Source organism: Mauremys mutica, chromosome 8 (genome assembly GCF_020497125.1).
Source record: "Mauremys mutica isolate MM-2020 ecotype Southern chromosome 8, ASM2049712v1, whole genome shotgun sequence".
NCBI classification, from domain to species: Eukaryota; Metazoa; Chordata; order Testudines; family Geoemydidae; genus Mauremys; species Mauremys mutica.
Genome location: NC_059079.1, coordinates 44,048,395 through 44,192,573, shown reverse-complemented (window position 1 = coordinate 44,192,573; position 144,179 = coordinate 44,048,395). Strand labels below are relative to the sequence as shown.

The 144,179-nt window shown below is 41.5% G+C and overlaps 2 long non-coding RNA genes across 2 annotated transcripts; one reads left to right on the top strand and one right to left on the bottom strand.

Annotated features, from left to right (window-relative positions):
• The first annotated feature begins 31,249 nt into the window (after positions 1-31,249).
• On the top strand, positions 31,250-96,477 carry LOC123375425. The gene is made up of 4 exons (XR_006581443.1): positions 31,250-31,353; positions 93,201-93,302; positions 94,116-94,155; positions 96,310-96,477. It is a non-coding gene; the product is annotated as an uncharacterized LOC123375425 (long non-coding RNA).
• On the bottom strand, positions 63,433-139,405 carry LOC123375424. Its single transcript, XR_006581442.1, has 7 exons — positions 139,229-139,405; positions 133,259-133,356; positions 97,857-97,970; positions 84,249-84,393; positions 68,215-68,304; positions 64,201-64,272; positions 63,433-64,116 (listed from the first exon to the last, which is right to left on the bottom strand). It is a non-coding gene; the product is annotated as an uncharacterized LOC123375424 (long non-coding RNA).
• Between the last annotated feature and the right edge of the window lie 4,774 nt (positions 139,406-144,179).

Genomic DNA, 144,179 nt, shown 5'->3' with positions numbered 1-144,179 from the left:
CACACACAGACTGCATTCAGTAGTCACCAGGGTCACTCTGTGTGGTGTATGCTGCCCCAGGTCATTCTGTGATGTGTACGCTTGTCCACGGTCCTAGCGCCTGCCACCCCCTAATGTTAAGGCATGCTGCCCTTACCATGCACTTCCACCGTAGGCGCGATCCTCTCCGCTGCCCTGAGCCCCAACAAGAGCCCTCATCCACGGACAGATACTCACCCTTCCCCCACACCCCTCACCCCTTCCTACACCCAAACCCACAGCCCAGAGCCTGCATCCAAATCCCTATCCAAAGACGGCCCCACTCGCCCCTTCCAGCAAACCCACCCCTACATGCACAACCACTTGAAACCGTCCCCCACCCCAGAGACCTATGTAGGAGCAGGAGGCTGTCCGTCCTGTATTGTACAAGCGGTCTGTACATCAGTGCACACCGTACCCAGCACAGTATGCGTCCATATTTCAAACCCAGAACAGAAATGCAAACTAAAAGAAAGATTTATTAACAATAACTGTTCCGTTTAATTTGTTTTAAAACGTGTTTGGGAAGTGGGGGAAACTTGGAGAACGGGGTATGTAACTGCAGATCTCACTCAACACATAGAGACACAGGCCCAGGATCAGCATCTCTTAAAATCAAGTGGAGAGTCATAGGTTAGCCTGCTCTCCGAGGAAACTTGCTTTCAAAGCCTCCCGGATACACAGCGCTTCCCGCTGGGATATTCTTTCGGCACGGGTGTCTGGCTGAGCGTAAACAGCAGCCAGGCGATTTGCCTCAACCTCCCATCCGGCCAAAAAGGTCTCGCCCTTGCTCTCACAGACATTGTGGAGCACACAGCAAGCAGCAATAACTACGGGGATATTCTTTTCGCTGATGTCCGAGCAAGTCAGTAAGCTCCGCCACCTCCCCTTGAGACGTCCAAAAGCACACTCCACCACCATTCTGCACTTGCTCAGCCGGTAGTTGAAGAGCTCCTTCTCACTGTCCAAGGTGCCTGTATAGGGCTTCATGAGCCAGGGCATTAGCGGGTAGGCTGGGTCCCCGAGGATCACTGTAGGCATCTGCACATCCCCAACCGTTATTTTGTGGTCCGGGAAGAAAGTTCCTGCCTGGACGCGTCTAAACAGACCAGAGTTCCTGAACACACGCGCGTCATGAACCTTGCCCGCCCACCCGACGAAGATGTTGGTAAAACGTCCCCTATGGTCCACCAGTGCTTGCAGCACCATTGAAAAGTAGCCCTTTCGGTTAATATACTGGCTGGCCTGGTGGGCTGGTGCCAGGATAGGGATGTGAATCCCATCTATAGCCCCACCGCAATTTGGGAATCCCATCACGGCGAAGCCATCTATGACAACCTGGACGTTTCCCAGGATCACCACCTTCGAGAGCAGTAGGTCAACGATTGCATGGGCTACTTGAATCACAGCAACCCCCACGGTAGATTTGCCCACGCCAAAGTGGTTCGCTACTGACCGGTAGCTGTCTGGCGTGGCAAGTTTCCAGAGGGCTATGGCCACTCGCTTCTGCACACTCAGGGCTGCTCGCATCCGGGTGTCCTGCCGCTTCAGGGCAGGGGCCAGCAAGTCACAGAGTTCAAGGGAAGTGCCCTTACGCATCCTGAAGTTTCGCAGCCACTCTGTTTCATCCCAGACCTGCAGCACTATGCGGTCCCACCAGTCCGTGCTTGTTTCCCGGGCCCAGAATCGCCGTTCCACACCATGAACTTGACCCATTGCCACCATGATCTCCACTGCCCGGCGTACCCTGCTTTCTGAGACGTCTGCGCCACTCTCCTCACCGCGCTGCCGGAGCCTCCTTGCCCGATTTCTCAGCAGCTGACCGTGGAAGAGGTGGACGATAAGGTGCGAGGAGTTGACAACGGCCATAAGTGCAGCGATGATCACAGCGGGCTCCATGATCGCAGTGCTGTGGCGTCCGCGCTGTCACTGACCAGAAAAGTGCGGTAACAGATTTCCCGCCGGCGCTTTCAGGGAGAGAGGGCGGGAGTGACGGTTGAATGACAACAGTTACCCAAAACCACCCTCGACACATTTTTTCCCCCAGCAGGCATTGGGAGCTCTACCCAGCATTCCAATGGGCAGCGGGGACTGCGGAAACTGTGGGATAGCTTCCCACAGTGCACCGCTTCCAAAGTCGATGCCGTCCCTGTTAATGTGGATTCAGAAATTTGAATTAGTGTCCTTAGTGTGGATACACAAATTCGACTTCATAAGGTCAAATCCACAAATTCGACTTAAGTAGATTCGAAATAGTCTTGTAGTGTAGACAAGGCCATAATTTTTAAGTATTCATTTGTCCCACTGACCTGATGTAGCATTGTTTTTTATTTCAAAAATAAAAGTGAGGGGATGCCACGTTTGTGTTGAATGTAGTAACTTTGGGAGTAAAATGTGTGTCAGTCTTAAAATGAGGGACATTTAAGAGGTAAAAACCAACTGGGTTTGACCTGGGACTCCAAATCCGAATACTTTGATCTCAGAGATGCAAGCGGGAGGGACAGGAAGATTTGGAAAGATGAACTCAAACCCATGTGGGAATTTTACAGCCCAGGCCCAGCTCAACAATCATTGTTTTCGTAGGCCGAAACTTTGAGATACAAAGTGCCAGAGCTGAATGGAAAATAAAATTTCCCTTGCATAGACATTTAGATTTTTTCAGGGGGAAAAAATCCCAGTTTGGGACAAAAATCGGGAGGAGGGGAGATGGGGGGACACCTTTTAAAATTGTGGAAGGAAAATTCTGTTTTGGGAGAATAGAAATGAATTGTTTTGACTTGCATCCAGCTGCCTAACTTCCTGGGAAAGTGTCAGAGGGGTAGCTGTGTTAGTTTGGATCTGTAAAAAGCGACAAAGAGTCCTGAGGCACCTTATAGACTAACAGATGTATTGGAGCATGAGCTTTCCTGGGAAAGTGTTTAGTCACAATATTTTTGACCACCTCTAGCAAAGACCTCATTGCCAATTTCCTGGGACCCTGAGGGCCACACCCAATTTGCATATTGATTATCATTGCAAGCTGCATACATTCATTTGAATGGCTTTTATTGCATTGATATTGTTTGTCCACCAGGCTGTGCTGAAACATTTCAAATACATTGGTTTTAAAACAGTATTGACATCTCTGCATTTATTGGTGTATTGTATTTACTTAATGTAGTACTCTTTAATGGTAATATGCATGTGACATTTGTTTATACAGCACTGTATGTGTGTACCTGTAAGAATATGCTTTGCTTCAGTGTATATAGAAGCACTGATATACATATCTAATCTAGTTTTAATCTGTATATAATAGCTTTGATTGATCATGTGCCCTTACAGAATCTCTCAGCGTCCCTACTATGAGGTCACAACCCTACCACTCAGTAACGGCTAGCAATGGGATCATTGGGTAGCTGCTCAGGAAAGCAGCACTGTTCATTAACATACATTTAGTCCATGGGTACTAGAGAGTTAACACAATGTTGCCTTACATGGTGAATGATCTTTTCTGGCATTTTTTTTCAAAAGTGAATTTATCAGAGGCAAAGCTACAAGTGAAGTGCTGTACATAAAAGAACACACACATTGCTTAGATCTCAACCCCTCCCCCCACAATAAATCAACAGTCACCACTCCCCAATATACAACTGTTAATCAGTGCTCCACCAGCCCAAGTAAAATCAATTATTAAGGTTTCCTATCACATATACATACAGCTGGTTGAAAAATGTTAACAAAATTTTCTGTTGGAAAAATACAATTTAGTTGAAAATAAAATGTGTCACAGGAACATTTCAATTTTGATGACATTTTTGATAGGAGAAAGAAGAAATGAATAATTTCTCATTTCATTTTAATAATGTCAAATGTTTTATTTAAAAAAGATAAGTTTAATTTCAGTACAATTGTATTGCATTTCATGTGGACTTTAGTTTTAATATATTTATATTTAGTATTCTGTATTATAACATTTTACCTTATCAAAATTTTCATCTTGACTGAAACAATTAAACATCAAACATTTTGTAATTTCAATTTTTTTCAGTTGATTTGGAATGAAAAATTTTGAAATGTTGGAATTTCCTATGAAATGGAAATTCTGTTTTCTGACCATCTTCAACACAACCTAATTAATAAGAAATGTGCTGTCCTCTTAAATGAATTATGGGTTCCCATCATCACTGAATGATCTCAGCTTTCCCCTGTCCCATGCCCCAGTATATGAATTCTTCTTTTTCACCACCCTATATTCACGGAGTCAGGGCTCTTACCTTTCTCTGAAATAATCCTGGTCTCACCTCCAGACCCCAATTAGTTAATTCTCAGCTTTCCCCCATCTCTCTCCCATCCCACAATTAATAAATACTGGCTTCTTTCCTTGTCCCTATCTGAATAAATTAATGGACTCCACCCTATATTATTTGTTTCTCTCTTTCCCATAAATTAATGAATTCTGAGCTACATATCTCTATATAGGGCTTCTTGGAGGTTGCCATTTTCCTGGACACACAGGATGCCCTCAGCTTTCCAGGTTCCATTCTCCATGTTGGAAATGGGTCTACTCTCCACTCACTTGGACAATGTTTCCTCTGTTCTTAAGTCACTGGGCTTCTCCAGCTACTAGCAATAAACTACCCAGCCAGGCACATGCTGCTTCCACTGCAGATTCTCAAGGGTAATCAGTTCTCCTTTGGCCAGCCAGTGTGAGAAGAGGAAGGGGATGTTTGAGTGAGCTGAGCTCCCAAAAGCCCAGGAGGTGGAGAGGAGACAGAACTTTCCTTTGCTGAAAGCAGAGGAGGAGGTTCTGCATTCACATAGACTAAGCTGCACTTTAACGCCTATCAAACATCTCTAGCTTATTGGCCTGATGGTAACCCAATGGACTCTGAAATTATTTGCTCCACAGCTCTATCATGTTGGCTTAATGTGAAGGCAAAGACTTCTGCGTGCTCTCTGGCTCATCACGGCTAGCTGGCTGTTCTAATAACAAGAAAGAGATCTCTGAGGTCAGTAGTTGATTATCTGCTGGATTGAGGTCTCCTATAAGGTCAATTGCCTCAACAGTTAAAGTTTGTGGAGCTGAGGCCATGGCTCAGGCCTTTATGAGGTGCCTACATCAACACTCTTTTTGTGTGGCGACTGACTCAGCAGCTCTAGTATGCCAGGACAATGTCTAAGCAGAGGCTTCTGTGAAGTCCCTTACTTAGGATTTTTAAATTGCTGGGCTGAAGGTAAGGCAAAAATCTTTGCAAGATTACTGTTTTAACACCGCTAGTTTTCTGGTCTGTTGTCAGGATATAGGTGTCTGTCAGGTCTTTGGATCAACACCTCTAGTTTATGAGGCTCCAGCCCCTGTGAGGGCTCCAGCTAAGTATCCTGAGCACAATAGACTGCTAATCTAGGGTATTTGGCTCTGTGATGATTAGTGGTTCTGCATCTCTAACTTGGTGGTCTAATGTGAAGGCACTTGCGTCTCAGTAAGGTCACTAACCATCAATTTTAGCTTGGTATGCGGATATCAAGCTCTCATTTGTTAGATGAGTGCCAAGACTCAAGCCTCTCCATCAGCACATCTAGCCTCCTGTCAAAGAATAAAACTTTGTGGGGTCACACTTGGCTAGTGTCTCTAGATTTCTGGGTTGATGTGAGGGTCCAGGCTTTTGTGAGATGTTTGACTCAGAATCTGCAATTTACACCACTTATTCTAAAGCAAAAATACTGTCAGGTCTCTGCTTCAGAATCTCTAGTTTATGGGCCTGATGACAAGGATCACGGGTCTCTATGGTTACTGCTTCAGCAGCTGTAGCTTGCTGAGTTGATGTCCAAGTACATAATTCTGAGGTCCCTGTCTCAGCACCTTAAGCTTGCTGGGATGACCCCAAATCAAAGTTCTTGAGACATTAGGATGTTTGGCAGATAAGAAAGCAATGGCCTTTGTAAGCTCAATAGCTCAGCACTTCTAGCTTGTAGGGTTGATTTTGGAGTTTTCTGGTTTAGCATCTCAAGCATGCTGGTCTGATGTCCTGGATTAGGTCCCTTTCTGTCTCACTATTTATCAGCTTTACATGGCTGGGCTGAAGTCCATGCACAAATCTTTGTGAGGTTAATGTCTTAGCACCTCTGTTTTCCTGGTCTCATATCAGAAAACAAGGCAGTCATATCACTGACTCATCTTTTCCGTTCTGGTTTGTTAGGCGCAGACCTTTCTGAGTTCAAACGAAAACAACAAGGAGTCTTTGTGGCACCTTAGAGACTAACAAATTTATTTGGGCATAAGCTTTTGTGGGCTTTAACCCACTTCATCAGAACTTCATTCTGAGTTCACTGACTATGTACTAGTTTACTAGCTTGAAGCAAAAGCATAGGCCTCTGTGAGTGTGATGAAATGGGGGAATTTTCTGTAGTATTTGAGTCCTATGTGTGCCTCAATTTCTCCTATATGTTGCACCATTACCCAGTGAGCAGGGTTGGGGGAAAGAATTGTTTGTTCTCAGGGAAGACTGAGACACAGGGGGTGTGTGGGTGTGTGAATACCCTGTCTAGGTGGAACAAATAGTTGTTAAGGAACTATTTGGAACCAGCCCAGGTCAACAAGGGGGCCAGAGAGACCATGCAAGGTCCAATGATTTGTGGATTTCCCTGCCTCTGATAAAGGAAGCTAAGCAGAAACCCCAACTTCAGAATGAAGGCCTGCAAGGTGTAAGGTGAGGGAATAAAGGGTTGGCTTCTGGAAGGAGCCTGTGCTTTCTCTCCTGGGAACTGACTAAGAAAGGAAGCTTCAGAGAGACAGAGAGTCTGAAAGTGGGGTTGAGTACAGCTTGACTGGTGCTCTGGGCTGATCAGAATGGATTATGCTTAGCATTCTTATATTAGCATAGAGAAATGGACTGCCAGTGCTGTATTCCAGTTGACTAAACCCTGCTATCTTCAAAGCACTGCTTGAGTGTCACTGTAAATACTTGGTGAGGTGCATACATCTCTACCAGGATCTATCACAGGTGGACTCACTGAATAGAGATCATGATGTGAAGAAGGAGTTCAGAAGCCTCAGAGGTTCAGTCTCAGAAGGTGGCAAGGCCGCATGGCTTACCCTAAAGGAACAGAAAGACCTCTTGCGGGTCTGGAGCATCAAACAGGGTTCCACCAAGACACTGTCCCAACCTGGGGGTGTAGCACTACTCCTGTGAATTTGCGACAGTGAGGTTACCAATTCAGCACCAGTGGTTAAAGTACATCAAAATAGAGGGGAGATCACCAATTCCAGTGGTTATATTTGTTTTATTATGATATGTTATACTGACGTCATGTTATGATGTGGCATTGCATTATCTTATTTGATGGGACATGGAAATAAATGTATTTACAAGGTGTCCTTGTCCCCAAACAGGCATATAGCCAATCAAAAAATGGTATGTTTTTGTACAGATGCAGAATGCGGAACTGCATACCTTTGTGCCCTGCAACCATCTTCTCTATTCTCTCAACACCCCCCACTCCCATCTATAGATAAATTGTTTCTCAATTTCTGGTTCCCTGCATTATAGTTAGGGTTCAGAAAGCCAGTGGCAAAGCCTCCCTTTTTCCATGGAAAGGGGAGAACTGGAGACACCATATTCTTCCTCTTTCCCTCTCTGCCTCCTACAACCAAGGAGGGAATACACATCTTTCTGTAGAAGACAGTCAGTCAGCAGCTTATCAGCTTGGGCAATTCTTCTCCCATCAGGTGGTGGTGATGCTGCTGCAGCTACACCCACTGGCACGAAAAGACTTGGGAGCCCACAAACTCCCCAGACAGGAACCAGCCCTGTCACTGGAAATCCAAAATTGCACACCTAATGAGTCTGTATTGCACCAGCCAGTGAAGAAGTAGAAGGAGAGGGATCTTGTGTGTATACACACATATGTATGTGGTGGTATGGGTTTTGTGTTGTTTTTTGAGAAGAGTGGGAGCTGAGAGATTCCCCATACTACTCCTTTAGTCCCCGTTTCCATCTAGACAAGGAACCAGACATTCCCCTACCCCACTTGTTCAGGCAACACAGCTACTCCTCCTAGGTGTGTGTGTGTGCAAGTGATATTTACATTCTGGTTATATATTTAAATATCTGGGATTTGGAGCTCTCAATACTATAGCACTAGTTACTGTACAAACATGAGAACAGTGGAAAGGCACAAGTATCTGATTGCTCTTTGATGATCTATGTGAAATGAATTTGGTGGCATCAGTCCAGTTTGTAATGGGAGAAGTCTGTGGCAGCAGTGATCATGAGCCTGTGGTATATACGTATAGTTAAGACAAAATGCCAGTAGATGGCACTCAAGTGTCCATAGCATAGTTCCTGGGATTTATAAGACCAGCAATACTTGTTTTACAATACAAATGACTCCCTCTGTGCAGTTCTTTATATACGTTGAGCTCTCAACGCTGCCCACAGCACAATTTCCATCCTTCTTGATGGAGGATTGAATGGGCATGTAGGCAGAACTGACTCTCAAGGTGGTCTCTCCAGGACAAGGTGGTTGTTGTGGGAGACATATGAGGGTGGAGAGAAATCTTATACTGGTACTGCCCCTGGTGTGTGTGTGTGTGTGTATATATATATATATATATATATATATACACATACACACACAGAGCTTCCCAGGATTTCCAGTGTGGTACCCCCTCATGAGCCATTTCACTAATATTTTTTATGAAATAAAATGTCCAGTGTGCATATCCCCCTATAGCTATAGATTTTTTACTCTTGCTTTAGATCTATGTTGCCAGTTTTTTTAAATTGTACCTCAAATTTCAATTGCTCAACCTCAAGATTTAACTTGTAGCTAAAAATATAAATAAATCAAGAGTTATTTAGTTTAATTCCTGATGCTGAATTTTTCCTCCTTTCAACTGGCGTGTTGAATTAGCTGCTTCTTTGCTCAAAAATCATCAAATACAGAAGGGTCCAAAGTAAATAACTGCAGTAAATCAAGTATGATAAATTAAATAGTTATAACTTCAAAATCTAAGATAAACAGGAAGATGGGGAATAATATTTTTATAAAGTTTATTCAGGTTTCTTTGGCAAGAATTCGAACTTTAATAGGCATCCAGGCTGATACCTTTACCCTGCAGTCTGACACCTCTTGGCTCAGAGACATTACAAACAGACTGAGCAACCATGTGATGGCAACTGCTCCAAACAGCCTTAGTTTGTGCAGATGAGGCTCCTGTCAAGTGGTTTGGGGGCAAAGACCACATATGCAGGGCCATCATAAGGCAGCATGAGTAATACAGCACAGATGCAAGAACAGGATGTGTCTCCAGTTTAGTGAAATGGGTTAACACAAGAAATGTGTGCAGGTGTTCTGCTGCTGGACATGTACATGGGAAATGGGTGGGCCAGATTAAACAACAAAGAGGTGTTACAGCCATTTGTTTGTATAGCAGCATTTTAGCAAAACTTTACATAAAGGCAGAGTGCATGCTTCATCTAGAGTGCAAAACCAGTAGGAGGGTATGGTGGGGAGGCATCTGCCCACTACTTTAGCTCTTTAATATTTGTTTCAAACAAGCTTTCTTGCAGTGTGACGGTGCATGCATCCACAGTGGGCCAAGCAGGCATCCTAAGTGCCAGTGGCGGGTGCAAGTATTATGACTATTGTTGCTATGGCTGTGCAGGATCGGAAGACTCAGACAATGAAGAAGTGAGGAGGGTAAAGTTTGTCAGCAATGGAGGGCTTAGCATTTCCGTTGGGATGAGGCCATTGAGGAGAAGGTCTCATCCAAGTATTCTCCAAAAGTGCCAGAGTGTGTGATTTGAAGGAAGAGCTGGGTGCATGCTGCATCATCCTCTATTCCCTCATTTTCAACAGGTGGTGGAAGGTAACCCCATGGGGATTTCACTGAGGAAGATCATACTGCTGTAATCATGAACTTTTGATGATTTCTCTCCATTACATGTAGTTAACTGCTCGAGGGTGGGGGTCTCCTGACAGTACACTATCTGTAAGAGCCATGCTGTCTGAGGGACGGAAGGCTGAAGAGCTGCCCTCCTATACTTATAATAAAAACCTGTATAGATTTCCCTTTGGCTCCTGCTATACCTTCAATGGTGTCTTGAAACTAAACACGTTCACATTCCAGTAAGGTGGGGAACTGCCTCCTCCAGGGGGATAATGTGCATGCAACCCCCAGATTTGACACTGGTGGCATTTGTGGCCTTACTCTCAGCAGGGGCGGCTCTAGGCATTTTGCTGCCCCAAGCATGGCAGGCTGGCTGCGTTCGGCGGCTTGCCTGCGGGAGGTCCGCTGGTCCCGTGGCTTCGGCAGACCTCCCGCAGCCATGCCTGTGGGAGGTCCAGAAGCCGCAGGACCAGCGGACCTCCCGCGGGCAAGTCGCCGAAGGCACCCTGCCTGCCACCCCCGCAGTGCCGGCAGAGTGCCCCCCGTGGCTTGCCGCCCCAAGCATGCGCTTGGCATGCTGGGGCCTGGAGCCGTCCCTGACTCTCAGTTTTCCTTGTATAGGATTTTCAGACATGGGGCATGTTAAAAACCTGAGGATTAGGTTCCCTAACCAAACTGCTTGTGTGGGGTTTCTTAAAACTTTCTTGTGATGCCAGTTCTATTAATCCTCTCTAAGGACTCTGGACCTGTCCTGTGCCATTGAAGTCAATAGGAGCCTTTCATTGACTGGATGATGCAGTAGATGGAGCCCTATCAGTGTGCAGTAATTATCAGTGAAGCACCTTCAATCACTTTTTGGACTTAAAATACTACAAACATTTATGCTGGCAAATGATATTTCCAGTCAGAGAGGAACTCTTGGTTGTTTCCCACCTCGCCCCACGGAATCAACTTTGTAAAGAGAAGTTACCAGTACAAGATTTGCACTTGGCTCACCTGCCGCACAATGAAATAATTTAACCCTATTTCTATTTCACTATCAATATTGCACACTGCAGTACAGTAGACAATAGGTTTGAGTCTAATTTAATGCTTAACTGTTCAGTTTGTCTAAAAACAAAACAAATAGTGCTTGTGAAATCTTACTTGAGCGTGCACATCTTTATTATATTAGTCTGCATTTTAGAGGTTGCCTGATAGCAAGCTATTCTGCTAATGCACAGTTTAGTGACAGGATCCCTGACATCATGACTAGTATGGGGAAACTATAAGCAGTTATCTTTGCATACCTCAGCTAGCAGGGAAAGGGTTACCATAGCACATAGGAAGCTCCCACCAAGCTGGGAGTTGTGTTGATCAGAAGTCTTGCATCCAGTTGTCCCCCTCAAATCCTGCCTCTTTTCACAAAGCAGAATTACAGCCGTTCCTCTGGAAGAGCGACCAAAGAAGGAGGGTGCAGGAATTGCCCCTTGAAGTAGTTTCCAGTGTATTGAAATTGAATCCAGTTGACCAGAAATGACCATATGATGGATTGCATGATTTTCATTGTATGATGTTTAATGTCTGCTGTCTCTTTGTTGGCTTTCCACTTGGCCAGTGTTGTGTGTCCCCTCCTCCTAGACTCAATGCCTGTGGCAGCCTCAGTTTAAGCACAGGGGAAAGTAATTAAATGTGCCATTTTGGTGGTCTTAGATACACTCACAACAACATTGCGCATTTCAGGACACTTGGCACTCTCTGCTCGGGAGTGGTCCAGTACTGGGACAGCAGCCATGGATTGCTGCTACTCATGACTGAAGTGCGTTGACGGAGATGTGTGTGGGAGTTTACACTCGGCCTGCCTGCACCGTGACTTGCTCCAGCCAGGATTAATCTCTCAGCTTTGTGAGCACTGAAATTCACCAACATTTGCTCCCAACTTAAAAAATTAACAATATTATATTACTAAAGCTGTTTCTTTTGTGTAAATAAAACCAAGTCACATTTAACCTTTGTTGCCTTGAATCTGGAGAGCTTGGTACTAACTGCTAGTACATTCAATGGCTCCTGGGCTTAGCTGAAATTAGCTAGAAAAGTCTAGGATTAGGAGTCCCAAATTTGTTTTGTTTTGTATTTTCAAATCTCCTTTAGAAGTGGAGTCAAGTTTTCAAAAGCACTAACCTGAGTTAGAAGCCTAAGTCACAATGCCAAAAACCATTTTTAAAATAGACAGATTCCAAGTATTTAAGATTAATAGGAGCTGCACCATTTTTGTTTGTCAGAGGATGGATATGGATGGCAGGAGAGAGATCACCATTAAGTTCAGTGGTACAAGATCAAGCTATTAGTGTATGGTCAAAACTTAGAGAGTTAGTTTCATTAATCCACAGCCTTACATATATGACTATTTAAAGATTATGCTCCCCCAGCCTATTCAGTATTGCTCTGAGAGCAAGCCAGAGCCAGTGTCTGTTTGAAAGGCCTTTCCCTGTGAAGCCAGCAGGTGGACTCCAAGTTGGTAATGATTTAAAAAATAAAAGGAAAGAAAATAAAGAAGAGGATAAGTTGAAGCTAAATATTTTTCCCACCTCATCTTTAATCACAAATATTAAGAATGAGTTCCTACTCATTTTCAACGTTGATAAGAAGCACAAGGAAGAAATTTCTTGGGGTGAGCTGTATGCTCCCCTCTATATTAATGGATTTTGTTTTTGCATAGCAAATTGTATACCCATATTTTGATTCTAACACTTGAGTATCAAAGTAATACTCCAGTGTATGAACTCCCATGCACCAATCTCTATGGCTTACCTCTTAGGGAGTTCGGGGATATAGGGGCTGATCTGAAGTCTGCTCGTGTCAACAGGAGCCTTTTCACTTCTTTCAGCTCAGTCCACAGTGACCCAGGTAAGAGGAGAGGAAGCATGGTCTGGTGGTCAGAGTGCTCATCTGGGACCCCAAAAATCTGTATTCAATTCCATGCTCTGCCGCAGAATCCTCGAGTGACCTTGGGCAAGTAATGTAGGGAACTGAAGCACAGAAAGACTCTCTGTCAAATGGGGATAATAGGACTTCCCTTCCTCACTGGGACATTGTTGTGAAGCTAAAAACATTAATGATTGTGAGGGGCTCAGAAACTAAAGTAATGGAGGCCCTAAGTGTGTTAGAGAGAGAGAACTGTAATACTATTTGGATTTATTCTTTGAGACACAGTTCATGTGAAGCTTGAATACACTGAATGTAATATATTCACATTTGGTTGATCTGTGCCGTTCAAGTTCTGTCCATAATAAACATGCAGAATCCCAAATGCTATTATGATTGTGAACCTCTCTGTGGAGTCTTTTGGGCTTCTGCTGTTCTCTCCCCATTGCCCACAAGAGGGCATGTGTAGACATGCAAGATCTCCTGCTGTCGTTCTGGCTGCTATCATGACTAGCTAGCTCTGCAGCTAGAGACTGTGGCTAACTACTGCCATTCTCTCCTTTCAAGCCTCATGGAGGGTTAGTGGTGGAAGCTTCTCTGTACTTGAGGGTTAACTAGCCTTGAGGTTGCTGCACTGCCCAGGTGACTCGCTCCCACCTTTGAACATAAGCAACTTTTTGGACTTGCCACTTTGTTTCTTTCTGTTTCACTCTGTCTTAGGCTATGTCTACACTACGAAATTAGGTCGAATTTCTAGAAGTTGTTTTTTTAGAAATTGTTTTTATACAGTTGATTGTGTGTGTCCTCACACAAAATGCTCTAAGTGCATTAAGTCAGCGGACTGCGTCTACAGTACCAATGTTAGTGTTGACTTCTGGAGTGTTGCACTGTGGGTAGCTATCCCACAGTTCCTGCAGTCTCCACCGCCCCATTGGAATTCTGGGTTCAGATCCCAATGACTGATCGGGCAAAAACAGTGTTGCAGGTGATTTTGGGTACATGTCGTCAGGGCCCCGCTCCCTCCCTCCGTGAAAGCAACGGCAGACAATCGTTTCACGCCTTTTTTCCTGGGTTACCTGTGCAGACGCCATACCACGGCAAGTATAGAGCCCGCTCACCTCACCATCACAGTATGTCTCCTGGGTGCTGGCAGACGTGGGACTGCATTGCTACACAGCAGCATCTCATTGCCTTTTGGCAGCAGATGGTGCATTACGATTGGTAGCCATCATGGTCATATTCCTGGGTGCTCTTTTAGCCGACCTCGGTGAGGTTGGTCAGGGGCACCTGGGCAGACATGGGAGTGACTCAGCCAGGTCATTCCCATCTTCTGCCGAGCACCGAGGAAATGATGATGGCTAGCAGTCCTACTGCACCGTCTGCTGCCAGCCTAAAGATGTAAAAGATAGATGGAGTGGATCAAAACAAGAAATAGACCCGATTTGTTTTGTATTAATTTACTTCCTCCCTCCTTGAAATCAACGGCCTGCTAAACCCAGGGTTTTGAGTTCAATCCTTGACGGGGCCATTCTATGTGACAGTTGTTTGTGTTTCTCCTTGATGCAAAGCCACCCTCTTTGTGGATTTTAATTCCCTGTAAGCCATGTTGTCAGTCGCCTCTCCCTCCGTCAGAGAAGACAATAATTTCCTGCCTTTTTTCAGCCCAGACACCATAGCATTGGGATCATGGAGCCCGCTCAGATCACCGCAGCAATTATGAGCACTGTAAACACCACACACATTATCCTGGAGAACCAGAACCTGCCAAATCAAAACTAGGCGAGGAGGCGACGGCAGCACGGTGACGATAGTAATGAGGACATAGACATGGACATAGACTTCTCGGAAAGCACAGGCCCCAGCAATGTGCACATCATGGTATTAATGGGGCAGTTTCATGCTGTGGAATGCCGATTCTGGGCCCGGGAAACAAGCACAGACTGGTGGGACTGCATAGTGTTGCAGGCCTGGGACGATTCCCAGTGGCTGCGAAACTTTTGCATGTGTAAGGGCACTTCCATGGAACTTTGTGACTTGCTTTCCCCTGCCCTGAAGTGCCAGAATATCAAGATGAGAGCAGCCCTCACAGTTGAGAAGCGAGTGGTGATAGCCCTGTGGAAGCTTGCAATGCCAGACAGCTACCAGTCAGTTGGGCATCAGTTTGGAGTGGGCAAATCTACTGTGAGGGCTGCTGTGATCCAAGTAGCCAACATAATCAAAGAGCTGCTGATATAAAGGGTAGTGACTCTGGGAAATGTGCAGGTCATAGTGGATGGCTTTGCTGAAATGGGATTCCCAAACTGTGGTGGGGCGATAGACGGAAACCATATCCCTATCTTGGCACCGGAGCACCAAGCCAGCAAGTACATAAACCGAAGGGGCACTTTTCCATGGTGTTGCAAGCACTGGTGGATCACAAGGGACGTTTCACCAACATCAACGTGGGATGGCTGGGAAAGGTACATGACGCTCACGTCTTTAGGAACTTTGGTCTGTTTCAAAAGCTGCAGGAAGGGACTTTCTTCCCAGACCAGAAAATAACCATTGGGGATGTTGAAATGCCTATAGTTATCCTTGGGGACCCAGCCTACCCCTTAATGCCATGGCTTATGAAGCCATACACAGACAGCCTGGACAGTAGTCAGGAGCTGTTCAACTGAGCAAGTGCAGAATGGTGGTAGAATGTGCATCTGGACACTTAAAAGCGCACTGGCGCAGTTTACTGACTTGGATAGACCTCAGTGAAACCAATATTCCCATTGTTATTACTGCTTGCTATGCGCTCCACAATATCTATGAGAGTAAGTGGGATACATTTATGGTGGGGTGGGAGGTTGAGGCAAATCGCCTGGCTATTGATTACACACAGCCAGACACCAGGGCAGTTAGCAGAGTACAGGATGGCGCGGTGTGCATCAGAGAAGCTTTGAAAACCAGTTTCATGACTGGCCAGGCTACGGTGTGAAAGTTCTGTTTGTTTCTCCTTGATGAGCCCTCCACCCCCTTGGTTCACTCTACTTCCCTGTTAGCTAGCCACCCTCCTCTCCTCCCTTTGATCACTGCTTGCAGAGGCAATAAAGTCATTGTTGCTTCACATTCATGCATTCTTTATTAATTCATCACACAAATAGGGGGATAACTGCCAAGGTAGCCCGGGAGGGATGGGGGAGGAGGGAAGCACCGGGTGGGGTGGGGGAGGAGGGAAGGACAAGGCCACACTGCACTTTAAAACTTATTGAAGGCCAGCCTTCTGTTGCTTGGGCAATCCTCTGGGGTGAGGATGCTTTGGAACTTGGGGAGGAGGGCTGTTGGTTACACAGGGGCTGTAGACAGTGGCGGTCTGTGCTCCTGCTGCCTTTCCTGCAGCTCAACCATACGCTGGAGCATATGAATTTGATCTTCTAGCAGCCTGAGCATCGACTCTTGCCTTCTGTCATCAAGCTGACGCCACCTTTCATCTTCAGCCCACAACTTACTCTCTTCAGCCCGCCACCTCTCCTCACGTTCATATTGTGCTTTCCTGCACTCTGACATTGTCTGCCTCCATGCATTCTGCTGTGCTCTGTCACTGTGGGAGGACAGCAGGAGCTCAGAGAACATTTCATCCCGAGTGCATTTTTTTCACCTTCAAATCTTTGCTAGCCTCTGTGAAGGAGAAACATTTGCAGCTGGTGGAGGAGCAGGGAGAGTGGTAGTTAAAAAGACACATTTTAGAGAACAATGGGTACACTCTTTCACGTTAAACCTTGCTGTTCACATTACACAGCACATGTGCTTTTGTTACAAGGTCGCATTTTGCCTCTTGTATTGAGGGCCTGCTGGTCTGGTGTGAGAGATCACTCATGCTTTACCCCTCCCACCACTGCGTGGCTAACAGCGGGGAACATTTCTGTTCAGCCGCAGCCAAACAGCCGAGCAGGAACGGGCACCTCTGAATGTCCCCTTAATAAAAGCACCCTATTTCAACCAGGTGACTATGAATGATATCACTCTCCTGAGGATAACACAGCGAGATAAAGAACGGATGTTGTTTGAATGCCAGCAAACACCGGGACCATACGCTGCCATGCTTTGTTATGCAATGATTCCAGACTACCTGCTACTGGCCTGGCATGGTAAAGTGTCCTACCATGGCGGATGGAATAAGGCCGCCCTTCCCAGAAACCTTTTCCAAAGGCTTTGGGAGTACATCCAGGAGAGCTTTATGGAGATGTCCCTGGAGGATTTCCGCTCCATCCCCATACACGTTAACAGACTTTTCCAGTAGCTGTACTGGCCGTGAATGCCAGGGCAAATTAATCATTAAACATGCTTGCTTTTAAAACCATGTGTAATATTTACAAAGGTACACTCACCAGTGGTCCCTTCTCTGCCTTCAGGGTCTGGGAGCCCGCCTTGAATGGGTTCGGGGGTTACTGGCTCCAGGTCCAGGGTGAAAAACATATCTTGGCTGTTGGGGAAACCGGTTTCTCCATTTCCTTGCTGTGAGCTATTTTCAGTCTCTTCATCATCATCTTCCTCGTCCCCAAAACCCGCTTCCGTGTTGCTTGATTCTCCATCGACGGAGTCAAAGCACAGGGTTGGGGTAGTGGTGGCTGTACCTCCTACCATGGCATGCAGCTCATCACAGAAGCACCATGTTCGGGGATCTGATCCGGAACGGCCGTTTGCCTCTCTGGTTTTTTGGTAGGCTTGCCTTAGCTCCTTAATTTTCACATGGCACTGCTGTGCGTCCCTGTTATGGCCTCTCTTTCATGCCCTTTGAGACTTTTTCTAATGTTTTGGCATTTCATTTACTGGAACAAAGTTTAGCTAGCACGGATTCGTCTCCCCATAGGGCGAGCAGATCCTGTACCTCCCGTTCGGTCCATGCTGGAGCTCTTTTGCGATCTTGGGACTCCATCATGGTCACCTCTGCTGATGAGATCTGCACTCACCTGCACCTTGCCACTCTGGCAAAACAGGAAATGAGATTCAAAAGTTTGCGGGCCTTTTCCTGTCTACCTGGCCAGTGCATCTGAGTTGAGAGCGCTGTCCAGAGCAGTCACAATATAGCACTCTGGGATAGCTCCCGGAGGCCAATACCGTAGAATTGAATCCACACTACCTCAAATTCAACCCAGCAAGGCTGATTTCAGCATCAATCCCCTCATTGGAGGTGGAGTAAAGAAATAGATTTAAAGAGCCCTTTAAGTTGAAAAAAAGGGTTTCGTCGCGTGGGCAAGTCCAGGCTTAAATTGAGGTAACGCTGCTAAATTAGACCTAAAATCATAGTGTAGAGCAGGCCTTAAATCTCTGGTGTGGAATGTGCAAGAAGGGAAGAAGGCCATTGTATTGAACATGGTGGCAGCAGGACACATGAGCAAGAAGAAAGGATTACTTTATCCATGTATGTATACAGGGTATATAACTAAAAACCATGGAAGTAGGAAGTAGTATATCTAACATCACTTAACATTTTGTTTGGGGCATCCAACCCCTTCCCATATCTTCTGTAGTTTGTTTAAGCCCTGATCCTGCAGTGAGATCTGCACAAGTAAACCTCTGCACCTGTGTCGTGACTGATGCAGGATCAGGGCCTTAGACTGTAAACTCTTCATTACAGGGACTGTCTTCTTCTGTTCAGTGCCTAGCACATGTTGGGCACTGCTGTAATATAAATTCAGAATAGTCCTGCTAATGTATGTCATTATTTTATGAAATGTGTGTGGGCAGTTTTTTGGCCAGTATACATTTAGGGTGATGTGTATAGTGCTTTTCAACCAATACAATACACACCAATGCTAGACCCACTAGGGTAAGGGTAGGTCTATACTTACCGCGCGGGTCGACGCGGTGAGTTTGACTTCTCAGAGTTCGAACTATCGTGTCTAATCAAGACGCGATAGTTCGAACTCCCCACGTGCTCCGGTTGACTCCGGAACTCCACCACCGCGAACGGCGGTGGCGGAGTCGACCTTGGAGCCGCGGACTTCGTTCCCGCGGCGTCTGGATGGGTGAGTAGCCCAAACTAAGGTACTTCGACTTCAGCTACGCTATTCGCGTAGCTGAACTCGCGTACCTTAGTACGACCGCCACCCCTTAGTGTAGACCAGGCCTAAGTTATGCTACTGGATAAGAGGTCACAAGGAAGCAATCCTATGGTCAGGATCACTACAATGCATTGTACTATAGCCCCTTCCAGTGCACTGGTGGGGTGTGGGGCACATTACTTTGAGTGTGTGGGAGGAGGGTAGGCCAGGAGCAGTTGTTATAAGGGCTGGCTATGCCACTACTTCACCAGCTGAAGATTCTGCTACAACAGCAAAAAGCTCAGGTACTACCTTTTTAAGGCAGCTTTTAAGCCAGCGGTGCAAAGGGAATATAGGAGGGGTTGTGGTTTTGTTCTAGAACTTGCACATAAAATGGTGACTTGATAGTCTAATCTCTCCCTAGGTAGCAGCATAGTGACCCAGTGTGCCAGTAAACCCAACTATCTTATAGTTTAAACTCTATTTGTATCTTCTTTAAATGAGTGCCATAATTATATTTTAAAAAAAAAAATCTCAATCTATGCTGCCAGGTTGGCGTGTTACGCTGGGAACTGGGTGAACCCACATTTACAGACAGATAAGACCCAAAAGTTAACTTTCTGAGATAAATAGACATCAAAAGCACTATGACAACTAAGATTTGCAAGAGGATGAGGTTTGTCATGTGTTTGACGGCATGTATATTGGCCTTGCAGTAGTAAGAGTGTCATTCGAGTTGTGTCCGAATTTTTTGTTTTACGGGGTCTGTACTTCAGTGTTTCACCAGCACCACTGTGACATTTCATTCCACCATTTCATTCGCATACTGTGCCCTGGTTGTCATGGCAATGGCTGCCTTTGATGACTGGTTTACCTCAGCTGATGATATTAAAAGAAGGGGCACAGGAGTTGTTGTAATGAAAGCAGACTGTGTTCGGATAAGCTGCTTGGTTCCTTTGGGTTTGTATGTAGGTAACTTCCTTTCAAAAAGATAGTGTAATTATTGCTTTCCTCAGAAAGGGTTACATAAAAATAAGACACAATTCAAGCTCATTTTGCTGTATATTGTATATAGGCTTTGCAAAGCTTGTCAGAATATTTAATTTGTTAAAAAAAAAATGGGGGGTGGGTGGGAAATTATAGCTCCGAGTCCTAACTCAGATTTTTGTTACACAACTAGAAAAGTGTCATTTAGAAGCTGCATTTACTCAAACAACTTTTTAAAAAGAATTTAATTACTTTCAGTATGTTGATCAACATGGCACTCAGTGGTGAAATATGGAGCTTCACAAAGATAGTAATGGCAATAATACACATTGAAGCTAACAAATGTGTAAGGTGCTTTATTATTTAAATGGCACGCAAGAGATCGTAAGGAAATTGCCAACAACAAAAACTTTTGTCTAACATTGCTGTCATCAAAAAACTAATCCATAAAAAGTTAAGGATTAAAAGGGTGCAAAGTCCAGTATTTTCAAGTTGAGAAATGCCAGAATGAACATTGCCCATGCAACCTTAATTCTGGCCTCTTCTGTGTATGCATTATGATACCATCTGTAATTACATAATTATATACTACTTCTTCCACAAGACCCTTGCCTCTTTCCGTGCACAGCACAGTTCTGCTCAGGGGATGAATTGAAGTTGTGTAGTGGAATCTATCTGTTAGACCCTTGCCTCATTTGTTGCAGAAGTTGCAAGATCTGTAGTGACTGAGGCAGGGGACTTCAGGAAGAGAAAGGATGGACTCATGGTTAGGTCAGTAGAATACCACTGTGGAAACTTGGATTCTATCTCTGCCTCTGCTACCCAGCTCTTATGTGATGCTGGACAAGTCCCTTACATCGAACAATTCACAGATGGTTACGTCTGTATGTAATTAGAGGCCGCATCATAATACATATGACAAGGGCCCTCAATTACAGTTGCACTGGAAACATTCATTCTGGCATTTCCTAACTTGAGTGCTGGACTTTATGACTTTTTACTCAACTTTACTTTTCCTATTTTTTTTTATTATTTGTTGATAAGAACAACCTGAACTAATGTTACACTAGACCCACAAACAAAACAATGTGTCATGAGCATCCAAATTTGTCCTGGTGTGATAATGGGGCATATCCAAATATGGAAAATAACTTGCTTCAAAATGGCATCTGAATGACATTTAGTTTCTAATAATTATTTCTTTGGTTTATTTAGGATAGGTGGAAGAGTCTTAACTTGGCTTCCTTTATAATATGTTTATTATAAAAACATATAGAAGTTAAGGGGCAAAAACGCAAGGAATATCTGAGTACACGGTCCTCTTACTCCTTGTTATTTGTCTCTCTGAGAGGTACTGTTTCTATTTGCATCAATGTTCAGTCTTTCAGTGTAATGAAAACAATAGGGTTGACATGCTTTTTGCCTTCCCAGATACTATATAGCTCACCCTGCAGAAAAATTGCTGCTTCTTCCACTAGTACTAATTTGTCCTTAAGCTATTTTGAAGGTACATAGTAACATGTAAAAGAATTTTCCTAATTTCATCTCCGCTACTCTGCTCCTCTTAGGATAATGACCAAAGGTCTGCCAGAGTAGAAAGCATAGACACAGGAGAGCGTGAATACTAGAGGCCTGTTGTTGCAAAATACTTGAAATATATTTATTTACATTGGATTATTTCTCACTTCCTCAGTTGGGAGATGTGTGGGACCTTTAACTTCCAGATTGGGTGGGAGCATATGGAGATTTTAAGCCAAAATATCTGGACAGAAATGAATCTCTATTTAATTAATAAGAATGGTCATACAGGGTCAGATCAATGGTTCATCTAACCCATAATCCTGACTTCTGACAGTGGCTGATGCCAGATGCTTCAGAGCGAATCAACAGAACAGGGGAATTATCAAGTGATCCATCCACTGTCATCCAAGGGCTAGTCTACACTTACCTGCCAGTTCGACGCGGAGAGTTCGACTTTTCGGAGTTCGAACTATCACGTCTAATATAGACGCGATAGTTCGAACTCCGGAAGCGCTCCGTTCGACTCCGGTACTCCACCACTGCAAACGGCGGTGGCGGAGTCGACCTTGGAGCCGCGGAGTTCAGTTCCGCGGCGTCTGGACGGGTGAGTACTTCGAACTAGGGTACTTCGAATTCAGCTACGCTATTCACGTAGCTGAATTTGCGTACCCTAGTTCGACCCCCGTTCTTAGTGTAGACCAGGCCCAAGGAACTAAGCCAAGGAGCTTTACAATATTTTGTGAAACTATATTGCCGATACTGTATGCCAGTAGGATATCCGTTTTTCAGTTAAAAGGATTGTACAGTAGTGTCGGTTGTGTAGTCACAACCACAGCAGCCTCTTCTGGCAGGGTGCAATGTCCTTATTTCCAATACCTCCTGCAGGCCATCTGACTCTCACTAGGTCTGTGCCTCCAGCCTCCAGCCATATCGCAAAGTTCAGTTCCCTTCCAGGGTAACAAAAAAGGTACAATTTTAAAGTTCACAAAACATATGAATACAGGAGAGCTTTCAGCAGGAATGGCACTGGGAACAGGGCGTGTGGGGGCTATAGTCCCAGCAAATTTGCTGTAGCCGCTCCTCCCAGAGCTGTGTACCCAGCCAGCAGCCACTGCTCTCTGGCCACCCAGCTCCCACTGCCACAGTCTCCCCTTCTTGGAGAACAGATCCATGGCTGTTAGGGGGCTGGGGGAGCTTGCCCGATGTCAGAGGTGGCTGTGCCCAAGTGAGCCTCCGCTGAGCTGGTGTGGGGGGACAAGGAGCCTGTCTGTACCAGTGCGTCTGGCTCAGGAGTGGGAACTGCGGCTGCTGCTGTACTGAACAAGCATTTAGGCTCCTAAGTGCTCAGCTTAAAGAGACAGCACACAGACACACTCAGGCATGCACACAGTCTTTTTCATACTCCCCCCCAATACACACACACACACACACACACTTGTGTTGTTACTACTACTTGGTACTTCCTGTCAAAATGCGCAATACACATATATTCTCTGTAATTTTATTCTTTCAAAGTTTGTTGAGGATTATAGTACTGTTATTACTTTTTGACTGGTCTGTGTATTTCATAATTTTATTTCTCTTATGCTTAAGTTTAATTTTTTGAGTAATGAGTTTTAAAATGCCTAACCTGTCCTGGCTGGAGTAATTATTATTACTTTTATTATCATATTGTGCTTTGTCATTCATTATTTAAAGTGGTACAGTCAAATAATAGTATCCTTCTAGAATGTAAATTTAGCTTGTACTCACCTTAGCAGTGCCAGTTTAAAAAACAAAAACATTAGCTAAACGCATAACTTTAGACAGTGTGTAGATGAGGGTCACTTATTCTCAAATCGTATTTTTAATTATATCTGTAAAATAACTTAAAATGTGTTTGAAAATAAATGTGGTTCCAAGTCTGAAACTAATAGTAATGATGTAGTCAAATGTTAGCGAGTCACATACATGATTGTGATTGGTAAATGTAAATGCCAAAATAATTAGAAAATTAAATTCCTGTTCTTAATAAAAGAGGAAAATACTTAACATATGAGATTAAAATTAAGTAAATGTGCATGAGGAACATTGACTAAAATAGAGTAGTAATGACAGTAACACAGTGTGTGTCTGTTAGAGAAAGCAAGCAGATTTTTTTTTTTTTTGTATTTACCTCTATTGAAGATAGCATATAAAGTATCAGACTGGTGTTTCTGATATCTGTGTTAAGGCTCCAAAACTGATACCACTAGGTTTGTTGCTTGTTCTAAATTTACATTTAAAATATTTTAAAAATTGCATATAAAATATTGCTTTAGTTGGTGTCTGTATATATTTTTTCTTTATAGGAATTATAAATTAGCTGACAGGAACATTGTATCTAAGTTATTATCTGCAAAAAACCCTAGAGTTTTCAGGTGCTTAAGTAGCCCCTGTTATCATGGTTAAAGTCTTCTTCTGCGCTGCTCCCCCACCAAGAAAAAAAACAACAGGAAATAATACTCCTGCTTCCTTCCCACCTGGTTTGCATTCCCAGTGAGCTGCTGCTGCTGCATATGCTCTGGGCCAGGCTGAGGATGCTTAGGTTTGTAATCTGGCTGGGGCTCAGGAGCTGCATAGACCCAGCATCTATCACCCTTCCCACCCACTGCCTCCTCCAGCTGCTGCTAAAGATGGAGGACAGAGCAGAAGGTTTCTGGGAAAGGCCTCCTCCAGCCCCTGTTCTCAGTCAACCCTCTCTAGAATCGATGATCCCTGCTCTGGATTAACCACAGTGTGAGTAGTTGTAGTATGGCTCTGAGGGTACGTCTACACTACGGGATTATTCCGATTTTACATAAACCGGTTTAGCAAAACAGATTGTATAAAATTGAGTGTGCGCGGCCACACTAAACACATTAAATCGGTGGTGTGCGTCCACGGTCCGAGGCTAGCGTCGACTTCTGGAGCGTTGCACTGTGAGTAGCTGTTCCGTAGCTATCCCATAGTTCCCGCAGCCTCCCCCGCCCCTTGGAATTTCCGGGTTGAGATCCCAGTGCCTGATGGGGCAAAAATCATTGTCGCGGGTGGTTCTGGGTACAGCCTCACCCCTCCCTCCCTGAAAGCAGCAGACAACCGTTTCGCGCCTTTTTTGCTTTGTGAACTGTGCAGACGCCATAGCACAGCAAGCATGGACCCTGCTCAGCTCAATACCGCAATCGTGCATGTTTTAAACACCTCGTGCACTCTTGTGCAGTATATGGTGAACCAGGACCTTCAAACCGAGGCGAGGAGGAGGTGGATACGGCAGCGCGGCGATGACAGTGATGAGGACGTAGACACAGAATTCTCTCAAACCGCGGGCCCCTGCGCTTTGGAGATCCTGATGGTAATGGGGGAGATTCTATCCATTGAACACCGATTTTGGGCCCGGGAAACAAGCACTGACTGGTAGGACCGCATTGTGTTGCAGGTGTGGGACGATTCCCAGTGGCTGCGAAACTTTCGCATGCGTAAGGGCACTTTCATGGAACTTTGTGACTTGCTTGCCCCTGCCCTGAAACGCCATAATACCAAGATGAGAGCAGCCCTCACAGTAGAGAAGCGAGTGGCGATAGCCCTGTGGAAGCTTGCAACGCCAGACAGCTACCGGTCAGTCGGGAATCAATTTGGAGTTGGAAAATCTACTGTGGGGGCTGCTGTGATGCAAGTAGCCAAAGCAATCACTAAGCTGCTGCTACGAAAGGTTGTGACTCTGGGAAACGTGCAGGCCATAGTGGATGGCTTTGCTGCACTGGGATTCCCTAACTGTGGGGGGGCGATAGATGGAACCCATATCCCTATCTTGGCACCAGAGCACCAGGGCACCCGGTACGTAAACCGGAAGGGGTACTTTTCAATGGTGCTGCAAGCACTGGTGGATCACAAGGGACGTTTCACCAACATCCACGTGGGATGGCCAGGGAGGGTTCATGACGCTCGCGTATTCAGAAGCACTACTCTGTTTAAACGGCTGCAGCAAGGGAATTATTTCCCAGACCAGAAAATAACAGTTGGAGATGTTGAAATGCCTGTCGTTATCCTGGGGGACCCAGCCTACCCCTTGATGCCATGGCTCATGAAGCCATACACAGGCAGCCTGGACAGTGGTCAGGATCTATTCAATTACAGGCTGAGCAAGTGAAGAATGGTGGTGGAATGTGCCTTTGGCCGCAGGGCCACCCAGAGGATTCCGGGGGTCCGGGGTCTTCAGCGGCGGGGGGCCCTTCCATTCCGGGACCCGCCGCCGAAGTGCCGGAAGACCCGTGGCGGGGGCCGCCCCGCCGCTGAATTACCGCCGAAGCGGGACCCGCCGCCGAGGCGCAGCCCGGTCTTCGGGGCACTTCGGCGGCGGGTCCCGGAACGGAAGGGCCCCCCGCCGCCGAATTACCGCCGAAGACCGGGCTGCGCTCCGGCAGCGGGTCCCGCTCCGTCTTCGGTGGTAATTCGCCGGCGGGGGGGGGTCCTTCCGCCCCATAGCGGAAGGACCCCCCCCCGCCGGCGAAGACCAGGAGCGAAGAAGCTCCTGCGCCCGGACCCGCAAGAGTTTTCCGGGCCCCCCGGAGTGAGTGAGGGATCCGGCTCCAGGGGCCCCGAAAAACTCTCATGGGGGCCCCTGTGGGGCTCGGGGCCTGGGGCAAATTGCCCCTCTTGCCCCCCCCCGGGCGGCCCTGTTTGGCCCTTTAAAGGCGCACATTACTGACTCGCTCAGACCTCAGCCAAACCAATGTCCCCTATGTTATTGCTGCTTGCTGTATTCTCCACAATCTCTGTGAGAGTAAGGGGGAGACCTTTATGGCGGGGTGGGAGGCTGAGGCAAATCATCTGGCCGCTGATTACGCGCAGCCAGACACCAGGGAGATTAGAAGAGCACACCAGGAAGCGGTGCGCATCAGAGAAGCTTTGAAAACGAGCTTCATCAATGGCCAGGGTACAGTGTGACTGCTGTGTTTGTTGATGAACACCCACCCCCCTTGATTGACTCATTCCCTGTAAGCAACTCACCCTCCCCCTTCGAGTACAGCTTACTTATGCAAATAAAGTCACTATAGTATAAAAATCATGAATTCTTTATTAATTCATTATAAAAAGAGGGAGAGAAGTAAGGGTGTGGTTTGGGAGGAGGATAGGAGGGATGGAGAAGGCCATTAAAAAAATTTCACAGTAATGACAGCCTTCTGGTTGGGCTGTCCACGGGGGTGGAGTGGGCGGGTGCACGGAGCCTCCCCCCATGCGTTCTTACACGTCTGGGTGAGGAGGATGTGGAACATGGTGAGGGTTGAGGGTGGTTATACAGGGGCTGCAGCGGCACTCTGTGATCCTGCTGCCGTTCCTGAAGCTCCACCAGACGCCGGAGCATGTCAGTTTGATCACGCAGCAGCCCCAGAGTTGCATCCCGCCACCGCTGATTTTCCTGCCGGTCTTCCTGCCGCCACCTCTCATCTCGGGTGACCCTCCTGTCTTCACGTTCACTGGCATCTCTCCTGTAATTTGATACCATGTCCTTCCACTCATTCAGATGAGCTCTTTCCTTGCATGTAACTTCCATAATATCCGAGAACATTTCATCTCGCGTCTTCTTTTTCCTCCACCTTATCTGTGCTAGCCTTTGGGATGGAGGAGGGCTTGAAAAATTTGCAGCTGCATGAGGGAGAGAAATATTTAAAAAGATACATTTTACAGAACAATGGTTATACTCTTTCACAGTGAACAGCACTATTCACCTTACATAGCACATGTGATTTCCCTACAAGGTCGCATTTTTCATCTTAATACTGAGTGCCTGCAGCTCTGGAGTTACAGATCTCACAGACACAGGTCCGGGCATCAGAATTCAGCTTGCATGCGGCCATGGTAAGCCACTGTCTTTCGGCTTCTGTAGTGATTTACCCCTCCCCCCAACGCATGGCTAATACCATGCTAGCTCCCTGCTAATCAACACCCTTCCCACCCCCGCACCCACTGCGTGGCTGGTAGCTTGGGGAAGATCCCCGCTGACCAAACACGAAAAAGATCATCAGCATTTCACTCCTCCCCTCCCCCCGCTTGGCTATGTGCAGGAAAGGATTTTTTTTAAGCTGCTGCAGTCCACAAACCCAGTAGGAAAATGGCCATCCCCCTTACTTAAATTCCTGATTTTTAACCAGGTTACCCTGAACGATATCACTTTGCTGAGGATAACACAGCGAGATAAAGAACGGATGCTTCTTCAATGCCAGCAATCACCGGGACCATACGCAGCTATGCTTTGCCATGCAATGATACCTGATTACTTGCTACATGCATGGCGTGGTAAAGTGTCCTACCATGGTGGGCGGAACAAGGCTGCCTTACCCAGAAAACTTCTGCAAAGGCTTCTGGAGTATCTCCAGGAGCGCTTCATCGAGATGTCCCTGGAGGATTTCCACTCAATCCCCGGACATGTTAACAAACTTTTCTAAGTAACTATACTGTCTGCGAATGCATCCCAAGTCCTCAGGGCAAATCAATCATTAAAAAACGCGTGCTTAAAAAACAATGTTTGCTATTTGCAAAGGTACACTCACCAGAGGTCCCTTCCATGGTGTCATTGTCTGGGATAGTTGCTTGGGAGGGTAATTCCGTTAGGGTGAGAAAAAGCTCCTGGCTGCTGGGGCTCACGGAGTGCTGTGTGCGCTCTGCTAGGTCGTCCTCCTCTTCTTCATCTTCATCTTCCCCGTCCGCATAATCCTCAGACATGGCAGAGATTACAACCCCCACCTCGGAATTCATGGTCAGGGGTGGGGTACTTGTGGCGCAGCCCCCTAAAATTGCATGCAGCTCAGCATAGAAGCGGCATGTTTTTCGACCTACCCCGGACCTTCCGTTTGCTTCTTTGGTTTTCTGGTAGGCTTGTCTGAGCTCCTTAACTTTCACTCTGCACTGCACTGAGTCCCTGCTGTGGCCTTTATCCGTCATAGCCTTAGAAATTCTTTCAAATACTTTCTCTGCTGAGTCAACCATTTTTCCATCCCTCTTAAGCTGATCTGCTCTCTTTGGGACTCCTTCCACAGAAGCAGCCTCTTCCCTCAGGTTCCTTCTAAGGCCCAGGTGCCTAATGATTCTTAAATAGCTCCACCCCAAACTAGGATGCAATCAGAGGTCCACTAATTGACTCTTAACCCCTTGTCTTACAAATATCCTTTTCCTTCCATCTTATGTTCTTATGAAAGGCAAGTGACAGAGTTGCCATGCTGCTATCTCAAATAAAAGGACATTTTCTTAAGAATAAGGAACAATCACATAGGTCCAAATTCTTTTTTCACTCTCACAAGTGTAAATCTGGAATGACTCGGACTTCATTGGGGTTACTCCAGATTTATACCAATGAAACTGAGAGCTGAATTTGGCCCTTGCTGAGCATCAGCAATTTTTTTTAGATTAAGGGATAAGTTCATCCGTCAGCAAGAGTTTGACTCCCATAAGTGGAGTTTATGAATACTGAGGAGATAATATATCTCTATTAGCCAACAGCTTTGTTCTTTGTAATTTGTTGTAATTAGTGATATGTATCCTATATATTTGACACAAAACAATGCCTGTATGCAGCATTTTACTATATCACATTAAACATATCACTCTGAATACTTTTGTGAGTATATGTGTGCTGAGTTCATGTATTCCATACATATAGGATGGTTTATGCTTTTTAGAACAAAGTACTTTACACATGAGAAATTTTTACAATGCTTAATAAAGTTTTGTCTCCCTAAAACTGGAATTTGGAATTCCTAAGTAAGAGATTCTATGCAATAACTTTCCATCATCTGTTCCAACATTCTTCTTCTCTATTGAAAATCATGGCTGATTAAAAGTCTAATGCAACAGCTGTTTATGATTATATGATTGATATATTTCTAGACAGATGCTGAGTATTAAAAGCAGAACCCTTTAGAATTCTTTTCAGTGCTTGGAAACTTTAAATTGACTTTTTAAAAAAAAATTGTAGGACGCAACTTCCCGGCAAAACAAATCATTTATATTTTTAATAGTTAACATTGATTTCTTTCTGCGTAAGTTAGAAAGAGCTGATGCTTCTCAAAATCACACTTTTGTAATGTTTCATGATCACAGAATATAACTGTATACAGATGTTCCCCGGGTTACGTCAGACCCGACTTATGCAAATTCACACTTACGGAAAAAGTTCCATAAACCAGAAATAGGATTTTCGGGTTGCAGAATTTTTTGTGTAACGTACGGATATACTTTTCTGACTTACGCAAAATTCGAGTTATGCAAGGCTTTCTGGAATGGAATGATTGCGTAAGTTGGGGGGCATCTGTAAATTCAGACCTGATGTTAGCAGGTGCAATTTTGCTGACTTCATAGATCCCAAAGCTCTTTAAAAGCTTTTATCAACTCATTGTACAAACAAATCACTTTGATTATAAGTCAGTTTGAGAATGAAACATAGCAGCACTGCACAACAGTTAGAACAACAAGTGAAGAGTGGTATAACCAACTGAAATTGCAACAGGGAATGAAGTAGTGCAATGCATTTAGTCAAGTTGGAATTTAGCAAGGGCACTGGGTTTACATCTGCTTCTACAAAAGGTACCATGAGGGCTTTAATGAGTAGGAGCATTCAAAATGTCTGTTTTACATACCTGCTGGAAAGCTAGCAAGTGCAGAGTGCCATTCACAACCTTAAATTAACCTTCTTGTACTTAAGTATCAAGACAAACTTTTTCAAAAGGTTCCCTGGGCAAGTAACTTGTTCTTTTGCCCACTCCAGGAATTTTCAGAAAGGTCCTCTTCGAGCATGGAGCAAAAGCTGGAGCACTAAAGCTGGATTTTTCAGGTCACAAAGGATGATCACACGCCTAACCAGATGCTGCTACTTCAGTCATGTCAAGGCACAACCAACGTAACATATGCAGTTAACGATTTAACACACTCGTTTATCAGAAGGTCATTTTGTTGAGCTAGATGCTACATGCCTGGGGAACATACCCCTAAATGAATTAATGCTCCTTAAACACGTGTTCCATTCTGAGGGTTTCTATTTGGCTAATACCTGTCATGACGATCAGGGCTATGCGGTCAATGGTTGCCCTGTTCTAACCTGGCAGAGTGTCGCCAAAGTAATGTTTTAACAAATGTTCAGGAGTGAGCTCTTGCTCAGGAGAGAAAACACAGCACTTCTGTTAACTGCATGTAAAAACTCAGCCCTGCCTGAATCTGCCCAGGCTCCTTGGAGCATGTAATTCACAGAGACTACTCAGAAACTCAGTAAGTGCCTGAGTATCATTGCTCCCATGCAAATAGTGACTCATTCTGTAGCCACTCCCACATTTGTAACTTGTTGCCTATCCTTACAATACAGATTTTTAGTTTTTATTGTTTCTTCTAGCAAGAGCTGGAAAAAGCTGCTGTAATGTAACAAGTCAGAGAACAGATTAAGAGTTTGAGTAGTTATATTGCTGCTAGACACTTGCACTAGCAACCTGCTTAGAGTATCTGTAGAGGGGGAGGGGAAATGACATTTTTTTAAACCTATGGTTAGGTATGTATTTTACTATGTATTGCTCTGGTTCAGTTTTAGTTGGGGAATTTACATAAATTCAGTTATTTTTAAACAAACCCCACATCTCTAGCTTTTACCAAGCCTCCCTACACACCTCAGGGATGGTACCGTAGGTACATTCGAAAAATAGGGATCAAACATACTTGTCTTGACTTCAGTATAACAGTTTAATGTTTTTGTTTTACTTACACTTACTGAGGTTGGTTATGATGGAGTTTACAAGCCCTTTGGGAGAACTTCCTTGGGAGAACTCTCCCTAGGAAATAAACAAATAGCTATAGAAAAGATCCTGAACACACTGGTCATGAAACTGCAGCTGCTCTCTTCACTTCCTAACTTGTTTGGGTGGAGGGAAAGCAGCTGTGTTTCTGGCCCAGTCAGTTGGAACAGGAGGGTCTCATTACCCTCATCAGAAGATTGGTCTTTGTTCAAGAAAGAAATGCAGGCAAAGCTGTGTGGGGAAAAGCCTTATAAAAGCCTCTTTAGTTCAGGTAGGTATAGGCTTAAGCTTTCTGTTGAAATCAGTTTATTGTTTTAGGACATTTTGTTGTATATGTGCTAACTGTAGAAGGAAAATATCTGGCTAGTGTCCTGAGGCAATCTTTGCTTGGCCATTAAAAAAGGTTGACTACTGTCTTAAGGCAATTATTGCTTTGAGTCATCTAGAAAGATTAAAATAAATATGAACCTTAGCTAGGATTTTATTATTTTTATAAAAGAAACTTAGTTGTTTGACTTGCTTGTTTTGTTGGTCTTAGCTCTAGATCTTCCATATTCTCCCTTTAAATTGTGAGAGCTTAATTCTGTACAATATGAACAATAAAAAAAAATTCACATTAGTGTAAATGGGAGCTCTGGAAGTGCAAACAATACTGTATCAAGCTGTTAGGATAAGTTTTCATGAAGTATTGTCTTAATGGCAGTATAAGATGCCTAAAATGTGTAATAGGGAACTTTTAAAAGACTGCCCCCATGTCATTGTTCTCAATCTATATCCTGTTAGAGTATGCGTATGATAGCTATTCTTACTGAGGCTAGAAACTCAGATCAAGGAGAGGTCTTGCAATATCAGCAGTACTGGTTTTAATGAGGGATCCATTGTATTCTTCAGTGGGATAGCTCTCTTTCTAGAGTAGAATGAGACAATGTTGATACTTTGAGAAGGAATCAGCTCAATTATCTAAGTAATTTTTTTGTTAATGGCATGAATGTCTTGATAAACTCTTCCTCAGCAGCCTGTGAGTACTCCAAGACCCAGTGGGCTAAGGATATCCAATGGTTTTGCAAAATTCTTACCATCTGATTCCACATCATAAAGTGTAGAAATAAGGGTCTCCTTTCACAGCAATGTCAATGCTGTTCCTTAAATTAGTCATCTGCAGTCACTTTTGATACAGAGTTGTTCCATCCCCCACTACTGAAGAGGTCAAATGATAGGTGTCACTATCTTATGCCTCAAATATTAAAGGTGGGGGGTTGAGAATTGGGTCTTAGCCCATTGCTGTTTCACTTTTCACTGTGTTCTGAGCAAGTACGGTACCTAGTGATAGAGGTATTTGAGAACAAAATATGTTTGTATAACCGATTTATAGAGGAAAAACAATGTGTGAGGCATAAGAGCCTGGAGAAGAACCTTGATCATAGGACTTGTCACTGGCTGCAGCCTTCTGCATTGTCTGCCAATAAATCATAGGTGCATTGTTCAAGAGCAAATAGTACTCAGTGAAATGTTTTAAAATATTGTATTTTAGGATGCTTCAAACCTAAACAGCTCTTGTTTATCTGTGCTTATACTCAGGGGTATGGTTGTGGGGGGTTTTTTGTTTAATTGGGAGCTTGAGTTATATTTCAGCTGGTGATAATCTACTAGGTATGGTCAATTTGAAACACACTTCAACATTGTAGGTTAAGTCTAACTTGAATGAAAAAATAGGTTAACTTTCTACTCTGGAGAAGCTAGAGAAAGGTATAGATAGCAGCACAGTAGAAAAAGTAAATAAGACTATGAAAAAAGGAGGGGAGAGAGTCTAATGGAAAATGTACTTATGTAACATGAGATATCCACATGCAGCAGCCTATCTTTGGAGACTGGGAAAGAGTGGTGTCTTAAGTCTAATATACAACACAAGCTTTCCTTTAACTAGAAAACCATGTTTTAAATACTACTGTGCATTTGCTTGCAAAATTTGTATAGGTACATCAGTATTCATTCAGCCTGCCTTGCAATGGAAGAGGTCTGTATCAGACAAGGGATAATATGGTCAGGAGGTGATGTGGCAGATCCTGATGTCCCTTCCAGTGTGTGGCAAGGTATTATCTGCCTCTTGCTGTAATACTCAGGGTGGTATCTTGGGAGTGTATAGCAGTAGTGTCTGGTATTGGCAACTGGCACTTGAAGAACCATGAAGAAACAGAAATCGTGTTATAAATTCATTTGGTTTTGGACACAGCTGCGGGTTCACAAGTTTCATCATTCATACTTGTGGTGAAATGTATAAATGGAATTATATCTCCTTCTTAAAAAGCTTTTTGCTTGATCCTATATGATCACAAAGATAAATAAGCAAAAGTCCATGAATTTCCAAATAAACATAAGCAGGTAGGCTCTTAAAAATAAAATAAAAAAAATCTAATTCCTATCTTTTTCTTGTGCTATGGAAGAAATATTGTATAGGCCCTTAACCTGCAAAAACTTAAGCATATGCTTAAGTACTTTAATGGGAATATTTATAATGTATAAATTTAAGCAAATGAAAAGTCTTTGCAGTACTGGGGCCTTAAGAAATATCCTTTTTATGATCCTTCTTCAATGCTCTCTTTTCCTTATCTGAAGATATGAAACAAAAGGTAATAAGAAATATCAGTGGAAAACCTCCAACAAGGTCTCACTTTGTGGTAGGACACACTGTACATCCCCCTCTTTAAAAAAAAAAAAAAAACGAACCACCAAATAGTGAAGTGGAATAGTGACGTGTCAGCAGTGAGTCTTGAATTCAGTGAAGCATCTGGTGGAGATATGTCTAAAAAAATGACCATGTAAAGATTATTTTATTTAAACATTTGTCTGTGAAAGTTCAAAATCTCGTGTCTTCACTGAAGTCCAATGGAGTTAACCAGTCCAAATGCAAAGAGAATTGGATCCACAGAGAATTTGCTTTCTTGGTATCAGGAAACCTATTTGAGAGAGGGCTGAATTCTTTAATGTTGCTCTTATGAAATAGTGTGGCCATAACAGTACTTTAGAGCTTGCTGTTTTCTGCTCTGTTCCATCAGTGCACCTCATTTTAGGCACTGATTCAAATGGAATAAATCACTGATCAAAATGTTTTCTTCCTAAAAATTTTGTAGTGTCTTTGTAACTTCAAAAAGTTGTATAAACTGTATTGTGGATAGATAGAATTCCATGTTTACTTTTCATTTAAAGTGTCCATTTAATTTTAAATTTCTTGGAACAAAGCAGTGCTGTTTAGTTTGTTTATATTAATAATCATTTAAAAGATGACTAATCAACATCAGGGGAAATAGGTGATGCCTCTCTTAAATGCCATCTGCAAGAAGTAGAAAGCAGCACTGAATGTCTAGCCTATGTGATCTTCATTCTCTACCTATGACTGCCCACTAGCATTTTCTTGTAGCTTGTCCAAGCATATGGCACAAGTGAAATGGCCTCTGCCTGTGGCAGCATAGCCTGTAAAGATGCCGCCCACATCTTTTGCTCTATAGTAGAAACAGTTAAGGAACGAATGGCCTGTTGCTGAGAGTTCACAACTCCCACTGACTAACTGAGTTTGGAACAATTACCAGAAGGTCCTCCAGGGTTCTGTCAGTCCGTTAAGATGCGTTAAGCCCAATGAAAAGCAAACATGGCTTTTGCATAAGGAGAGTTACTCAGAACTTGTTTCTGCTTGAATAGCAGCTTGTGATATGGAAAGATATAAAGATAGATGGTTTAACTAGATTTAACAAATCATTATACTTCTCACTTCTAGGAGGAATACTCTTGAAGTAAAACTAAATGGTTTCATAGGGTATCTGAACAGAAGTGCAGTTACAGTAGCTAGTCTTTATTCCAGTCCAGGGTTTTAAACATGTATTCTGGCAATAGAGGTGGAGTCATAACTCTGCCACATACTTGTTTTCTTAAGTAACTGTGTTTTCTGATGAAAATGTAACACTATGTTGATAAAGGTAGCTTTGCAGTAAAGCTAAATTTAGTAATTTTAGGCATATGTTTGTTAGTGACATTCCTCTTATTTATACTACATGCATCTAGAAAGACTAAAAAGACAATTTTTGATTTGGAGTCTGGAATGCATGTCTGTAACGTTTCCTGCTGTGCCAAATATTCATAAAGATACATGGATTGGTGAGCAACTTAGATATTCTGAGATAAAACTGGTGAAATCAGGCAAGCTTGACTGCTTGTTTTTGTTTAAGTAATCAGGAGTCTGAAAATCTCAAGGTTTAAGAGTAGTTTCAGGAAGAAAGGAAGGCAACATTGTGGTAACTGATTATGTTCATGCATTAGCATGGAAGTAATGAGCAATGTGTGAGTGCGCTTTGAGGGTTCCAATTTTGTAATATGAAATAACACTTGCTGTATCTGTAACTTATTGAGAAGTCTGACTTGGAAATGGGACTCAATCTTTGCTTCGAGATCCCAAGAGAAAGTTCTTTCTTTCAGCAAAATAATGCAAGTTGTAATATCTCTTGTACATTCCAATTATCTGGTGCTTCCTTAATTATATTTCACATGCTTTTTGAATGATGAAGAAGCTGTGAGCTTTTGAATAAACATTTTTAGAGGAATGTTGCAAAAATAAATCTGGCTGATAAATCAGTTTGTCATGAAATGTTAGTAGCATTATTTGATCTACATTAATGCTTTACCCATATTAGCGCCGGCTGACCTCTCTAGTAAAAAAAATCTATATCCTCCCAGCCAGTCTAGTACTTTGTGAATCTACGTAATTCTAAGTATCTGGTATCCAAAACCATATTCTGTGTCCTGGTGGGTTCATTCCCTGACTGCTAAAACAGTTTAGAAAAACTCCTAAGTGCACAGACAAACTATAGTAATCTAATTTTAGGAGGAAACATGGTGTAGTGATTATCAGTGTGGTAGTCTCCAACACTGGACTTTATTTCCTATATTCTAGTGATTTTTGAACAAATTATTTTCAACAGACATTGTCAACTTACATCAGATTTCTGTCTGAATTGTTTACTTTCTAGTGTTAGTGATTTTAGTTGTTACTTGTAAGTGGCAGATTGAAGGGAACACGTTCCCTGTTTTTAGCAGCTTCTTTCCTTTGTCAGCCCTCAGTATATAAAGTCAGCTTAATTGGGCCTTTCATACAGCAACCAGGGAGAGAATTTTTGTTATGGAGGGATGGGGATCCAGGAAAATAACTTCAGTCATAAAGACTGGCAGGGATGGCTGAGAGGCAGGTGTAGTAACTGAAACAACTACTCAGCTTTTGAAACTGATTGACTAAATTTTGAATGTACGGTGTTCCTTTTTAAACTTCTCTATGCTTCAGTTTCACTGTATGTATGAAGATAAGACTTGCCTATTTCAGGGCTGTTGTGGACTTGTGTTTAGAAAGAGATTTGAGATTCTCTACAGAAATGCCAAATACTGGCATAATATTCTGTTGCAGTTTGAGCTGTCTCCAACTGAATTCTGTGCAAATAGGAGTAGTATTACTGACTCGCATTACTGGAGTTCTTTAATGCAGTGTTCATGCACAACTCTCTTTTTTTTCTGTCATACCTAGGAGCTGTGATTGTGTAATAAAGGTTGCTATAAAGTGGCATCATGCTATATCTGTTGAGCTATGCTTTTCTAAGGTCACCCTGCACAGAGGTACATGAGTGATGCATGGCTTCTTTTCTTGCAAATTAAATAGGATGTTTAAGTTGGAGAGAGAGTGGCCCCATCTGCAAATGCCAAGAGTGTTTACACTCTGGCTCACAGCAGCCTCTAGTTTAAGGGTCAGATTCCCAGCTGGTGTAAATTGATATAGCTCAATTGAAGTCAATGTAGACATGCTCACTTACACTAAAAGCTGGCCCTAAATCTTTGGAACAAAGGAAAACAACTGAGAATTATTTTTTTTTTGACAGCTAAAATCTTGTTCTGTGTAAGTTTGTGTAGTTTTCAAGAACGCATGAGTTATTACACGAGTAACATGCAAAAGAAGTGCCCACAACAAACAAGATGCACTGAGATCCCTCATCCCAAAGGGGTTTTTAAATGCCAGTTGCTGTGCACCTGGCTTTCAGCTGATGTGAAAAGTAATACTACTTCTGTTTTAGTCCTTGTAGACTGACATTATACATGCATGGGCTTTTTTGCAAGCCTTGGCAATACCATAATATTTTCAGTCTTTTCTCAGATAAGGGAAACCAATCGCCTGTGCTGGTTCTGCTCCAGGTTTCAGTATCAAGTGGGTCATGCAAATGGACCTACCAATCAGTTTAACTGCTCAAGTTTCTTACAGGTCATACATTTGGGGTTTTTTACATATTAAGAAAAATATTTCCAAGGAACACTGTTGGATTTCATGCATCAGAATCCATCATTTTCCACAAGTAGCAGGGAATGAATGTGTACTAACCTTATTTCAGTTTCCACTCTTGAGGGAGGGTAACAGCTCTGGAATAAATTCAGAAAGAGTATATTTTGTCTTTATAATATGGAACAGCTCAGCTGGTGTAACACAGGGCCATCAAGTATTGTACAGGACCTAATCTGTTGCCAAGTTTCAAATAACTCAGTAATGCCTCTGGTGGAAGGAAAGCAAATAGTTGGATTGATGTGGTGGCACATCATTTATGAAAGAGAAGTATTGTGAAAATTAGAGAGTTCCACCAGTGCAAATGCAGTCATTGATAAATTAAGACTGGGACTTTAGGCAGCCAGTTCCCATTCTAAATTGAATCCTAGCTTAAAATAACCCATTGAACTAAATGTTGGTTTATCTCCCAGGACCATGCAAACACAGGAGCTGGCCCTGAGCTGCTGGACTCTTCAGTCTGGAGGGCTCCTCTCCCCTCACCCCCGAACTTAGAAAAATGGATCAGCCCAATCTGCTCTCTCTGACCTCTCTTCTCTGCTGCAGGACAACAATGGGCAGCTCCACTCCCTCTCTTTCTTTCCTAGAGGGCATGGGGAAGAGGATTACTAACCCAGAGCTGCTCCAGCAGCAGCTAGGACCTTCTTATGGCAACAACAATAGAGCCCTGCAGAAGGGTGTATGAAGAGTGGCAATGGGCAGCTGAATTTATCTGAGCTAGGGATGGAGACAGCGTGGCCTGAATTAATTTTATGGAGAGTATCCTAAAAAGTGACCAATGCGCTCTTGCCAAATTAGTCTCCCATTGCTGCCCTGAGAAACCCAGTCAACTACCTCAATATTTCTTGAAAATCTTAATATGAGAGCTCAGATACAGGTCCCCCCTACCATGTTAAAAGTTAAAACTTGCATCATTTAATTTCCCCTTCAAATGTATTTTTCACAAGAACAAAGATGTTTGCACCAGTCAGATCAACAAAAATACCCCCTGTATTTCCAATTCTAGGAAGTCTTTGGGTGACCAAATAAAGTCAATATTCACATTCTGCAGTTAAAGGAATGTCTCTGATTCCACATTCAGAAAAAGGCCTCACAGAACTGATGCTATATATTACTGCACAATAGTGAAAGATGATGTGCATAGGTGGTTGAGAGGGCTGGGGCTGTGGTTAGTGTACCGAATTTTGTAAATGACTGCAAATGGTGGTGAAAAAGAGCTACACAGATTTTGTTTCCAGCAGCAGTGAGCACTGTGGATTTGGTTGAGCATATTTGTACCTTTCTAGGTGAGAGGAGAACACAAATTTGCTGGAAGCCAAAAATCTTTCTACGAACTCTGTCAGCCTGCAAAAATATTTTTTCCTTTGAGCCCCCCCCCCCCCGCCAAAAAAAAAAAAGAAAATGAGATCAGAAAAGAATGAACTCTCTTGGAAAAAAAATTTCACTGATTGTGAGAATATTATATATGTCTTAGCTTTTCCTGAGTTCCTACATTCTCTTAATTTTTTTTACCAGAAAGAAACCACAGTTAGAGACTCTCAAGTACTTGTGGTATCATAGGAAACAATCATTTCAAAATGGTATTTCAAGATGTGTGGAAAGGACTTGGCAAATTAATGCTGCAACTTTTGTGCTCTGGCCAATAGGATTTCACAGGGTGCATTTCTTGGCTGAATCCAGCCCCTTTGTATATAAATAAATCATGAAGGAAAGAGCAGTTACAGGAGAAGCCTTTTATCTGTACAACGTTATATAATTATTCCATTTGTAAATCCAAAACAGAGATCTTGCTTGTCTAAAAAAATAAACCGAATGAGAGAATACCAATAAACTGCAAAGAAGATGGTAACAAAATAATGGGGGACCTTATCCTGCAACTTCAAGTGTCTGTGTGGATTGCTTATCTATAAGGAGTCCTGCTGAGTCAGGGGCTCTGTGTGGTCCACTTGTCCACCTGCAGTCATGGGATCAAATACACTAATTTTTAAATATCCACTGGAAAAACAATATACTAAATAAGAGCATTCAAATTATTTAAGGGCTTGATCTTGTCCTTGGACACAGAAGAGTGGCTGCTTGTGTATTTGCTAGGATCAGAACAGTGCTTCTGGGGTACTTCTCCCCGTCTCAGGTAACTCCCTGAGCTCCAGAGAGAATAGAGCCTTAAGGTGAGCAAGACTTGACTAAGTTAGGTGTCTTTCATCCTTCCTTTTCCCCCTACTTACTATACTGTGATTAGTCATCCCCCAAAGAGATTCTCTGTGCTCTGTACTCCCTAACTATTTCTCATAGTAAATGACACTATTTGTGAGTGACACAGCCTGTGTTGGACGAACATAGTGTCATTGCACCGCATAAAGCTTTATAGAAATATGCTTGAGTGTAAATATGACATAACTGGAATGTGTTTTATGCTAGATATGCCATGTAACTGTAAGCAGAGTCAGGATGAGCTCTACCCTGACATCTGGTGGTGAATTGTGGTGAGTTGTGGAAAAGAACTTCAGGGGCTGGTCTTGTTTGCATAGGCACAGTCACCCTGCCTCTCATGAGCTCACAGCTACCCAAATGGTCATTTTGGCTGCTGTGGGATCCCCAGTTTCTCTGTTACTGGGGCAGGAAGAATAAAGTGTTGTTTCCCTGATTATGTGAATCAAGGCCAGTGGAACTGTTTTATGACAGAGAGACTCACCATCAACTAAGTAGCAGTCACTAGACAAGGGACATGGATTCCAAAACCCAGTGAATTGAGGGAGGCTGGGGATAGGTATTTGTACCTGATGGTATGGGCCCCTTTTGAAGGCCTGAAACACCAATTGCACCGCCTTATCTCTCCACTGTTGAATAGCAGAGCTAATTTTGATTCTATTGAATCCAGTTACAGGCTGCTGTGCTGAATTCACTTTGGGCCAATGGTACACCAGCACTGGGGCTCCCTTGCTACAAGCTGAAATCACTAAGAGCTGAAATTACTAAGAGCTGAGATCACTGAGTGCTGTGTTAACTAGTGGGGGAGCCTGAAAATATATTGTTAAGCAGCTGGCAGAGCGGAGCAGTTTGTGGGATGGTTGGAGTGGCCCACAGGACGGTGAGTGGAGTGAAGTAGGGCAAAGCGAAGCAGTTCATGGGATGGCTGGAGTGGTTCATGGGATGACTGGTGGAGTGGAGCGGCTTGTGGTGAAAGCTGCAGCAGAACCCCATGGAGAAGAGGGGCAGTCGGCCTTGAACCACGTAAGGTGCCCCTTAACATCCTGTGTGCCCCTTCCCCCCCCCCCATTTGCACCCAGGCTGGGAGGGTAAAACTCTGCAGATAAACTTTTGAACTCTGGGGCTGCACTGACCAGGGACAGAGACTTTTGGGGTGTTGGACTTTTGGGACTTTGGGGTGATCTTTTGGGTTATTGGACTTAAGACCCTGAAGGGAAAAGGATACTGCCAAACTTACTTGCGGGGGTGGGTCTTTTGCTCATGGTTTGTGTTATGACTCCTGTTTGTGGTGTTTCCCCAACATAATGCCACATTGTTTCCTTCTTTTATTAAAAGGATTTTGCTACACTCAGACTCCATGCTTGCGAGTAGGGAAGTATTGCCTCTTAGAGGCGCGTGGGGGATGGTATGTAATTGTCCCAGATCACTGGGTGGGTGTTCGAGCTGGTTTTGCATTGCGTTATTGAAACAGAACCCCTGGATACTGAACCCGGCCCTTGTTGCTGGCAACTTAGACGGACAGAAGGGTTACATAACATACCTTTGCGAAAGTTATATTCTTCTGCATGTATTCAGATATAAAAATGATATATGCATATGAATAGGATGAAGTTATGAGTGTTGGCTCTATGCTTGTACTTAAAGGATTTGCTGCAGAAAACACCTACGGCAGATGTGGTCAACATAGTGTGAAGGGGTTATTCAAGTAATTGGGAGTATTTGGTTAACAATAGACCTTGATAGACACCAATCCACATCTGAGCTTTCCTGGAAAGACCTGCAGAAAACTGAGTCATGCATGGACATGTGAGTTGCCCATGTGAATCAAAACCTCCATTTTGTAGCTGGATTCTACACGGGGAGAGAGGGGTTCCCACCCACAGGAGAGAAACTATATAAGCCCCTGCAAAAAACTTTCAATTTTGTCTTCAGTTGGCTCAAGAGAGAGCCTCTCCACCCCCAAAGGATATGTGAAAGAAACCAGAAAAAAGGACAGTAACCACAGGGGTGTGAGTGATTGCTGGACCCAGACTAGAAGGAGGCTAGTCTGTAAAATAAGATTACTGAAACATTTCTGAGGGTGAGATTTCATTCATAATCACTTTCTTACGTATTAGGTTTGGACTTGCATTTTATTGTTTTATTTTGCTTGGAAATTCACTTTGTTCTGTCTTATTACTTGGAACCAGTTAAATCCTACTTTTTGTATTTAATAAAATCACTTTTGACATATTAATTAGCCCAGGGTATATATTAATACCTGGGCAGGGACAAACAATTGTGCATATCTCTCTATCAGTGTTATAGAGGGTGAACAATTCATGAGTTTACCCCGTATAAGCTTTATACAGGGTAAAATGGATTTATTTGGGGTTTGGACCCAGTTATCTGAGTACTAGAGACAAGAACACTTAAGCTGTTTTTAGTTTAGCCCGCAGCTTTTGTGGGACATAGTTCAGACCTGGGTCTGTGTTTGTAGCAGGCTAGCATGTCTGGCTCAAACCAGGCAGGGCACTGAAGTCCCAAACTGTCAGGGAAAATGGGCTCAGAGGTAGTCTCAGCACATCAGGTGGCAGTCCTAAAGCGCGTTTCTGTGATCCAACCCATCACACATATGTCCTAGAGGATGAGTGAACTAGTAGACCTACCTTGCTCTCCCATCTCATCTGCTAGATTTGGTCCCCACAGAGACAGCTGAGCCAGTCTGGCAGGTTTCCACCTGCAGAGAACCCGAGAGTGGGGACCCAGAGAAGCTGATGTCTAGTCCTCAATAGTTGCATGCACTGGCATGGGCCTGATGGTGGTGAGAAGTCAGGATGTCCATGTTAACTTATCCTTCCACTGCGTCAACCTTTTAGCATTTGAAGGGGCTAATGATTATTGAAGGGGCCATGTTAAGCTCTGGGCAGGAGGATAAGTTGGTAGGGAGAAAAGGCTTCTTCAGAGGGAGAAGTGAAAACATTTCTCTTCTTCTGTCCTTTCCATGTAGAGGTCACCTACCACTCACCAGATTCCTCTCCACCCATCTCCATATCTATGACTAGCAGCTAAAGAGATCTTCAAAACTCAATCTACCACCTTATTCCTTTGTGAGGTCCAATGCCCTATTTACATCCCATCTCCCCCTTAAGCCTCCCACTTTAGCTTCCTCACCTTTATCTTTGGAACTTAATCTCTGCATTGGCTTTCCGGCTTCCCAAAACTACTATTCACTTGAAATATCTTCACTAAACACTACCTCCTTCCTGATCTTTTAGTCTGAGTTCCCTCTCCCTGATCACTCCATCGCCATCACATTCAACCACTTGCCCCCATTCTGATCTATTTCAACTCTTTCATGACTTACAATCCTACATTGTCTATGATCAGCCACTCATCCCTTTCCTCATTCTCTCCACTCCAGGCTCACGCTCAACCCCCCCTCCTCCATCACCCCATTGGCATGCTTCTGTGTGCGAAGTCCCCAGATTTCCTCTACTACAAATTCATACTCTCCCTCCCCAGTTCTGCCATTTTCCTGCTCAAGCAGCATTCCTTCTCCATGTCATACACTCTGATGCCCGGTCACCTATTCACCTACGCTGGTTCTCTCCTGAAACCTTCCTCCATTTTTCATGTAGAAACTTTTACAAAATTTGCAGTGACCTTCCCCTTCCCCTTGTGAGACCTACACTATAGGATCTGATTGAATGGACTTTGAAAACAATTTTATACATCTTTGAATTTTTTTCCAAGTATATTGAAAACATTTATTTTGGGGAGACTGCATACAGTAGACAATTGGATACTATAATGAGCATTGGGTATGAATGTGTGTCTACACAGACTTCATGTAACTGACAATTTAGGAAATGATGTTAGTTTAGAGATAGGCTGTTCACTTAGGCCCTGATCCTGCAGACACATGGGCTTGACACATGCATGGTCCTCCTGAATGAGACTACTTGTTTAAGGCACTCATCCAACAAATAAGTGTCACTTTAAAAAACATCACATAGTTAAGAATAAAAACAGCTCTATTCGTTATACCTACATTATAAATTAACAATGCACCAACCTCTTCTTTCTCCCCACTCTCCCCCTTAACAATGCTATCTTATGTTTATATTAGATGCTTTTCTATTGCCTAGATGACAGTAATCTCAGATCACGTCCAAGCATTACTGAACTCTTGTGAGTCAGGGATGTATTATGATTTCCATGTTATAGATGGTGACCTGATGGTCCGAGATTGTGACCATTGTTTAAGGCCTCACACATAGGCGCCGACTCCGTGGGCCCTCTGGGGCTGGAGCACTGAGGGGGAAAAATTGGTGAGTGCTCTGCACCCACCGGCTGATCTCCACCCCAGCTTGCCTCCACTCTGTCTCCGCCCCCTAGCTCCAGCGCTTGCTGCCACGAAACAGCTGTTTCGTGGCGGCAAGTGCTGGGAGGGAGTGGGGAGGAGGGTGAATGTGGTGTGCTTGGGGAAGGAGTGGGGATTTGGGGAAGGAGTCCAATAGGGGTAGAGAGGAGGCAGAGTTGGGGCAGGGACTTTGGGGAAAGGATTGGCATGGGGGCAGGGGTGGGGTCGGGTCAGGACGGGGCTGGGGGTGGCGCCAGCTCTCAGTCCACATCTTACCCACATGACCATCTTGACTCTTTAATGGTGCCTTGAAGTTGACACCTGTGTGGATGTGAAAGGAGAATGTAACCCTATAATTTCCCCCTCCCCCACCTCCAACCAAAAAAGAAAGTTGCGAGGTCTGTATATTTTGGTAGAAAAACTCAAACAAAAACTGAAGGTACCAACACTCCAAAACTTTGGAGTGGGGGCAGGGGAAGCAAATGCAGACAGTGTTATGGCTTCTCCTTATGTCTATAATGAATCAAACCTTAAACCCCATTAAACTTTAGGATGAATATTAGAAACCTGTCTCTGGATTCTACAGCTTGGGCCAATGTCTAGTATTGATTTAAAAAAACAAACCAAACCTGGTACTGTTTACTTTCCTGTAATATAACTTTCACAATTGTATTTTAGTTTAGTGTACAAGTCAGAATGACCATAATCATATACTGGCCTCTGAAATTGCAATAGATGTAATTATTCTACATTAATGTCACATTCATATTTAATGGTAGTTTAGGTTGTCTCAAAAGGAAACTTGCTTTGTAATAAAGCAAAGCAGTAGTTGATTACTGGTGCTTTTCTCAACAGGGCTGCATTTCACATCTGTTATATGATGTGTAGTGCCATCGGGGACCGATCCAATAACTATAGGTACATAATAATACCTTTAGTTAGGCGAACTGAATAAATATTGCATACAAGCTTTTGGGATCTCATAAAAGATTTTCTTCTAATGAAGAGGAAATTGGTGCAACTGGAAAATAACTCCAGGAGGAATTGTAAATTGGGAAAACCAATATCTACTAAACCCTCCAGTGCACTGATATTTGAAGCACTTATGTATAAACTTCTGATTACTCTCACCTACAAGGGAAATTTTACTGAGAACCTGAAAGCTTGTGCAAAACTTTCTTGTTAGTCAAATGACTATCTGCTGCTACTACACCTGTGCCTTTATGCCTACTAAACCTTTTAAAAAAAATCTCTAAAATTTTCTCTTGTAGTACTGACTTATAAAGACCAGGTTATTGGAACCAAAAATATCTCTGCATGGCCAAACTTTTCCTCCTTTCTGGTCTGCACAGCCTTAGGAACATAGCTGAGGTCAGGCTGTGAAGTCTTTTAGGCTAAGCAGTATAACAGTCTCTCGGTTTTCTCCTGTTTTCCTGTCATAATGAGTATGTGAGGTGACTGGAGTGGGAAAGTTTAGTGAATAGAGCCTTTAGACTGATGCATGCAGCAACACCTGCTGGCAGCTGAGAGCACAGAAAGGTAGACCGTAAATCTTAAGCTTAACTTTTTACAATAGCAACAAATCTACTTGTTCTGTGCTGCTTGTTTTCCTGAGGCCAGACTCTGTGTGTGTGTGTGTGTGTGTGTGTGTGTGTGTGTGTGTGTGTGTGTGTGTGTTCATCTAAAGAAAAGGCTCTGAAAATTAAACTCTCTCCACTAGCCTGGTACTTTGTAGTCAATAGCACAGCTAGGTACTGTGGGCTAGCATGTATCTATTCCAGGGCCGCCCAGAGGATTCCGGGGGCCCGGGGTCTTCGGCAGCGGGGGCCCCCGCTTCAGCAGTAAGTCGGCGGTGGGGGGTCCTTCCATTCCGGGACCCGCCACCAAAGTGCCCCAAAGACCCAGGCGGGGCCCCCCCTCCACCGAATTACCGCCAAAGCAGGACCCGCCGCCGAAGTGCAGCCCCCACTGCGGGTCTTCGGGGCACTTCGGTGGCGGGTCCTGGAACGGAAGGACACCCCCCTCCCGCCGCTGAATTACCGCCGAAGACCCGGCTGCACTCCGGCGGCGGGTCCCGCTTCGGCTGTAATTCGGCGGCGGGGGGGTCCTTCTATCCCGGAGAGGAAGGACCCCCCCGCCAGCGAAGACCGGGAGCAAAGAAGCTCCAGGGGCCCGGGCCCCGCGAGAATTTTCCGGGGCCCCCGGAGCGAGTGAAGGACCCTGCTCCAGGGGCCCCGAAAAACTCTTGTGGGGGCCCCTGCTGGGCCCGGGGCCTGGGGCAAATTGCCCCTCTTGCCCCCCCCTCTGGGCGGCCCTGATCTATTCCTTACCACTGAAATAGATTTTATGGGCCAGGTTGTCTCAAGACCTGTTCAGTTGGTGTAAAGGGGCCACGATTTGGCTGCAAATGTGCAGCAGGGAATTCTGCTAGCACATGATGATTTTCTGACATACAGCTGTGATAGCTCCCAGTCTATGCCTCAGGTGTGTTGCGGAGGGATAAGTTATATTGAGGCTGCAGAGGCAACATGGAGGAGCTCTGCTATGCTATGTCTGTGCTCCACCAACATATGGACACCACATCAGTGGCTGAGTTTGAGACCCCTGCTCTAAATTCTATTTACCTTAGGGCCAGTGCCAGTCCTCAAATCCTCCCAGAGGGCCAATAATGTCATTGAAGATGGTATTCAGAAAAGAAAACGTTTATATTGTATTTTTATTTTGAGTATCTTAGAAATAATAAAACTGTCATACAACTTTTATACAATTTTTCGCCTGCCAGAGAGTTTAGTGTTTGCCAGACACCTGGCAATGCTTCAGTTCTGTCAGTTTGTTGATGTTTGGCCTCAGTGACTGAGCAGTTGAAACCTTCAGGACTTCAGCAAGGTGGGTATCAGATAGTTGTGTTTGGTATTTTGACTTGTTTATATTCATTGTGGGGGAAAAAAGTGATGCTGCTGCCATGACAGACTCTGCCTGGCAACTAATGATGCTGCTTCCATGACAGATGCTGCCCAGCAACTAATGATGTCCCTCTCCCCCAGCCAATGGGAGCTGTGGGGAGTGGCACCTGTAGCAGACATTGCTGGCTGTGTGACTGCATGCGTCTCTCTCCTCCGTGGGCTGCAGTGGGGAGGTTCTCAGGCCACAGATGGCCCGCGGTTGGGACCTTGAGACCCCTGATTTAGAGCAACCTATCAACAGCTCTTAGTTTTGTCAAACTAGAGTTGGAGCTGGAGCCAAGAATCTTAAAGATCTTGACCTACATAGTCATATAATAAAGCATAAGAATCATCTATGGTGAAAGTAATTGGTAATAATAGGAATATGCAGCCTTTAAAAAATACTTGCCTGGAGACCTAATCTTTGTATATCTGCCATAAATTCTGTATTCAGAGAAGGAAAATAGTTCTCAAATCTGCCTTTAATACCTAAATTGTGATCCTAAACCGTGCTAATGGCTATTAGCATGAATCATGAGTCCATAACCCCTTGCTCACTGAAGTACTAGTTTCCATGTGATGTGGTTAAATAATAATCTTGTGACCTTTCTTGATGAGAACCAATATTTTGGTAATCATATCAATGAATATAAAAGAGATATTTTCTCTTTGTTTAGCCTGGATTACAGTCTATGAAATTTGAATTTGGAAAAAGAAATTACTTCTAAGTAGGTCGAAGTGTCACTCTGACTCATGGGTATTTGGTTTAAAAAAAATTCTCTGCAATTATTTGCTGATCTATCAAGCCCTTAAATTTTTATAATCCTCAATATCTCTAACAAATACAATTTTCCAACCCAGTATCACTGGCATCACAGATGCAGCAGGTCATGGGTGTTTTTTTTTAAATGGGTGTCTGTTTCAGAATTTGGTTATTTAAAATGTATGTAATTTAATTATCAAAAAGCAAATACACTGTAGACAAAAGTCACTGACCTAAAATGTTGTCTTTAAGCTTCCTAGCATAGCTGAGATAGTGGAATGATGTAAAATGACATGAAGGCTGAAAACATAATTGCTCACTGTAGGTCTTTTTTTCAATAGCTAACATTATTCTAAAGATGAAAAGTGACAGTTATATATTTTTGGAATCACTTTCCTGTAGGAAAGGAACAAGCAATCTATTTATTTTGCTACTGCTGGGGCTGACTCAGAACTATATTTATAAAAGTTTATTTATTGACATTGTGGACCAAATTTTCAAAGCAGCCTCTAACCAAAAACTAATTTTGGACTTGGTACTTTTGTGCAAGGAGCTCTGTGCCAAATGAGCAGTTAATGGTCTATCCAGTTTACATGCACAAAATCACAAGTTTATTTCTAGGAGCAAATGCCATATTCTTGGGCACCTTAAATCAAAGGTTCTTCAAGATGAGTGTTCAAAATTCAGAGGCAGTGGCTGAAAATGCAGCCCTATAAGACTACATAACACTGCTAAATGGCAGTGATGCATGCTCTACCTTAATTCTCTGAATGCTAGTAATATTTAAATTCTGCAATGGACACATCAAAGATTCCATTTTAATCAAACACAACCAAACAGTGATGACATTAACTTTTCAAAGGAGGCTTCACCAACAGTTCAGTTAAAAATATGATGGAAAACTTGAGTTACAATGAAAATTCAGGTAGGCTTTTTCCCCCTATTTGCCTGTGAAATTTGTGGTGGGGCATGAATGAAACAATGCACATGTGAAGGCATGGAAAACCAGATTAGTGAGCAACTTTATTTAAAAGCTGGTAACCTTTTGTTACTAGCAGGATCTTAATTCAGGTGAATAGAGACCCTCATAGTGATTAAAAGTGAGGAAATGTCATTGGATGATGATGAAGATTTTTAAAAACAAACAAACTCCAAACTAGAGAAACTGAAGTCCAATTCAGGAAACCAGAGATCTGTACTGAAATTCCCATATGACCTCTCCTGATCCTTTATAGATCCATTTGATTCAATGAGGCAGCGTGGAGGAAAGAAATGGTTTGTAACCACTCTCCATAACAATCTGCATATGTCATTTAACTCTAATTGGCAGGAATCCTCCCAAAATGGTGTCACTTGTAGACACCTAATTGTATTAGCCCTTACTTTGTTTAGCAAAGGTTAGTATTTTCTCCTGCCAAATAATGTTATAGTCATGGAGAAATTAAACACATCTGACTATATGCTAGAAAACAAATGGCAAGGTAATTAATGGTTCAAAATTTTTTGTTAGAATTGAGTATTATCATTAGTTATGCACAATCCTTGCCTAGAACCAAGAACCCACATGGAAATTGGGTGAATTCAGGTTTTTGTCAGGGTACATAAGATTGACAGACCCAGACTATTCCTGCTGAGGTTCCCAAGCAAGTAATAGCCAGCTTCTAGAAACATCAGCAAGTTCATTAGCTTCTGCACCAAGCACTAGGGGGTGTCTGACCCTGCTGCTTAGTCCTTCACCTGTTACTCTATTAGGAAGCCACCCACTGCAAAGGCCTTCATGGAACTAAGGGGGTAGTGGTTGTACAAGGTAGCCTTAATAAGATAGAAAATGGTGAAGGAGGAGGGTGAGTAATCTCCCTTATAGACTCAAGGAATGGATCATGGTAAAGTATGGACTCGGTGGTAACCTCCTTTGTGTAATTAACTCTGAAGGATCCAGTTTGTGACACCCATGTGGACCAGACCTTGCATTTTGGTTCACTTTTAGCTATTATGCTGCTTGTAGTATTGTATCTGATTCCAGAAATGGCTTTACACAATGCTTATACCTGCTCACCAATAAGTGCAGCAATGTGTCATGTCTGAAATGTAGTGATACATTATTTAAATGAAACCTTCATTTCTAGGGGCCTGATCCAAAGCTCTTTGAAGTCACTGGAAGGGTTCCTAATGACTCCAGTGGGGTATGAAACTAGGGTATTGAGGAGATGATTGAGCAGGGGCTCTGAACCAGGAAGGCACACAGATGAGTGACCTGATGAAAAACCTAGATGACTTTTATTCTTCCTGATAGTTCAAGTGCAACAAATGAAGCTATTTTTACCAGTTCTCTGCTCCATATACTAATTATGGAAAGTGGAGCATAAAGTACAGTGGGGAAACAAGTCACTGTCAAGTGTGCTGATGCTGCCACTGTCAAATGTAACTATGCTGTGAACTTTCTCCCCACCCACGTACCTCAGCGTGAACAAAGCTGAAGAGACTGCCTCGTGGCAGGTAAGGCCAATTATCATCATGTGGGTGTAAAGGTTGTAGCTGCAAAATGTACATTGTGTCCTAAAGCCTCTTGCATGTAGCTGCAAAAGTCATTTGCATGTGCAAACTGGGTAATTGGGCCTCCAAGTGTTATATGCCCAATTGCCGAGAGACACCCACAACTCTTTTCCTGGTAGAAATGTGTGTGTTTGTAGAGAACGTGTCTTTTAGATGCATTGTTTAAAGACAGCCCATGTACCCTATAACTGAAAAACCTTGCATGTAGTGTAATGAACTGCAGAACATACAGAGGCTGTGTTTCTCATGTTCTCAGGGGCTTTGTTGCAGTTTGTTTGCAGATCTTCAGTTAGCGTAAACTGGCATAACTCTGCTAAAGTCAGTAGATGTATGCAGGGCCGGCTCTGGCTTTTTTGCCGCCCCAAGCAAAAAAAACACCCTGCGGGGCGGCTGGAGCCAGAGTGCAAACTTTCGGCTAGCGGGACTCCCTGGCTGCAGACATGCCCCAGGCAGTGGAGTGCACACCCCGGCTAGCGGGGGGAGGGAGCGGGGTGGGAGAGAGAGGGGGGGGACGGGACGGCCAGGGCTTCCTTCAGCCAAGGCTTCCTTCAGCCAGGGTGCTCACCAGGGCTCCGCACTGCTCTGGTCAGCGGGGAGGGAAGGACGCGGGCTGCCGGGCTTGCTGCAGACCTGGCACCGGCTGGGGCAGACGGAGCGCGCAGCTGGCTCCCAGCAGGGCAGTCCCCTCCTCCGCGCCGCTGCCCCCTACAGGGTGGCCAGAGCAGCGAACAAAAAAAAAAGGAGGTGGCCATGCCGCCCTAGGATTGGACGGAATGCTGCCCCTTAGAGTCTGCCACCCCCCAGCACGAGGTTGCTTGGCTGGTGCCTGGAGCCAGCCCTGGATGTATGCTCACTCAAACCAGATGAGGATCTGATCCTGTTTGTTAATTAGTTAGCAGATCAGCAGCAGCTAGAACTTCTGGAATGATCTCATGCAATTGTTTTGGGGGAATACAAAGATCTTTCTAGGGACACTACTAATAATTTTTCCTCAATAATATTCTCAGGGTTACAGCTGCTGCTTACTGTCACCGAGTTCTCTCTCTTACTTCCTTCCCCACCCACCCCCAACCAACCTTTCTGTATCTCCAAACATCTTACCTGAATTTTTTCAGTTTCTCTTAGGTCAGTAGCAGTTCTTGGCCTTTAACAGTATCCACAGTCTGTGGGAGGGAAAGGGCAGTGGGCTTGGTAGCCTCATCATCTCTGTCTTCCTGGTAACCAGCAGCATATTGACACTGCTGAAATGCCATCCAAAAGCAGCTTAATAAAGATGCACCAACATGAGTTTTAAGCTTGCCATGGCTCATTATTTTGTCTCAAATACAGCAATTAGCACTGGGTGTACTTTATGATAATTAGGAATATGTTTTACACATCAGATGGTGATGCTGACTTTTGAGAGCAACCACCTGGGCCCAACTCAATTTAGCCAAAATATTTCTGTATCTTTTTCTGATTTCAGTGGTACAAAATGCTTATGAGAAATAGTTTTTAAATGGTTTCTTTCACCACTGAATAATTGACTCAAGTACCTTGTGCATCTTGCTATTCAAATAAATTGGGAGTAACTTGCTATTTCCCACAGGCATTCTGACAGTCTAGATATCTCATTCTTTAATGGGGTTGTCAGATGTCTGGTTTTTGACTAGAAAGTCAGGTCAAAATGGGACCTGTGCAGTCTCTGGTCAGCGCTGCTGTCTGGACACCAAAAGTCCAGTTACCGCAGTAACCACAATCTGCCTCTGCCACCGGGAAGGCCGGAAGAGCAGCTGCTTCTGGAGAAGGAGGAATCCTGACAGTGCACAGCACTTGAGGAGCTGGGCTGGCAGCTGGGCTTCCCACCCATCCTGCCTTTTCAGCCTCCCATGGCCCTGGTTTTCTCCATCCCCTCGCTCCAGGGACAGACACCCCCTCCACACCTCAGTGCCCTGATTGGGCAGGCAGGCCCTCCCACCCTGGCTGAATCATGGGGGGAGGGGAGAGTAAGTGACAGGGGGGGCCTGTAGTATTTGGGTTTGAAAAAATGGAAAGTTGGCAACCTGCGAGTGTGTCTAATACAGAATAAAATAACTATGACAGTGTTCATCTGAACGTTGCTTTGCAGCTTTGTCTCCTAAGATACCAAAAATTCAGAGATTTCAGGCAGAGAAGCATACAATTTGGCTCAATTTCAGGCTCGCACTCCATCAGAGCCTAATGAGAAACTTTGAGGCTTCAGAATGAAGAGCAGTACTGAGGGCTTGGCTACACTGGAGAGTTGCAGCGCTGGTGGTGGGTTTACAGCGCTGCAACTTACTCACCGTCCACACTTGCAAGGCACATACAGTGCTGCGTCTCCCTGGCTGCAGCACTGGCTGTACTCCTGCTCTGCCTCGGGTATAACTATTGCAGCGCTGGTGATGCAGCGCTGCTCCACCAGTGTGGCCACCAAAAGCGCTATTATTGGCCTCCAGAGGTATTTGGAGGTATCCCAGAATGCCTGTTCAGCCACTCTGCTCATCAGTTCGAACTCTACTGCCCTGGCCTCAGGTGACCCGCCCTTTAAATGCCCCGGGAATTTTAAAAATCCCCTTCCTGTTTGCTCAGCCAGGTGTGGAGTGCAATCAGTGAATCTTTCCAGGTGACCATACCTCCACGCGCCAAATGAGCCCCAGCAACTGGCGAGTTGCTGGACCTCATCAGTGTTTGGGGGGAAGAAGCTGTGCAGTCCCAGCTGTGCTCCAGCCATAGGAATTACAATACCTTTGGCCAGGTATCAAAGGCCATGCTGGAAAGGGGCCATGACCGGGACGCGGTGCAGTGCAGGGTTAAAGTGAAGGAGCTGCGGAGTGCCTATTGCAAAGCCCGCGAGGGAAACCGCTGCTCTGGCGCTGCCCCCACGACCTGCCGTTTTTACAAGGAGCTGGTTGCGATACTTGGGGGTGACCCCACTGCCAATCCGATGACCATGATGGACACTTCAGAGCGGGGGGGGGAGGGAGGGGAGGAAACCGAGAGTGAGGGTACTGGGATGGGGGGAGACACCCCGGAGTCCCAGGAGGCATGCAGCCAGGAGCTCTTCTTAAGCCAGGAGGAAGGTAGCAGCCGGTACTTGGTGAAGGAGAAGCAGAGGAGCGGGTTACCGGTAAGCGGCTTTTATTTTCAGGATGGAAATGTTTCGGGAGAGGAGGCGGGGGTTAGGGCTACATGCATGCATGCCTAGATGTGGAATAGCCCATTGATGCGGTCTATCATGTCGCGGTAATCGGCATCGGTAATCTCTTCAAAAGTTTCAGCCAGAGCGTGGGCAATGCGCTTGCGCAAGTTTATAGGGAGAGCCACTGTGGTCCTTGTCCCAGTCAGGCTAACGCGTCCGCGCCACTATGCTGCGAGGGGTGGGGGGACCATTGCTGCACACAGGCAAGCTGCATAGGGGCCAGGGCAGAATCTGTATTGCTGTAGAAGACCCTCCCGCTCTTTCCAGGTGACCCGCAGCAGCAAGATATCTTCCAGGATTAACTCCTGTGGAAAATGTTGGGAAAGTGTTCAGTGCAGATGCCCCCTGTAGCTGTTTGCTGTTCCCAACGCACAGAAACCCCTGCACAGCCCTGAAGCAATCAGTCCCCCTTACTCACCATTTCGTGGCTCCTGTGGGTTATGTGCGCTCTGTTTGGTATGGGAAAAGTATGCTAAAGTGAAGACTGTAAACTCCTTCACTGTGTGGGAATAACTGTCTGGATGAGATTATAAACAATGCTGCCTCTGTTAACTGTTGCCATTTTTGCCTTTCGAAAAATGTCCTTGACTACTGGTGCGCCAAGCGGACTCTATCCAGTCACACGTAGCCATGCAGGCAGAGCACTACCGTGCTGCTCCCACATCCCAAAGCTCTTTCCCTTGTGCCCCAATGTCAGCTCCAAACCCCCTTCCCCAGCATCCAGGTTCTTACCACCACCAGCTGCCCCCAACACCTGTACGTTCACCAACCAGCCCGGAGAACTATGACCCTTACCCTCTGCACTCAACCCCCATCACCATGCAGTATTTTCATCCTGAAGTGCAGCACTCATTGCACAGCACTCCAGACAGGACATATTCAAACCTGTGACTGTACAGTCCACCCCCCTGCCCTTTTAGGTTCCCAAAATGTTGTGTGTCTGTCAAGAAAGTTTTTTTTTCTTTTCAATAAATGAATTCTTGGCTTTGAAAACAGTCTTTATTATTGCAGAAATTGAAAGATACTGTAGCCCAGGAAAGAAACAGGCACTGCAAATCATTTTAGGAAAAACAGATTCCTGCTAACATTGTAACCACTGCACTTCACTCCCGTGCAAGGCAACAAACATTACTGTTGGCTTTCAGCCTCAAATTCCTCCCTCAAAGCATCCCTAATCCTTGTAGCCCTTTGCTGGGCCTCTCTAGTAGCCCTGCTCTCTGGCTGTGCAAATTCAGCCTCCAGGCGTTGAACCTCGGCGGTCCATGCCTGACTGAATGTTTCACCCTTCCCTTCACAAATATTATGGAGGGTACAGCACATGGATATAACCGCAGGGACGCTGCTTTCCCCCAAGTCTAGCTTCCCATACAGAGATCGCCAGTGCCCTTTTAAACGACCAAAAGCACACTCCACAGTCATTCGGCACCGGCTCAGCCTGTAGTTGAACCGGTCCTTGCTCCTGTCAAGCTTCCCTGTATACAGTTTCATGAGCCAAGGCATTAACGGGTAAGCGAGGTCTCCAAGGATCACAATGGGCATTTCGACGTCATCTACTGTGATCTTCCGGTCTGGGAAAAAAGTCCCGGCTTGCATCTTCCCGAACAGACCACTGTTCCGAAAGATGCGTGCATCATGCATCTTTCCAGGCCAGCCTGTGTAAATGTCAATGAAACACCCACGGTGATCCACAAGTGCCTGGAGAACCATAGAGAAATACCCCTTCCGATTAACATACTCGGATGCTAGGTGGGGTGGTGCCAGAATAGGAATATGCGTCCCATCTATCGCCCCTCCACAGTTAGGAAAACCCATTTGTGCAAAGCCATCCACAATGTCCTGGACGTTCCCCAGAGTCACGGTTCTTCTTAGCAGGATGCGATTAATGGCCCTGCAAACTTGCATCAACACGATTCCAACGGTCGACTTTCCCACTCCAAACTGGTTCCCGACCGATCGGTAGCTGTCTGGAGTTGCCACTCGCTTCTCCACTGGCAGGGCAGCTCTCAATCTCGTGTCCTTGCGCCGCAGGGTGGGGGCGAGCTCAGCACACAGTCCCATGAAAGTGGCTTTTCTCATCCGAAAGTTCTGCAGCCACTGCTCGTCATCCCAGACTTCCATGACGATGTGATCCCACCACTCTGTGCTTGTTTCCCAAGCCCAAAAGCGGCGTTCCACGGTGCTGAGCATTTCCGTGAATGCCACAAGCAATTTAGCGTCATACGCGTCAGGCGACTCAATATCATCATCGTCGGACTCCTCACTGTCACTTTGGAGCTGAAGGAATAGCTCAACTGCCACACGTGATGTGCTGGCGAGACTCATCAGCATATTCCTCAGCAGCTCGGGCTCCATTTCCCACAGAAATCACGCTGCACAGAAACTGTTGGGAGAGTCACAATGGCGCCAAACGTGGACGGAAAAACAGTGACTGCTGGGATGTGAAGCGATGCGTCACGGGGCGTTGGGACAGGAAGCAGAATGACCCACACCCTTCCGTCCCCTTCCCACAACCCACGGCGCCAAAATGGGACTAGGTGCTCTGTGGGATAGCTGCCCATAATGCACCACTCCCAACAGCGCTGCAAATGTGGCTACACTGCAGCGCTGGTAGCTGTCAGTGTGGCCACACTCCAGCGCTTACCCTACACAGCTGTACGAAGACAGCTGTAACTCCCAGCGCTGCACATCTGCAAGTGTAGCCAAGCCCTGAGAAACTAATGGCAGCAAACTTGTTATCTTGAGGAGGTTTTTGTCATTGGAATTACAGTTTTAATCAGGAGTCATTGTTTAAATTAACTTAGGTGCCAGCTTTTGTTTGTTCTCACAAATGCATCATCCACAACCCTTAATGTCCCTGTTCATGTAATTGTGTGTGCATGAAACAACATAGGAGGAAATTGGGATATGTATCATCAGTACATCCTATTATTGACTAAGTGAAGGTCCAGTCCTGCTTCTTTTGAAGTACCTGGCAAAATTCCAGTCAACTTCACTATTGGAAGGTTAGGCCCTTGGTCAACTCACCAAACTGGGGTGGGGGTGGGGGAGTTGTGGGGTTTTTTTTTTGTTTTAAACTGTAGTTATCACTGAATATACTATTGTTTGGTGGAGAAAGCCACAAGAGCCTAAGATAAAGTCTCCTTTGACAGTATATTGGGTTCTGTATCATTCTCTACTAATGAGGAAAAAACCAGAACTTCAAAGCTGAGCCTCTCGGACTTGCAGTGGGTATCAATTAGGATCCCTAGCAATTAGAATCCCTGAATCTGTCTCTGTGGTTTTGGCCTCAGTTCAGATATGAGCCCAGAAAGGGGCACTTGCTTTCAGTACCAGTCAGGCTGAAATCTCGTAACACAAGATCTTCTGAGATGTCCACTATTCCTGTCCAAATGGTCTGAAAACAGTTCAGTATTTTGAAGCTGTCCAATGCAAACACTGGCCTTGATTCCATCAAACTAAAAACTCTAATCCCAGCCTTAAACCTCATCTAAAATTAGAAGCTGAAGGTCTCATAACAGAAATTGCTATATGGCTATGCCAGGTATGTCTGCATTTGCAGTCCTCAGGGAAATGCTTACTGGTTGTGACAAAGTGAAATACTGGAGGAAACAGGGCCCGCTCCAGACACCAGCTTATCAAGCAGGTGCTTGGGGCGGCAACTCCGGAGCAGGGCGGCACTTTCAGTTATTTGGCGGCAATTCGGCAGAGAGTCCCTCACTCCCGCTCAGAGCGAAGGACCTCTTGCTGAATTGCCACAGATCGCGATTGCGTTTTTTTGTGTCTGCTTGGGGCACAAAACCCCTGGAGCTGGCCCTGGGAGGAAACTAGTATCTCAATATACAATGCTGAGCTAGTGAACATGACTGTTTCTCTTTCATCATTTGATCTCTCTGGAGCAGAATAGAAATTTTTTTTGTCTAAAAGTGATCTTGTTTGCATCTGTTTTTCACTGTTTTTTTGAGGGAACAACCACCTTCCATTTTAGTGTTAATTGGAGTTTATAATGGGTGCCATTTTAAGATGTGTTGGATGGTTGTTCACTTTTACAATAGAATTTCAGGCATCCTCATTATTTAAATTGGGCTTACCACAATATCTGCAGTGCTTCCTGATTGCATAGCTTGTGGTAAATGTCCAGGTTTTAATTGCTCCCTTGGTACATGCACACACTCTGAAGACAACTCTTATTTCTGTGTCTGAGATGGAACTTATTCTTCTTTAGGGCCTGTGAAAATTTTCTGGTTTGTTTTGGGATGGAGTAGGGGGTTCTCTGAGCCCCTCCCTGCACTTCTGGGAGGGGTGTGTGCTTTTTAAGGGCTGGTGTTAAAGTACTCTGGTAAATAAATTGTTTTAAATAGCCATTTTATAAGATACTGCTGTTTATGTTCTTGCCAGGGCTGGCTCCAGGGTTTTTGTCGCCCCAAGCAGCCCCTCCCCCCCCCCCCCCAAAGCCGCTATTGCGATCTGCAGCAATTCAGCAGGAGGTCTTTCGCTCCGAGCGGGAGTGAGGGACCCTCCGCTGAATTGCCGCCGAATAACTGAAAGTACCGCCCCGCTCCGGAGTTGCTGCCCCAAGCACCTGCTTGATAAGCTGGTGCCTGGAGCCGGCCCTGGTTCTTGCCTGCTAATGCATGCTGCCCACTTTCTTTAAGTTTTAAAATCTTAGAGAAATGTCTGTTGTTTTGAAGGGAAATTAATGTTCTGGAGAAATTGCTCTAAGTTCAACAAATGTTAAGTCCTGCATTGCAGTGAGATGAAATACACTGATACAAAGTGGACTTGGCTATCTGGGACTCAGCAAGGAATGATAGTAGATAAATGTAAATGTTGGCATTTGTAATGGCGCTGTGTTGCTATGCTTGGCTGAAAGAGATGGGAGTTAAAAGCTCATTTTAGGGAGCTTGACTTGCCTGCATTTGGAATATTGTGTGAATTTCTAGTACCTATAGTTTGGGGAGGATCTAAAACAATGCAATGAAAAGGAAAAAAGATATAGAATTTGATTAAGGGTGAATGAGGAAGTTACAGTTGAACATGCCTATCTGTTTGCTCTTTAGAACTTCTACAGCAGGGAGAATTCAAAGTGATTAGGCACATAATATAAACCTAAACCTGATCATGGTTTCTCGGTACCTTTTGAGGAGTAACAATATAAAGGAAGGAAAGAGAATGAAGTATAGTAGTTGCAAATACAGAAGGACAAAGAGCAGTGCTGGAATGTAGAACAAAAAAAGGTGGGCTACATCATTGGATGTTCTTGTGGTTAAGGGATTTTTCCTTTCTTCCCAGTAAGCCGTGATTGGGACATGGCAGACCTGAGAACAGAACCCAGGTCTTGCCCAAAATTACACAGAAAGTCTGTGGAAGTCATTTAATCTCTACATACTTCATTTCCCCCATCTGTAAAATAGGGATAAGATTTTCCTCCTTCATAGTAGTAGTGTACACAAAGGACTTGTCTACACAGCCCCTCAGTTTGGACTGCGGGAGTTGCATAGGGCATTAGCGTACTGCACTTTGACTGCCCAATGTGGATGCTGCTGGCATGAACTGAAAAGGTACCTAGTTTGTCTTTTATCAACAGGATTACATTAATGCAAACTAGGTACCTTTTTAGTTCATGCCAGCAGTGACCATGTGAGGCAATTAGAGCATAACAATTGGGTGCTCTTCAGTTCCTAGTGTAGATGTAGCATAGGTAATGACTTTGAAGTTTTCTTCCTTCTGTGGTAGTGAACATCAGATTCTTCATCCCTTGCAGTCTTTAAGTCAAAACTGGGTCTTTCTAAATGAGGCGCTGTGGCCTGCGATGTGCAGGAGGTCAGTTTAGATGATCACAGTGGTCCTTCTGGCCCTAAAGTCTTCATCTATGAGCTCAAACATAAATCCAGGGCTTGATCCAGAATTTTTTGGGTGAAGTTCTCTGGCCTGTGTTATGCAGGAGGTCAGGCTAACTGCAGGAACACTCAGAGGAAACTTTAAAAATCTGATCTTTAAATCTGGTCAACTGCTCAGAGTTGGCTGTGCTTTAATTCCAATCATGCTGTTGTGACCACTGATGGGGGAACAGAGAACTGTATTTTACCACCTTCGTCTTTCTATTAGGAGGATAAATCTTAAAACCTAGCATTACTGTTAACAGTCAGGATCCATTGCATTCACTGTAGCTTTGATATGCTTGACCTCATAGTATAAATTGCTCTGAGTGAATTACTAACAATGGCATTGTTCATGGCCATTTTTTTGCAGAAGACCTCTGGTCAATGGGGATTTATAACATTATATATAATATCAACAAACCATAGAAATAGAAATGAGACCTTTCCATGGAACTTCAGAATAATCATTACTAACAAGGTCAGCCCCCAGCCTAATACTTTGTCTTATGCGGTTTTTTTATACCAATAATATTGTATGCAAGTAAGTGGTCTGTAAACTAGCTGGTCAGGAGGCATACTGTGCAATATGTTGGCTACAATGAGGTATCTTGTGTCTAAATAGAGTTAGGCATCAAAGGAAGAAGAGACTTGAGGATGATGCCCATTAATGGAAGTTATAGTCAGTACCATTAAAACATAGCTGGTTATTAAACCTACTATTTACTTTTGACTTGTAATTTTTAGCATCCCCTATAATATCAGTGGGAAATACCACAAGTATTTCAGTAAACCTAACTAATAGTGGGTGATTAATATACAGTCCTTGATGGCTCACACCATATACACATGTGCCAAACTCAGTCCCTCCTAATTTCTGTATGTGAGATGGAACTTGTAGAGATTCTTGGCTTTTTTTTCTTTTATCTGCCCGAATGCTCTTACATCCATGTATCTGTGATATCTGTCTTGAAATTCACATAGGATCAGCCTACATGTTGTCCCTGCCAGCAGGTAGGGGATCTTGGGGGACAATTACTGCACTGGTGGGTGGGGAGGGGTTTCTTTTGGTGAACAGTAAGGGGGTTTCAATAGTGGGGTACAATACAGTAGGATACAATACAGTGGGTAATGAATTAACACAGAAATATATGATGTAACAGGTAGTTAACAATTTCTATGTAAAGGGTGTGTCACAGCAGCAAATAACCAACTAACAGTTATGGAAAAATATGTTAAATAACAAACAATTTAGGTAAAAATGTGTCACAGTGGTGTAAATGTAGAATGTGAGGTGTATCAGAGAGGAAAAAGTAACCAATGGGGTTTTATGCTAGAGATTTAAACTTAGTGAAACACAGAGAAAGCTCGGGGGAGGGGGGCTGACAGTGAGAAGACAGACTTAATTACAATCATACAGAACACAGCAAAATCTTATCTATGATTTAACTTAACCAAGACTATACAAATTAGTAAGTAACAAAACACAATGCAACAATTCTCTAAGCCTAACTTACAGAGTACAATGTTAAACCTAACTTAACCACAGCTATGCAAAATGAAATTACAATTTATCTACACTAAAGGCTAAACCTAACCTAATGGGTGCACCTTATACTAGGGGTAGTTCTCCAAGGGTGTGGCTGCAGCAGTGGGACAACTGCAAGTGGGCTGCCCAGGATAGAATCCAGGGAGGCACAGCTTGGCAGTGGCACAGGTTTATTTTTAGCAGCACAGACCACGGAGTTAGCTTAGGTCTGTCTGCTGGGGAAACAGAGCCAGCAGCCAGGACAGGGGGAGTTTGCAAGAGGGAGTTCTTACCAATCCCTAGGACAGCAGCAAAGGCAGAAGCAGGCACAGCAGTTTCAGCATCAGAGGACTCAATTCGCTCACAATACTCAGGAGATCTCCAGGTAAAATTCGTTGTTCGTGGGAGGGGAGTTTAAAAACGGGGGTACGCTCAAAAATAAAATGAGAGCGGAGAAAGGACCCCCCCAGAACCCCTGGCAGATCAGACCAGGCAGCAATGCAGGAATCTTTCTAAAGTCTGATCAGAAAATGTCTGGTTATAAAGGCAAACTTAGGCAGTTTCCCGCCAGTAACTTTGATTGGTTCCCCTTGTTAGAGGGGAGGATAGAAGGCATAGAACAGGTCTGGGCAAGTTCTAAGCCACAGGCATTACTCATACACTTAGCTATGTGGCCATAAAAGGTCTTGCATACCTGGGCAGAGCACCTCTACACTGAGCCCAGGTCTGAACAAAGGAGCCAAAAGCCCCCCCCTCTCTTGAGCAGAGCAATGGCTCCAGTTAGTCTGCACAAGTCATTTCCATGAACAGCAGGGCCAGGCTGTGACTTTTGTTAGCCCATGGCCAGGAGGGGCGGACACACAGAACAAGCAGAAAGGAGAGGAAAACAAAAAAGTGCAGCAGGGGGACAGCTGTAAATGCTTAATTTCATAACTCACTGCTCCCGTGAGGGGATAGTATAACCTAGTCCAGGTGAAACTGTTTTTACACTCTCTCTCTCTATATGAAAACTATTTAAATTATAAGGTGTTTTTCCCTCTATAATAAAGCTGTTCTCCTAATAAGTGTTTGTATAGTGCCTAGCCTAATCCTGATGATGGCCTCTCTGCACTACTGTAATATAAATATTAAATAATATTGAATCAGTGCAGGAAACAAAATAAGGTAGAGCTCCTCTGACACAGGAAGATAATCGGGTATTATAAAGAAAGATTCCTTATACAAAACCATATATTCAAAATCAGCTTCCTTCTATGTGTAGCTGAAGTTTGTATCTCCACACCAATTCTAGTCTGCAATTTTGCTAACCAAATAGCACGAATGATTCCCATTTCTTCTCTGTTAGGATGACTCCATACCAGGATATTATTCTTCCCATGTTGCCAAATTCCAGGCTCTTCTGTTCAGATAAATACCATGTCTATTTATAAACTCATAACACAGCATAGCTATCTAGCTAATATTTAAGAGGCTCACTGAGTCCAACAGGATCTAGCATATTACAACTCATGTTTAAATAAATCTGAATTCACACAGGTGCCAGGAGATATTAGCTGCACCTTGATCTGAAAGTTACGACTTTCAATTATAAGATGTAGCTTTTGTGATCTCCAGAGAAACTGCTCCCTTTTTAATATACCTTTGGGGTCGTTAGAGTAAGAAATTCTATAGTCATCTGGGGCACCATGCCAGAAAAGAAGAGAGAACGCAGAGAGGATGTTGGTGGGTACCACTTAAAATACCCGGGGCTGGGAGGAAGAGAACCTTAGGAAAAGTGATGGAACAAAGTCTAGAACCTTGCAGGGTCTCCAACAACAGTTCACCTGGAACTATCCCCTCTCTATTGTGGTAACTGGAACAAAGCAAAATGTATCTTCATACTAAGAGTACCACATAGCAGCAAGTTAACTAAAAATCCATATGTTTCTAGGAGGACATGACCTTAGAATTTTGGGTATTTGTTTAGAGAACTGGTTCTCTTCCTATGTGCATTGATCCATGTCAGATCTCTGTTGTGAATCTAACTTTTTAAAATTATTCTTTAATTACCTCATCACCATCAAGTTACAGAAGAAACTGCCATTTCATGTGTTGAAGCTTCTATTTATATGCATAGTGAAAAGCAGACGTTGTCAGTGGTAATGCGTGTCACAAGGGAGAGACAAATGAAATGATTTGTCATTCCTCTCCTTTTGGAAGTAATGTCTATGCAAAAACTCACCAACATACTAGAAACTGAAGCTAATGGCTGAAACTGGCTTAGAGAATTACATGATGTTTCAGTACCCATTCAGCTGGTGTTAAAAACTTAGGTTGATGCCTGAGATTTATTGGTGAAGCATGAGTGGGGCTAGGAAAGTAGTCGTGTGCTTCAATTTTTTCCTTTTATTTTTTTCCCTTTATACCCGGCATCAAGGAACGCAGCATGGCCACTCACAGCTCTAGCCCATAATTTATAACAACGAGCTGAACTTTGTTACCAGCCATACAAGTAATTTCTTTCTGGCTTATCGCAAAACAGTACAAAGAGGCAAGTCCAATAAGGTGTATGTTTTAATGTTTATTAGGTGTTTAAATAAACTTCACATAGCAATTACACCAAGATCAAGAATATTATCACCATTCTTTAACTAAGGCTCCCATTTGTAAGAAATTTTGGCGTGAGTTTGTCTTGTTTTGCCAAGGAGACACATAGCCGTCATCTCTCTGAATGTGCAATGTTGCAGTACATAGATTCTTTTTATTATTATTATTATTATTATTATTGTTTTATTTTTATTTTTAGAGGTGTTTTCAACCATCTCTCCTCTTGTGTTCAGAGTACTCAGGGGTGCATACAGGGAGGCTTTTTCTATACCAGAGTTTTTGTTAATATCTGTAGTAAGTAAGAGAGAGTAATGGCAGAATGAGCTCCCTTTATGTTGTAATCAGCTCCAGGAAGGAGCGACTGTTGTCTCAACCATCTGAGTCAAACCAGCTTAAAACAAAAAATCCTGAAGATATTCCTCTTTTGATCAGAAAAGTTTCATATATGAAAGACTTTCAGTGCTGCTTTCAGAGCTGATATTCCTCTTGACTGTGATCACAAAAAGTGGGGCCACAGTTGCATTCATTGTTCAGTGAGCTTGTCCACATAGTTAAACCCACCGACAGCAATGAATGTTGATTGTGACCTTTTTAGTAAAGCTCTGCAAAGAGGATGGGGTGGGGGAAAGAGATACCTTGTGTGCTGGTTTGGCAGCTGTCTTCATTGAAAGGCCTGAAAGCATGAAGCAAGGAGGATGATGGTTAGCTGGAGGGTACAATCAACGGTCGATGGTTTTCACTTTAATTCCAAACTCACCGACAGCGTTGAATGTTCACTGAAGCAACCACTAAAAACAGAACTCCACTGACTTGACAGCATCCTTAAAATCTGAAAGGGGGGGAAAAATCATAACTGACACAATGGTTTTAATCATACAGATTATGCAGTTTGTCATTGTTCCCTTAGCACCACCACCCACCTTCCTTGGCCCGTTCTATTACAATCCTATAGCAAGGAACTGGCAACTCTCCAGGCTTTGATCCTATGAAAAGAAAAGGTCTGTTTCATTTATTGAAAAGCTTTTATTTATCTAGTTTAGAAATCTAGACCAAAATTATCTAGTGTTGTCAGTCAAACCATGGAGTAAAATGTTAATCAAAGTGTGTAATCCCATAGTTCTACACAACTGGGTTAAAAGCACAATGAACCTGCAATGTCACTAATAGATTGCCCAGTCCCAATAAAGTGTCTTTTGCTGGGTGAATTCAATCAAACCTGAATCTGTTTAAGATTGTCGGGTATTGACTGTTTTAAGCAGCATATGTTTCTCAATAAGCTTCTAGGGGAGGATGGGGAAGTAGAACTACTTCATTCTCTTTGTAAATTACCATATATGCCAGTAGTACAATATTCAATAATTGTCTGTTCTAAAAGGAGCATCCTGTTTCTTCAAATGCTTCTATACAACCCCTATAGTTAGTCTAATTCACAAAGCCCTTCTACATACCTATCCACCACACACATCTGCCTAACTTAAGAAGTCAACTGAAATCCCATTATACTAGTTTAGAGGTAATCAAATTGCAGTCTGATGCAGTGTTAGATATTCTTTAAATGTAAATTGCAGTTGGCTCCACCTGTTATGAAAATCTAGCATGAGAGTAAGAGGTGAACTTATCTGGGTCATTCTAACCAAGAGATTCCTTCTTGGAGTGCAGTGAGGTGTGTGTGTGGGGGAGGTTTTTTGTTTTTGTTTGTTTTAAGTGTCTTGTCCATATCAAGGATTTGATTATCACATTTCATGAAGTGCTCCTTCTGATAAGGCTCCAGTAATAATGGAAGTTGTTTGCCTTTCCTCTAAACCTTGCCCGTTCATTTAGACTTTCTCTTCTATCAAAACTGGCTTCTAGAAAAAAGGAAGTGTACATAGTATTGCAATTCATGTGTAACACAACAAAGATTTGTCTTCCTTGGCTATTAATTGGAAGGGTTGGGAAGTGGAAAGACACAAGTATGAATCAGAGGACAAAGTGAGACTTATCTACCTTGCTTACTATCTGCACTGGCAAGCAGAATTGGCCTGCAGAAGAGAATTACCTTGAAAGGTTCAGGCTCAACTAGAGAATCTCTCTAGCCCACTGTGCAGTAGAACTAGTTATTGAGAAACTGATGATTTGTTGGTTTTCATTAAATGCTGCATCTGAAATCTTGTTTCCAAGTGGAGTTGGTGTGGTATATTCGGCATTTCAGTGCATAACCTATTTTCAGTCACTTCAAGCATCTGCTTACTAGTATTTGCATAAATGGGAACCCAAAGCTAAAAGACACTACATATCATGACTGTGTGCTATTTCCTTTAGTATGGTAAATAAGGCTCCCTGGCAAGGACTTTTAAGTCATAGCTATTTCTTTTAACTGATCTGCCCTGCGTATACTGGAATTGATTGCCCCACTTTTTTAACATGTAATAGTAAACTAAGATAAATGATTTGCTGTCCTTTATCCAACAGAAAATCATACAGGCGTGCATAGACATGATTGCAGTGGCATAAATTGGGGTCCTCTTTCTTTTGTGGGCTATAGTGTGCTTTGTAGACAGGATGCTTCCCTCCCACCCTGCCCTTTTTTTGGCCTGGGAAATGTATCCCTTGCGATTGTGAAAGCTTCAGAATTCAAAGTAAATGCAGAATAAACTTGTTTTGCCAATACAGCCAAGAACTTGTGATGTATCCACATATAGCAGACCACAGTCTTGTGACTTGATTATCTGCTCACTCACACTGGTTTTATTCCAGTGCAACTCCATTGGCTTCAATGAAGTTACTCCTGATTTACATCATGAATGAGTGGAGAATCAGGCTCCTGGATTCGATAGGCCTTTGTTCCTATCTGCATGTGTTCAATGTTGTCCCAGCTAAATGAGTAGAGTTTAGGGTCACTCACATTTTAGCATAGAAGATGGAGGATGTTTGCTTTTTATTCTTCATTTTTCTCTTTCTCTCACTTTTTTTTTTTTAAACAAACTATCTTGCCTGGCTGATAACCAGCATCTCTATATCCAAGGTTAGGTTCTGTGGCTGGGTTAAATTCTATCTCAAAAACTACAGCTGGCTTTTCATTCTAGTCTTCTAGACTGGAGATAGATGTAAAACCACAGTCTTGCTTTATTTAACTCTATGCTGATGGAAGCAGAGGCTCATGGGAAATCCAGGCACTCATGAGCTGCAGTCCTGATTCCCAAACCTTGAAGTTTATGCAGGGTAATAATGCTTTCCTCTTGTCATCTGGTTTTCATTTAAAAAAAAAAATTCCCAACTGGGCAAATATAGCTTAGCTGGCTGTGCTACAAATGCCAGATTTATTTTAAGTTTTATTTTAAATCTCCAGGCTTATGAGAACATTCAGATTAGTTGTATGCTTTTTTTTATTTAAGGTTAGTAGGTCATAAATAAACCAAAGCACTTTCCTTGCTATGAGCAATAGGGTCATAGTGTACATGAAATATCACTTTTAAAAAAATAGGAACCTAACGTGAATTGACAGAGGTACATGAGGAAGTAGTTCATTGTGTCGCTGTAAAGGCCATAGGGATCTGGGCTGTTGAGGTTGTCTGTTTCAGGAATAGATTAGATATCTTGTCTGATGACCTGCACTTAATTTAAGTGACTGCCTTTGCCAGTCCTTCCAGAGGGCAACTGTGTGAAATAGAGCATCTCATCTTCAGTCTCCAGTCCTTTTTTCCTCCTCTTGATGCCTGACCTAAATTTGAAGATATGGGGGGGTGGGGTGTGTGCGCTGCACAAACAATTACTTTGCTGCTGGGAAAGCTGCATCTCTACCCTTAATTAACGAGAGTCCACATCTTGACTTTTCTTTCTGTTCTCAAAGAAGAATGTTTAACTGCATAATATTGGCTAATAGATTTCACTGTTCACTACCACTCATGTTTATCAGTTTCCCTATATGGGACAGTTATTTAGACTCCTTTCCCTATTTGGAAATAGTGACTGCAGCTCTAATTTGAAACTTTCCCCTGCTCTTTTTTTGTCCCTCCCCTTCCTTTTCCCTCCTCCACCCACCCATCTATTGGGGAATACATGATAGATGCCAAGTAAGTCTGGATCCATGCTGGCTGAACATCCTTTTGAATCTATTTTGCTGCCCTTACAGGCAGTGAGATTGTTAAGAAAAGCACTGGGTTATACAAATAGTCTGGAATTGGGGATTTCTTGCAAGTACATACAGGTTGTAAGAATTGCACTCCTAGTACCTCTCTTTAGGGATACATTTTAAAAAAAAAATTCTATGCAGCTTCTGCACTGATTGAAAGATTATGTTAATGTAGCTTGGTGGTAAATGCTTTGAGTGGTTTACAGCATCTTTAACTTGCACTGACAACATTTAACAGTTAATAGCATCCCCTTGATGTTATTAAATTGTTACTAGAGGGGAAAATTATGTCTTGCATATAAATATTCATTTGTCTAGAAGCAAGGGGCAAAACCACATTGTTCTCCATGTGTCAAACTATCACTTGTGCACAATTATAGGCTACTTCCATAATCTCCCCCAGTCAGCAAGCCTTCAGTTACACACTTGGGGACAGGAGGAAAGGTAGTGCATTTTCAAACTTTTTCAGTTTTGACACTGAAGTGTGAATTCCAGTGGCAGTATCTAAAAATGGTATTAGGATAGATCCTCAGCTAGTATAAATTGGCATAGCTCTATTGGTATCAATCGAGCTAGGCCAGTTCACACCTGAGCATGATTTGCAAGCAGAGTGAGGCATAATTATTGGCTCCTTTTTATTCCCATTTAAAACCAGTTTACCTGTTCTTCTGCTCCATTCTTCATGGTGTTCCTCCATTTAAAAGAAAACCCTCTCAAATGCCACATCTTCATATTGTATTGACACTGGACCTGAAATAAAGTAACACACACAAAGAATCCCATTAAATAGTGATACTATGCGATTTTCTCTTAAATGAATTAAATCCACTTGACCATCGTCAACAGAAGCTTTATTTTATTTCTTGGTTGGCTGTACAACGCAAGTCAATTATTGAAATGAAACTTAGTGTTATGTTAAAAGTAAAAATTTATGGACACTGCAAGAAAGGAAGTACTTCTGTAGCAGAAAGGGGGTAGGAAGGAAGCATTCACTTCTGCAGCACATGGGTAAAAGATGACACAACTTAATACTACTTCACCGTTTATCTGATCTCACAATATTTTTACAAACCTAATTGAAGTGGATAGAAGTTTGAGGTGTGTTAGGAGTGCAGAATCAATTCCTAAATATGGACTCAATGCAGGAGTTACTGGGTGGTGTTTGATGGCTGGTGTACGCAGGAGATCAGATTAGACAGTCATAATGGTCCCATCTGGCCTTAAAGTTTATGAAAACATTTTAATATCCTTATGTAGTACTGGAGCAAAAGGATGTTCTAGGGAATACTTTCATCCACCAGTGAAATGCAGCCATCTCTGAGGAAAAGAATAGCAGCTGTGTAAAATGTCAGAGCAATGCCACTTACCCATCTAACACAGACGGGAAAAATGTTATATTCAATACGAATCATGATAGATTGCTTTGTGTAAATTCTGCCACTTATGGAGCCATTTTTCGTGTGTGTGTGTGTGTGTGTAAAATATGAAAACTAAACTATGCCCCAATTTATTCCTGGTGTAATGCCACTGCCCATGAAATTAAAGAATAAATGTTGGCATATTAGAAAACCTGCTTTGAAATAAAATAGCTATAGAAATCTTCTTAAAACTTTGTGACCTACATGGCAAATTGCTGAATAAATACATAGTTTCCTCAGTCCAGAAGATTTCATTAATGGCTACTGAAGATGGTTTTTGAGTAAACTTGCTGTCCAAAAATTAACTGTGCTGTTAAAATTAAACACATCAGCTAATATTACACGTCTGCAACACAATCTTTCTGAGAAATGGGATGCTGTTTAACCACAATAGTTTAGGACCAGTGCAAGTGTGAGCAGTAGTGATGACCTATTTGTTTAATTCAATATTTGATTACTCTTACAGAAATTATTCAGAGAACTAGAGGCTTTTGGTGAATACTTAACCATGAAATTTTTAGCTTTGGAAACTTGCTAAAATTCTGATAGTGACAAAAATGCAAACTAAGTAATATTAATGTAAGGTTTCCAAAGTGCATTTACTGTATATTGAATATGTCATTATTTATTGGTTCAATTATCTTAAACAGACATCTGTATTATCAGGTCTGATTATGCCATGCTTACATGAATGTGAAAGGATTAAAGGATTGGATTTATAGTCTGTTTTTCATTTGAAACCAAGAATTAATGGACAATTTCAAATACTGCCTGCAGTTTCCCAGCCCTCATGGGCTAGAATTCTCTACTCAGTTTGTTACTGGAACACATTACTATTTATGGAAGATGTACACATTTGTGTTCATAAATCATATACAAACATCTGTTCTTTAGATCGGTCAGAGTAGTATGGCAACTGCTTTTTATATCAATATCCATGAAGCAAAGCTCACCTACTGACTTCACACTTAACCTCTATTTATTCTAGCAAATATTTCAGCAATCTAACTTTCTAGGCAAGGCAAAACATTGGGAATTGGAAACAGTCTGGCATGGAGTTCTGCGTGGCCCAGGCCCAAAACATGTCAAGTGGAAGCTAAATCAAAGATGTGGTGAAAATTAGAAGCAACATGATAGACTCAATCTAAAGCACAAGTAGTTCGGCTAGCAATTCTCTGTACTCACTATCACCTTTTGAAGACCACTTCTTACCATCTTTCCTGTTTTGATTGCCTCAGACAGACATACTTTCCTTATTTGACACCGAGCATAGTCTAGTGGTTTAAAAACCAGAATGATGAGTTTGGAGATCTGTGTTCTCTAGTTCCAACTCTACCACATTATTTGATTTTGCATACAAGTTGCTGAAGCCAATAATTTTAAAGCTGCACTCATAAAATATCTGGTGCACCTGCCCGCTGTGGTTGCACACAAGCAAATATGTGAGGCAGTATTGCCCAATAAATAGGGTACTGGGCTGGGAGTTAGGAGATCAGAGCTCTTTCTATTGCTGGTTCTGCTGTGACCTTGCTCTCTTCAGGGCTCTGTCTCCTTTTCCCTGTCTGTAAAACAGAGGTGGTAATATTAATCTGCTTTTGTAAATCATTTTCAGATCTGTGGATGAAAGGCACTATATAAGTAATTGTTGCTGAAATCCTAAAGTGCATGAGTGCATTCAGTGTCTTAGGTGTTAAGGGTTGTTTTGTTTTTGAGTGCACTCATCTGTAAAATGGGAATATAATTCCCCTCCTGACAGGAATGGTATTGTGAGGCGCTGTTCATAAATGTTTACAAAGCAATCTTAAGGTGCTTGCATGGTAGTTAGTATAATAGTGCAAAGTATGGATAATTTTATATGAACAATAAGGTATTAACTTTAAAGTCTCTGTAGTAATTGATTTTCAGACTGCAACCCCAATCCTGCATCTATCCAGTACCTAGTGCAGGACTGGGGCTTTATATAAAGCTCAACTAGATGTTTGTTTGCTTGGATCAAGAGGGAGCAGAACAATTGCCTGCATTCTCCAGCATGAACAGATTTTAGGAGAGGGTGACTTTCTGGTCTAGGTACTGGATTGGGAGATGTGTATTCAATTCCTGCTTCTAACAGATTTCCTTGTCATCTTGAGCAAGTTACTTAATCTCTGTACCTCGGTTCTCTAGCCATAAAGTGGACATATTACTTGGTTTCTACTGCCCTTGATCTGCCTTGTTTACAAATTCTCTTTACAAAAAAAAAACAGCTCTGCTCTAATGGGTTTTTACAACTCCTAACGTAGTAGAACTCTGAAATCGGTTTTGTCATTTAGGAGCTATTTTAATCCATTTTGCATATTACGCGTGTGTTTTGCTGATAGCAGCACTGAGTGACTATAATGGGTATATTTCAGGTTATTCATAGTGTAAGATCAAAATGAATTGCTAATTAAAGAGAAAAGGACATTTTTAGTGTTTCCTCTAGCGATCCTATTTTAAAGCAAAGATGACGGTTCAGATGTGTATGCATGCTCCCATCACCCTTCAGAGTCTGCTGGAGTAACAATAAGATTTGAACTTGTTCCCCTCTTCTTTCTGATTCACTGTAGCATTGAACCTTTAGAACTACAAAATTCTAATAATCCTAACTCTGCCACTCAGTTACTTTGAACCAAGGTGAGTGTTTTATCTCCACAGTGTCTATTTCCCTGGTCTAAACGATGGATAACGTTTACCTGCCTCACAAAGGTGTAATTGTGATTACAAGTTCAAAGCACTATACAGACATTAAAATACTTTATAAACCCTAAATAGTGTTATTGTGTACAGACATACATATTTTATTTATATGCTGATAACTTGCGAGTTATATCTAGAGTAGGCACAAGGAATTTTATTCTTCTAGGAAACATGACATTGAACATTGTCTAGGGTCTTAAATAAGGCATTCAATACTAAGCATATGTTTAAGATGGAAATGAGTTCAAGGCACAAATGGCACTCCACTCAGAACTGCTACTTTAAAGTCTTCTTCAGGGCAATAAATCACCGATAACCTTATAGTTTTGGCAGTGAATATACTATAGTGCTTTAACACCCCTTATTTTATTTATTTTTTTAAACCCCTGTGTACTGACCAAGTTTTAGGCATAATTATTACATTCTTTCTCACATAATACCCTATGTAGCTTCAACTGGTTGTAGCATTCTACTTCACTTTCTGTCCTAAAATATCACTGTTACTATTAATTAGCTGCTATAACCAATCTTCAACATCAGAGGCTGAGCATTTCAATGGTGGATGAACTGATCCTATGTGTATATGGGGTGAAATTCTAATCTTGAGATGTGGCCATGTAAGGGAGATGGAGTGGCACTGGCTAAGCCTTTACTATTGGACTGCCCACCAGCACCAACAGAACTAGTTAGGTGGAACTGAGGTTGAAAGGGGTTGGTATGAATGCTCAGTTCACCTTACTGCTGCTCTGAAAATGAGTTAGTGACTGTGCCAACCTCTGGATGCACACTAGACATCTGAAGACTGTCACACCCACAGCTGACACATCATGCCCCTCCCCCCCCCCACACACACTTGGGATTGTGAAGTGCTGTGGGTTGCAGTACAAAGGCTCCTGTCTTGAATGTTAGTAGGACTCCTCTAATGCAATTGTATGGCATACTGGTTTGGGGATACAGAGAAACTCCGTAGGCTGTCTTCACCTCAATCACCACTCTAATGCTCATCACAAGGGAGGATTTGGCCTAGAGTTAAGATTTATAGCAGTCTTTAAAGATGGAAAGTTGTTATTCTCAAGTACAAACAGCATTCTGAGCATTAAAAATATTGACATCTTGACTTGCTAGTATGTCCGTTGCTCTCAGACGTAATGACTATAGATGGCTTACTGATGACTAAGAAGATGTGAACTGAACAGTTCAGCTGACCAGCAATAACTATTGAGAAGCTTAATATGTGTAGCCCACTTTCAACTCTTGTACCTTAATTGGCTGCTGATGTTTAGGCAACTGGAGAGTAACCCATTCCCTATACACCAAGTATTAAGATGCTCAGCCTTCCTAAGAACGTGCACTGGGTTCTCCTAAGAGCTTTCTCAACAACCCCATTTCTAGAACAATGTCAAAAATGACCTTGGGAAAGGTGTGGTGGTCCTACAATCCCAGGAAAGGCGAGCTTTCTTCTGTTAGACCCTAATAGAACAAACTCCTGTGTCTCTAGAATTTGGGAGGGTGGTAGAATTTCCATGAATCATTGGCTGTGCACTGAGACCAGTAGTAACTGGAGCAGGCCATTAAGTACCATTTGACAATCACAAATAATCCTTTAGTGTATTTTTAGGCAGGTGTTTATTTCTACAGACCCATAGCCTTAAAAGCCCACCTATCCTGCAGGGAGGGAGGGACTCTGTAGAACTCTGCAGGGCAGGCAATTTCTCTTGGAACAGAAACAATTTTAATGCTACAGGAGTGTATATTTATCAAATCAGTAGCTGTATTTTCCAATGCACCATGAGATTTACCAAGAAATCAAGGTTCTTAATCTGGCTCCTTTTGTATATAGGTGAAACCCAGCCCTGCTCCCATTGTATTTCTGCACAAGGAGTAGTTCGTATTTCCTGATTTGAAGCATGTGGGGAGAGAGTTAGCACCACCAATGCCACCATACACTCCACAAGCACTGCAGTGGAAAGAACTCATGTTGTGCCATTTTCAAAATTATAGTGCTTGCTGCTCCAGTGCCTCCAGAGGTTTTCTGCTGGCAGATCATTTCCAGCCACTGCTGCTGAAGTCCCTGTCTGCCACCCTCAAATATGGCAATAGTTTCTAGATCTACAGTTTAATCCTAAGCAAGGAGTACATCACACAGTCTAGTATGGAGGCTAGCACAGCACAGAATAGTTGCTACTAATGTGAGATTGCCCACTTGGGAGGAAAATGTTGCGATATTGCCCTAGACTTGCTCACAGGAGACAAAACAAGATGAGATTTTTTTCAGTAGAGGTTCTCTCAGTAGATCTGTTTTTCAAGTATCACTTCTCAGACTTTTACCACCACTTCTGGAATGCAGATACTATATGTGACGACTCCAATCTATTCCATAAGGTGTCTTAACAGAGACTCATGGACCATCACCTTTCCCCACTAGCAGTCATGCGAACCGCCTCATGAATTGCGTAACATCTGTGGGTATTTACAGAAATTATTTACACATGGACAAGAATTTGGGGTGGACGGGTTAATGACCTAAAGCTAATCTCCTCCTAAATAAGCTGCCAAATTTTCAAAAGTTCTGAGCATCCAGCTACACTCATTCAAAACAAACATGCTAATTATGGGCTCAGTTCTGCTGAGCTTGACATAAATTGTGTGCTCAACAGCTGAGAGGAACAGACCTAAAATGTATGTGTTTAATATAGCCAGGGCCACTCTACATTGGCACTTGCTCCAGTAGCTTCAACCATCTGAAATGGACCAGCAACCTGTTCGTACAGTGGCTTATTGCTAGTCTCCTTTTACCCCTTTAAACTATGTTTTTATGTGCATGAGCAAGTATATATTGTGCAATGTATCTGTGACTAAAGAAAATTAGTTACCTATAGAAGGGTAAAATAGTAGATCAAAGGCTACAAACACCTTCTCAACTTTTATGCAAGATAGTAATTTTTATAATCTAAGGCTTTGTCTTCTCTGCCTACTTAGTGTCCTGCTTCCTGTCACCAATGAGTGTGGCTGCCCTTTGTGGAGCACTTTATGATCCAATAAGCACTGTCGCTGCTTGCTTTCTATGGACAAAACTAAACAGGACCCCTAATTTGTTTGTTTTCCAATAGGAAAATGTGAGTTGGAAGTGATTGTTGAAGTACAACCTGTGCTGAGTGAGATAACAACTGGGGAGTTGGGAAGAGGTATGAGGTGTGGTGGGTTGTTGTTGTTGGGTTTTTTTTTTGTCAGGTCTCCTTTTCTTTATCCTTCAGCTCCTCGCTCCTCCCAGCACCTCTAGTTCTTTCCTTTTTGCTTTCTTCTTTCCCACTTGCCTAAAATCCTGAGACTGAATTTGGGTCCTTAGAGCAGCTCACAATCTTTGTCCTTGTCCTTGTCCTTTTATATCTTAGCTTAAATGCTGCCCAGCTGCTTCTCCAGCCCAGCAGCAGTGCTGCTTTAGCTTGCAAGCCAGCCACTGCAGCGGTAGCTTAAATCCTGACTAACATCCCATTTAGGGAACTTGACTGGGAGCTGGTTTAAGGACCCAAATTCCATTTCTCAGAGGATTGGCAAAGGAGGTGTGAGAGAGCATGGTGGAGACATAAGCTTGATTTTCATTATTTGTATCCTAATAGTGCAGAGAGGCCCAAACAGAGATCAGGGGCCTATTGTGCCAGGCACTGTACAAACACCTAGTGAGGGACTGCCTCTGCCCCTAAATAGACAAGACAGGGTAGAAAGGTAAAGCAAAGGAACAAAGAAGTGAAGTAACACTTTGCAGACAAAATCTGTAATTTAAAAAGAACCCCCTGAGGCTATTAGGTCAAATGGATAGAACAGAAGTGGTGAAAGATTGTTAAATCGTGTGTGTGTGAGTAAAACATACATATAAGCTTTTAACCACTCAATGGAGGGAGAGAATTCTTCTCTTCCTCTTGGTAACTTACGGATCAGATGGTACACAGCTGTGACCTATAGAAGGACCAATCAGCTAATCAAAATATGCCTGGACACCTGGGCCTATATTTTACAAATTCAGCAATGAGTTTGGGTGCCTAACTTGTGACTCTTTGAAGGGGCCTGGTTTTCAGAGAATGGGAGTTCAGTCCTCTCCAAAAATCAGACCCTTTAAAGGTGTCTCCGGTTGGGCACCCAAACTTGCTAGTCACTGTTAGATGAGACTTTGTCTTCAGTATCCACAACCATTGTCTAATATGTTTCTAGATGATTTTTGTCTGGCTTTTGCGTAAAACCCTCTTTGGAGTAAGAACTTTCCTTGATTGTCTGCATCTCTTGTATACCTCCCTATCTTCATGGCTAGTAATGAGTGGGGATTCTGTACTCCACAGATTTAGCATTTTGTATAGGTAAACAAGTGAAACTGATACTTTTTGTATCTTATTCAAAGATTTAGGTGAAATTCACCTCTGTGCAGCGGGCCAGTACAAGGTCCATGTACACCACTTAAGTCCTGTGCAAACCCTTCGTTGAAGGCTTAGTGTAGAGGCGTTATCCTGACTCTGCATACTGGGTGACTTTCATTCTTGGTTAATGTGATCCAGGTGCTAAAAAGCCCTGAGTGAAAAGTGTTAAGTTAAAAGCACAAGTCAGCTAGGTACATAGATATTACATGGTTAAATCTGTAATAGTTCCCACAGCAGATTTGCTTTGTTTAAAGAGTTCCATAACCCTGCTGATTTATGGCATCTTTTCCAGGAGTACACTACTTGCAGAGAACTCAATCTAAACATTTTCTGTCACGCTGGAAGATTATTACACTTGAGTAACTAATTAGCCACAAGCAGTTAACCACTGCTGTTTAGGACAAAAGACATGACCAAGAAAGCTTTTATTTCTGTTGTGGAAAATGACCTTAGGGGCTTGGGAGGGGCCAGAAAGGAGACATAACTTTCCTGCTTTCTTTTAATACAACTCAAATACGTTTTTGTTTTTAATTAAAGCTGATAACTAATAGGCAGTGTACTTAAAGCTTAGAGCACTAGACTGTGTCTCTGAAGACTCAAATTCTATTACTGGCTCTGCTTTAGAGCTGCTGGACAGATCATGCTCCCTGACTGTACCTCAGTTTCCTCTTTGATAAAGTGGGGTTAACAGTTATCTGTTTAACAAAACACTTGGAGATCTATGGCTGAAAAGTGCTTGTTTAATGGTATTACTGTATGTTGGGAAAGATGTGTTCTGTGGAAACTGTGGCAGGGAATGGGGAAAACATTTCCAAACCTAGGCCAGATGATTTCTGAGACTTTTCTTAATAGACCTGTAAATTTATTTCTTAATATACCTGATTTAAGGTGAGATTCTGGCCTCACTGAAATCAGTGGGTGACTTGCCACATACTGCAATGAGACCAGGATTTCACCCTAACATTTTTAGGCAATCTCAGGAAAAATATCAAGTGTAAAACAAACTCTGAAATAAAGACATCATGCAGCAGCGTTGTCACTTCCTACTCCTATCCACTTGGCTTGCAGCAGAGTTATCACTTCTCCATTATCCTATGTTCCCAGTGGCAGTGTCTCCTCCCTTCCCCCCTCACAAATATTTGGATAGAGAAAAGGAGTATATTTCATTGCTGTGAATTTACAGGAGAGAACAGATGTCCTGGTACCCTATGCTTTTAACTTTTTTGCTCATTTGGCAAGGTTAGGAAATGTAATTAATGCATGTAAAATGTTTGAGAACCTTTGGTACCATGGAAGTGCCAAATATTATGTATTGTTCAGTAAATGTATTGGTGGGAGTCATAGCTTCATTGCTGCTTAGCAAAACAAGAGAAGAGGGGCAAGAGGAGTTCAAGCAGATACTGTCTCATTCAGCACCTGTCACTTTTCTTCCTCTTTCCTCTCATCTCCTCTTTTACCCTTCCTGCAACTGCTCTGCTACCTTCAAAATATGTTGAAGCCTCACAGGTCTGTGCTGCCCACTTGTAGCAGAGCTGTTTAGAACAACTAGGGGTGGGGGATGAGACTGGGGCCTGATCATGCAGCTGATGGACAAGATTGGGGACATTGAATCTTGACAGCATCAGATTGAGTCCTTCCTGGTTTTATCAGATTATCTGCACAGTGTATGTGGATATGGTCTCAGTTCTGGCTGTATACTACTACCTGTTTCACTGGTAGGTGGAATTACAATAAAGAGTAACATCCTGAGGAAATTTTTGTGAGGGCAGGTTTGATATACATGTCAGCAGATATAATTTCACGAAAAAGAAACATGGTCCCAATATGGCAGAGCTGTCTCAGAGAGGACCTTCCTGTAGCAAATTGGCACTGCAGTGTCATCTGTCCATTCAAACCAGCCTTCTCTTAGCATCTGTCTTAGAGAAATGGAGTAAACTACTTCAAACTGGGCGCACTGCCATTATAACAGATGACATAAATGTAGGCATCCAAGAGACTCTGTTAGGCAGCACTGAAATTGGGAATATCTAAAATATGGGAGCTGGTCAGAAAAAGGGGGGTGGGGGGGAGGATTCAGTGAAAGCTCTTGTTACCCTTGGAAATTTTGTACTGTTGAAATTTTAAGATGGGCACCATTTGCAAAATTCAAATGCCGATCCAGATACAATTTTTGAACTCCCTTTGTTTGGAGTGTTCAAATTCGTGCCTATCTCTAGCCATAAGATGTGGAATGTTCAGCTGTCCATAAAATGCTGACTGACAGCCAACTGAGCATGAATTCTCTCTGTTTTGAAGACGTGCTCGATGGCCCTTTGTTGATTTGCATGCTCAGAAGAGGTGGATATGTCACCTGGGGAAAAAAAACCTTTACTGTCTAGGGAACAGTGAATATGAAACTATCGTTTTTCTTTTAAAGGAACACCTCACTCTCCCACCCACTCCCGGAATATCTCCCTATGTGATTTAAGAATAATTGTTGTTCTTCCCCTCCCTACAAACTGCTACTAAAATATGAAATCATGAAATACAAGGGTTGATTTGGGGTTAGGAATGTTGCACAATGCCCCTGAGTGAGACACCTTCAACAATGCAGATCAAACCCAGGGAACCTCCTGATGTAGCAGCATGAGTCTCTCTGGCCTGAGCCAAAAGACCCAGCCCTCTTAGGCAAAGCTGTGGCGGGTGAGGTGTATAAGAACACTCCAACTTCCCTGTTAAGATAATTAACTTTCCTGAATATGATTCAATATTATGTTACTTGTGCCCAGTGGTATCTGAACATTGTGACTCTCTCTTAGAGGATAAAGGGAAGACATGAATGTCCATTGACCAAATGAATGAGGTGAACATTCAAATGGGTATTCTGTGGTTTTGAGAAGCTGTAGTAAGAGTTGAGCTGTGCTCTGTACATCCTATTAATGAGGGCAAAAGGTGTAGGGAAAGCACTTCTGATATTTAGCTGACTATTGTAGAGTAACAGACATTTGTAAAACATGAGTGAAAGGGGTGTGAATCAAAGATAAAGTATTGTAGTTTGCTGTAACTGTCACCGGGCGCATACCTCCAGTTTTTTCCAGTAAGAACATCAGATCAAATGTTTGAGCAATGGCTTCCATTTTTGCATCTGCAAATTGTATGTCTGTAATCATTATTTTATAAAAAGCATTGAATTTTTCAAATTGCTATAAAGCACAAATGAGCTCCTATTATGCCAGCCTTTTAAAATATGTCTTATAGATTCCATCTCCACTTTCAGCAGCAGCAACAATAACAAAACTATTGTGGTGGTCTCTTTTGACAAGTCTAAAAGACCCCAAGCTTAGGTTTGGAATTCTCTGAATCTAAAACTTGTTTTAAGTGAAATGTAGTAAATGAACCTGTTCTTAGTGTCTACTTTTTGTCTCTGGACTGTCGCTGGAATCTTAAGGGTTGTGAACAAATACAAATAATGAAAAGCAGTGATTACCTGTTTAGTTTTGTCAGTTGATTTTTAAAAAAAATCCCCCATAGCAAAGTCAGATGAGAGCTATACTTCTAAACAAATTTTATCTCATAAAATTAACAAAAACAACTCTGTTCAATATATTTAGATTTGTCATATACTTAGTTATAAACTTTTAAAGAAAATGACATGAAATTGCTGTTATGTAATATCTTCCCTGGTAATCTGCATTAATTAGGCGGGAGTTAGTTGCCTTAAAACAGGATCAGGAGGGGATATTGCTTTTTTTTCCCTACAATAAATTACATGTAGTGTCCTATGGATTCTGCCATTGATGAATTTGGTGGCAAATTCCACCCTTATTATAGGGTTGTCGTCTTCTTTTTTTTTTTTTAAGGCTTTTCTTTTGTTGTTATCTTTGAACCAATGTCTTTCTGAGTTTGCAAACAATCTGAAACAAGGGGTCTGAAAAACATTAAAGTGAACAGCCTTATTCCTCTCAAATGACTGTTTACTCTGGAACCTAAAGATGTAAATTTTAAAATGTCAGCATTAACTGTTTTACTGCTGATCTTTCAGCCTAAACATCCAGGTACCAAAAGCCCCACCAAAGTACTCAGCTATCGCAAGGTAAAACTTCCATCCCTCCTTTTCTCCCCAGCTTTACTGATGCAATTATCCTTCTGGAATACTGAAAACTTAAAATATGGAACAGCAGAACATAATGGCAAAATAAGTAATGCAAGGGGCTAATGCGCAGATTTATCATTTCCATATTTAATTACAAGCCTTCATTTTAAAAAATTAAATCAAGTTGACATGCTAGAATGTCACAGAATCCAGGGACCTTGCCAAAGATTTGATGCCCAGCACGCTAGGGAGGACAAGGCCTTGACTGGAATGCATTTTCTTTTATTGTCATTCAATTTTATAGATTATTTAAAAGTAATTCAGAATTGGGGGAAAAAAACAATTTCAAAATTAGTTTTATGGAAACCTGAGCAGGCTACATTAGCTAGGTTTAAAATTTGTTCCACAGATTTACTTCTGCCAAGACCTTTTGTGTCAAACTTTGTGATCTGCTGAGGGTCTGGCCCAATGATTCCATAGAAGAGGTAGAATTTTGAGTAGGGAATATACTTCAGTATCCTTTCTTACCATTTTTCAGTCTTAGCCTCTGATTGAAAATACAAGTTTCAATCCCATCAGCAAACTAGTGTCCTAAAATGGAGGAGGAGAAAGATGATGATCAGGGCCTGATTCTCAGGTAGTGTAAATTGACGTCAATGGAGCTATGGTGACTTCACACCAACTGAGAACTGGCCCTGAATTTTTCTAGCTATTTCAGACCCATTATATGACATCTCACAATAAGCAGGATAGTATTTCAGTGGACTACCTCTGTGGACAGGAGATCTTATTCAGCCCCCTCCCCTTAATCTTCTTATTAAATTAGTTATGATGTAAATAATATTCTGGCAAGCAGGACAACAGCAGTCATCTTAACAGTCTGGTTATGACTTTTTTTTTCCTGCTGTTTTTCCATATGGTTTCTTTATCTGTGTGTTGAAGTGACAGCTCTCAGGTGACGTGGACAAGAACCAAGCCAAGTAATTGGCCCTAAGGGGTTTGTATTGTCTCCAGCTGGGCAGTCCTCCAGGGAGAGGTTCAGCAAGGAAACCAGAGTCACAAAGTCTGCCTCTGTAAGAAAGAGTGTTAGCTGCAGTTGATAACTTGACGGGTCCATTGTATGCAGCTGCTTGTTTCTAGGTGTGTGATTATAGTGGCTGAAAATGTAAGCCTCTGTTGAGCATTCAAGTATCTTTTTGCTCAGCATAACCTACTTAAGTATTCTAAGTCCGTCTCACTTCAGTCTAAGGAATAAAGATCAGTAAATAGAACTGGTATATAAGGAATGGTAGACTCTTTATTTCTACTAGCAAATAGTTAAATAAGTTTGTGAGGTAATGCTTTTTACTTTTTATCTAGTAAAACAATGTAAAACCAACTCTCTGACCAATTTTAAGATTCACAGATTAGGTTCAGTGTTAAAGGTGAGTAACCCTCAATCTTAGAGGCAGAGTTTGTACTTGTTCCAGGTGTAAAATGAGTGTCTAATCAGAAAACAAGTTATAAAAATATGTAAAATATACACTGTTGATCTTATTTAACTGGCTTTGAAAACTCTGGTTTGATATAACACAACAAGAATGAACATTATTGGACACAATGGGAGAAGTGGGGTGACATTGGATATCCTACTTTTTGTGTGGTACACTTTTTTCACTACATATCAGATGAGGGGCAGCTGATAAGCTATTATATGACATGATTTTCACCTGACTAAAACTGTCCAGATGCTACCAAATGTGGCTGCTAGAACTCCTGCATCTGATTGGGTCCTTCTTACCCCCATCACACTCCCAATACTAAGCCATGGACTTTCTCTCCCAGGGGCAGGGGCGGCTCTAGTAATTTCACCGCCCCAAGCAGGGTGGTGCGCCGCGGGGTGTGCTCTGGCGGTCGCCGGTCCTGCGGCTCCGGTGGACCTCCTGCAGACGTGCCTGCGGAGGGTCTGCTGGTCCCGCGGCTCTGGTGGAGCAGCCGCAGGCACATCTGGTGGAGCCGCAGGACCAGCAGACCCTCCGCAGGCACGTCTGCGGCAGGTCCACCGGAGCCCCGGACCAGCGGACCGTCCGCAGGCATGCCTGTGGGAGGTCCATCGGAGCCGCCTGCCGCCCTCCCGGCGGCAGGCTGCCCCAAGTGCACGCTTGGCGTGCTGGGGTCTAGAGCCAGCCCTGCCCAGGGGGGAACCTTAGAGAAGCACCGAGGGATGACAACAGTGTTCTCAAATGGACAGAAGTCTGGTGACAAACTCCAGGAATATTTTGGACTGTAACAAGGAGCCAAGAAGGCCAAATGTTAACTCTAGGTGCTATCCCACTTGAAAATGTTGCAGACATATATTGGCTCTCTATATCCCAGAAATAAATATTCCATTGTTTTTTGTTTTGCTTTGTGTTTCTTTGTGATGAATACCCACTTGCATCCTGAATCAATTTAGCTTTGGCTGTCGTTCCTTATAGAATTCTAATCCCCATTATTTTGGTTTTGTTATATCTGGTTTAAAGAACCAACCAAACAAAACAAAACAAAAATCCAGCCTGTTCTGGATTGGGCAGACAATTGACAGCATCTGTAAGACACCAAGACACAAAAAGAGAACCGCCTCTATGGATTTGGCTAGATCACTGAAGATGATTACAAATGCATCCTTCTGATTCTCATCTCAGATACAGGTTCCCAGAGTCACAAAACATGAGACATTTGATACCATTGTCTCTGCATATGACAAGGCAGTAAAATCTGTTAAAATTTGCAGCTTTCAAAAGCAGGTCTTCAAAAGAGTTTTATGTGAGATAAGCATGATGATATACAGATTGTTAATTCATGGCTGCTCTGTAGGGAACCTCTGCAGTGAATTGTCTGATTTAAAGTAATTATTGGAATTAACACAGAAATTATCTCTAGTGTCTGTTTAAAATATTTTCATCTTCATTGACATAGATTTCATGTGCTAAAATTATGCGATGTTCTGGAAGCACAGCTGCAGTACACTTGCTCTAACTTTGTCCTCCCTCTCCAGTTCCCTGCACATTCTGGTTGATAGTGAACAAATAAGCAGCCCACAGAGCTGACATACTGCTTTTTGCCTTTCACTGTCGCCTTGACTCCCATCAGGGAGCTCTGAAACCCGCACTTTGCTATTGACTGTGCAAGGAAGTTATTAATATTTGTTCTTCAGGATGTTTATAAAATTAAGGGATTGCAAGTTTAGGACACTTCCTTCTATATATAAGTGCAGGGAGAAGCCATCCAGGAGCCTTTAATGTGGGTTTATGGTTTCTTTGATCCAGTAAAGTGATGCAAGGCAAATGATTGCACCTGTAAATTTGAGCATATTGATCTGAACTAAAGGGATGTTCTAGAGAATCATGCAACCCCGTCCAAAAAAGTCCACAGTAAACATTTGGGACTTGTATCCTTCCTTGAATGCCAGCAAACATGACCTTCACCAGACCAATGGAGGGAAGCAAATTGTAATTATATGGCCTCCAGCTCCTAAGTAGTCAAATCTAGGGATTTTTTTATCAGAAGCTTCTCAGCTAGCACAATAGCTATGATGGTTAATAAGGAAAGAGATGTTCCAGAAGGTAGCTACGGTCACACCAGCTTTGGGGTAGGATTTTCAGAAGTGCCCAGTGTTGGCCTAAGTAGCTTTTCCCAAAGTCAGCGGGAGTTTTACTGCTGACTTCAGAGAGAGCACACTAAGGTCAGAGCTGGGCATTCTTGAAAATCCACCCTTATAGACCAAAATCAGCATTTACACTAAGTGCACCTGGCCGTAACTCAGTGCAGATTCAGATTTCACTCTTCGGGGGCAGGTACTATTCATTTTATATTTGAAAATGCTTAGCATGTCATGTGCTATTGGAAACTGGCTTATAGCAGGGATAAATCTGACCCATTATAATCAGTTTTAGTGTGTGTATGTCACTAGACTGCTCATGTAAAGTACACAGCAACCTTCAGTTCCTTTCATATGTCCAAACTGATGGGCAACACTCCGTTTGGATTATGGAGAACTACGATTTGGGTGGGGTGGGGTGGGGTGGGGATAAACGAAGCTAAATCCTGCTGGTCCTTACTCACCTGAGTAATCTCTCTTGTATTCAGTGGAGTAGTCCATGTGAGGTCTTGGAGGATCAGGCCCCGAAAGAACAATTCTCTGGCTTTAAAACAGCTGAATTTTAGAGAAAGCAGTTCCTGCGTTTATATCTGATGTTAGGTCCTTCCTCTGCAAAGAAACCATCAGATGAAGTGATTTAAAATGCAGGCTTGGAAGGGTAGGGATGCAAGTTCTGGTCCCAGTTCTGCCACTGACTTGGTGTGACCCTGGGTTCATGTTACTTAACTTCTCCTTTAGTTTTGCCATGTATATTTGAGGAAGGAGTTTGGGGGTGGGGGGAGCCTTAGGGTATTTCCCAACCACAAAGCAATGTTGAAGCTGAATTAATTAGTCCAGTTAGAATGTGCTATAGAAGTATGAAGTATTTAATGGGTATTTGCTATTGCAAATAACTTGACAGATGCAAAGACCATTATATGCCTCCCAGAAAATATTGTGCTTCCCTCTATTTGAAACCTATTACTGTATCTAAGATGCAAAGATCCTAAATACCAAAAGGGAAAAAAATACTTGATCTAGCTTAATTTAATTAAAATAAATGTTGTGCTTTGTTTTATCTGGCTCCCTAACTGCCTCTCACAGTTTAAATAATCATAAAAGATCTTTAGTCTGATCCTGCATTTTGTTTATATCAATGGATTTTTTTGGATATCAAGGAGTCTTGCCTGTGCAGTGAATGAAGTATTAGGGCCCTTTGTTAGAAACTTTAGTGAGCTCTAAAGATAGCTGTCTTTTATAGCTATTCTCTGGCAGAGAGAGAGAGTGTGTGATTGATGAGGACAAGTACAGTATATGAAAGAATAGTTAAAACACAGACACACTGACATTATAATGCAGTGTTTCATCAGATGATGTGGTGTTTTGACTACTTGGCTGCTGCAGGTCTATAATTTAAATGGCATTAAATGGGACAAAATAGCTATAGCATGGAGGCAAGAGACAAGGGAAATGTTTGGGTCTGTACTTACAATGCAGATAAAATTGCCCCTTTGAACTCGTGGAGCCAAATGTTGTTGTCCAAAGACACTACTCTTTCATACAGAATAGAGGTGTGTGGTGTTTTCTTTTCCCCTACTATAGACTTTTTCTGATTAGGGTACTTGGCTTGTGTCATTGCAAGGCTTCACGGCAAAGGCAAGCAGGTTATATTTAGCTATCCCATGCCTAGTTTTGACATTCAGTACAGAATTCACTGTTGTGAACTATGTCATGACTGTGTGTTCTACTTTCATTAAAGTAGCACACAAAGCTAACTTTTACAAGAAGCCATTGATGTTCAGCTGTAACAGAGTTGCACATAACCCTATGACTGCATTCCTGATGCATCTCATTTGGTCCCACCAAGCTGTTGTAATACACTCTCTCTGGCTTTCAGAGGTTTCTATTTTTTTTTAATTCCGTGCTATTAAAATTATAACTAGGGCATGTTTTGCTCAGTGGATTTAAGCTAGGTAGCTGCTCATACTCCTTGCCCTCATGGAAGCCAGACATTTAATGCACCTTAGTGTAATGTATGCTGTAATTGCCAAATTAGTGATTCTTTCCAGGAACAGGCCTGATCATAGAACACCTCATGAAGTGTGTGTATAGTAGGTTGCAAACTGTTTTTTCAAATACATATTTCAAAAGGGAAAATAAATATTGTGTAAATTAAGCTTGTTTAAAGTATTCCAGATTTCTAGTGGGGGGATTTTTGATGATAGATGCTCTATTTTTTTTGGACTGTGTAAACCCAAACAAAAGAATACAGCCTTTGTAAGTTGCAGTTACTCATACCACTTTTCCTATACATTGGCTCATTGTATATAACTTGATTGCCATACCAGGTAAATATTTTCTGCCACTACTTGCCTCCCTCCCCATGGTTAAGTTTATGCACTCTTACCAAAATATTCATGCCGTGCATGACTTAAGTCCTACTTTTGTTCTGTGGACAAACCAAAAGTAAACTGTTGTGAAATAAAGCAGCTTCTCCAAAACCACTCATCTAGTAAACTGGAGAAAGCCCCAAACCTTGAGTAGTCAGTGTGTGTGCATGCGCCTCCTCCCCTCATTGCATAAACCAGATCTAAAACTCAATTGCTATTTCTATGTTGAATGATGCAAATATTGGTAGACAAACAGAAGTCAAGGGACACTTTTATATAAGTGAAGAAAGTCCTGTGCTTTCAGCTAGTAGCCAGAAATTGTGGCCTAACCTATTGCTGCTTCTGTTTGTTTGGGATCAAATCCTGCCCTCCTTGAAAATATTTGGAGGTGACTTTGAGGAAAAACATATGGTGTTCTTTTTCCCCCCCTTCTCCATCCTCCTGGATGTAAGCTTACTCCTGTAGGTTTTACAATGGGCATGAGATCAAATCCTATAGTAGGAATAGAATAACTCTGGAATCTAAATATTGAAAAGGATACCCCAAAGAGGAGGCAGAGAAGTTGTTAGCATCAGCAGTGATAAGACTATTATTAACATATACCAACTAAAAGATCATATTAAATAGTGAGGCAGAACATTGTGATGGGTTCCCTCTTCCTTTATCTGGGCTGCAGGTGGATTTAACTTCTGAGAGGCTGTGAGGACTGGAAAGTGAACAAGGTGTTTGGTGCTACTTATTGCTAGCTCTAGGGGAATAGGCATGCTGAGTAAGCACTCTGGCAAGGCTAAAGGATTCATGGCTTTCAAACTGATGTCACATCTCCTTTTTTATACCCTCAGTACAATGCTGTAACAATCAAATCAATTGGGGAAAGTAAGCAGTGTCTGAAGGAGGTGAAAGAATCACTGGGAATCTTTCAAGTACACAGCTTGACAAATTAACCACAGAAGCTAGTCTAGTGATGTTAGAAAATTGTGTTTTTTTCTATAAGATCTAATTTTGATATTCTTTTATGCTGAGTAGTACATTTCAATACAACCATTCCAGGAGTCATTGAGGAGCAAGGCCAGAAGTGGAGGTTGGACCTCCCAAACTCTCCAAGCTCCTCATCAGAAGCAAGCTCTCCACAGACCAGGACACACCAACACAAAGTGGCACCAGACCCTTCCAGAACTACAGATCCAAAACCTGACACATCTCCATGGCTACAATGATCAACACCCCCTATAAAGTATCAGAGGGGTAGCCGTGTTAGTCTGGATCTGTAAAAGCAGCAAAGAGTCTTGAGGCACCTTATAGACTAACAGACGTTTGGGAGCATGAGCTTTCGTGGGTGAATATGCATGCATCCACGAAAGCTCATGCTCCCAAACATCTGTTAGTCTATAAGGTGCCACAAGACTCTTTGCTACCCCCCTATAAAGCACCTTTCAAGATCCATGGGTCCTACACATGCCTATCACAATATGTGCTGTACCTCATCCAGTGCATTAAATACCCCAAAAACTACAGTGTGCGTGAAACTAGAAAATCACTATGTTCTCAAATGCACTCACACAGAAAAATGATAAAAGACAAAAACACCCTATCACCAATAGGGTGAACACTTTTTTTCTCCACTACAAAGTGATCACTCTATATCTGACCTCAGTGGTCGTCCTCAAAGGAAACCTCCATAACACTTTCAAAAGATGAGCCCAGGAGCTTAAATTCATTACTCTGCTAGATGCTAAAAATCATGGACTGAACAAACTGGGTTTGCAGCTTATTAAAACAATCTATAACCAATTAACCCCCTCTCAGCAACTTATACTAAATCTTTTCCACCTTGCATTTTGCTGTGGACACTGGAAATACCTTTCCCAGACCTGAAGATGAGCTCTGTGTGGCTCGAAAGCTTTGTCTCGCACCAATAGAAGTTGGTCATTCACCTTGTCTCTCTAATAGCCTGGGACCCACACAGCTACAACTACACTGCATACTCTCTCAATAGCCTGATAAGGAATCAAGATTACAAATGCTTAGTCCCTCTCACATAGCAGAGGCCAGTATCTACTGTTGCACCTTTTTGCCTTAAAGCTACTATGAGGAATAATGAGAAACTTTAAAGCCAGGGGACAGCATGACACAAGTAATGACTACCATGTCCCCAAACCACTCTGCCTGCCTTTTTAAATGAGAGTAGAAAGTCACTAAGTTTAAAATCATCATTTACTCTGCTAAATGTTGATAACTGATGACTTGGTACAACACTGCTTTTGATTAACAAATTAAATGCTCATGGCCTGTGCCATTGTACTTCAGTTTAAATTTGAACTAATGAAATGAATATAAGAAATTCCAATTCCATGGTATTATAGAAGTGATGAATGAACCTATTAAAATGTAGTTGTTTCTAACAAGGGAGGGAGATCTGTGTGTGTGTGTGTGTATGTGTGTCTGTGTGTGTGTATACACCCACTGAGGGAACCCACACAGGTGTATTTATGCTACTTCTATCACCTTTTCCATTAAAATTGTATATCCTACAGTATTTCCTTCAGTGATCAAGCTGGCTGCTACTCTTGTGTTTTAAAGCTACAAGCGTGTTCCATAACAATTAAAACCCTGAGGAGAGTACAGCTCACTTCCTGATTTAGAACAGGAGTCACAGCTGCTATCATGGTAGTAGGTTTCCAGATGTCAGTGTTTGTTGTATGGAATAGTGTTGTAATTGCAGGAAGGAAGGGATATGATTTTGCTATCAGAGAATGTTGTATCCATTGACACCGCCTGGATGTGGCTGCAGTGCTGTAGATACAGTAAAGCATAATATAGTGGGACAAAATTTGCCTTCAAGTCACAGTATTGCCATTTAAGTCATGGGGGAGCCACACATGGAGTTAAGGACAGAATATGGCATCTTGTATAGCATGTAAAGGGAAACAACAACTTTTTAAAATGTTTAAGGTCAAATTTGAACTGAATGAGAACTGCCATTCTGTATTTCCAATACTGGCCTAGGTATTGGAGCCCACCGTAAAACTTGTTCGGCGAGCTGGGAGCTCAGCAATGCCTAAACACAGAATGAGTGAAGAATGCAGGGGTAGTTTGAGTTCTGTATATCTCTGCTTTTGTCAGATTTTGTACAGTTGTGAAAGAAGTTGGGCCATAGGTGGATGATTAGAAACTCAAGTCCCCCATATGCCTTCACCACCCAGTTGGGGCCTGTTCTTGCATTCCCCCAAACACCCCCAGTACATTCAGTGGGAATGCTGGGGGTGTGATTGTGGGGGTTTTTCTTTGTTTTGTTTTTGTTCTTTTAAAATCAAAACCACAAAAAACCTTCAGTCTCTAGTGAGCAATTTGGTAAGGGTAAAAATGTTTTCCCAGGAATTTGTAGTGCAGTCTCTTTAGATCGCTTCCCCCCCCTCCCCCAAATTTGGTGGCTAATAGCTGAACCTGAATTTCTGCCCATCCCTAATAGAGATACAGTCAGAGTAATCTGTGTGTAACTTCATATCAGTAGATACTCAAACCCTCATCCGTTTTTTGTTTTTGTTTTTTTAAATGAGTCTCATTGCTCCTCTGATGGGAAAACTCACAGGAGGGAGGCTAAAGGGACGAATCTTAGTGAATTTCTCCTTGTGGTGTATTGTGTATTTTCCAGGACTGTTCCACTAGGGAATGTGGTTTGTCCCCAGATAGGACGGACAGTCTTCTCCCCACTTTTTGTACACATCTGAGGACTCTAAGCATCCTAGTTGAGGTCTGGGATAAAACTGCCATGGTGAAGTGGAATCCGCTTTTTACATAGGAGAATGGAGATCTGCATATACTATTCCTGTGTGTGTGTGTCAGTCTAGGATGTGTGACTTGGTATCATGTCTTAAATAGGAATAAGAAACCCTATCTGAACTAAAGCAAGTCATCAAACCAAAGCTGCCAAGACACCAAATGATTCTGTTTCAACAGCTCTCTGAAAGAATGCTCAAAATCAGGTTAACAGCTCCAAGGGAGAATTGATTTCTTTTTCTGTTTAATATGGTTACTCCTCCAAAGTAGTAGCCCTTAGTTGGGAAGTGGTGCTCCCACTGCCTCATGAGGTTAATCCTGAAAGGTGCTGAACACCTCCTTGTAATACTTGGTTTCCATGGGAATTGAGGGAGCTCACCAAGTTTCAGGATTTGGCCATTTTAGACTCAGCTTTATAGGGAGAAGGATCTGCTTCTCTTCCCTTGTACTTTTCCCACAGGCTAGTTGAACTTCAGGCAATACAACAAGCACCCTGGTGAGGTGACCAAACTGGGAACTAAAACCCCAGCACACTTCTTCCCTTTTGCTGTCTGCCAAAGGCTGCAATAAACTTGATCCTGTGTGAATAATAGGCCCTCGTCCTATCTTTGACCTTTCCAATAAACTGGCCTCTCCATCTGTATCTTTATTATTTTGAAAGGGAGGCAGGGTTAATAAAGTTTTGGAAATGTTGTATTACTGGGCTTCCATTTTCCTTTAAAACCCCATTTGCTCTAGCTTCCTCTGCCTGAGGAGAAATGTCCATTTGATAAATAACCTCCTATCTAAATTCTAACTCCTTACAGCCACTTGCTAGCCTGAACAAAGAAAGGATGGGGGGAGAGCTGCCAGGTTACCATACTCTCCAAACTCAGGCCTTTTAAATTCAGACTATTTTCAGACATTTCCCCTTTCCTGTTAACTGTGCCGTGTTTTCAGACATAAACCAAACATCACTTTTCAAAGGCAGTATGGCTTATTGGATAGGCCACTGATCAAGGACTCGGGGCACCTGGGTTCTATTCTCGGCTCTGCCACAGTCTTACTGTGTGGCCTTGGCCACGTCACTTCACCTTTCTGTGCCTCTGTTTTTCCCCTCCCACCTTTTGTTTTGTCTAGTTAACCTAAAAGCTCTTTAGGGCAGAGATGGATTTCATTGAGTGTTTGTAAAGTGCTTAGCACATTGGGGGCCCACACATAGCAATCCCAACTCTTGTGTATTATTTGTGTTGTGGTAGCACAATTTGTCTTTTGTTAATAATATATGGCTGTCATCTTTTGCAGAAAAGTGCATAGGATGAAACCCCCAAATCCATGCCCTCTTCAAATCTCCAGTAAATGCAAAAGTAGTCAGGATAGAGGATTATAGCTGCCTTCAGTCTGAGGCTACAACACCGGACACCCATGCAGCTAATCTGTGGCCATTACTCTGGCCACCAGGCTATATTAGTGGCCAGAGCCCACTGTGTCTTGTGGCTGAAAATCTGGGCAGTTTTCAGACTTATTAACCTCACCCTTCTCACAACATGATCTGCCCGCAACCTTCCCTTTCCTGCACTCCTCTGGAGTTAATTATGATGGAGCTTGGCTCAGTGTGTGAGAAACAAAGGGTGTGGAGTTCTCCTATCTGGCCTCTTTCCCACTTCATGCAGTGGCAATATAATGGTTCTGTTGCGTTTTGTGCCTTCTGTGGCCCTTCTTCAGCAAGGATTTGTCCCATACTCTTTTAATGAATCATGCCATTTTGCTTTTAAACAGAGGACATGGGGGATGGGGAGTCAGATGTATCATCACTATTCAAAATTAATTGAATTATTTGATTATATCAAGTTTTCAAAGTAGCATGAAACTCCAAATCACCATTCTCTGTGCTACGAAATTAATGTTCTGTGCATAGCTAGTGAATATTTCAGATTTGCAACAGTCTTTTGAGATCTGTGGTCATCCATCATTGTACATTTATTTATGGATGGTGGGTTTTTTTTCCCCCTTGCACAATGTGGTCTGTTCTTCACTTGAGACAGAAAGGATTTCTATACACAGTTTCTATTAATGCTATTGAGGTGCCTGCATAAATCTATGTGCATAGGCTTTATGAACACATTTAATGAAGCAATAGAACAGCATAGTGTAACTGATGTGTTACCACAATAATAAACCTAACACAGATTAAGGCAAATAATAATGATATTAATAGTTATCTTATGGAAGAAAGCTTGGGTAGGATTCAGGCAAGAGAAAATGATTAGCCTTGTTTTGAATATTTCTGTATTTTTCATCCTATTCAATGTGCTCTAGTTATGTCAAAAACTTTAATCACACTACGCTGTTTGTTCCAAAGATACAACCTCTGTTAATTGTATTGCAAGCTACTTCATTTTAAGAAAGTCTAAAATTAAACTTCTAGAAAACACCATTTTTCTCATTCAAATAAGGATGAGAGAGATAGGGGGACGGGGAGGGAAATCACATTTGCACCAGGACATGAAATTTTAACATACAAGTCCAATGCTTGTCATTTAGTAACAAACAAATGTTTGACCTAGATTTTGTAATTTCCACAATGTTTATTGATGTGATGTGACTGATAGTGTGTGTGTGTGTGTGTGTGTGTGTGTGTGAGAGAGAGAGATTTTTAAAATAAATACATAATTGAACAAAGCATGGTATGGTTTTTTCAGATTGGTGCTGGCTGTATGAGTACAGTTTTGTTCCATGGAATTTTGCACAGAAATTCTCATGATTCCATTTTTGCACATGTGTATATGCACCCCGTACTTTACTTTATTTAGAATGGCTCTTTGCACTTAGCAAAAATTAGAATAGCGTGTTATCAGTATGTGGGCTGCTTTTTTCTCAAACAGACCAGATGTGTGTGGTGAGGGGAGGGGGATGCCTACCTACAATGCCAAATTGGCCCACTTTTGCTATAGATTCATATTCCTTTGTAATGTTACTTTCATCTGACCCCTTGTTTGAATTCATATTGCAATGTGAAAATTTCAAATATACTTGAACTTGAACTTCAAATATACTTAATTTTGTTGGTCAGTATTATAGCATCTGTTGGAAGTGGAACTGGAGGTCCATTGTAAATGGTACAATATGGCCCCTCTTGAATATTTTTAATATCTCTAGTTTGTCACGTATACTTGAATACAGCTTTTTTTTTCTTAATGGCCTTCCCTCCCCCAGGATTTTTCGTGGATCATGCCTTGTTTCCATACCACTAATTCTTTGTAATCAACATGTTGGTTTTTCTCTCTTTAGTCACTAAAATATCCTCTTTGGAGGCATTTGTGGACCCTTATGTGTCAACTGTGGCCAGAAGAAATAGCCTCAGGAACTGACTTGTCTGTTATCTACCTTAAGGTGAGTTTCCAGTGTGATTGAAGAACACTACCATTCTACTTTATTCCTTTTAATGGATCAGTCTTCTAACAAGGATCTAGTTACTTTCCAAGCTTTCTCTGATCTTTCTGATTCACAGGTAGTTGAGAAGATGGCAGTGCTGCAGTTTCTCTTTAGTGTATGTTTAATCTTCTCAATAAGTTTGTCTCTTGACAAACTCACAGCACTAAAATGTTCTCTTGAGAGGCTGTCATGACCTTCAGATGTTTTGGCTTTGGTTGGACCTTAAAGTCTGCTTTGGACACTGTTGAAAACATCTAGTACAGCATAAGTGCATGCAGTACATAATATAAGGTAGTAGTGTCCACGGTCTGCTGTAGATCTGCTAGCAGCTTTCAGTACATTCTGCTGTGTGGAAAGGGCTTTCTGTTTCTGCTCCATTCAACCATGAGTTAACTTTCATTTTTTGGGGTGGTCCCACTTGGTTTTGTTTCTATGGGTTAATATTACGTGGTACTGGCTGCTTTATCATAAGTTCACAGGTGATGAACAGTACATCCAATCCCTGCAGATGTTGTGACGCAATTTTTTGTATCACTTTTATTTTCAATCATAGATACCTTGATTTAAAAAAAAAATCAATACAAATGATTCAGTCACGGGTGTCGTCTAATGCAATTCAATGTAACAGAGAAAAATAGGCTGGCATTTACTGGTTTTTATGGTTCAGGTCTTTGTCATCTGTGGTGGTTTTCTTCAGTGGCAGCTATCACATCAGATAATGCCCCTTACTTTACAATAATTGTGCATTCTGTTTCTTTTTATTATCCACAGTAATCCTGTTAGTGTTACTTCTTCTTAAGGCTCATTGTTGGTAAGCATCCTCTGATAAAGTCTGTATACTCTGACTCTTTGATCTGTTGAAATCCATTATAACTGCACACGTTGGTATAACACGTAGTGATTGGCTTTTAAGGCTAGCCTCTAAATGAAAGGGGGTTGGCTTTAAGCTATCTCACTGGTATTTTAGGAGCTTTTGCTAGATTTTTCTCTGGTCTATTGCTGAAACATTAATCCATAATTTTATTCATCAACAGCTTCATTACTGAAAAGGTTTTTATTAATAGGCCTTGTAGGCCTTTCTGTTTTTCAGAGTTTGCTTTCAGTGTAGAAGTCAACAGTAGCCTCTAGTTTTAATATATCATTGAAGGTGCGCCTACTAAATTACTTGAGCACTATAAGAGGCTAGTTTTAAGATTTTTGTGATCAACTGGTTGCTTATTTTCCTGTGTTCCTCATGTATGGACTTCATTATGTAGACTTGCTCCACTGTGGCTAAAATTGGATATTTTTATTCGGCATTCAAAATTATTCTTCATTTTTAAAAGCTGAATGAAAGTCTTCATTTTCATTTTCATTTAAAAATTGTACTAATAAATAGATTTGTACCATCTCTTTCAGTAGCATAAGAAGCATTTTTATAAACTTTAAAATTATAAAAAACTTTAAAATACATTTTTTTTAAAAAAGGCAAATTAAATAGATCATGTGCAAATGTTATTGTTTGAGGACTGAGTTTGACCTTAAGGCTGGAACGTATTCTTCTGACTTTAGCCCTGATCCGGCAATTGTTCTCCATGTACTGACTCTCCATGGGGCTCAATGTGAGTGCAAGGGTACTCCTACATGCAGTTAGTTGCAGGCCTTGATTCTGAAAGGCTTTGATTTCAGTTAATCCACTTCCTGCTTATGCTACAAGAACCAAAGGGTTTTCTGTGCCCTGTCTCTTCCTCCTTCCCTCTCTCTACCATTGGGTGAGTGCATCACTCATGTATATATGCAAGATATATTTTTAAATAGTGCTTATGGAGTTTGTTAAAGGAATGCTGCTAAATTTGACAGGCCCTAAATGTAATCCTCACTCTAAAACTACATTCTTTAGAGGATGAGATTGAAAGACAAAATACGAACAAAAATCAGCATTGCTAGTCAAAAGCTGCGGTTTAGTGAACAGAACACTAGTGTGGAAGCCATGACTCCTGGGTCCGATTCCTTGCTCTGGCTCTTGGGAGCCATCCTTTCCCTCCTCCTGCCCCCACTTATTACCCACTACAAAGTCCTGGACCCCTGTAATGTGATGGAAGTAGAAATGTAAAAATACAATTTCCCTTCTTAAATTCCTTGCCCTCTTCCTTATGAAGATAGGTTGGAAATTATTAAACCGATGCTAAATGTCAGCTAATCACTAGACTTGAAAGGAACATGCAGCCAGGTCCAGTTTATGAAGCAGGATCTGTGGGAAGAACCTAAAGATCTTCACCAAACCTATATTTTCTCTGTAAAATGAGACTTGACTAAATTTGGGGTGTAGCCTACAGGATCATTTTGCTAATCTTCCATGCTCTTAGTTTGGCCCTATGCAGAAGAGCGGACAACAAATTGATTGATGTTAGCAGTGAAGGGGGAGGGCCGCATATGAATGTTCATAGTCCCACCCGAAGTGCTGGCTTTGCTGTCACTAATTCACTGTATAACCCAGGACAGATCACTTAACCTCTGTGACTCAGTTTTTCATCCATAAAATGGATACACTACTTGCCTCACAGCTCCTCTATAAGATTGATTTCCTTAATGTTCATAATGATGCTTTTGTGACCTTCTGATGAAAGACACCATGTAAGGCAGCACGATTGTTGATGACAACAACAAAATCAAAAGCTACAGCAATGTTTGAAATCCCAGCTCCTAGGCAACACACCAATAGCAAATCTGAGGTGATAAATTTGTTTTGACTGCAGACCCCCACACATAAATTGACTAGACAGATGGGATGATGTCACAATCTAAACACGCAGGCACAAAAGGGGACAAATCCTGGCTCTGCCGTGCAAGGAGCCTGAAAGCTGTCCTAAATGGGTAGCCAAGATTTCCCATGTTCTGAGGGAATCTGCAGCTGATGTAGAACTAAGAAACTGGGCCAAAGTCTGAGCCTTTCACACATGTATGTTTGTTTGTTTGTTTTTTACAGTGGTTCACCTTTCTTTGGGTGCAGTATCCCACAGAGCTTCAAGCAATTGCAGTACTAGAGAATAACACACACACCATCATGTGACAAGTAGTTTTAAAGATAACACGGCAACTTTTTCAGTGAGATTCAGAGTAAATAGACTGGAAACTGGATTGGGGAGACAGGAAGCCCCCATTCTGTCGGAAAATATTCAGCTACAAATAGATAATTACTTTACCATATTTCTTACATGCACATTAGTCATTTGTCTTTTCCTAAAGAACTTTGGAGGGGTAATTTTCACTATCGTGGTTATCTGTCCAGTCAACCAATTTGGCGACTGGAGAAAAAAAGTTAACATTGTTCAACGTGAGATATTATTTATACACAATTGTAACCGTGTATACAAAAATGGATAGAACCATGGTTGTTTCTCCCCTCTTCATTTCAATTTCTCTCCTTTTTAAAAGTATTCTCTTTGTTTGCTAGCAGCTCCCAGCATGGAACACTAGTCAAAGGCCTAGGAATTACTGTTAACGCAGCAGGACAAAAAAGTGAGGGAATGGAAGGAGTGGAATCAGTGAGCGAGGACCGGAAGGAAATCAGCCGGAGGGTGTAGTGCTTGCATGAGATGAGAGAAATGGGAAGAGGGAGAAAAAGAGACAACCCAGCAGTTATTGCATCTTACAAGTGAGGTTCGGATGACTTTCTGTTGGGGAACAAGTTATTACAAAGCCTGTTAGCCAAGGCAGCCACTTTTTTAACTTGCCTGTCTATAACAGCTACTTCTGCTGCTACCACAGAAAGAGAAATTATAGTTTTCAACCCTTCATTTCATCCCTCTTACCTATAATCCTCTAGTTCCAGTCTGTCTGACCACTTGACAGGGCTTTTTTAATTAGTGAAGCTTTGGGCTGGGGACGTGGGGAGGGAGTGAAGCTTGAATATGTTTTGCATATACAGAAACACTAGACAGCCTTGGAAACTCTTGATGAGATGAAAAACATCCTGCTGGGAATATAAAACAGCACACAGTGCATAGAATAATGATTCTCATAATTGAGATTGTCATGTGCCTTATTAGGAGGCATCATTTACTTGAGATCCTTTTCTACAAAATAAATAAATTAAAATTTGCCATGATATTTTATAGCCTATTTCAAACTCTTGTCCATTTATTTCAGTCTCTGTATTATTTTGATTCCTGCAAAAAGGCTTACAGGATTGCTTTGAAATCACTTTCATCTTGGTCCTTTTTGTCTATCATTCAAACACTATGTTGCACTCTGTGACATAGAAATAGTTATGATACCAGACTGCATGAGACAGGTGGAGCTTCTTAAAAGCCAGTCTCTGCCCTTATGCTCGGGTGCCTGCACTTCCTGATTATTTGGCAGAGCTGGCATATGTTTAATAACATGTTAGTAAATGTCAGTTAGAAAAGATACACTTCAGTGCAGAGTGCAGGACTTCTCTGTATTCCTGGTATTTTCATCTAGGTCAAGAAAACAGCTTACTCTAATAATTTCTTAATTTTATGGCACAACAGACTAATGTCTGTGCTGTACCTTGGAGACCTGATAACATGCTTCATCAGCCTCTGTGGAATTCACACAGAAAACATTGGTCAAATTGCCTTCAGCTCACTTCATTTGTTGGTCTGCAATTCTGCTCCAATTCCTCTGGAAGACAAAGAAACAAGATTTTATGTGATAGCTCAGGACTTCTTAAATATATCAGCTGAAAATTGATCCTGACATCAGTATAGCAGGGACCACTAGTGTTAAATCTCTAACAGAGTTGTTTTTATTTATATATTATAATAAACCACTTGACATAAGAATAATAATTTATGTTTGGCTGACAGTTTGCTTTGGGTAAAACTAAGTAGGCAAAGTTTTGAACTGGGAGAAACTTTAATAAAATGTAATTGTTCAGTTTTCAGTAACGTTGCAAACAGCTGGTTACTATTTTGTATTTCAACACTTTTTGCTGTTTTTATTGAATAGTTCTATTATTGAGGGGAAACAAAAATAAATTATATCAAAATGAGGCATGGGTTTGTTTTTTGTTTATTTATTTTAACTAAATGGTGCTAGTCACCAAGGTGTCAAGATCCCTTTTTTGTTGGTCATTTTAAAAATGCTAAACTCTGTGTAGTGCTCTTTTTCATAGTACAGTTTTGCTATGAACACTATGGCCAAACTTTTCAATCTTGAGAGCCTAACCCCAAGTACACATCTAGGGCTTGTTGACACTACTGCTTAAGTCGGTGTAACTTATGTCACTTGGGGGTGTGGAAAAGCCACCCCGCTGAGCAAGGTAAGCTAGGTCAACTTAAGGCAGTGTGGACAACGGTTTATGTCAAAGGGAAACAGTCTCCTGCTGATGTAGCTTCTACCTCTCACTGAGGTGGAGTAATTATGCATCAGGAGAGCGCTCTCCCATCGGCATAGTGCGTCTTCACCAGACATGCTACGTCAGTGCAGCTGCGCCAATTGAGCGTGGTAATGAAGACAAGCCCTTAAACAGCTAAATAGAAATAGCCTGATTATCCAAAAAAACAAAGCTGAGCCCCGTTAAATCCTGTTGAAGTCAATAGAAGCTGCAGATTCTTTACGCTTTTGAAAATCAGGCCATGTTTCCATTTTGATGCCTGAATACAGACTTGGAAGTTTAGTCTGGAATGTTCAAAAGAGCCTAAGGGAGTTAGATGCCTGACTCCTATTGAAATTCAGTGGGAGTTGGATGCCTAGCTCTTAGTTCTGGGATTCCTAAAGGAGCTTCACTTTTGGCATGCAGATCTGAAATTTTTGCCAGAATGGCATGCCTCTAGAACAGAGCCCATTAACAAGCACTTGAGTTTCTTTGTCAAAAATCCACTTTATTAAATTGGTTTTTTTTTTAATTATTTTTCTTAAATGGGAACGGCTCACATTGAACTGTTATGGTAAAACAAACAAAATTCCAATATTTATTTTGTGATGGACTGTGTTGCTTTGTAAAGAGTTCTCATAATCCGAGAAGTACTACAATAGCATAAACTTCACAGGCTATTAAGATCTGTGGAGTTAATTCTCATACTGGTTCCATGGGAGACGTTTTGGTTGAGATTTTCAAAGCCATTTAGGGGATTTAGACACACATCTTCTATTGAAATTAATGGAAGAAGATGTTTAAGTCCTCTAGATGGCTTTGAAAAATCTTGCTTGCCTTTCTTATTACTATAACAAAAACAGGAAATTAAATCACCCTAAATCCCAGTGTTGAAGTAACATTAACAACTAAAAGTTTAGTGCAATGCACAATGATTTAATCATGCAATCCCCATTAATGTTAATAAATTTTATCCCAAAGGTCTGACAAATTTACAACTCCCTATAAGCAAGTCACTTCAGAGTAGAGGTTGAATATCTCTGCTTTGCTCACCCTGTAGCATCTATTGCCAGGACTTGTGACCATTGCAACAGATTCAGACACATTAGGAAGAATTAAAGACAAGAATATAAGACTGAATTCTCAATTGTTGCTTTTATAGATAGAAATAATATTAAGGCGCTGATGTGAGAAGTAGCCTTTTTTATATAAAACATTTGAACATAAATACATTGCTTCTCCCATTCAGGCAACACTATCAGCATATACCTGTTTAAGGGGAACTATTTGTGGGTCTGTTTAATGTGTAATGTTTGTCATCTACTTCCTTGAGCTAACGATCCTCTCAAAATGTTTTCTTTTGTATTGTTTATCGGAGAAGTGAGCTTACTAATTGTAGTAGATAAAGCATAGCTCTACCTCTCCTGCTTACAAATCTTGTCTTGTTTCTTATTTCGTGCTCCACTCCCTGTCTCTTTCACCCAGTCAACAATGCCCGCTTCCATGCCTTGTTTATCTGCTTTCTTCCATGCTGCCTGCCCCCTGCTCTTGCAATAGCTTCCAGAGTTGGTCCACAAAGCTACTGCTACTTCTGACGGCCCAGTACTTTTTGCACTGGGATGGGAAACTAGCCAAGTGTGACAGGGTCAGGCCAGATGTGTACAGGAGAGGGATAGAAGGCAGATATATTAGCCCCAGGTTAAGTAGGTCCCCTTTCCCTGGGTAAGGTAACAGGGAAGGTTCCAGAACAATCAGGAGCTTTCTGGAAACACTTAAGGCAGACAGGCTGATTAGAACACCTGCAGCCAATCAAGAAGCTGCTAGAATCAATTAAGGCAGGCCAATCAGGGCACCTGGGTTTAAAAAGGAGCTCACTTCAGTTTGTGGTGCATGTGTGAGGAGCTGGGAGCAAGAGGTGCAAGGAGCTGAGAGGATGTGCTGCTGGAGGACTGAGGAGTACGAGCATTATCAGACACCAGGAGGAAGGTCCTGTGGTGAGGATAAAGAAGGTGTTTGGAGAAGGCCATGGGGAAGTAGCCCAGGGAGTTGTAGCTGTCATGCAGCTCTTACAGGAGGCACTATAGACAGCTGCAATCCACAGGGCCCTGGGCTGGAACCCGGAGTAGAAGGCGGGCCCAGGTTCCCCCCAAACCTCCCAACTCCTGATCAGACACAGAAGGAGTTGATCCGGACTGTGGGTTCCACCAGAGGAGAAGATCGCTGAGGTGAGCAAATCCGCCAATAAGCACAGGACCCACCAAGGTAGAGGAGGAAATTTGTCACACAAGTTATCGCTTTCATTTTATCTTTGCATGTAAATTAAGCATGTCACTCTGCCTGGTTTGAAGGGATTGAACATTAAAAGAGGAGGGGATGTAGGGATACTAGAATGTGTCTGGGGACTGCTGTGGGAGAAATCCAAGGTCTTCTATGGCGGAGGGAAGACAGAGCAGGGTAAATTGTGTATTGTATTGTGATAGTGCCTAGGAGCTGTGCTAGGTGCTGTACAAACAGAACAAAAAACATGGTCCTTGCCCCAAGAGTTTATGATCTAAGTCTAAGATGAGACATCAGGATGCAGCCCGCAAGGGCAAAGGAAAACAAATGATAGCCAGTGGTCTCAGCACACTAGCTCCCTAACTGTTAATTTGTTAACATCACAGCAACAGAGAGTTTCAAAGAGGGATATAAAAGAGGATAATGAAAGGGCTTTGTGGATGTTTACAAAGAGCTCTTACCATGGGTGCAGGTCAGTATAGGAGAAAGCACAAAGGTACTTGTTTGAAAATGTAAGAAGTGGACAATAAAGGCTGCCATCATTGGCTGAGCAGATATGGTTATCAACTTCTTGATAGCCTAGGAGAGATAAGTAGCCAGAGGATAGGAAGGGAAAAGCAGCAGCTTGTGTTTGATGTGATGAACAGGAAACTGGTGGAGGTGGCATGGTTGAAGTAATGAGTTAGAACAGAGGTGGGAAAACTATGGCCTGGGGGCCTCATCTGGCCCTTCAGATGTTTTAATCTGGCCCCCGAGCTCCTGCCAGGAAGCGGGGTCCGGGGCTTGCCCAGCTCTAGTGCTCCAGCATGTCCCCTTCCAGTTCCTACGTGGAGGGGCAGCCAGGGGACTCCACATGCTGCCCCCGCCCCAAGCACCACTCCCACAGCTCCCATTGGCTGGCAACCATAGCCAGTGGGAGCTGCAGGGGCAGCGCCTGCAGACAGGGCAGCGCACAGAGTCTCCTGGTTGCGCCTCTGCGTAGGAGCCAGAGAGTGGACATGCCGCTGCTTCCAGGAGCTGCTTGAGATAAGCACCACCCAGAGCCTGCTCCTTTGACCCTCTCCCATGTCCCAACCTCTTGCCTCAGCGCTGATCCCCGTCCTGCCCTCCAAACCCCTCGGTCCCAGCCCAGAGCACCCTCCTGCACCCCAGAGCCCTCACCCCCCACCTGCACTGCATCCTGGAGCCCCCTTCCCACACCTGAACGCCTCATTTCTGGCCCCACCCTAGAGCTCGGAGCCTTCATCCCTTCCCACACCTCAACCCCAAAGTTTGTGAGCATTCATGGCCCACCATACAATTTCCATACCCAAATGTGGCCCTTGGGGCCAAAAAGTTTGCTGACCCCTGAGCTAGAAGAACAATCTTAGCAGTCACATTTTGAATGGCTATGACTGGGGAAAGAGTGCATTTGTCAAGGCTGGTGAAAAGGATGTGGCAGTAATTAAGATGAGGGCCTGGGTGATATTTGTGGCTGTGTGGGTAGACAGAACAAGCTATCTTAAAGATGTGATGCAGAACACATATAGAGTTTCTCTACACTGAGACTTGCAGTATGTCCAAACTGCACAATAAGCCGAGGCTCTGGCTCAGGTTGGATCCCAACCCCTACCCTTCTGTCCACACATGGATCAGCAAAAACTCAGAACCCCGGTTCTAGAAAGCTGCTTGGGGTGTGGGTCAGAACCAGAATCCCACTATGACTCACAGGGCAGGCTCTGGCTTTTTTGCCGCCCCAAGCAAAAAAAAAAGGGGGGGGGGCAGAGCGGCAAAGCAGGAGGGGGAAAAAAACAAAATAAAACAAAAAAAACCCGTGGTGTGGCTGGAGCGGCAAAGCAGGAGAGGGAAAAAACCACCCAAACAAAAAAACCTGTGTCACAGTCGGAGCAGCAAGGGGGAGGGACCTGCAGCGCGGCTGGAGCGGCAAAGCAGGAGGGGGGGAAAAAAAACAAAACAAAAGAAAAACCTGTGGCGTGGCCGGAGCAGCAAAGCGGGGGTAGGGGGAGCGGCAAAGCAGGGGGAAAAAAAACAACAAAAAAAACCCTGCTGGGCAGCCGGAGCCAGGGTGCAGGGGGACTCCCTGTGCTGCAGACGAGCAGCGGAGTGCGCACCCAGTCTAGCAGGGAGGAAGGGGAGGGAGCGGGGGAGAGAGAGAGCAGGGGGGGCGGTCAGGGCTTCAGCGGGGCGCTTGTCCCGCGGTCTTGACCACTGCGCCGCCTGCCGGGAGGGCTCTGCGCCGCTCGAGTCAGCGGAGAGGGAAGAACAGGGCTGCCCTGCCCAGTTTGCTGCAGGGCACTCCCCTCCTCCGCACTGCCGCCCCCTACAGGGCGTCCGGAGCGGCAAACCAAAAAACAAACAAACAAAAAGGGCCGTGCTGCCCTAGGATTGGGCGGAATGCCGCCCCATAGAATATGCCGCCCCAAGCACCAGCTTGCTCAGCTGGTGCCTGGAGCTGGCCCTGATGACTCAAGCCCAAGCCTTGTCATCCTGCAGTGATCAATACAGGTCAAGCCACAGAGTTGGGTCAGACAGTGTGAATAGTGCAGTATGGAGGTGTTATCAAGGTTGAGAGACTCAGGCCCAGCAATTATGAACCCGGTGTTACAATGCAGTGTGGACACTCAAGTGTCGGCTTGGAAACACAAGTCCACAAACTCGGGTCCTGCAGGCCCAGATTTACGGTACAGTGTAGACCTACTCATCGCATGCAGCGAGGCAGGATGTAAATCTACCCACACCAGCCTGCCGCCAAGTAAGTCATCATGTTGATCCTGATGCCAGGCACTAAAACTTCTGCAGTCAAAGAACTAGTAAGTTCACACCTCAGCTTGCTGTACACTAAGTTTCCATGTGGACAAGCCCTGAGATGCTGCCTGGATGCAAATCTCTAAGGAGAGGTTCAAGATGAAGATGACTCTCAGGTTAGGAATCTAAGTGACTGGGGGCTGATGATTGTCTATAGTGATTGAGAAGCTGGGGAAAGGACTTGGGAGGAAACTTTTTAGTTTTATATCTTTTTAAAAAACGAATAAATCCGTAGCTAATCCAGCATGTGCTTATCCTCACTGCTCACTTTGCTTCCATGTTGCATCCCTCTTCCCCATCTTTAACCTTTCTTTGATTCTTATGGGGTAGGGACTGTGCCTGACTGTGTTTGACAAGCATTAAGTATCTCTCGGCACCATTTTCTATTGTTCGCTTATTGTTCTTGAGTAACTTTCTCACACTTAGTGTAACACAAATGATGTTTGCTTAATGTTTTATTGTTGGCTATTGGAGGGGTTCAAACCTCATGATAGCCCTATGTTTCTAAAATTTACCCTGGTAAAGAAATATATAAAAAAGGTAAACGGTGAAGACTCGAGTACAACGTGGTCTACACCAGGCAATAAGGGGTCTAAGAACTTCCCTTGCATCCCAGTATGGCCTGCCTAGCCCCTGGATCTGGTATGCTGGAGATACACTGTTGCACACCTGTATGCACGGGGAAGGGGTAGGGAATGAGTGGAAAGTTGATTCTGGCCTTCACAATGTGCTGGTCCTCACAGCAGAGCCCTTCTGGGCATATCCTAATTGCTCATGGTACAAGCCAGGGAGAAGAAGGGAAGGGATTTCTTAAAAGGCAAAAAGTTCCTTCCTTGTGCTGTTCATGGGGTGCCACAGCTACGTGCCATGCCTTACACAGGGCTTGTGGCAGTCATCATCTAGCCTGAAGTCTGAACCCTGCTCTACATTGACTCCTTTTGTATGTGTTGGTGTGCCGGGGAAGGAGAGAGAGGGTTGAATGTGTATTTAAAATATTATAAATATTAAAATATCTCCAGTGCTATTACCACAACAGGTAGTTAATTACGAAATACATTTTTAACCTGTTAATCATATAGTAAGTCCTAATGTTTCTGCTGAAAGTCTGCTGGTTTACTGGACTGGGGAGGGAATATCAAATAGCAGCAGCCATGTAGGCATCTTGTGTAAAAGAAAAAAGGGGGCTATTATAAGTAGATGCTTTGCAAGAGTTCTGCATGTTGATGAACAGTAATCAGAGCTACAAGCATTTGGAAAAACCCTACTAATAGCGAGCCCTTGCATACATCCTCACTTCCCCCAACAAAGATCTCCAAAATTGTCAGCCTGAGGGGAACTTATACACTTCCTTTAATCATAGCTACTTGTGCTATTAAGTGATAAAGGAGTGGGATCAGCTTTTTAAAAAATCACTTAACCTACTGTGTATTTTAGTGTAAATATTCTTCTTTAATTTAAATTAATCAGGAATTTGAACACTCAAACTTTCCCCTTTCCCAGTTGCATAGCCTCACCCCAATTTCCTGATGAACAAACTCTTTTCAAAGAGAAATCATGTTCTTCCTCTCCCTTACACCTCACTACTATGCATCCAACTCTCTGCTGATTTGTGCAGCTCCAAGTCAGACCAGATCCAGCTCATTGACGAATGCCAACCACGGATCCTAATAAGACAAAATGAACTTACTAGGCAAAGCTTGCAAGATTGCAGAGGCTTGGGTGTCAGGGTTTTAAATTCTCTGAAGTTCTAGTAATGACACATGCTGGGGCGTGGGGGAGTCTTTTAATAGTATCAAACCTTTGTGAGTGTTTTTAATACCTCACCAAACATTTGAGAAAGATAGCTTTTTAAATTTGCTTTGTTTTAATCGCATATGTACTATAGCAAAGATTATTCTTAGTAAGTTAGCAGTGTAGGATCAAGTTGGATTTTGTTGAACCCCAGGCTTTCTATTATTGAAACACATTCTTTAGACTATCACACCATTTTGCAGTCTGAAAAGATTATTGGGTTAAACAACATTGGTTGGGCTTGCTGTATAATCAAACATAATTTCAGTCGTCCTTGGAATATTCACTCCTATTTTTTGCTTCTGAAAATACAAGCATGTGTCAGTGTCCTATTATTCTCATTGGTGTTCTACACATGAAATCTATTTTCACTGAGAAAATGGAATCTTTGTGTCTTTGTCTCCTCACTAGCTTTCAGGCATGTTTTGGCAGGAGCTTTGACTGTCTGAGGCACTTGGGGAGGGGCCTTAGTCATTTGTCAGCTTTTCTTGCATCTGTAATTTCTGTCCACTCAGCACTATTGGAGGGGCTTAGAAAAGGGGGGAGAGCTCATAGCTGGTGAAAGTCGAACTCTTAAAATAACTGCCAGACAGCAACAGTTTAGGGGAGGGGGAGAGAGAACCCACAAATGTGTAAATGTTTTTTTGTGAGCTGTAGGCTGAGACTCTGCAAATCTTTTCCCCCCAGATCTTGGTGTATGAACTTTTGTTGTGTTATAGGCTTGTTTTTCTAGTAGATTAATACTAGCTCTTACAGCACTGGTGAGAACTGTTCCATTAGTGTAGGGTTGGTATTCTAGGCCCCCATTTCCTCTGAGCAAACATAGCCTGATTTAAATATATTTCTTTTTAAAGTCTACTGCAGTTTTTTTCCTAACTATTCCTCCCCAATACATCTGCTTTCAGCTCTTTGCATGATATTAGCATGTGTGTGATCTAACAAAACAGAAATTAGGCTAGTTTTTTTGTATGAGAGATCCCTTCGTATTAAGAGAGCATTTTTCCTTTTCAGCATTTTATGGAATATTTAATGTTGATCTTTCTCTCTCGCTTTCAGTAGGCTATTGAAGCTCAGAGCTCATACTGTGAGCTGTTAATTAATCAGTGTGACAGATGAAGAAAGTCTCCAACTATGAAAGAAAATGTTACTTCAGTGCCTAATAATAAGGGTAGGAGCCGCAGTGATTTAAGGGGTTTTTTGTGTGTGAGAGCGAGATAAGCAGTCTTAAGCTGTGTGAGGTAACAATATATTTTTTGCAGTCTCTGGCTTTGCACAAACATTAAAAGACTCATCTATAGTTTGCCTTGAAAAGTCTAGACAGGAGTTAAAAGAGCCTCTCATAGTTTTGCAGGGATCCTGTTTCCCATAATTAATAACAGGAAGCAAGTAAACAAGGTTTTACCGACAAATGAAACTGCAAGAGTAACGTGTACTCAGAAATGTTAGATCCTAGCTAAGAAATGTAGCTTAGGTCTGTTGGTATTAGTGTACAGGAAAAGATTACTGTTCAGCACATTAAAGCCTTGTTCAAGCCTAATGCAGTTATGTCATAGAAAACTGAAGTTTGAAAGAAAAGATAATGAATTTTAATTATGGAGAGTGATTCCTGACCTTAGTTTCCTTTTATTTGTTAATAGTCCAAGCACACTTCTCTTTTGTCATTATTTGAAACCTTTTGAATTCAAAGAGATTTTCATGTTCATTTAAAAGTTACCAGAAGGCATTTTACACATTTCCTGGAACAAACTGTGTGTGTGTGTGCATGACACACACACGCATACATTTAGGAAGATAAGAAATGAAAGAGAACTTGAAGAAAAGCTAGGAGTTTTTTTGTTTTTTCTAATTACATTTTATATTTTTGAGCAGTGGCTTTCATGTCAAAGGTAACTTTTCAGAATATGGTAGAAATCCATCCAGTAAATACCAACCCCATTTTCTGTTTATTTCTAGAGACCTAAATAACAAAATGGCCTACATTCTGATCTCATTTATACTGATATAAAACCAGAACTCCACTTATTTCATTTACAGTTGCCAACCCTCCAGGATTGGCCTGTAGTCTCCAGGAATTAAAGATTGTCATGTGATGAAATCTCCAGGAATGCATCCAACCAAAATTGGCAACCTTAATTTCATGGCACTATTAAAGTCTATGGAGTAACTCCAGATTTGAATTGGTAAGATTGAGATCTGAACATAGCTCAGGCATTTCCCCTCCCTATTCTGGGTTTTGCTTGCTGGGGGCTAGCAGCGAATGAATACGTTAACTACACAATGGAAGGTGTAGGCACAGTTAACTCAGTATTTATGCTAGGAGCTCAGGGCCAAGCTCTCTGAATTACGGCTCAGTCTGCTACCATGTCTCCTATACTATACAATTGTATAATATGTACTGTGTGTTATCTTAGCACTGACCTTGAAAACAGAAAAGCAGTGATGTGGTTTCACTGATTCTTAGGTACGCTAGGCTATAAATTCCTGTGTTTTTATAGTGTTAGCTATTTAACTTAGTTAACTGTTAGAATTGTATATTTTTTGTTCAGAAAATGCTAAGACAGATAGGCAAAAATAAGCCTGCTCGTAGAACTATTATGTTTTTTCCCATTTTTGTACATTTTAGATTAACAGCCATTGCTGTACAGGAGTATGGAGATGAATACTAAACAGCCACTCCATAAGGCATTTTGGAAGGAATTCAGTTGATTCAAAGAAAGCATCCTAATGGATCTTTTTTTTTTTTTTTTTTTTTAAACGAACCCAATACTTTCATCCTTAACCAAAACAAATATTTACCGTGTGTGTGTCTCCCACTCCCCCGCCTCCTTTACATGCAGGCTTATATTGTTTACATTGTCACTATTCTTACCTAGCCATATCAGGGAACAGGGTGGAAATAGTCTATTATTTCTGACCAAGGATCCAATTCAACAAGGTACTTGAACACGTGGCTAACTTTATGCATGTGAATAGGCCCAATAAGCCCAATGGGACTACACACACATAGCTAAGTATTTAGAAAGCAATCCAAGCCCAATTCAATAAATGCACCTTTGAATTTTTCCAGTTAAGAGGTATATTCTGCAAACTTCACTCATGTTCATTAATAATCTACTCTGCAAGTAGTCTTGCTGGTTTCAAGTGGAACTACTTGTAGAGAAAGGTACTACTTAATGCAAATATGGGATTCTTAGTACAGTTAAATGTCTACTGTCATTAGAATGAATATTGCAATAGAAAATGGAAGCCGTGTAGGAAATGGTTACATGGAAAAAGTAAATACAGTAAATGGCCTTCTCCCTGACTATTTATAAATTCAGTTACCTTCTTGTCACCTCCATTAGATATTTAACCACTTTTTGCATTACTCCAGGCACACACTTCTATTGTTGAGGGACGGCATTTTTGCTATGGCATTGCATTGGAATTACTTGCTTCCTAGAAATCATAATAATTGGTTATCCTTGAAAATGATTCTGGGTGAACTGCACCATGAAAGAGTTAAATTTTCTTTCTCCCTTCAGATAACTGATTATAGTAGTTAATCCTTCACTGAATATAATGGCACAAATTCAGTTTCTTTAATCAGAGATCTCCGATAATGAGACTTTTACATATTGAATATAATTTGTCTAGGGTTAGCAAGTTCTCAGACCACAGGGAAAACAACTCACTCAAGCTCACTCAAAGGCTTTGTTTGTTGTTTATGGAATCAGCAGGCAACATTGCATTGAGCTTAAGCTTTATGTTCGCTATTCAGTCTGTAGCACCTGTGTGTTTCACAGAGCTTGCATGATGTTTTTAAAATGTTTTTTGATTTGCCTCCCCCTCCCCCAGCACTACACTGAAATGCAGGCATTGCAGTCCAATTTCAAAATATTAATGGTGCTATAAGCTAAGTCAGGTGTAAATTGATGTGGCATATGTGCCAAAGGGAAGATGTAGCAAGAATAACAAATAACGAGGGTGTAAAATAAAGAATATTCCTGATTAATCAAACATGTAAAAGATTCACTAACCGGATGCTAAAAAGACAGCTGTGCCAACTTCTGCTACTGACACGCTAATATCTTGACTCTGCAACCACAAGTATTCCAAAGTGGAAGTGAAGCTCCATTGGTACCTAGTACATGCCATGCTTTTTAAAAAATGTTATTTGGAAGTGGTAGTATAATCCTGTACTGTACAATTTTCTCTGCCAAAAAATATGAAGGTGGCTCATTTTAGGGTCTGATTAAAAGCTCACTGGGATAAATAAGATGACTCCTATGACTTCCATGACTTTTGATCAAACCTTAACTTACCCTTTCAGATTACTCTTTAGGATTTTTAATGAATTTGTGCACTTTTTTTCAGGGGATAACACAACTCATGAAGTTCCTAGCAGGACACATTTACCCACAAGCAGAAAGATGTGCTTTACTTTTAATAATTCAGTGATACGCTGTTTTGCTATAAAAAGGGACTAAGTACTGTAAAGAGGAAGTAAAAGTGCATCCAGCTTCAAAATATGAACTCACGAGTTTCTAATCACATTACAACAATTTTTATTCAGGTATTTATGTTAAGGGTCCATTTTTATAGACCCTTATTTTAGGGAAGGGGTTTCTCCATATCCAACATCCCTGTAGCATCTCTGACAGGAGTTGTACAATATTGTGTATTTTCTGTTGATCATGTTTAACTTAATCCTGGCATACCACTGAGCAACTGTGTTCCTGCCCGTCGTCGTCTTAAACAAAATGGTGCTTATACAGAAGACAAATACCATGCCGCTTGCCATGGACGTAGTAGAAGGGCAGCATACACCGATTTAATAGTGAAATTGCCTACAGCTTTTATCAGCCTGCAACTATCTGCAAATGACTAAGGTTGGGCAGCCCTGGCAAGAAGGGAGGGCCCTGTTTCCCCTTCTCCGTAATCATAAGTGACGAAAGCTTCCCATTGTGTGAGTCTTTACTACCACTTGCAGGGTATCAATGATTCTCTCCCACAGCTGAAAAATGCTTGTCTTTGAGGCCCATGAAATCCATTGCCCCACATCCCTTGATTATTTGGCCAATGGGATCCCCAACCATTTCACAACTAATGATGCTGTCCAGGATGCCACTACTGCAAACTACTGTAAATATTTCCTGGCTACCACCTGGCTGCTCACAATTGATCTGGCCCTTTGCTGAGTTACCAGTATAGCTCAAGAAGAAAGGGGCAGTTCATCAGCATGAAATAAAATAAGACTAGGAGCAAAAAACTCCTGCTTTCAGTCCCTGATGTTACCTAGTGAGTCCTTTTAGCCTGCACTAAGTCACTTAGGTCAACATTTTGAATCCTGTTGGTCTGCTAGGCATCAAAGGCCATATTTGGGTGTCCAGAGTAAATATGGAACATCAGTAGAAGCCAGGGGGTGCTCGGCACCTCTGAAAATCAGGCCATTCATTTAGTTGCCTAAATATAGAGTTGAGTGCGTAATTGTAGACACTCAAGGCCAAAATTTCCAATCTTAAACTTTTAAGCTTCTCATCTGGAAAATAACAGGTGGAGGATGCATACCTGCCAGACAAATGTTGTGACAACTGGTTAGCTTTTGTAAAGTGCCAGATACTTCGGAGTTGGGCTCACTGGGGAAAAAAATTGAGGTAGATGGGTAGAACTATGCACAAGTCTCAGTACAAGCAGCTGGGCTCTACTTGTGAAGTGGAGAAGGCTACTGGCTGCCCAGAAGCTGTTTCCACCCATTCATTGTAAATAGGGAGTGAGAGAACTTGTGGAGGAGGAGTGGCAGGTGGAACCTCATAAAACTCTCACTGAACTTTGTCCATTGGCTGAAGCCAGTAATAGTGGTAGACTGGAGCTCATAAGGAACAGAGGAAAATGAACATTGGTTTTTCAGGTCCATCCCAAATTCCAATGCTGGAAAGAATAAATACCCCTGCCATATGTGGAAATTCAGGTAGGGAAAAAACCCTATGTAAAGGATGAGAGAAAAGAGGCTGTACTCCTGCTTGTGTGTTCCCTCATGGTCAGCACAGAGACAAACCAGCCGATGGGGAGGCTGGCATCGTCAATCTGATGGTTGCCAATTGAGAGGTGCTGCAAGGTAGACACATCATAGCCACAGGCCTTGTCCCTTCTGGGCAGTGAGGGAGTCAGAAATAGCTTCTCCTTTTATTCTTGCTACTGCTGCCCCCGGTAAATCCAGATGAACTAACATACCACATTTAAACATGCATGTGTAGCCTGAATTCGCCGCAATCCTTCCTCCCTCAAATGTCACCTCTATCTTTGCTAACTAGAAAAGCAGCCAGTAGAGGGGAATAGCCACAAAGAAAAATCTTGTATAGGAAAAAGAATATGACAATTCCAGGCATTGGATCCTGGCCAAAAATATTTTCCTTTAAAGAACTAGAAAACACCCCCCCCCCAATATTATTCATTGGTGGTTGGTTGTTTTTTTTTTGTTTTTGATTTTTTTTTTCCTTTCAGAAACCGCTTTATTTCTCATGGGCAGTGTTTCAGTGATGTTTCAACAATTGTTATTCACAAGTATTTGGCTTTTATTGTAAAGCTTCTGGGTGGACAGAACAAAACTCAGGGTGACCCCTTTGTTGCCTATGTTGCTGTTTCTCTGAATAGACATTCTCCACTCACTCGAGCAGTATGTTTTGCCCTCTTCCTCCCCCACCCACCTTTTTGCTGATCTCAGTCCTTCAGTCGCTTGTATGCTTTAAGGGAAGCATAATCATTTATGCACATGGGAAGGGAGCTTTGTTAAATAAGAGAACCACAGACTTTGCTCTTTTATTTTTTATTTTTCTTTTGGCAAGCTCCTTTTGGCACAGTACTTTCTCCTGAGTAAAGTCAATATAGTAACCGGACTGATGCAGCCAAACTTGTTGCATGAGTTCATAAATCTTACAATTCAGTGAGAAACTATTTTTGTAAATTAGATTTTTTCAGAGAAGGTCAAATTCCATTTTCTTTTGTGTGTGTGAATGCAATTTTTCACTTTTTCCAAGCAGTGTAGCATATAATGTCGTCATTTTCATAATTAATGCAGATTATATCCATTTTAAGGTGTATTCCACTGAAAAGTGTTACTCTAATTAGAGACTGATTCATCAAGAAATCAAGTGGATCTGATTGGCTTCTGCTGAGGTATAGCTAAGTGACTATGATGTTGCAATCGCACTAACATGACATGCACCTAACTCTTTGAAGAGTGGCTGAAATAATTTTAAATACTTCTTGCCCATCTTGTTTCACTTTAGAACATAAATCCATTCTACACCTGGGATAAGGTAGTATTTTGCAAGAAAATACTACAGGGCATGCATTATTGGTCTACATTCACTCTTCGTTAGTTGAAAGCAGTTGGCCTTTGGCCTTGTGCCTCACAAGACACCCAAGCCAATTGTGGTACAACAATGAACACCCTGTCAAGTCTTATTACCACAGTAGATGTTACAATCCACTATACTAACATGTTTGTTCATTAAAATGGATTGCTAAAGCCTCTTTAAATAATAAAATGCAAGTCTGAAACAATCATTTTTAGATTTAAAACAAGATTTTATTATATTATTCTTTTAAAAAGTGTTCATTTAATTCTGAAATTGGGACCTTTAATCTTATTTGTGAGCATCTATGTGAGCCATCCCTGGGAATCAAAATCGCACCCTTAAACCGAAACCTACTCCATATTTCCGTTTGTTGTTTAAACTTGATTGAAACTAAGAATTTTTTTAAAATGTCAAACATACCTTTAGTGATAACTTCTTAAGACTATTCTATTCATCTTCTGCCATTAAACTGCATAGAGATCCTCTGTCAGTTTTTAAAAAAAATCCTTGCCTACCATCCCCTCACACTACTAAAATGAAGAAAGAAGAAAAAAAAAAGGGAAGAAAAATAAAATGTACTTTTCACTTTTTGCATTCATCTGAGTTCAGTTGTGAAGTGTTTGTTAGCTTTTAATTAATTTCCCTTCTAGGTCTCAGGCACTAGCATAATGCTGCCATGTTTGGTTTGCAATTAATGAAGGGGAATATAATTTAAAAACAAAACAAAAATCTAAAATCTATTTCTAGTAGAATTTTAAAAATCATGGAAACATTGCTATTGCTCATGAATTTTGTAAGAGTTTGGGGTCTTTGTTTTGTTTTTGTTTTACGATTAACTATATTGTGTGCCTAACAGTGTTCTCTTAAAAGATTTTTCTGTTTAAAAAAACTCAGACATCTTAGTTTTAAAGATGGCATTTTTAACATCAAGTATCAAATGCCTATGGAAGTGAACTGGAGCAATAGTTCACAATATATTTTTAATTCCCCAAAAGTTTCCTTTCAGAGCAGCCGTTATAACATTCTACGACAAGTGACTGGGTGAAGTTCAGAAGATCCACAGAATTTTCTCGTTTATCGGAATCTTTTCTTTCTGCCTCTGATCTCAGCATAAACAGATGCATCTTCCCTGACCCCATCCTTTCCTTTCCTTGACCCTCAATTTCTTATCCATGACCCCTAACAGGTCTTCTTTTTATGAGAGATTTAAAAACTGCTAATGTTGTCTAGAACAGCTCTCTGGACAGCTGCTCTGTTGAAATCTTGTGTACTCCAGGATTTTCCCATGCATCCCAGAATGTACTGGATCCACTCAAATGCACTAGATGTCATGGGATTCTGAAGATAATAGCTAGTCCAGACATTACTACCATGCTTGCTGATGTCCTGAGATAGATTTCAGCAAGGATAGCATCCACTCCCCAGGATGCTATGGTTGGGACCTTGAAGAGATAAGTATTGGGAGTACTTAGCAAAATGTTTAGGCTTTTGTTCAGCCCACAAACTAGGCTGAATTTTAGCAGACTATCTCGTCTGAAATGGCTTACCTGACTATAATTAAAACTCCATCTCTCTATCAGTTCTTAAATGCAAGAGAATCTTCTGGCAGCAACAGAACTGTTATAAACATAGCAATGTGTAAATCAGTGCATATAGCACAGTAAAAACCACTGCATAGCTCTTTCACCATGGAATTCCAATTCTACTTCCAAAAATGTAATAGACTATGTAAAAAGTATTTACACTAACTGTGCTTAATTGATGGGGCAGGTACATCTGTTACAGTAAACTAATGCATGTAAAGTGCCTTCGTATTTTGCTCTGCTTTATTAGCTCATTTCACTAGATCTCTTTACAACTTGAAAATGATCATAAAATGTAAGCACACTTGTCCAGAACACCAACTAAAGCATTTGCTACCAAATTGTGTAATCAAATAATGTCCCTCACAGGATGCTTTGTGACACGGCAATCTCACACAAGGCTTTCATTCCAGTATAACACAGGGGTCGTTAATTATATGTCTATTGTTAATTTATGTTAAAAGCCACTTCAAGATACTTTTGGCAGATTGGCTACAACAGTAAAATTACACCATGGGAGACTGAATTCTTACTATAAGACCTAAGACACAGGTGTCTGTGTTATGTTGAAATAAAGTGACATGACCCAGGATGTCGTGAATGTACATGACCCTTAAATGTTTGATTTCTGGTCAATATGAAAGTTTTCATACTAAGACCAATCACTATGTATTGGACACTGATATTTTTCAACTGGAAAACTGTTATAGAGCTTATGAATTGAAATAGGAATTTACAGTGAAACCTTCTTGCATTTTCAGTGAGAAGCAATATTTGATCCTTGAGGTGCAATGCATGATTTCACTGTAACCTATGTGACACATCACATTACTAACAAGTTCACCAGCAAGGCTAAAGGATGAAATGCCACTTTCTATGAAATTAAAAGTAGTACCTATTCTTCTACTTCTGAAAGCTCCCATCACTTCATATAGCTGCTTTCTCAGATGAAAAATGGCAGCAGTCCTGTGTAAAAGTAGTGTGTGTATTACAGGAGAGCAATTTATGGAGAGCTATGTGGCACAAGATGCCAAGTCCTTCATGACCTGAAGTGAGGATCAGGACAGTTGTGCTATGATTTATGAAACCCATACTACTTTGTTGCAATCTGCTTTTATTCTTGACTAGAGGGGGGAAAAGGAAAAAAATAAATCTAAAGTTGTAGTTTTATTTGCCCAGACTTGATAAAGAGCATACTGTTTTCTTAAGTGATGAACCTATGCGATCAATACAATAGATATCAATATTTGTTTAGTTTTGCTTGGTTATTTGTTTTTTAGGATCTAAGGTTTGTTTGTTTTTTAATTTTCTGATATAGAGTAGCTTCTCCTGTTTTTGAATTGTTTAGTATGTTGTATCTAATACATGGGTAGGATTATGATGTGTGTTCATGCGTGTACGCATGCACACATGTACAAGAGCTAACTAGAAGATGCCATTTCACAGCAACTTTTGAGGTTTCGAAATCTGTGGGGGTTTTTTTTTGTTTTTTGTTTTTGTTGGGCACTGGAACAAAACCAAAAACTTTCCCATTTCTTTTCACAAAAAATTGAGCTGTCAATGTCCATTTTCAGATTTAAAAAAAACCTGAGCTTTTTAGTTCAGGAAGAGTGTCTGTAGTGTGGTGCTTAGGGCATTGCTTTGCCTGATTTCAACCTTTCAGTTTTGACAGAATAAAATTGCATCTAATGTTCCAACCAGCTCTAATATTTTTTAAGCATCTTAATCAAAAATTAGTTTTATGTTGAAACTGTGTACTAGTTGGGGATAAAAGATTCAGCCATATAACTAGAAGAATGAACAAAGAAGATTTGCTGTGTGGGGGTGTGTTGTATTTGAATGTTTGGTTATAAGTGTAACATGTTTTTGCTGTTACAGTCTGAACACAAAAAATATTCTCAGGGCTTTAGGGGCCAATGGGGGAGAGAACTAAACAAAGTAAGACATTTAAATGAAAGAAAAAGTAATGAGAAATGGAACTCCTACCCTACAAAAGACTTAGTTATAGTAAAGATATATTGGATTCTGAGAGCTATGAAATTGTGGTTGACTAGTTTTTGAAATATTTGCACTATAGCCATACTGGACAATACTCATACCTATTTATTTTCCTTGCATTGCACCTTGCTAATTGGCAATTTGCCACTCCTATGTGGAAAATTAGATTGTATTAATGAGGGCAGGATTGAGAGATTTCAAATGTCTGAGGTGCACAAATGTTTTATTTGCGTTAACAGGGAAGGAATTTTGGATAGACGGGGAAGAGAGATTAAATTCCTAATTTATTTGGAACATAATGCAATGGAAAGAACTTCTCCATGTATCCATCTCGGACTTTGGAATAATAGGAGCAAAGCTTGCTGCAAAATCCCAGAGTTCATATTGTTACCAAAGAACTGGTGAAGTCCTGTATTGGGTTAAGCTTCCAGAGCTTTAGTTAATTGTGGTTCTAGGTAGATAGCTAACAAGGATAGATGATGTATTAAATAAAACTACATGTTGTTTATCTTGATACACCTCTACCTCGATATAACGCTACCCGATATGACACTAATTCGGATATAACGCGGTAAAACAGTGCTCCGGAGGGGGGGTTTCTGCGCACTCTGGTGGATCAAAGCAAGTTCGATATAATGCAGTTTCACCTATAAACGTGGTAAGACTTTTTGGCTCCCGAGGACAGTGTTGTATCGAGGTAGAGGTGTATTTAGTCTTTTGTTTCAAATCTCAAATCTGTATGAAAGAGCAGCAGGCGTCCTGGTGTGCAACATGACCTTTTCCTGATATTCTAAATAAAGACTAAGATCCTAATCCTGAAAAGATTTGTGCACGCACTTAACTTCAGACATTGTGAAGTTAAGCACATGCATAAGTTTCTGCAGAATTTAGGCTTAAGCCTTCAGTGTTGTATAATGCATAGAAACTGAAAACTGCCACCATACACATTGATTCTGATGCTTGACAAAAAGTTCACTCCATAGTCATCTTGGCCGAGGGTATTGAAAGGCTTTTTGTAAATTGTAGTGGTATTTGTAAGCCCTGGGCCTCAACATGCTATTTGGTAGTAATTCATAAGCACATAAAAGGTATCAAGGCTGCCAAAAGTTGATCAAACACATAATTGATTTTCAAGCTGACTGAGTATATGAAAAAGAGGGTACTTTCATGTTAAGCTACACTTCTACACCTGGCATCTGCTTGGTGTAAAGATAGTTGGGCTGCTCTTCTGCTCAAACACGCTCTCCTTGCCCCCTTTTTTGATGTTTATAATAATGGCCAGGTGCACTCACTTAAAGTATGGAAAAAATAATTATTATAGGAGGGAACTGTGTGTATTCCCACAATTTCCAGTCCACACCCTCCAGTAAATGAGAGAATACTTGAGAGAACTATCATCTAATGCTGTCCTCAGTGTTCTCTTGACAAGAAAGGAATAGAGATACCCTGCTCTCTTAAAGAGAGGGATTGACAATCTACTTCAGTGATTAACTCATCGTGTCCTTGCTAGATGTTTAAGACCAACTTTCTGTTTAAAGCCTGACTATTCTAAGTGCTCTAACCTAATGTAGCTATTTGGTGTGCCTCCTCGTGGTCGGGGGAGAAGGAGGGAGGGTCATGGTAGGGTCAGTAATCCAAATTTGGAGCCACTTTGCTTAAGGGTTCCTGAGATATAGGGCCTCCACCTCCCCACCCCCACCTCCGAAAATTTTTTAAGTTGACTAGGAAGTCCTCTTGTACACAGAGAGATCAATCCAGGGCTCCAATTATGGCAGCAGGGTCTCCAAAGTTCGATGTTACCCCCAACAGATAGCCTGACCTCTTGGGGTGTCTGAGCCCTTCTCCCTCATCCTCCATGTGATCTGGGATCGGGGGTGGAGGCTGAAAGTAATGCAGATTTAAACATCTGAAATCCAGAAAATAAATAAGATAAACATCACCTTGGAGTGAGGTGTGGGGGCTGGCTGATGTGTGTGTCTGGGGGGGGTTCTAGTTTGGGAAAGGGGCAAAGTGGATAGACCTGCAGCATGGCTGGGGAAGCCTAGCTGAAGCAGGGGCAGGAGTCCCAGGTGGGGGTGGGTGATGGGAGCATGGGGCCCAATTCAGTGTGCAGCTAAGGCTCTATAACCAGGGTAGTGTGCAGCTCTCTGGTAAGCTGCTGCCTATGATGTGTACACACCATCATAGGGCAGGAGACGGGAAGGGTCAACTTCTTACATGTTAATGGCTTCTGCATCACCAGCTAATGTGTTAGTGAGATGGGGAGGGGAGGAGGAGCTAGAAATATTGGGGTGTGGGGTGGTGGTGTAGGGAATGCTGGGACAGGGGTGGAGAAGGAGAGAGACCCACCACTATCCTCTCTCATGCTTAAAGCAACTGTAACCACCATGTAATATAACTGTCAAGGGTTTGGGACGTAGGCCATAGCTGAGATTTATCTCACTGGTTCTGTCAGGAACTACCCAACAAAAAATTCAAAGCATGACCATTATCTCCAGTCTACTGTAAGAAAATGTACAGGACTGGGGAGGAGCACTTAAGAATTACATGGCCTAATGCAAAGACCACTGTTGTGTGACTATTCTTAGGTGGGTGAACTTTAGGCAAATCACTTCACCTCTGTTTCTGTGAAATGGGCATAACAATGTAAAGCTCTTTGACATCTAAGAGGAGAAGCCCTTTTGACTATACCTAGCCACAGTAGCATATCGATTGCAAATCTAAGTGAGAATTACAAGTGCCTAAATGACCACTAACTCCTACCAACAAGTGTTTATCTGTGTTATAGAAATTAGGAAATGAAATGGCAAAGAGCTGTTTGTTAATGCAGTGGTAAGGTTGTCTTGTGATAGCTGGCTCCCTTCCAGAATTTTGAATACAGCAAAACTCAAACTGTTAAAATAGGAAATACAGTGTTAAGATAAATGCCCACACAATCTTAACTCTGCCCTCTCTGAACAATAACCTGGTTTTTCATGTAATGGACAGACACTACCTGCACTTGCCCAATGCTCAAACACTGAACCTATTCCCCAAACAAAATACCACACTAGTAAAATTTAACCACCACTTCAACCATAGCCCCCCTTCACACTTGCACACAGGAGACCATCTAAACCTGTTCTTACCCCTACCCATCATTAATCCACAGTCTGATCTCACTTTTGCCAATGCCCATGGCAAAAAGATCCCAGTGCCTCGAGACAAAACATACACAATTCAGTATTGAAAGTACACAGACTGGCACAATAAGGTACACCTGCACTTCTTTCCTTTGATCCTACAGTGGGGGGACTCAGACCCAGATCGCCTCATATCACAGTTCTTCTATCATTCAGTACAGCTAATTAACATAGTGAATGCAGCTGGAGTGCAAGCAGATAATTCCCAATGGCTATTGCCAGCTCCAGGGAGATGGGGGTTAGTGCAGTTAAGGTTGTGTGGGCATTTACCTTAAACCTGTATTCTGGTTTTCAGAAGTTTAAGTTTTGCTCAACTCATTGTTCTGGAAGGGCATAGGTTATCAATGGCCAACCCTAACTCTGTATTAATGACATTTTTTGGCTTTTAATCTAGCTAGGAGCAGTGTGGTTCCAAATTGCAGCCAATGTCATGAAGCAATTCTAGATCCTATAAAAACTCAACACAGTAAATATATTTTTTTTTTCCTGCAGTTCAAAGAAAAAATCTTGATTTTTTTTCCCCCACTGGAACTGGCTTTGGCCTGTGTATTTCAAAACTTCAGACCAAACCTGAGACCTATTTGATTCACGCAAAAAGGTTTTGCTACATAATACTCCCCTATGACATTTACTGCAAACAGTAGGGAATTAAGTCTGCTACCTGAAAGACCTCCATTTTTCAGGGCTTTGCATATGCTATACTGTAATCAAGAGACTCTTCTTCACTTCCTGCGTGTGGACTCAATCGGCATCTTTGCCCCAGCTACTCTAGCTATCTGTCTGTCTTTCTGGTTCCCTGAGAAGAGTTAGCCAAGGTGGAAGGCTCTTGGGAACTGCTGTGTCAATAGTAATGGACTAAAAAAAGTATTATAATGTGCCAGCGGGTCATCTGTGTTGTGTGTGGTTTTTTTTTTTTGTTTTTTTTTTTTTTTTTTTTTTTTGGCTCGTCCCAGATGATGCAGTCATTGCCCTGAAGCTCTGTCAGTTCCTCCAGAAACTCAGCAACTGAAGCTTCACAGCAGTTTGAAAACAATTCAGTATATGAGTAGCCAAGGATGAAAAAAAAATAGGTCCTTCACCTCAATAGGAGTGGCACATCTGCATTTTTTCCCTAAGCTTTAGAAGTTGGTGGCCTATCCAAAACAAAGGTTTAACCATACCACTACTTCTGATGGGACTGAAGGAACACAAGATCCAGATTGTCACTGTCAATATGCCTTGAACTGTAAAATCTAAAGCTAATTGTAAAGCCACTATACATATGAACATGGAAGTCCTCCAAAAGAATCAATTTTTAGAGACTGCCAGGCTACTGCTCTGAGGAGCTGCATGAGAAAGGTTATAGACCATTGATTTCAGTGAGGGAAGCTATTCATCAATACAATACCATTCTAAATCTATTATGAGCCACTCTCACCCTAAGTAGACAAAGCTGTATCGGAACTGTTTGGCTCTGGAGACTTCCTGAATTGAATGGCTGATGCAGTTGCCATAAACAATCAGTTTCTGCAACAGAGTTGATATGAGTTGTCTAGTTCATCCTGTGGTACTTCTACGTGTGCAGAATCAGAGATGTTAATGATCACATCATAGATATTAACTAATGTTTAGTGACAGATCATGCAATTGTAATAGCATGAGTGGGTGAGCCAGGGCTATATCCTACGATCACCTGTTCCTCAGATGATGGAATGTTTACTATAAACCTGATCTCGCACAATAGATGCTGGCCTTGTTCTTCCACTGCCCACCACGTATTGAGGGTCCCAAGTCCATGCCCAGGCCTCCCTTCTGCATTCCCATATGCACAGCTTGTTGTGGCATTGTTGAACCCTTTTGCATACACTGTTAGCCATTGAAGACCACCTTCTGAGTGTCCTTTCATTATCATGCTCGCAGTCCCCCAGATACATCTCAACCAGTTAATTGGGTAGCAGAAAGACTCTGAAGCCACACACTGAGATGAGGGTGGTAAGCCAGGATGCACAATTTCAAGACCAGCATAGTCCTCTCTCTTACTACTCAAAACAATCAATGTCCACTTAAAATTCCCCCCTTGGCTAGGCCTACCCTATAATTCCCACTTCAACCTTTGTGGGTTGGACAAAAAAAGTTGTTTCCCTTCTTGTGACCCACCTCTTTTTACCATATCAAATTCACATGATGATTTTCCATCCAGTGGCCTGACCAGTAACTAACCTCAAGCTCCTTGACACTGAGGAGAGGGTCAGCCAGAGTTTAGGAAAAGGCTAAATGTGTAATCTAATCTTCCTCCTCTCCTCTTAATCAGTCTCCACTGAGCTCCCTTCCTAACCTTTCGCCTTCGCCACCTCAGTATCTCCAATTACCACTCCAGTGCCTGGCTCTGAGTAGAAAGCAGTCATTCACTCTTCCTGACCCAACCACTGCACCACAGTCCAGTTTTCCTGGATTTATTCATCAGAAATGACCCCTCACGCTTTTTCCAAATGAAATGTAGATGTTGAGCCAGGATTACAATAATACATTCCTCCCTCATCCCCCTTAAGAATATACTTCTCTCTCCTTCCTCCTGCCAGTCCCTCCAGTGAACACTTTCCCTGTCCCTTTATCACAAACATTTAAATCTACTCAAACTTTCCTCCGTGATCAAATGATGCGGTCTAATGGAGCCAGACTATTCAAAGGACAGCTAGGGAAACTTTTTGTGAAGGTCTTGCTATGATTGAAACTTCTGTCGATCTCTGAATTACCTCCATCTGACCTCTTGAATAGGCAGATTTACTGCATCTTCTCATCTACTGGCAATCACTGAATACTTGGAAGAAGATTCCTTTCAGAACATACATGTTCAATGATTGACAGTCCTCACAATTCAATCCTGAGAGTTGCTCTACTAAAGTTTTGGGGGAGATTGCTGTTAAAAGCAGTGATATGGGATCCAGTGTCTTATTGTGATATTGAAATTAAAAACTTTTTTTTTAAATCAGGTGAGCCATTAATAGAAACTGGAATATTCCTTCCAATGGTAACAAATATTATCACTCAGAAGAGAGTAAGACATGTTTTTCCTTCAGTATCACGGAGGCAAGTTTGTACTGGTCTGGACAAGACGGCATTTAGCAACAGTCGGTCTGTTTTAAAAAATGACTTTCAGTGCTGTGAAATCTAGAGTGATCTGTGGAGGGGACAGATATCCAACTTCGAGCTGCCTCCTGGAGACTTTAACATTTGAATTTTAAACCATTTTGAGTTAATTTGGAAAGGAAAACCCCAAGTACTCTTTTGGACTAATCCCTTCTCTTTTTGCTGCTTTACATTATCACCTTTTAAGAAACATGTTCCTTGATTCTTCTCCAAATGTGCAACAAGATCAAAACTGAGAGGATACCATGGTAGCATTTGAATGAGAGATGCTTTGTGCTGGTCTTTCATTCAAAGTAAGTGAAAATCCAAGACTTGTATGATGTATAATAAGTTATGGAAGAGATTTTTCATTACATGAAACATTTTGACTTCTAACCAGAAGGGTGAATTCTGTAGTGCCACCATCTTTTAAAGATCAAATGCACAAGCTGTTACTATGGTACTAGATATGAACAATGGATATTGTATTCTACTTTTTGGATGACTAGAAGGAATGTTCAAACATAAATTTAATTCAGATGTCTGTGTTGGAGAGTGGGGGTAAGGAGAACGTAAACTTTTCACTTACTTTTTTGGAAGAGATACTAAACATCTCAACAGGACTTTGAATATTTAATTTGAGTAATTAATATGTAACATTAGTCATTCTATGGTCACTTGTCTTCATTTTGGTTAGCCTGATATGATTTTATCTCCGGGGTTTCAATATGGATATAAATCATATCATATAGTCCAAAACTGATATTCATTCATATCCACATCCCTCTGAGGTCATTACTTCCTAACTGTATGGGCATGTAAAACGGGAGACTAAATGAATATTCTAGTAGATGGAGTATGTGTATGCACATGTGCCAGTCTCCCCCGTCCACTCCCTTTGAGTGTGACTGTAGCAGAGAGCAAACCAGATAAGGATCAAGAGCAGCCTACTCAAGGACAAGTATCTTTATGAATTCCTTTAAAGCCTATATAATTTTACATAATACTCCAGCAGTTGTTTTTTTAGATATATATTTGTGTGTTTATTTTTGAATGACTAAAAGAAACAGAAACCAGAGAGGTTGTATTTTTTAGGTCAGAGCTTGAAACAAGATGTAGCAAATAATGTTAAAATAAGTACTGAGTTTGATAGAAAATAGTGTTTAAAAAGCACTGTTATGTTCGCTTGTCTCTAAAAACACTAAGTCACTGCAGTTATGCTACCTTTGACCCTTAAGAGAAGTTCCACTACAGTGGGTTTGGAGCAGAATGCACGGAGTCTGGAAATATGTTTAGACAGCTGGTACAGTCAGAGGCCTTCTTAAGGAAATGGAAAACAATACAGAGGGTCTTCCTTCAGATATGTGCTCATATAATGTGAAGGACTCTCTATATAGGATGACATTCCTTACAAAATTTTATTACTTGGCATGAAATAGATTAGTTGAAAAGTAGGTCTCTCCTATTTTTTCTTGTCCCGCACAATGAGTTTGAACTAGACTTAATTCACATTAATGCAGCAAAAGAAATGTTAGCACAGTCACATTTCTGCATTAAAAATATTAGATTAACTCTTGGAGCAAACAGTTGCACAGTCCCAATTTTCTGCATGTTCCCATCTGATCTGCAATGCTAAGTGGAAAAAGGGAGCAGCAAGTCCACCAAGGATATACTAAAGTAGCAAAACAGTGAGTCCTATCCACTGAGATATCCACATGTTTGGGGCAAAAGGAGAAAACCAGGCAATGCCCACTTTATGTTGGGGGCCCTGTAGATTACCTCTTGTATATCACCTTTCTCCATGCTTTTCACACCCCTGGAGGGGAAGGGGAATCTTTTTATTGATTTCAATGAACTTTGAATGAGAACCTAAGGCCTCTGTGTGTTCACAAGGTTTCAAGATGATGCTTCATGCTCCTTCCACTAGGCTCCAATGGATGCATTTCCTGGAAACCCTAGGAGAAATCATGGGCCCATTAAGTCAATGGGAGTTTTGCCATTGACTTCAATGAGGCCAGGATTTCTCCCTTGAGTTAAGTTTGATTTTTCACCAAGAGGGGATTATGTGGTTCTAGATTTGCTTGATTAGAAACTCCAGCAAATGTGAGGCACCTCAAAAATATCAGACTGATTGATTGATAAATTCTGTAGAGATCCAGACTTGACACTAGTTAAGTCTCGGAAGGTTTTAGTCCCATGGGGAATACAGAAGATGCTAAAATATATTGTTTGTAAGAGAGAAGATGTGAGCAGGCATGGACTGACCTTTTGATTATCTGATTTTTCTGTTAACATGTAATTGGCTTAAGACTACTAGCTTGCAAATGGCCTGGGTAAACTGCTTTTGTCATGGTAAAAAGGGATTTTGGCCACAGTATATACACCAATATATTTCATAAATTTATAGTCATAATTGGATTTTATTTTTAAAAACTCTGAATACTGCCCTTTTTATCAATATATTATGGTATCTCTTGTTAGCAAAACGATTCACAGAACATTTATTTCTGTACAGTAAGAAACATGACATTTTCCTGCACTGCAGCCTAAACTGTGTATAGAAGATGGATTTAATGTGTAGAAGAGGATTAATGATTAGGTTTTACTTATTCAGAGTTACAGCAGAGTTTGGATGTGCATAAGCTTTGACAATTTACCAAATGGCTCACTCCTCATTTACTAACTCAATGTGTCTAATATGGTTTTCAGGGATGGAGTCTTAATAAGAGCCCAAAGTTATGCTACAGAACTGGTTGGGACTTCAGACAGAATTTAAATATCAGTGCCAATCGAACTGCCATAATGAATGATGATCTTCTGAATGGGGTTATATAAATCCTTGTATTCTGAGCATGACTTTTTGGTGTACGAAGGAAGACTGTCTCATGATATGTGATGGGGAAAGGAACTACCAAAATAAGACATGAAGCAAGGATGAATCTGCAAAGTGAACTTAACCATAAAATAAAACGTAAAAAAACCTCTAACACATGACACCAATAAGGGAGAAAAGAGGAAGTTTGGATTCAGTAATAAAATGCTGACAGATTAATCCCACAGACTAAGATAACTGAATGCTTCATGTTTTGACTCACTGAAATTTGGTGAGACTAAATGTTAGCTTCCCTGTAAGTACTTCTGCTTATCTTGTTTAAGTTTGCTCCTAGTTTTGTAAGCCTGGTAGCCTCTTACAGAATAGATTTTGAGTCCATAGCCTAGTGGATATATTTGTATGATTCCCACTGTTATCATGGGAAACTGTGTACTTGTGCACACCATATATAAACATGCCTGGAAGTGTGTAGTATAGATGTATATGCAGTTCCTGATGTTAATTATGCTTTTTGCCCAGAAATACTTTATAAGAAAAATTTGACCTTCTAGCTACTTTAAGTAAGAAAAACCCCTTCCAGACTTACTTTTCCCAGTCTCTCAAGGAATATGAGCAAAATCCTGTTCTTGCAAGTAGGGGGCGCATTTCAGAGGCTGGGGCTAGCGTAGAGCTCTGCTGGCTGTGAAGTGGGACTAGAATCATCCTGACAACGGGAGGCTGGTGGGAGTACAGGTGGAATGTATGGATGAGGTGAACCTGACTGCTGCTACTTAAAAGAAGCAAAACTCCCTTCAAAAGCTCTAATAATAAACCTTTAGGGCAAAATCCTGGTTCCTTTGCCAAAACTCCCATTAGTTTCATGTCATTATCTTGCGATGCCGGCTACAACAGTGCCATGTGAACACCTGAATTGCTCTGTGTAGCTCAAAAGCTTGTCTCTTTCACCAACAGGAGTTAGTCCAATAAAAGACATTACCTTATCCACTTTGTCTGTCCTGAATAAAGATCATAGATTGGCTAAATTCTGTATTCTGTTGTGTATTTTCAAATGACTGTAAAATCATAGCTTTTAAAAATCTTCAGGTAATCAGGCATTCTTCAAAGAATGTATAGTAGTTAGTTTAGGATTATTTGATTATAATTAGGGCTGTCAATTAATCATGGTTAACTCACGTGATTAACTCAAAAAAAATCATGATTAATCGCAGTTTTAATAGCATTGTTAAATAGAATACCAATTGAAATTTATTAAATATGTTGAATGTATTTTCTACATTTTCAAATATATTGATTTCAATTACAGCACAGAATAGTCAATATTATTGATTACAAATATTTGCACCATAAAAATGATAAACAAAAGAAACAATATTTTTTCAATTCACTTCATACAAGTACTGTAGTGCAAGGTCTTAATCGTGAAAGTGCAATTTACAAATGTACAATTTTTTAAAAGCAGCAAAGTCCTGTGGCACCTTATAGACTAACAGACGTTTTGGAGCATGAGCTTTTGTGGGTGAATACCCACTTCGTTGGGTTTTACACTTTGCTGCTTTTACAGATCCAGACTAACACGGCTACCCCTCTGATACTGTACAATTTTTTGTTATATAACTGCACTCAAAAACAAAACAATGCAAACTTTAAAATCTACTAGTCCATTCAGTCCTACTTCTTGTTAAGCCAATCGCTAAGACAAACAAGTTTGTTTACATTTACAGGAGATAATGCTGCCCACTTCTTATTTACAATGTCACCAGAAAGTGAGAACAGGCATTTGTATGGCACTTTTGTAACTGGCATTGCAAGATCTTTACATTCCAGATATGCTAAACATTCGTATGCCCCTTCATGCTTCGGCCACCATTCCAGAGGACATGCTTCCATATTGATGACGCTAGTTTAAAAAAAATGCATTAACTAAATTTGTGATTGAACTCTGGGGGAGAATTGTATGTCTCTGGCTCTATTTTACCTGCATTCTGCCATATATTTCCACATTATAGTAGTCTCAGATGATGACTCAGCACATGTTGTTCGTTTTTAAGAAAACTTTCACTGCAGATTTGACAAAACGCAAAGAAGGTACCAATGTGAGATTTCTAAAAATAGCTACAGCACTCGACCCAAGGTTTAAGAATCTGAAGTGCCTTCCAAAATCTAAGAGGGATAAGGCATGGAGCACGCTTTCAGAAGTCTTAAAAAAGCAACACTCTGATGTGGAAACTACAGAACCCAAACCACCAAAAAAGAAAATCAACCTTCTGCTGGTGGCATCTGACTCAGATGATGAAAATGAACATGCATCAGTCCGCACTGCTTTGGGTTGTTATGGAGCAGAATCCGTCATCAGCATGGATGCATGTCCTCTGGAATGGTGATTAAAGCATGAAGGGACATATGAATCTTTAGTGCATCTGGCACATAAATATCTTGTGACGCCAGCTACAACAGTGCCATGTGAACACCTGCTCTCTTTCAGGTGACATTGAGAACAAGAATTGGGCAGAATTATCTCCTGCAAATGTAAACAAACATGTTTGTTTGATTGGCTGAACAAGAAATAGGACTGAGTGGACTTGTAGGCTCTAAAGTTTTACACTGTTTTATTTTTGTATGCAGTTATTTTTTGGTACATAATTCTACATTTGTAAGTTCAACTTTCATGATAAAGAGATTGCACTATAGTACTTGTAGTAGGTGAATTGAAAAATACTGTTTTTTTGCAGTGCAAATATTTTTAATAAAAGAATAAAGTGAGCACTGTACACTTTGTATTCTGTTATAACTGAAATCAATATATTTGCAAATGTAGAAAACATCCAAAAATATTTAAATAAATGATATTCTATTATTGTTTAACAATGCGATTAATTGCGATCATTTTTTTAATCACTTGAAAGCAGTACTTATAATGTTATTAACTAACTAAATATAGTTTACTGCTCTTTGTTCCTCAGGTTGGTTCAGGCTGTGTAGAGATTTTTCCATTATGAGTAGGGTCAACTAGCCTTTTCAAACCATTGCCAATTCAACATGGAAGGCTCTCTAATACCATGGTGATAAGTGACACGTGAGAGAGAGAACCCATCCTGGGAAGTATCCTAGGCATATCCATGTCATATAGGAGAGAGGTGATAACATATTCCTGCAATTAGCGTTTGTAAATATTTGTTGCAAGTATAATTAATACATCCAGGATGTAAAGCCAAAATAAAACTAATGTGCAAGCACTTATTGGTACAAAAAATTCCACAATGACAAAAACCTGTGTCTGGGTGGGTATTTCTCCTCATATACAGCAAAACAAAAATTGGTGATCGTTTCACTATGACGTTACATTATACATAGTGTATAATACTACTTCATTCTGTTTTATTCCAATACCAGCGCTACACTGCTATGTATTTCCATCACAAAGACTAGATCTGTCCATTTTTGGTCCACAAAATTATTTGAATTCTCAGCTGTGCAAAAAATATAATTTTGACAAGTGTATTTGACCTTCAGTGAAATTGAGTACCTGCACTAAATCTCGGTCTTGAAAACAATGCATGTCATTTCAGGAGGGAAAAGGAAAAGTTTTGGAAGAAACCAATTCCAGTTCTATGGTATAGTGCCATGTTTACATTTAAAGTCACTTTAAAAATCTGTTTCTTCATTTTAATGTATTCTCAAACAAAGAGTATTGATGACATGTTAACAGCTGCATTGTTAACAGGAACACACTCTGTGTTTGGGAGGAAAAAGCCACTGCCTAGGTCTGGAAAGAGATTTTGAACATGACATTCAAGACTCTAGTTTCCATATTTTTCTGACACTTTTTTGCTGTCTGTACATTACACATGGAGATGAGACCAAAACAGAAAACTGGCTTTAAACCTTTCCTAGAGCTTTGGGAACCTTTGTGACTTGAGCCTACTTCAAAAATAGACTGCACTAGAATACTAGTTCCAAAGAACCTTGAATTCAACCATGTCACCCACCAGTGAATGCAGCCACTCCTGGGGTGGAATATGACCACTGCAGCACACCCATAGCCATGCAATGGTGTAGGGCAAGAAAGCTGCATCCAATTGAAACTACAATGATAATATAGGTGGAAAAAGCTAATTATATATTTAGATTTATATTAAAAGGTACAAAATATTTTAAAAGGTGCCTATATCACCCTAGGTGGCTTTAACATATTTAGAAAAAACAGTCCAGCTAAAATCTTTAACCCAATATGAAATTCAACCCCCTGCCAAAAATGTCCTCTCAAAAAACTGAACTTTAAACCTTCTTCAGACTCATCCTACCCAAATAGTAGAGTGAAGTCACCAGTCTTGGAGCATACACTGAGGCTCAGCAGTCCTGGTCTGTTTTGACTCTCAATGGTGGGAGTGCGTTCCTAAAAGTAAGGACCCTGGCAGAGAGGGCATTACCATTCACCCACTCTTCTAAATCAAACCCCTCTGCTCAGTGCAACTGTGCCGTATGGCATGGGGAGAGAGGAAGTCTCTTGGATTGGCTGATACAAAGACATTTAAACTTTTCTAGGTCAGCTTTTATATTCTCCCCAGAAATAGCGTGTATAGCTGCCCCTTACCAAACGGGCTGTCACCAACTTAAGTTTCCATCTTGATTTTTAAATTCCTGTGCCAATGTGATGTGCTTGCTGAAATGCACTCTACAAGGGGAAATCATGGTAGCCAGGTCCACACCTGAACAAAATAGTTGCAATCTCTTAGTAGGACACAGATGGGTCGGGGGGAAAAAGCATCCCTGGAGATGGACTTTAACCAAAGTAGCTGAAAAAAATCCCTGCTCTTAAGTACCATAGAATCTTCAATTGATTGCATAGGTTAGGATACCATTTTTACATCTTGTGTGAAAAATGGTGAGACTTGTAGCCTAATTTAGCAAACAGGCAATTTCAGTAACTACTTATCAAACCTCCAGGGTACACACACAAATGAAATGTTACATGGTGTATGTAATATATATGCATTATGTATAACACATCGCATATTTAGTTTATAATGTCATTTGTTGAAGATACCCCAGAAGAAGTTCATCCAGTTATTTTTTTAAAAATCCAAACCTGAATTATAGACTTGATGTAGTATGGCTCCCTTTATTACTAGACTATAAACGTTAGTTTTTCTCAATATTTATATCAGCCAAGGTCTAATTAATAGTACAAGAAATTGATTTTGTTTCTGAGAACATCAGTTAGTGCTTCTCTTGTTTTTGTGTTTTACATTTCCATAGCAAAGACAATTACTTTAAGAGATCAATAATGTTGCTGCTCTATGTTGCATAGCCTGTCTATAATTTACCATACTGGCTAATGTGCCATACCAGTTAATTTTAATCTTGTATTTGGCTATTTAGGGGTACAGTCTGAGACACACAAGAAGAATTCTTTCAAATACGATTTTGCTCTTTATTAATTTAATGTGGTAATTATTAAATTATTAATTTAATAGGGGGATGAGGCGAGGAACACATAAAATAAGTCTGTGTGTACTAAATAAATAAATTAAAAAAGCTAAGCCTTGATGTCATATGTTTCTGCTAATGTTGTGTAAAATACCCTATGCACTTTGCAGTGTGTGTGAAACCTGCACAAACTTTCCAATAAAGTTTAAAGCACTTGCAAAAATGTTGCACCTGGAGCAAGGGGGGAGTGAAGAGGTCAAAGGTCAGTATTAGGCATTAAGGCATTGACTAAACAGACTTCACACTCAGTGAAAAGTCCAGACAACCCCTGCAGTGTCATCTTACAACTCTGGTTTTCTTCTTTTCAAGACATAGTAATCCATAAATACACTCAAGTCACCAGCAGCTTCACTCTCCTTTTTTTTTTTTAAACTTCCATTTTTCCCACTTCTATGAAGATCTGAAATTTTAACCCTTATGTCTTTGGATAAACTTTGGGAACTGCTTATCTTCTCCCTTACTGTTGTCATTAACTATAATTCTCTTTTAAATGCTACCCTTTGCAAATTATCCTTCTGGAAAAAATAGTTTAAAATGATCTACAAATAATACTTGAAAGTTGAAGTTAAGCCTCAGCATATGGACAACATATCCTGGAAAATCACCAGATTTCTTAAATAACAATCATACAATCCTGCAAATAATTTAACTGCAATCTTCTTTTGAAGACCATTTTAAACAAAGGCTTCACACATTTCATGCAAAAAAATAGTTCCAAGATTATTTTCCTGGTTAAAATAAATTGATTTTAGCTAGAAGACTGCATGATGACTATTTTTTTTAAAGGTACAGAAGGAAATACTTCTACATGTTGAATAAAATTAAAGGTAAAACAAAAAGTGGTGCTTGTGCTTTCATCATACAATTAAATATTTCAGTTTTCACATCATAAAAGCAATATGTGCAAATCATGAGACAAAATGATTTTATTAATTTTATCCAATCCCATTATCCACATCCTACAGCTTAGGGGACTGGATAAACTGCTAATACAGTCTGGTGACTTGACAGTAAAAGTAGGCTGGTGAAACACATCCCATCAATAGCTCATAGCCTACACATTTTGCTTATTTCCCCTCTTAATCCTGTGCATTACATGAATCTGAAGTTCCACACAGGATATTTCACCTCAAGCTTCTTTCTCATCACCCCGCCCATTTTGAGAAGCAGAGGAGACATGGACACAGATCTGCTAAAGTTTCATTTTTCTAATGGGTTTTTATAACCTGAACAGAGCTGTCAAGACATTTGAAAGTATGTGTAAGTACTTTTCATATTCTGCATGAATATTGATTAATGCAAACACTCTATGGAGAGAATGAGTGTTTTCTTTGTTTGTGCAGAGCACCATCATAGTTGTACATAGACAAAAATAATTTTTTTCCAGTTCTATGCATGTGATTCAGACAGCAATTTCACTTCACCACAAAATGGCGGCCTGAAAGAAACCACTGTTAAGTCTCGTGCTCTGCAGGACTCTTTACTATGCTGTGATTTTAGAAATGCACACCCATGAATTTGTTATTTAGATTAATTAAGTAACAAAATCTATTACCATATAGAAAACAGAGTGGCTAAATACTTCTCTCAGCTTTACTCATCCAACCCTACTTCAGTATAACAGAGAGCAGAATCAGGTTAAGGACATGTAACTGTTCAAACTAGTGCAAGGGTTTTGTAGAACCAGTTTCTACAAGGTCTTTAAGCATGTGCTGAACTTTAAGCAAAGGAGTGATCCTACTGAAGTCAATGGGCTACTCATACGCTTTAAATTTAGCCATGTGCTTAAGTGCTTTGCTGAATCAGGGCCTAAATGCATCAATATCACAGGTAAAAATAAGGGGACCAGAGACTGACACCCTTGCTCACCTTGAGAAGCACCTTCTCAAGTCAAGCAAATGAAATGAGTGGGACAACTTACAGAGTAAGGTATTACACCACATTAGTAGGCTTCACAATCCAGCCCTACCTGACTATATTTTATACTGAAGATGAAACTATCTCACTCATCTTCTTAAATACTAATAACATTTTGCTAACAGCAAGCAAAATACTATATGCCCAAACAGATGAAATGTTTCAAGTAAATTGAATGAAAATGGAGTATTGTACCTAGCTAAAAGCACACACTTTCTACCTTTTCAGCTAAAGAAAGTAGATTTTTGTTTAATTATTAGGCCCAAGCATACAGACCTGGTGCAGATAAACATGGAAGTCAACGGGAATTTTGCCTTCATATTCTGTTCAGTGCTGCTTCTTATGCCCTCCTCTGTGGTATTTGAGCATAGGGCCTGCAACAATAATTACATGTCCAAAGCACTAATTAATCCTCTGTGATGTATATAGGTGAGTATTACGCTGTTACAAAGGAGGAAACTGAGGCAGAGGTTAAGTGAATTGTCCACAGCTACATAACTCATTGGGAGAGCTGGCATTAGAACCAAAATCTCCTGATTCTTAGTACCATGCTCATGCAGTACGAGACTGCAAATGTAGGAATTGCCCTAAGGTGTCTTTGCTCTATTTGATGTTTTCAGACACATCTACTATTTTGTTCATTCTTTCTGATACATTCCTAAATGGTGTATATATAGATATATTGGTTTAAAAAAACATGCCTGGTAATTTTCGTTCTGCTGTCTTTCCCCTTTTCCTCATTCACCTTACACCTGAGGAATGACTGAGGCGTTAATGAAACTTTCTTCAACTGAAGAAAAGAAGGCTATTTCACAGTGACATGTAAACATACTTTCATCAGTAAACCAGAGATTTATGGGGAAAAATCTCTTGATTCGGGTTCATAGTTGTGGGTGGCCAATTGGAGCATGATACTAGTCCAGGACTTGAATGATACAGAAATTTTACATTTAGTGGTCACAACAATAACCAATTTATAACCATCTTTGATATTTCTTTAACTGTTATATATGGCCCTATATTGGTTTCAGTCAGGCAATTTTTCCTCTCCTAAATTATCCATCCTATCCGCTTAGCTTGTCTGCAGATTAAGGGAATGTGTAGATTTCTGACTAACACGGCTACCCCTCTGATACTGATCTATTATGTGTTTCTTAAATACAATAATTGTTAAATCTCAATAAATGTATATCCACCGTACATTTCTTACTAAACCCAAACAAAATTGTAAATGGTGGACATTGTGGTACAATTTGTGTCAATTTTATCGTGTGTGTGTGTGTGTGTGTACGTACACATTCTCACACACACCAGCTACAGAAGATATAATTTTGACACAGTTTACATTGCAATCTATAATTCAGTTTAGGGGAGTATATATAACACACGTAGACAAGCTGCTAATGATTACATGTTTTAGATACTAGGTTGGTGTGCACAGTTATAAAAACTTAAGTAGTTTGAAATAATATTTTGCTGGTAATATTTTAATATTTGATTTTCTTTTCATTTGAAAAGCCCCACCTCCCTTGCATCTTCCAACTTCAAGAGACAATGGAAAGAAATCCATCATTCCATAATTCACTTGTTCCTTCCCTTAACGGTAATGAGCGTTTGTTTAGGTTTTTGTATATTGGACAAAGAATAAATGGAGAGAACCTGTTTGCCTGGAGAGTGAAACAGAACTTTTTTCTTGTGCTTCCAATAGAGAGAGGAACTTGCAGTGATTTTGCCTGAACACTTCTAACATTGCAGTTTTGTATAACTAATATAAATTAAATATTCTTAATTATTTCAGCTCTGGCTGGAAAGGATACAAGACAAAGAGGAGATTGATGCAGCGTGCCTCACAATGGCTCTACTGATTTCTCTACTGGCCCTTCCTCTGCACATGGTCAATTGGAATTGAAAATTCTGTTCTGATTTCATTTGCTGGAATTTTAAAGCAGGTCAGGAAGAAAGATGTTATTGAAAAGAAAATTCTCATCTAAATAAGAAAAGAACATGTGGCCATCTGGTCTAACTATACCATGCCGAAAGTCATTTAAACTCAGTTGTAGTCTTGATCTTGCAACAGTTTACCAAAAAATCAAACGGAAATCTGTTTACATTAAAATACCCTAAATGTTTTTATCTATAAATATGCAATGCACAGTTCATTTCCTATCTGTGATGCATGAGCTCATTTGACCCCACTGCCTTACTGAGCTGGACTGCATTTCTGGCAGGCAAGGTTTCAGTTGCTCTCAGCCTACTTTTGCTACGTAAAAATACCAAAAGAGCAACCCAATTTTTGAAAGTTTTGTGTGATCCCAAGTAGTTTCTACTCATGCGTGATGTTTGTATTTACACGTAAAGGAGGCATTCAGAGGCGATATAATTTTTTTTTAAAGTCATTAGAACTGGAAGTTTCTATGCATTGTGCTGTAGTGTTTATACAACCAATTACAGTGCACAGACTAGCAGACCATGTGGAATAGATTTCAAACTCCTCATTTTGTTTGGACTAGAGTCATAAATATGTGTGAATTTTCATGCCCTCTTTGTTTCAGCATCAGCAGCTATTTACAAGTTTAGAGAAAAAGTGAGTTAGCAAAAAACATAGGCCAAAATTTTCAAATTTAGACTCTTTGGTTACAAAATTAGTCTCCTAGATTCATATTTAGGTGCTTCAATATAAATGGCTTTATTTTCAAAGGTGCTGTGAATCTACAGTTTACACTGATTTTGGCAGAGTTTGCTGAGAGCTTATGAAAATGGAGTCACTTTTGTTTAGGCACTTAAATATGTACCTCAGGCCTAACTGTAAATACCCAGAAATGAAAATTTTGGCTTATAGTTCTTTTGATTAAAAAATGAACTTTTCCAGTTAAGCACATTCTGTACATCAATATTAATTTGCTAGCTGGAAAAAAATCCACTCCAGTTTAAAGCTCATGTGTAATCCATACCTTACGTTTGGTAGGAGAATTGATTCTTTTGTAGTATTTTAGAACATGGGAAATGGAAAAAACCCACTAATTATAATTATTACCTTTAGAAAATACACATCAGCACTTTAGTCTATAGCTAACAAAATGATTTTTAATTATACATGTGAAATATTAATGTAAGGTTTTATTTTCAAGGATAATACCAGAAAAAGGAAAAAAAAAGATTAGCAAATAAAGAAATTGTGGGGAATGCGTGTTGTGTGTGTATATTTTTCACGGATATATCCATCAGTGTAGCTACTGATATATTATGCCTTTTCAAATAAGATGTATTAAATTATTCTTTCAGGAAACTGTTTAATTATTTGTATGAGACTTTGGATTTATATAGTTAGAAAACTTGATTGATGTAGCCAATCTTTTATTTCTTCGAATTATGCTCTAGAAGCCTGTAGTCCTATTTGAGATACTGGATGCTGTTGTCATTATGTGCAACTTACTCTTATTTTCTCTCTTTTCCTCTTTAAGCAACTTTCTAGTAAGTTTTATAAACTGCTCAGCTCACCCAAAATAATCAACATATGGGATACCCATACTGGGATCCTGTTTTCAAGTCTAAATCTAGTATACTATTTGCTGGGGGGAGTGTGAGTGTGTGTTGATGACAACTATAATACCAATAAAAGAAAATCACTAAAGTAATTTATCTTTTTCCTAAAAGCCAGCTGATATTTTGAGTAAACCATACTTTCTTAAACCTTGTCAGGTGATGGGGTTTGTTTTTTTTTAAAGTATGCACTATATGTAAGTATTTTAAAGTTTTACTCAAAGTAATTTGATTAAAAAACCCTCCTTTTCCAAAACCCTATACCATGTAGCCAGTGACAATGAAATGCATGAATTTCAAAGAATAAAATTTCTAGTGTATACATTTAAAAATTAAATGGGAAATGGTTCAAAGAATAAAAGAATCTTCCTTTCCTCCGGGTATCTGTGCTAACCCCACCCCCAGCCACACCAAACTAATGTGCGTGACTATTTTTGGGAGTACTGTGTTCAAAAGACAAACTTTCTGGAAGTAATGAGACACAGCCAATCAGTGTTTCTCCAGGGAGTGCAGTAACTGCTTGACAATTGGAAAGCCAGATTCCCATAGTCAGACTGACTACCTCAACTAACCCCCCTCAATTTGGACATGGTTTGCCCACTGGTATTCGAATACCACTAGGTTTGAAGGTGCTCAAAATAATCTGAGAGAGTTGTTAATCTCTCTAAAACCTAATCTATTACTAAAGATTCACATTTTCAAAAACAGGGTCCCTGAATTACTAATATATCATATATACATACATAGTATCTTGTATATGCATATAGTACAGTGTTTCTACATAAGTGTATGTGATCTATCTGAACAACATACTGTATGCAATAAAGATACACCATATACAGGAGTATACTGTTTGTAAAAATCAAGATATAGGATGTACAGTGCATGCACAGAGATATAGTCCACCATGCTATAGAATTATTTGTGTGTGCATATATATATACACACATATACACACATTATACACATACCTGTTTATAAATGATTTTTCATATATTATTTAAAATAATATACAACTTAAAACTGAGATTGCCCAGAGTAAGACAAAAAAGGGATATTTTTGTCTTCAATGTTTCTGCAGTATGGGTAAGACTTCTGTGCCTAGTCTACACATAGCAGAGAAATAGGCTTGCCGTGCATTGCGTGCAGGCTCCTTGATTGTAGAGGGGAAAAAATCTGGCTGGAATCCAGACAGGCTAGCATAGCGCTCTGTTGATCATTATGTCTAGCCTTCAGGTGTCTCAGCTCACAGTGGGCGGCAGTTGGGGGAGGTGTAGATAACAGGAGAGCAGACAAAGAAAAAAATGGTGTACTTAAAAAAGATTATATGAAAATTCATGTCAAGTTCTCCTTTTAAAAAAATAAATTCTTTGGGTTCCTCGCTGCACAATGGGAGCACGTGAACATCTGCCCAGGAAGATTTATTTAAGCCATACTTAGTAGTGGCTAAGCCTTTCAACAATCTTTCTTTATTGGAGGTTTTTTTGTTTTTTGTTTTTTTTAAAGAATAAGTATGAAAATCTTTCACTCAAACTGTTTTCATCTCCATGTTTTTGTACAGAGCCAGACTAACTAGGTCTGAATCAGGTTCCCATTGTCTTTTCTCTTTTTTTTTCTGTTAGTCCTGTGAAAATACTTTCAGAATGTAACTTTTTAAAAGAAGATTTGGACTATTCAAGGATTTCTTAATTTAAATACAGAAGGATAAATCAGTGTGCTATTATCTATTTGGGTTCAATTTTGTTTCTAGGGAATGCGGGGGGGGGGGGGAAGAGAACCACCTCTGCTTTGTCTGTTGCTTCTGTTTGAGAACTCTTGTAAATCTTACACAGAAAGCAACTTAGATCTGCCGAGATCTCCTGGCGAGCAAAGATCTTGGTAAGCTATCAAAATGCATCTCATTATGAATGTGTTGTTATTTCTCCCCCCACCCCCGCCTTCTGACATTATGCTGTGAAGAGTCTCATACCCCTTCCCAACCCATCAGGAATCTGAGTGAATTCTTTCTAAATGGAAGGCAGGATTCAGAAATGTTTAAAGCAGCCTGTCCAAGCCCCTCCTCACACTGAACGATTCCAGATTGAATATTTATTACCTGCTTTTTTTTAAATGCAACCATAAACCTTTCTCTCTGTCTCCCACCCCCACCCCACCCCAACAAGAACACTGAAAGGGGTGGGATGGGAAGTTTGCTTGATTTCATTGTTCAGAACATAAGAGCTATTTGCCCCATAGTCTCTTTGCTGTCTTTCAGAGCTAATTATAATAACTGTCAGATGTCTGCAAAGTCTGGACTGTCCTTGCCAGCAGAGACAGCAAAGTTTGCCTTTATTTTTTCCCCGTTGGGGACAGATCAGGCCTGAGTAAACACAGAGCGGAAATAAAAGTGAACAACATACATGTGGGGGGCTTTTTTGCCTTCATTTTTCTTTATGAACAAAGCAGCACACTGGCTATGTTAGGAAGCAGTGTGGCATGCAGCTCTTATGCAGACACTGCCCTGAGGGATAACTGATTTTTTTCCCCTTCTTCTTTTACTGAAGCATGCAGGAAATATCCCTGAAAGATTCTCAATAGTCTTAGATAATTTTCAGTCTTCATAGCCAGGGAAAAATAATAGAGCATATTTTAAAGATATGGTGCATACAACACGTAAACAGCATTACACTGCGCACTTTAAGGGTGAAAATAAAAATCGATACTCACAGTTTCATACTGTTAAGCTGTGGTAATCACTGTTTACTTCAGTAGAGATGAGTGTGGTGGGTGAATGTCAAGGATGCAGATCCCAATTTAATGCAGAAGGAAAGTACAAAAGTGCTTCATAAAGTCACTCGGAAGTCAGCCACTTGTGCTCAGACATCCCATTGCTGCTGTGCAAGCTGTACTATCTGCAGTTCTGAATTGAACTAAATACTGCCCATGTGAAAGACAGGAGAAATGCTGTCATGTGGGACACACAAATCCACCCTATTGGCTCGGAAGGCATAACTTAGGCATCCTTGTTTTTCCACCATTGGTTAATAGTTAAAACTGAAACACTAGGTCTTCCTAGTGAGTCCCTTTCCCCTCTGTGCATGGAAGAATGAGTGTAGGATTTTACAGTGACAGGATTAGTTAAGAAAGGGACTGAAGTCATCCTTTGACTGATTCTGGTGGGTGGGGATTGGAGGCTGAGCTTTGTGTGTGTGTGTGTATCCTTCTACAGTCTTGCTTGGGCTTTGCATGTCGGAAATACTTGCAATTAACTTTGGAGTTGAAACTAAAAGTTATTTGGGGTTAAGCAAGGGTTTTTGTTTTTAGATTAAGGTTTAATATTGCAGAGTGCAGTATGGTTTTAGTGGATTCAGTACCATGTTCTATCTGATTTAACAGATTATTTATTATCACTTTTCATCGATTCACAGATTTTAAGCCCGGAAGGGACCACTATGATCATCTAGTCTGATCCCCTGCCTAATTCATCCAAGTGATTCCTATATTTTGCACAATAAACTTGTGGTTGAACTAGAGCATAACTTTTACAAAGCTGTCCAATTGCACAGAACTATTATTATGCTAACATTATTACATCTAGTAAGCAATGAAATTTCATAAACTTCATTATTGCCAAGATGTGGTAATTGCAAGAATAATCAAGAAATTATTAGAATTGAGCAGGAGGGAAGAAGATCAACTCTTCTCTATTTAAATGTTCTGCCCCTTTGCCTGATTTAGTTATGCAGACATCAGCAGTAATTTGAAACAGTAGTCAGTCATGTGTGACATACTACTCCAATTAACCCTTATTAAAAAGACCTTTCTGAAATCCAGCATGCACACAATCACAGAAATTAGATATAGGAGAGATCTATCAGAGTTACATAGCCCATCCTCCTGTCAGTTCAAGATTGTTCCCTCTTCTACATTTCAAGGGCTTTCATCCAGTCTAGTTCTAAATATCCTAAACAATGGCACTTCTGTCAATTCTGTGGGAGAGCATTCGTGAGCGTAAAGGCTCAATTCAGCAATCAAATAGCTTGTCCACACTTGGAAGTTTATCAACATGGCTATTCCAGAACTTCCATTTTGGTACGTTTCCAAGTGTAGACAAACCCACAATCAATTGGAGCTTCTCCTACCTAGGTCCTATGCAGCATCCCTTACTCAGATCTTGGTGTCTGGAAATTTTACTGCTATCTAGCCTAACCAGAAGCCTTTTATTTCTTTCCTCATTTCTGCTACTTACATTCTATTGGGCCACCTTTGAACAATTCCCTTCGCTGCTTAGTGTTTACATTATTCAACTATCTATAGGCATTTCTCATATCTACCCTTGTCATTACTTAGCTCAATACAGTATTCCAGGTGTAATGGCAGAAAAGCCATAGAGTGTGGGGCTGTTCTCGCCTTAGTCTGTGGTGTATACATGATGCCTCAACGACAAATTGTTTTTCACGTTACAAATACAGTAAATATAAAAATAAGTCTCCTATCCATTCAACAAGCCAGATTTAATGGAAAAAATACGTACACTGGAGGTTGTTATATCATGATTTCTCTCTCAATCAGAGAATGAAGCAGAAACCAAATGAATGAATGTATCAAATGCAGCTTTTCATCTCTCTGCTGTATTAAAATTGCCATCTTGTCTCAGTAAATTTGTTGATGGCATGCTTCATCAATAGTGAACTGTACAGAAACTACAGGATTAACTACAGTCTCTTTACCCACCAATAGATTGCTATTTAATATGAGAGGAAGGATATAGATGCAGGCATGCATTAGATGGCACAATGGATGGTATCTTTGGAGCAGGGATCATGTCTTCCTGTATTTTTATACATCTTCAAGTACGCTGGGGCCCAGTCCTGATTGAGGCCTATGGATATTACAGCTGTACAAGTAATTAATACTAATAAGTGCTTGCAACACTATGGTACACCATTCATTCTTCCCATCATCTTCACCCCAAATCCGATTGGGTTTTAGTCATTCAGGTCCAGATTTTTCAGTCATTTACATGAAGGCAAGCCTGGGTTGTTTTGGGGGAATTGTAGTGGTGTAAATGTCACCAGAATTTGGCATTAGATCATAAGGGAAAGTGATCTACAAGGAAAATGAAAATGTGTCTTTTTGAATGTTTTCGTGTTACAAAATCAAGTGGTCTCTGCTCTGTTTTTCCTAGAGGTCTCTATGGATGACTAAAGAACTATTAGGATTATGATATCATAAGTACCAAGAAAGTGAAATCTGAATCTTCAAGAAGGGATAGGGGGTTTTTATACAGACTTTTAATTTTTTTTAAAATATGTATTTAAGGCAAATTCTGGAACAAAAGACAGGATTAAAATCTTTCCCAGCCCTTTCAGTTAAGGGCTGAAAGCCTCCATCCTAGCCCTATGGTTCTACAGCAAAACCTGGGAAGACAAGACTTGATATTCCTGGTATATCTGAAACATAATACAAGAAGAATAGAGATGACAGTTTTTGAGCCTTTTGCTTATGAACAAAGAAATCCCAGGTCATTTTATCTTCTCTGTGTAGGTCCCCTTTAAAAATACTAAGTAATAGTTGACAATAAAATAGCAGAAAAACACAATTTCTGCAACTTTAACAAGTTGAAGTATAATAGTCCTCATAAGGACAGGTACCTGTTTGGTTTCAATAAAATGATGCTAGAGCAGTAGCATCAAATCTTTCTCTCCTCCTTCCAACAATGTGTTCATCTCCAATAAGCCCGTCACATCTGGACTCCAGAACACTGAGGGGGCAGAGTTACAAACCCTGGGAGACTTTTTTCTTTTTTTTCTTCTTCTTTTTTACAGTGCTGGTGGTCTTTGTAATTTTGGGTACTTTTAAAAATTCAATTAAAGTGGGAATAAATATTAATAAAATAAACCTTACTCCAGAGAGCAGTAAACTCTTGGGCTTTAAGCCTTTATACATGGTCTTGTCTTAAATATATTTTGAGCACTGATGTCAGCTTTGGTTTTAAAATGTTTGTGTGTGTGTGGGGGGGGGTGTTATTTCAAGAGAGCAAATAAACATCTGACTCCATTTAGCATTGTTTTGCTCTTTCCTCAAACATCAAGGTTGAATGGCACCATTTTCAGGGAAATGTAGGAAATCTAAAGAAGTGGTAATCCACATGTACTTCTCAAGTCACATCCAGGTCTTGGAAGAGTCATGTGTGCATCTAGCACAGGCCACAGATCTGACTGGTGCGTCAGCATGAAAGGAGAGAAGAGAAACCATTGCATGACACACATGCAGATATTATTCAGATTTTTTTAATTTCCAAGAACTCTTCTGAAGAGTCTAGAAGCAGACATTCTGTTCTCAGAGTTGCTAATCATCGTAATAAATTAATACTGAATTCTGATATAGCCTGCAGAGACAACACATATATGCTAGTATACGTAAACACACTGTGTCCTCATGGGGCTCTTACCTGTGTTCATTCCATTAGTTCATAGAATCATAGGACTGCAAGGGATCTCGAGAGGTCTCCTAGTCCAGTCCCCTACACTCAAGACAGGGCTAAGTATTATCTAGACCATCCCTGACAGGTGTTCGTCTAACCTGCTCTTAAAAATTTCCAATGATGGCGATTCCACAACTTCCCTAAACAGTTTATTCCAGTGCTTAACTACCCTGGCAGTTGGGAAGTTTTTCCTAATGTCCAATCTAAACCCCCCTTTCTGCAATTTAAGCCCATTGCTTCTTGTCCTATCTTCCAAAGGTTAAGGAGAACAAGTTTTCTCCCTCCTTCTTGTAATAACCTTTATGTATTTGAAAACTGTTATCATGTTCCCTCTCAGTCTTCTCTTCTGCACACTAAGCAAACCCAGTTTTTTCAATCTTCCCTCATAGGTTATGTTTTCTAGACTTTTAATCATCTTTGTTGCTCTTCTCTTGACTTTCTCTAATTTGTTTATGTTTCCTGAAGTGTGTTGCCCAGAACTGGACACAATACTTCAGTTGAGGCCTAATGAGCTTGGAGTAGAGTGGAAGTATTACTACTTGTATTGCTTACAATACTCCTGCTAATACATCCCAGCATGGTTTGCCTTTTTTTTTTGGCAACAGTGTTATACTATGGACTCATATTTAGCTTGTGATCTACTCTGACCCCTAGATCTCTTTCCACAGTACTCCTTCCTAGGCAGTCATTTCCCATTTTGTATGTATGAAACTGATTGTTCCTTCCGAAGTGGAGTACTTTGCATTTGTCCTTACTGAATTTCATCCTATTTGTCAGACCATTTCTCCAGTTTGTCCAGATCATTTTTGAATTTTAATCCAATTCTCCAAAGCACTTGTAACCCCTCCCAGCTTGAGTATTGTCCATAAACTTTACAATTGTACTCTCGATGCCATTATCTAAATCATTGATGAAGATACTGAACATAACCAGACTCAGAACTGATCCCTGTTGGACCCTCGCTTGATATGCCCTTCCCGCTTGATTGTGAACCACTGATAACTACTCTCTGGGAACAGTTTTCCAACAAGTTATGCACCCACCTTATTGTAGCGCCATTTAGGTTGTATTTCCCTAGTTTGTTTATGAGACAGTCAGGTGAGACAGTATCAAAAGCCTTACTAAAGTCAAGATATGCTACAACTACCACTTGCCCCTATCCACAAGGCTTGTAACCCTGTCAAAGAAAGT